This window comes from Sceloporus undulatus, chromosome 4 (assembly GCF_019175285.1).
Source record: "Sceloporus undulatus isolate JIND9_A2432 ecotype Alabama chromosome 4, SceUnd_v1.1, whole genome shotgun sequence".
In the NCBI taxonomy this organism is placed as follows: domain Eukaryota; kingdom Metazoa; phylum Chordata; class Lepidosauria; order Squamata; family Phrynosomatidae; genus Sceloporus; species Sceloporus undulatus.
The window spans coordinates 210,365,488-210,509,666 of record NC_056525.1 but is presented as its reverse complement, the minus strand read 5'-3'; the positions used below and the strand labels follow the sequence as shown (position 1 = coordinate 210,509,666).

At 39.7% G+C, this 144,179-nt stretch overlaps 1 protein-coding gene and 1 long non-coding RNA gene across 12 annotated transcripts; both read left to right on the top strand.

Moving 5' to 3' along the window:
• The first annotated feature begins 62,294 nt into the window (after positions 1-62,294).
• LOC121927652 lies at positions 62,295-95,425 on the top strand. Its single transcript, XR_006103290.1, has 4 exons — positions 62,295-62,416; positions 75,699-75,750; positions 78,912-78,981; positions 94,151-95,425. It is a non-coding gene; the product is annotated as an uncharacterized LOC121927652 (long non-coding RNA).
• Positions 95,426-101,769: 6,344 nt separating this feature from the next.
• On the top strand, positions 101,770-123,588 carry PEX2 (peroxisomal biogenesis factor 2). Of its 11 annotated transcripts, none has more exons than XM_042463696.1 (5): positions 103,431-103,863; positions 109,445-109,641; positions 110,321-110,416; positions 120,024-120,060; positions 122,425-123,588. In XM_042463696.1, exon 5 carries the CDS (start codon positions 122,442-122,444, stop codon positions 123,357-123,359), a length of 918 nt encoding a protein of 305 aa, XP_042319630.1. In that variant the 5' UTR covers positions 103,431-103,863; positions 109,445-109,641; positions 110,321-110,416; positions 120,024-120,060; positions 122,425-122,441; the 3' UTR covers positions 123,360-123,588. The 11 variants fall into 11 exon arrangements, with proteins under 11 accessions (XP_042319628.1, XP_042319635.1, XP_042319629.1 ...); XM_042463697.1 differs by having other exon boundaries at positions 110,234-110,416; XM_042463694.1 differs by lacking the exons at positions 110,321-110,416; positions 120,024-120,060 and adding an exon at positions 101,770-101,971 and having other exon boundaries at positions 103,669-103,863.
• Positions 123,589-144,179: the final 20,591 nt, after the last annotated feature.

Sequence of the window (144,179 nt, the reverse complement as noted above, 5' to 3'; positions counted from 1 at the left end):
CGGTGCCCTATATACACGGGCACCGCCATTATTACGTGCCGGACGCATAGCGTCCGCACATCGTGCTCCGGATATGACGCCGCAAGTGCGCGCCTCACGCCTTGTGGCATCACATCCGAGGCACAAGAAGAAGCCCCATTTCGGCGCTTCTTTTTAGCTGCGCCGGGAAGCCTCGCGGTCTGGCCACTGGGGCTTTTTGGCGCAGCTAATGACAGCACAGGGAGAGCACAACTTTTCAGCGCTCTGTAACGCGCCACAGACAAAAAAGGGACAGGGAAAAATAGGTTTTTCCAACTTTACATTTCCTCAAAATGAAGGCTAACAGGGAACCTGCAAGCAATCGCAAGAAGGAGATGGTGTGTAACACTTTCCTTGCTGCCAGTTCTTTCTCACACAAAGCATTTGAACATTTCCCATTGGGATTTCCATCACCTTAGTTCCAAAATTGCACATGATATTGGCTAGTGGGAAATATTTTTTTAGAAACAGAGTGCAACACTTGCAAATCTTGCTTTTTGGACTATGGTTTTAAGAATGTCCCAGCCAACATGGTCACTTGCTAAGCTTGCAGAATTCTGGGAATTGTATTCAAAAGAAGTATCATTTCCAAGCTTTAGAATAGTGTTAAGGGGAAGAATAAACACTCACCTAATGTTTAAGCTCATCTCCTTCTTCCCAACCTGTTCTCCTATTTAAGACATTTCTGAGATAATAAATCATTGTTTCCTCAGTAACTGATACCTTGTGTTAGAAGCCCCAAATCCAGTAACCCAGAATATCTGAGTAAGTATCCTAAGCCCATCTTGTCATTTGTAATTGAATTTATGTTATACCTGGTCCTGGTAACAGCTAACAGCAATCTCCGTAGTTTATGTGGATTAATATCCCAGTGTGGTGTAGTGGTTTGAATGTTGGACTACAACTCTAGTGACAAGGATTCAAATACCCCCTCAAGCATAAAAACTCCTTGAGCAAGTCACACTCTCTTAGCCTCAGAGAATGGCAGTGACAAACCCCTTGGAAGAAACACGCCAAGAAAACCCTATGATAGGTTCATCTTAGGGACTCCATAAGTCAAAAATGACTTGGCGGAACACGACAACATCCCTTATAGGCTCACAAAAAGTAAAGACCTGAGGGTTGCGGAGGAGGGGTTGGCATCTTATTATCAAAGTCCTGCCAGTTTCAGGTTCTCTCTCCTCCTCCCAGCTATTCCTTCTCTTCATTTGAATTACACTCCATTAGACTATTTTTTCCTTTGCAACTTCGGGTTGCCATAATCTATCGTCCTCCTGGTTCAGCGTCTCAGTTTTTCACTGATTTCAAGTCTTGGTTGACATTTTTTCTTTCAGATACTGTCCCCTCCCTGATCTTAGGTGACTTTAACATCCACCTCGATGATCCCAAGAACTCAACCTCTCGCTTCAGTTCTCTCTTAGCTTCCTTCGGTCTCCAACTCCATTCCAACTCTCCAACCCATTCCCTTGGTCACTGTCTTGACTTAGTTCTCCCCTCCAAGTGTGTCATGTCCGACTACTCAGCCTCTGATTTTCCACTATCTGACCATCACCTACTTTCCTTTACTCTTACCTACATCCCACCTCCCCGTCATACCGTCCTCCACCAGTTCCGCGATCTTCATTCTCTTAACCTTAACCATCTCACTCAGTCTTTGGACTCATCCTTAGCTTCTCGCAATCTTGGGGACTCTGCTGACTCAGCTATGTCTTTACTGAATTCTACTCTCTCTTCAACTCTTGACAGCTTTGCCCCAGTATCTACGCGTGTGTCCTCCTCTTCCTCTACGACTAGGCCTCAGCCCTGGATCACTCCCATTGTTAGATTTCTCCAGTCCCGCTCCCGAGCAGCTGAACGTCTCTGGAGAAAGTCCAGGGAGTGGGCCGACTTTATCCATTTTAAGTTCGTTCTTTTATCCTTTTCACGCGCCATGTCGATGGCAAAACAAGACTACTTTAAATCACTGATCTGCGCCAACGAGAGGCGCCTGCAGCGCTTGTTCTCCTGTTTCAACACACTGTTAAAACCCTCTCCTCCCCCCGTCTCTCCATTATTTTCTCCCTCCGACTTGGCCAATTACTTCATTACAAAGATCACTACCATTCGTTCTGAGTTAACTCCTCATGATTTGGCTCCCACCATTAATCTCCTCGCCCCTCCTACTAATAAACTCTCTGTGTTTCCACCTGTTTCTTTGGAAGAACTCTCTTCGCTGCTGAACTCATCAAAACCCACCACCTGCTCTCTTGACCCACTCCCTTCTCGTCTTCTAATCTCTATAGCCCCCTCTTTGTTACCCTCCTTCCTCTATATCTTTAATCTCTCTCTCTCTTCGGGGTCCTTCCCCTCAGTCTTCAAACATGCCTTAGTTTCCCCTATCCTGAAAAACCCCTCTCTCGACCCCTCTTCCTTGGCTAGCTATCGTCCAATCTCTCTTCTTCCTTTTCTCTCTAAGGTGTTGGAACGAGTTGTCTATTCACACTGTCTTGAGTTTCTTGAAACCAACTCCATTCTGGATCCCTTCCAGTCTGGTTTTCGCCCACGGCACTCCACAGAGACGGCCCTTACTAAGATCTCGAATGATCTTTGCGGGCCAAGGCAAATGGCCTTTATTCTATCCTTGTCCTACTTGATCTGTCTGCGGCCTTCGACACCGTGAACCACTGTCTCCTAATAGATGTACTCTCTGACCTTGGTTTCTCGGGCCTTGTTCTCGATTGGTTCACATCTTACTTGTCAGATTGATCTTTTTCGGTGGTCTTGGGTGGTCAGACCTCGTCTTCTGTCCCCTTATCTGTTGGAGTTCCTCAGGGCTCTGTTTTGGGTCCCCTTCTGTTCTCTTTATACACACTCTCCCTTGGCAAATTTATCAGTTCTTTTGGTTTCTCCTACCATCTGTACGCCGATGATACCCAACTGTACCTTTCCACCCCTAATCTTTCGCCAGAGCTAGAGCAGCAAGTGTCATCCTGTTTAACAGCTGTCTCCCACTGGATGCACCAATATGTCCAAGACCAAGCTTCTTGTTTTCCCTCCTAAGCCCACCCTTCACTACTCCTTTTCTATTTCTTTCAATAACGTCTCTATCCAGGCGGTCCAGGAAGCCCGCAGTCTCGGTTTCATCTTTGACTCCTCTTTGTCATTTATCCCCCAGATCCAGACCACAGCCAGTCTGTAGATTTTTTCTCTATAATATTGCCAAAATCCATCCATATCTCTCAGCTTCTACCGCAAAGATACTGGTCCATGCCCTAGTGGTCTCACGACTAGACTACTGTAACCTCCTCTTGGCAGGGCTTCCCCTCTCTCATCTCCACCCATTAATTTCTGTTCAGCATTCAGCTGCATGCATTATTTCACTCGCTCGCCATTATGATCATGTCTCCCCTCTGTTGTCCTCCCTTCACTGGCTCCCTCTTCCTTTCTGCATCAGCTACAAACTTTTGCTACTCATCTTTAAAGCCCTGCATGGGCTGGCCCCTCTTTATTTAACCGATCTTCTCTCTCCCTACATCCCTACTCGCACTCTCCGCTCTGGCAGCCAAAGTCTCCTCTCTCAACCCAGGATCTTCTCTGCCCCATCCCGGATCCGTCCCTTCTCTCTTGCTGCCCCTCATTCCTGAAACCTTCTTCCTCTGCATGCACTGCTCATCACTTCCCTAACCAGCTTTAAGGCTGAGCTGAAAACCATATTGTTTAGGGAAGCGTTCTCAGGGAATTTGTGATTGTCATCTGGCTGTCTGACAATATTTGATGTGATGTGATTGTCTTATATTTGATTTTTTTAATTTGTTTTTTCTTCTCTATATGGTAATTTTATCTATTCCTCTTTTTAATTGTTATTATCTTAGAATGTACGCCTTGGGCAGGCTTTTATATACTCTTTAATTTTACCGATTTTGTACAGCGCTGTGTATAATTACAGCGCTTTAGAAATAAAGTTTAATAATAATAATAATAATAATAATAATAATAATGTTCATTAAGTGAATGTGGTTGTGAGAAGATTTAAAAATATGAACAAATAGTAAGTAATGGCATTTCCACTCATCTCTTCTACTTGCGGCTACCTAAAGCAGTACTTCAAAGCAGTGACATCAAAGTGCCATAATTCTGTAGTGTGGATATACTGACTATTCACATTACCAATCCTTTCTTCACCACTTATAACACCTCAAGGCATATGCAGGAAGCATGATAATTCAATGTATGTGGAGGAATGAAGACAGGTTCTGGATAACATGAAAGTTCAACACATTTATCATGTTTTAGTGATCTTGATTAAGGTAAAACAGAATCAGTTTTGTTTTTACACACAGATGACATACTTGGTTTTTCTTTTTAAAACAAATATGTGTATAGAATGCTAAGAAAATATAAGTTAACATGACCAATATGAACAGAATAAAAAGGGAAGATGAAAACAGTTTGAGTCATATTCAGGTGAGGGACTAAAGGTTAAAAGGCCTTTGTTCTAGAACTAAGAGTTATCCTCTCTGTTCCAACTCTGGGACACAATTATTTTAACTACGATAGTTATATGTTTCATCATAAACCTAATTATATCTTTTTTAGCTTTTGTATGTCATTGATTTCCTAGAGCTAGATGGATCAAGAAGTACATATATTCTGCAGACATATTTCTGACTGTCAAACAAGCCATAATTTAACTTTTATTCAAAATTTCCCTAAAATTAGTTTTGCTTCGTTCCTATACATATCTGGGAATAAGTCTAACTAATTTCTGTAGGACTCTTAAATATACATGAGCAATGATTTCCTGCTAACTAAAAAAATTAAAAACATTTTTAAAAAACAATATCGTTGTCTCAATAATTTGCAGAATATGTTTTGACATTTCACAAACTGAATGTGGCAGCTGGATTCAAGGAATGAAAATGTTCTACTTCTGTTTCCCTCTTCAGAGAAATAGCCTTTCTCCCCTCAAGTTGCTGTACACTGAAAAAAGAGAGGGGCACAGGTTTTTGATAACAATAAGCAATAACTCAGTACTAATTCTATGACTCATGACATATATAAAACTAGAATCTTTTATGCTATAAATAAATTGATAGTCTCAGGAAGACAACGGCATTTATACACACACACACTCATATTAGAGGGGACAACATGTAACTGGCTTTTTGCTCTATTCTGTAGTCATAGCTGTCTTCAGTGACTTAAAAGTTAATTTGCTTTTATTTCTGCTTGTATGTTTACAATGAATGCTCTGGATAAATTCTAACACCATGTGTGTAATAAGAACACAGTGGACAGTCTCCCAAAACTGACAAAGGCAAAACCTAAATACATGTTGAGGTTAATGCACCAGCCTAGTGGCACTTGGTAGCTTCCATGTTAGGGGGCAATACATCTGCTCCATGTTTGAATCAGACATTTAAAGCAGGTCTTCAATGTATACTTTTAAAGCAACTTTCCAAAGTACAGCTTGGATAGCCCCTTTAAAGGACAGACTAAAACCCAAAGTGTATTTATCACCCTTCTGACATGGATGCCACCACTGCCCACTGCATTAGCCCTAACCCTATTCAACGCGCTTCACATAAAGATTGGTGGTCTGAAAATGAACCCCTCTATTACTTTGAGGCACATAATTTGGAACCCAACTTTTCCTAATTCCATACAGACCTCCTCTTCAGAGTATCACTTTCTATTATGGAAGGGGTTAGGACTAATATCCTTTAATATCTACATTGCAGATATCTACATTGTAAAAATAATGCAGTTTGACACCACTTTAACTGCCATGGCACCATTCTACAGAATCCTGGGATTTGTAGTTTTGTGAGGCACCAGCACTCTTGGGCAGAGAAGGCTAAAGACCTTGTAAAACTACAAATCCCAGGATTCCTTAGGATGAAGTCGCAGCACTTAAAGTCGTGTTGAACTGAATTATTTCTACAGTGTAGGTGCACTCTTAGATAACGTAAGGCTTGAATAAGGCTATAGATAGTCATCCTCTTCCTCCTGACATACACAGAGATAAGGATAGGGACAGGGATATATATGTATACATATACATATACATGTACATGAAGGAGCAAGGAGTGTGATAAAAGCCAAGGGAGATATTCACAGACACTTCATTGGATGCTTCAAGATTAGAAGATGGAAGCAAGACATAGATCTTCATGTCATCTGCTTGCTGATGGCACTTCATCTCAGACGTCTGGGTAACCTCTCTAAGAAGTTTTGTGTAGATTTTAAAGAGCATGGTAGACAAGAGATATCCCACAAATCAATGGTCTCATGGGAAAAAAAGCATTGCCCCACCATCTTTGGACTTCATTTTCTTCAACCTTGATATTGCATCCTCATCACTAAAAAAGAGACAGAAAAGGCTGTGACTATCCAGATGCTGTTGGATTCTAGCTTCAATGAGCACCAGACAGCCTAGGTAACAGTGACAGAAGCTGTAGTCCAACAAAATAGTGAGAGCTGTAAAAGTTATAGCTACATAAATCAGCCCATTTCTGGATTTCCTCTTTTCAGATGCAGAAGAGAAATGCCTAGCATAACAGTTTTTTCATTTGACTGGGCTTCTCCAGACTACTAAGTCACATTGAGCTCAGTACAGAGGTAGGGGTGTGTGTGTGTGCACGCGCGCGTGTGTGCGCATTCAGACACATGTGTATAATAAACACAGCAGATATTTTCAAGGAAGCTTGCATACATCCAGTTCAGTCCTCACTTAAGAATTTGTCTCTAGCTTGTATACATCAGGGTCAGATTATAATGTACCTGTAACAACTTCTAGAATCACATTTTCACTGTCATGGATTATTCATGTTTATAGTCAGGCTTAAAACTCTCCTACATTTCCTACATTAAATTCTAAGAAGCTTATGTCATTCAAATATTTGTTTTTATTTTCATTAAATATTCAGGTAGATGAAGCACTGCTCCTTTGGCACAAGACCAAGTTTGACTATAAAATACCAGCTATAAAGTGTTTATGCTCTACATTCCATTCTACATTTTAAAACTTTTGGATGCTACATATACCAATAGTTTAGATACTACTATTCAATTGCAATCCTTCCTGTTGAGGCCAGATGTTTCCAAATGGGAGATAACATGTAGGAAATCAAATTTGGATACAATTACAACCTTGTTTGTGTATTTGTGAAGGGAGGCATGAATGAAAAGATAGTTTACAAATTCATCACTTTGTAGAATTTTAGGAAAGGATTAAAATGACTAGAGCTAAAATCTTTTTTTAAAAACCCAAACAAACCCTGTTTCATAATTTTGTGCTTGCATTGCCCCATCAAGGAAGGACCTAGTGTCCATACCGGCCTCACCCCTAGCACGTGATGAGGGCGTAACAATAGCAGCACCCTATACACACGGGCGCCACCATTTTTACATGCTGGACGCTTAGCGTCTGCACGTCGCCCTTGCCTTGTGACATCACGAGTGCGCCATTTGCACACTCATGCGTCACAAGCGCAGCGTGAAAAGAAGCCACTTTTTGTGGCTTCTTTTTCTGCCGCTGGGAAGCCTCCCCGTTTGGAGGCTGAGGCTTCCTGGCGGCGGAAATGGAGGTGACGGCAGAGCGCCCTTCTTGGGCACTCTGTTATGCGCCAAGAGCTTGCAAAAGTTACTTTGAGCCATGCTGACTAGTGGGGTGGGAGGTTTCTGGGAACCTTAGTCCAACAAAGCAGTTTCTCCAGTTCCAACTACAATGTTAAATAATTATTTGAATCATACTTATAATGTACAGTCTTTGCATTTGGGTCTCCTGAGTATTTTAGATTTTCAGAGAACAATTTTTATTATGTTTTTCAAACACAGCAGTCTCATTTATCTTTACTTTTCACATCTGGATCATGCTTAGGAATTTTTCTGCTCCCTTTCTCTAGCTTCCTGTAGTATATAGCATTTTGTTTTATGTCTTTCTGTACTGAATACAAATTTTGTGCCCTTCAAGGTATTCAGAGAACTAAGGGTTGTGCTATATTTAAGACAAACAGGGGGAAAACACATACCATAATTTTCTCACATTTAAACATAAATAAAAGCAAGGGTTTTTCCTATTTTTTTTTTTTTTTTAGGCTAAATGTACAGTATAATTTCTGAAATACCATGGATGTTGCTTTTGATTTTTCTGTGCTGCGGTCTTTTGTCACTTCCACTTTGTGACTGAGCTGCATTAAAGCTTCAGGGCACTTCTTTTCAAGTTCTGTGAAATCAGATTTAAGAGTCACAAAGGCATCGTGCCAGTGGGATTCTTCTGCAGCAGGCACTTTTTGATTGTCCACTGAAGACTGCCCGGCCTGCTGAACAATCAACAGAAGGTCTTCCAGCTGAGTATTTAAATCAACACAAAAGTCATATGTGAGGAAAAAGCAGTGATCTAATACGGCAAAAAGACGTTAACCTTTCTATCAGTCTGCAGACCTCATCACATTTCAAGAGATATTTACTTCTGCTGGTCTCTTAGACATCCATTAAAACAGTTCTTCATTCCAGTTAGGATTAAAGAAATCTTCCCTATCTTTAAAAAAAAATCTTGTTTTTGGCAACCCCTTTTTCCAAGTATTTTGAGCATGATTTCAAAGAATATCCTACAGTGGAATCCTATGCTTGTTTATTCAGAAGGAAATTGCAGTGTGTGAAATGGGATTCATTAACAGGTAAGTCCATCCCCTGCAAACATACTTGAGATTAATCATTACTCAACCCAGTGGGACTTCTGAACAGGCGTGAATAGGATTGTGCTGTTAGGATGGTTTGCATGTTCCATTCCTTTTTATATATATTAATCTGCCAATTTTATTTCATGCCAAACTAAAGTTCATATTTAAATACATATTTGATTGTATTTTCTCATAAAAGGATAAGCATACTGTATTTTATTCTTTAAAAAAGCATTTTATATACATATTGACATTTCTTTTGAGTTGAGGAAACTTTCACAATATTTAGTGTTGGCTGATCAGTCATTGGCACTTTTAATTGGATGACAAGATGTTTTATTTGATTAATCTGTCTGATTAAGTCATTTAAACACTGCACTTAACTAATAAAATGTTTTTTGCAATATTTCATTTTAGCTAAAATTATTTTGCTAAAATTAGGCTTAATTCATTTATCTATTACACTTGCACAAAACTTATACTTTCCAAATGTTTAAACTGTGGCATTCTCTTCCTTGATAGTTGAGTGTGTTTGAATATATTCTAAAAACCCACTTCTATTCAGCAACAAAAGATACTATTCTCTTTCTGTGAAGGTCATTTACTATCAGGTTTATTGTATACGCCCAGTTTTATATTGCCTAATAAATCTTCTGCCCTGGTATGTGAAATGTTGAAGGTTCAATCAGAGGTTGGCTATATCAATGTTTAATGTCTCTCTCTGTTAAAAAAAAGTCTTCTCAAGGAAGAGATGTTCTTAATTTAAGTGACCCATTTTATGGGCCTATTTAAATTATTTTTTCCATTCAAATTTAATATTCAGATAAGCACTGTCCCAAAGTTACAAGTGCAGCTTTCTCCCTCCATCTTGCAGAATTCTCTTTATTTTAGGTTAGTTGATTCCTTTTGGGAGGTAGTATCATCAACAAGAGGCTGATACAATTACCTGGAACTAAGTCACTGAAATCAGTGGATCTTACTCCTGAGTGAGCAGACATTTTTAGAACTGTGATCTTATGAGACTACAATGCTCACTCATTTACTGGAAAGTCATTCTCATTAAACTCAATAGGACTTCTTAGTGGACAAATGTAGGATTGTGCTGGCTTATAAATGCCAGGTTCACATCTCAGCCAAGAATTCACTGGGTGGCCTTAGGCAAGCTCCTCTCTCTCAGTCTGGGATGGAATTAAAAATATTGACCTACTTTACAAGGCAGTGATTCCTAAACTAGCACCTTTTAGATGTTTCAGACTGCAGATCCCATCACCACAAGCCAGCATGGCCATGCTGATCAGGGATGATAGATGTTTTATTCTGACACATCTCTGATATTATTTTTATTCTGGTCCATATATGTTCCTACAGCCACTTCATGGAGATTAATAGTCTCAGTGTGAAAAATCTAGCAAGTCACCTTCGTAATTGTTAAAATATATTTCTAAATTGTATTGAAAATGTTCAGATGTGTCAATGGTTAACTAAGGTTTAAAATGGTTCCTGTTGCAGGCCAGAAAGCCTAGGCCTGGAAGAGCAAGTCTTCAAGGACATGTGCTGAGACATAATATAAACAAATGTGTTATTGTTATGCTCCTGTGTAGCATGGTGACTTCATGGGAAAGAGGTGTGTCCACTTGGTGGGAAGGTTAATCTTTTGAGAGAACAAAGACTGATGTCACATTCAAGCTTCTAGCATGGACTCTGAAAGAGTATAGATGTATAGTAGCCTGCTGTAAAGTGTAAATAGCAACAAAGTCAATAAACCCTCATTTGAGTGAAAATCTGTGTGGAAGTTACTTTGATCTTGAGTAGCTGAGAAGACTGCATCTGTTTCAGTTGGTACCAGTTCAAACCACCGGTAACAAGAGACATCAACCATCCCAAAGATCTTTTTCTCTAACAGTAATCATACACACACACAGTATGTTAACAGTATATAAGTCCACTGGAAACCTCTGACATATGTTACTAGAACAGGGCCCTTCAATCTTCTTCAGAATAAATAAGCTATCCAGTTATCTCTTTGACACAGCAGATTGGTTTTAAACAGATTTATTAAATAAGATGAGTTTGGGCATCAAAAGACATACATATCACATGTAGATATGTACATCTCCATAGCTACATCTCCCATTACTACCTCCCCAAACCCTATCCTTTAAGCAACACAGCCCCCTACCCCACACATTTCCATGTCACTAGAGCAGGGAGGATCAGCAAAGAAGCATCCAGCTATTTCCTTCCCTCTGGCTGTGCTGCAAGGACATCATCTATGACCTCTCAGAGGGTCCTGTGGATGCCTATTGCAGTGAGTCCAGCAAAAGGAAGACAACTGGACTCATCTTGCTGATTCCCCCACTATCCAATGAAAAACATCCATGGAGGGAGGGAGTTTGCTTAAAAGGTAAGGTTTGGAATAGAAAACATATTTACAGCAATGGTAAATCTCCTGATGCAGGATCTCAATCATCAGCTTTTGACTGATTCAGGAGAGGGTGGCTGGTTTTGACTCTTTAGGTTGTGATGTTGTTGTTGTGTCATTTCTGACTTATGGCAACCCTAAGGCAAATCTATCACAGAGTTTTCTTGGGAAGATTTGTTTAAAGGGAGTTTGTCTTTGCTTTCCTCTGAGGCTCAGAGAGTATGATTTACCCAAGGTTACCCGGTGGGTTTCCATGGCCAAGCAGGGATTTGACCCTTGGTATCCAGAATCCTACTCCAACACCCAAACAACTACACCACACAGACTCTCCTATGATAATAGGGCACACATGTCTTTACTGTATATATAGCCTATTGATTCCTGGCTAGTACCTTTAAAAGGTGACAAAAAGAAATACTGCAAGTACATTTCTAACAAGCATTTGTTCATTATATACAACTTGGCTTATGCTTCCTTGAATATCTCATAAAGGCACCTATCTTGGGATTGTCATGATATGCACTTTAAATACATCTTACCAGATGGTAGTTGACTAATAAACAAAAAAAAAATCTTGGACTTGTATCTAACATTATGCTAGAAGAATAAATATTACTGACATGCTTCTGGCAGCACAAAGATAAATAAAATGTGCCACTATGCTGCATGCAGCCTGCCTTAGTCCCCAGTGTACACCCCAGGGCTCCCTTGTAGGAATATTTAGTACTGATATTAAGCAGAGTGCAGCAAGGCTAATACAGTGTGATGTTGTGGTAGACAGTAATAATTACTCAGGATAGTCTTGTAGGATAAAAAGAAAACTTGTGTTTATTTTCTTAGGAAATCCATTTTGGCATAGGAAAGGAGACAGACAAATATTTGTTTACAAGAACCTCCAAAAGCTGATTCTCATGTTGGTTGGAGCTTGCAGCATTATTAAGGTTGGAGCCCCATAGATGCTCTGTTCCCAGCCAAAGGGAATAAAGTCACTAAGTAAATTCATGAAGAATGGGAGGTGTACTCAACACGTAAGAAAGCAGCAAAAGGCCTGAGTTCACAGACCAACAAAAGATACACAGAGATTAAACAAAGGCTCCCATAATCCCAGATCATTGGTCAAGATGGCAAAGGCTACTGAGAGGTGAGGACCAAAACACCTAGAGGACCAGAGTTTGGGAATTGCTGGTCTAGATAATGCTTTCCAATGCCAATGATCTGGGATAATGGAGCCAAAATCCCAAACACCTGGAAGGCAAGAGTTCTGGAATCACTCATCTAGACTCCCATCTCTCACTAATCACTTTATACAAGCATTGGTGCTTTTTTTCTTCCAACATCCCCAGTACACACACACACACACACACACACACACTATACTTGTAATTATTCAACTACTTATGAAACACCTAGTCTTTTGAAAGCAAATAGAATGGCTTGTGAAATAGCTGGCACAAGCAGTACTGATGTATTTCACTTGGTATTTTTAAGCAAGGATGAAACAGCTTTCCCGCAAGAAGAAAAAGCTTTACACTTGCAAAATGACCCCATTGGATGCAACTCACTAATTGGCTGACAGTGCATAGATCCACTGAGTGGGTGGCAAAATGGAGGATGTGTTCATTAGGTGCAATATTAACTGGCAAGCATGTTGAGGATATTACAGGAGAATCACAATCTCTCCAGGGATATCAAACCCAGAAGCAAGGTCCTGTTCCAATCAGAGTCACCACCTGGTATGAGATGTAAACTTCTCCAGATGTTCCCCAATGATTGTGAGACAATTCAGGTTACTCTTTTCAAAGCAAGCAAAGTTACAGTGCTTATATATGGTCAGGAACAAAATAATCATTTTTTTAAAATGATGGATTTATTTGGGGAAAAAAACAATAAAAATACTTAACAGGAAAATGTGTCTGTGTTGTTTGCCAACTGAAAAAAAATCCTCTGGGAAGCATCATTTAGGTTAATGGTTGTAAGTGAAAGTATTCGTAGCTTTACAAATCAAGGCACAAATTTTATAAATTATTAAATCTTGCATAATGTAACTGAAAGTTCCATTGTCGATTCACACTGTAGCTTTCAGTTTTAGGTCATATTACACACAATGACCAGCTACCTCGTGAAGTATACTTAACTATGGCGCGTTACAGACTGCCTGAAAGCAGCGGTCTTCCGCCACCGCCATTAGCAGTGTTGAGGAGCCCCAGCGGCCAAACCGCAAGGCTCCCTGGTGCTGCAAAAAGAAGCTCCAAAATGGCGCTTTTTCTTGCGGCACGCTAATGGCACCGCAAGGCGCCAATGGCACACTTGCAACATCATTAACGCCGTGTGACTTGCGGATGCTAAGCATCCACTACGTCAAGATGGCCGCGCCTGTGTAGAATGGGCGCCGCCATTTTGTACGTCCCCAGGACGTACTAGGGTTAGGGGCGTGCATAAAGCAGGGAAAGGAAGCTGGGTTCTGCAACGACTAGAGCGCAACTGGCGAAGACACCAGCACTTAGCCGACAAGGCACTCCTAGACTCTCTTTTGAAGGCCTATGGTGTGGCAATAAGTGCAGCAAAGCATTCGTTCTATGATGCACGTATTGCGTCCGCGGAGTCGCGTCCAGCAGAGCTGTTCAGGGTAGTAAGGAAGCTTACCCAACTGCCCTCCCTGAACCCTATCTTGGAACCATCCAAAGCCTGCTGTGATGAGTTTAACAACTTCTTCGTGGATAAAATCTCTCGGATAAGGGTGGATCTCGACGCCAGTCTTAGTTCAGAATCTAGAGTAGAGGTGCCCAGAGCTTCCGTGGACTCTGTTATACTGGATCATTTTGAGTCTGTAAGTACCGAGGATGTGGACAAGATTCTTTGTAGTGTTAGGAAGACGACATGCTCTCTCGATCCCTGTCCTTCATGGCTGGCAGCTCAGGGGGGAACGGTTGTAATGGATATGTTACACCGTATTATCAATTCATCCTTCAGGGAAGGGCAGTTTCCATCTAGTTTAAAAACAGCCATTGTAAAACCTTTGTTAAAAAAGCCCTCCCTAGACCCCCTAATTCAGAACAATTATCGGCCTGTCTCGCTGCTGCCTTTTTTAGGGAAGGTGATCGAGAGGGCGGTTGCCTTCCAGCTTTAAGGGATCTTGGATGAAACGGATTTTCTAGACCCATTTCAAACCGGCTTTCGGGCAGGCTATGGAGTTGAGACTGCCATGGTCACCTTAGTTGATGATCTCCATCTGGACATGGACAGGGGTAGCATGTCCCTGTTAGTGCTTTTGGACATCTCAGTGGCCTTCGATACCATTGACCATGGTATCCTTCTGGAACGCCTCAGGGAGTTGGGTATCGGGGGCACTGCACTCCAGTGGTTCTGTTCCTACCTCTCGGGTAGATTCCAGATAGTGCAGCTGGGGGACTGTCACTCCGATAAGAGGGCCCTTACATCTGGTGTCTCTCAGGGAGCGATTTTGTCCCCCATGCTATTTAACATTTACATGAAGCCGCTGGGAGAGATCATCCGGAGACACGGGGCACGGTGTTATCAGTATGCTGATGACACCCAAATATGTTTCTCTGTGCCTCCAACTGATGCAGTGACTAGGGATGGCATCTCTCCTCTAAATGCCTGTCTGGAATTAGTAATGGGCTGGATGAGGGAAAACAGACTCAGCCTGAATCCAGAGAAAACGGAAGTACTCGTGATAGGCTCTCCTGGCCCGGGGAAGGAAATTTTTCCACCTGTCCTGAATGGGGTCACGCTTCCCATGAAGGACTCAGTTTGCAGTCTGGGGGTGCTTCTAGACTCGTCGCTACACCTGACATCTCAGGTGGATGCGACGGTCAGGAGCACTTGTTACCAGCTTTGGCTGATACGCCAGCTGCGACCCTACCTGGGCCCCCCTTGAAACGGTGGTACACGCTCTCGTAACCTCTCAGTTGGATTTCTGCAATGCGCTCTACATGGGGCAACCCTTGTACCAAACCCGGAAGCTTCAATTAGTACAGAATATGGCAGCAAAGTTGGTTACTGGATGCTCCAGGACCAGCCATATAACACCAGTTTTGCAAGATCTACATTGGCTGCCTGTTTGCTTCTGGGCGCAATACAAGGTGTTGGTTATAACCTATAAAGCCCTAAATGGCTTGGGCCCAGGGTACTTGGAGGACTGCCTTTCCCCATACAGTACACCCCACACTCTCAGATTAGGCGGAAAACACTTGCTAAGAGTTCCTAAAGCAAGATATATTTCATCTTGGAGGGCATTTTCCATCTCAGCCCCTCAGCTTTGGAACTCCTTGCCCAATGAGCTCCACGCTGTCACCTCCCTAGATGTATTCAAGAGGAATTTGAAGACCTTACTATTCTGCCAGGCTTTTCCCCATGAGCATTAATGTTATCTCTATCTCCCCTTGATGATGCATACTGTTCAATCCAGCTATTTGTTATGGTTTTTAATGTTTTTAATTCTTTTGTAAGATAATTGGTTTTAGATGATGTATGGGATGGGTGGTTGGTTCGCACATTGCTGGGGATATATGTTATTGTTTAACTGCTTTTGTTATACCTTTTCATGTTGGGAACCATTGTGATCTGCACAGAAACAGCGGTATATAAATAAAAATTTTATTATTATTATTTTGCCCTTTCCTAACCCTAATACGTCCTGGGGACGTACTTTACACCCATGCGGAACAGGCCTAAATATACTTAACTAGTATATATGGTTGTTGTTATGTGGTTTCATGTCATTTCCAACTTATGTTGATCCTATCACTGGGTATTCAGAGGGGCTTGCCTACTAGGTACATTTTTTTTACTTAATTACTAATCTCTCCCAGCATGACCCACCCAAACATGATAGAAACATCATTCACCTATGTCTCATTTGCCAGCAGAATGGACCTCCTTTTCCCAGTGCAGCTGATTTCCAGTAACCATAGGTGCAGGGAGGAGTGATGATTATAGCAGGTCAAAATGATTAGGTAGTGGTTGCTAACACAAAACAGTTACCTAAATTCACTCACCTGTAACTATTTCAGTACAATGCTACTTACTGCTTTATCACACTCAAGGGCAAACGGGATTTAAACAAGAGTTAAACTAGAGAAAACCAGGAAATGCATGATGTTTATCACATGACATTTCCTGGTTTTCTCTAGTTTTACTCTCATTTAAATCCCGTTTGTCCCAGAGCGTGATAAAGCAGTTAGTCACGATTGTAACACTATTGCCATGGTCATAACTCCCTCCAAACCTATTTTACGAGGCATCATCTCCATGCACAGAAGGAGATCCATTTTGCTGATGACTGGAACATGGGTGAATGACATGTCTGTCATATTTGGGGATGGCGGTTGGGCCAGGAAATTTAAGTATACTTAACTAAGTAACTAAGGATTCCAGTCATCATTTCGAGGCTGAGATATTTAAAATGATATAATAACATTAGGGCCATCATTACAAATTTCTTGCAACATATTAAAAAATATTTTGCTATTGCCTAGGAAATGCCTGACATATTTAATTAGCCTTCAAAGCCCTATATTTTTTCTAAAAATTGCCACTAATACCAAAGCAAAGTATTGTCTAATAGCTTATATTCATCTGAATCACATTATAGGAACCAAAATTTGGAAATATTTTATAATGTTTTGGAAATCTACTGCAAGTTTCAATGATGAATAACAAAGACTGTTTTTCAGACTTATTATAACTCTTTCAACTAAATCATATTATGTTTATTCAATAGTTTCAACAGGTAAATTTTTGATGGTTTCATTTGCACTATATGTAGTCTACTAAAAATCCACCTAGTATTGCTGACTTGATATGTTTATGTCCTGGAATGATATAGCAGCAAAATATACCAAATATTTCAAAGGCGGGCTACACACCGCCGCTTTGCGGCGGTCTGCCGCCGCCGCCAGAAGGTCCGCGGGGGAGCCGGAGCCTATAGACGGCCCGACTCCCGCGCGGACCGAAAAAAGAAGCTCCAAAATGGAGCTTCTTTTTGCGTCGCGTTTGCGACGTAGCGAGGCGCCAGGGGCGCGCTCGCTACGTCAGCAGCAGCGCGACGCGTCTGGACGCTATGCGTCCGATGCGTAAAGATGGCGGCGCCCATGTAGAAAGGGCGCCGCCATCTTGTACGGACGGAGTCCGTAATAGGACATGGGGCGTCTAAAAGAGACGCCCCTTTTTTAAAATGGGACGTCCGGAGGACGTCCCAAATGACCGTCTGGAAAGCCCCAAAATAACCAATGAGACTAAAATTGGCAAATAAGAGTAAGACAAATAAAATATAAAAAATTCATTCTATGTGTATTTTTATATCTACCAAATAGTCCAATTAAAAAAAAACACTTCAGAAAACAACATTGCTAGTTCTCTAATTCTGTATAAAGTGGACATGCACAAATTGTTTATTTGCATTAATTCCAAGACAGTAATTTTTAATGCCTTAAACATTCTGTCACTTTTTGATTTTGCTGACTGCTTCTGTGGCTGGCCTACAGGGCAACTGTCTCTGCTGACAGACAACTCACAGTTATTTCATCACCTTCTGACTTATCCAACAATTGATTTCAATATCTAGTGCAGTAATCTGAGCACTGGACTATGACTCTGGAGATTGGGGTTTGGATTCCTGCTTGGCCATGGAAACCCATTGTGTGATCTTGGAGAAGCCACACTCTCTTAGCCACAGATGAAGGCAAATCTCCTCTGAACAAATCTTGCCAGGAAAACCCTGTGAAAAGGTTTCATTTGGAAATTATTTGAAGGCGTACAACAACAATACCCATGCATCCCTGCATATACAATGCATGTTAAACTGCAGCATTCAGTTCCACAAGATGCAGTGATGACTGCCCATTTGGGGGATTAAATCAATTCATGCTTTGGACTTTCAAGATAGTCATGATAGCAGAGGTGCATGCCTCTGTATATCAATATCTAGAGAAGGGAAAGATGGTCCTGACAGACTTTGCAAATTGATTGGATACTGTGTGACCAGAACAATAGACTAAATAAGATCTTTGGTTTAACTGAACTTCACTCTTACTATGTTCTTGGTGGGACCAAGACATAAAAAAATTGTGCAATGTTTAGTACACAATCAGATTCATATATTTACCAAACAGTCTCATTGAACTTGTTTATTTGCAAAATTAACATTGGCAGTTATAGATGTATCATTAAAGCACATAGTTTGACCTCATTGAAAATAAGAAAGGTGTTACTGTTGGTGATATTGTACATCATTTTACCAAAATGACTGTAACTGATGTTTTTATAGAAATTACTACACATGACTTTAATTTGTGATTTTTATTGACAAGCACAACTGAGGTGTGAACAGGGCTTGTGTGGTAAAACCTTATATCTATGTGGGCCCTAAGTTTCTTGCTGACATAAATTTTTCCTCTAGTCATACTGTATAACAAGTGCATGCAGAAGGAGACTTCTATATTCATCTAACTGAATGAGGAGCTGAATAAATTAGTGGTATTTTTGCTGAGTCGTCTTCTTGGTTCAACTGCCAAAACTACAGCAGTAACACTCATCACTGATAGCATTATTCAGGAGCCATGTGAGTGCACAGTAGGATGAAATCCAATCCCTTTCTTCTAAAGGAATGCTGTTTTGCTATGGGAACGTAGAATCATAGAATTGTAGAGTTGGAAGAGACCACAAGGGCCATCCAGTCCAACCCCCTGACATGCAGAAACTCACAATCAAAGTATCCCCGACAGATGGCCATCCAACCTCTGCTTAAGGACCTCCAAATCAGGAGACCCCACCACACTCCGAGGGAGTTTGTTCCACTGTCGAACAGCCCTTACTGTCAGGATGTTCCTCCTAATGTTGATGCTGAATCTCTTTTCCTGTAGTGTGCATCCATTGTTCTGGGTCATAGTCTCTGGAGCAGCAGAAAACAAGCTTGCTCCCTCCTCAATATGATATCCCTTCAAATATTTAGAGGCCTATCATATCACCTCTTAATCTCCTTTTCTCCAGGCTAAACATCCCCAGCTCCCTAAGTTGTTCTTCATAGGACATGGTTTCCAGACCCTTCACCATTTTAGTTGCCCTCCTTTGGACATGCTCCAGTTTCTCCACATCCTTTTTGAATTGTGGTGCCCAGAATTGGACACAATATTCCAGGTGGGGCCTGACTACAGCAGAATATAGTGGCACTATTACTTCTCTTGATCTAGACACTATACTTTTATTGATGCAGCCTAAAATTGCTTTGGCCTTTTTAGCTGCCGCATCACACTGTTGACTCATGTTCAATTTGTGGTCTACTTGAACTCCTAGATCCCTTTCACATGTAGTCTCATTCAGCCAGGTGTACCCCATCCTATATCTGTGCATTTTATTTTTTCCACCCTAAGTGCAGTAACTTACATTTCTCCACGTTGAATTTCATTTTGTTAGCTTTGGTCCAGCTTTCTAGTCTATTCAGATCATTTTGAATTTTGATCCTGTCCTCTGGAGTATTAGCTATTCCTCCTAATTTTGTGTCATCTGCAAATTTGATTAGTATGCCTCCAATTCTGTCATCCAAGTCATTGATAAAGATGTTGAATAACACTGGGCCCAGGACAGACCCCAGTGGGACCTCACTGGTCACTTCTCTCCAGGATGAAAAGGAGCCATTGTTCAGCACCCTTTGGGTTTGGCCAGTCAACCAATTACAAATCCATGTAACAGTTACCTTGTTTAGCCCACATTTTGCAAGCTTGTTTGCAAGAATGTCATGATAAACCTTGTCAAAGGCCTTACTGAAATATATTCACAGCATTCCCTTCATCTACCAAGCTGGTAATTTTATCCAAGAAAGAGATCAGGTTTGTCTGGCATGACTTGTTTCTCTGAAACCCATGTTGACTTTTTCTGATTATGGAATTGCCATCTAGATGATCAGTGGGCTACTTGTGGCTCTCCAGATGGTGTTTGATTGGAACTGTCATCTACCTTGCTAAGCATAGTCAATGGTGACTACTGACATCAACAACACATAGTCTTCCAGTCCAGCAGCCTCTGAAAGGCCACACTTTGTTCCTAACGACTTTAGGGCCGAGACATAGTGCATGAAAACAAGGATATTTCACCCATTAGGCTTAATTTCCCCTTCTTTAAAATGAAGATGTCAGGTACACAAACTTTAGAAAATGTGTATAGATATACACATGTGTTGTTGATTTAAATATGTTGCTTTCATTCTGCTTTTCTCATTTCTTCTTCTCTTCTGCAACAGTATTTCATGGTTGCTATTCCACAAGTTGACTGCAATCTTCATGCCATATGGAAAGAACTGAAAAAGGTAAGATACTTTGAGTCAACAAGACATAAACATCTTGAAAAGCCATACATAGAATCCACAGCCAATTTCACAGTGGGTCTCTTATCTTCACAAAAGAACTAATTATGACTGTCCATGACAGGAACAGTCTCCATTTTTATTTACTTAGAAAGCTACTTGAAAGATGATGGATTGCTTTGTCATATGGGGAAAGCAGTCTGCAACAAATGCAAATGAACAAAATGGGCTACAGTGGCATGTTTCTTACACAATATAAAGGAGAGAGAGTTAAAGTTAAGTCGAAACACAAATGTAACACACTTTTCTTAACCTATTTGAGTTATACCCTGCCAAATAATATTTTAAATATTTTTTAAAAATATTTCTGATGGAGTTCCCAACACAGGAAGTTGTGACTCATGATAACCAGGCTTACATTTGGTTATTTATGGCAACAAAATATTAATGATCCACCCTTGCAGAGCCATTAGTTTCACTGACCCACTTCACACATACATGAATAGTTGTGTGACCATTATGAACATGATGGATAAAGGGTGGTGTTAAATTGCAGAGCTGCCAAATGTCTCATGCATATTTTTCAAAAGTGTGTATGTGTGTGTGTGTGATCACGTGAGCTCAAGAGTTGCCTAAACAGATGCCAAAGAGATTTTGAGCTGAATATTAGTTACTTTCTGGGCCAAATAAATAAATAAAGGTCAACACAGACACAAAATGTACAAGAAATGTACAATAGTTGGGGGTTAGTCAAATCTCTAAAAAGAAGTCTTGTTAGACTGTATACTTCAAATGAGAAGTGATATTGCCATTCTCACAAGCATCCCAGCTTGATTAATGAAGAAAATCAAATAAGGTATTAGAACAAGGGTCAAAAGGTATATGAAATATTTGTGTCTGTCTTTGCCAACAGAAAACTTGGGGAAGATTGATTGATTGATTGATTGATTTCCTATCCTGAACCCCAGATTTAGTGAAGGTGAATGGTAGGAAATTCAGAACAGACAAATGCAAATGTAGCTGTCCTTTCATATCCATGAAGTCTGCATTCATGGATTCAATCATCCATAGTTTTCAAATATATATATATTGGCGCAGCTCAGGAGTTCATGGTTTTCATGACAAACATGGGCCTCTCCCAGATAGTCTCCGAGCCTGCACACTGCACAGGTCATGCCCTCGATGTGGTCTTCTGCACGGAACAGGCATATCTGTGGGCGGAGATAATTAGTATCTCCACTTTGTCATGGATGGATCATTTCCTGGTTAAGGTTGGACACAAGGCCACTATCCCTCTCTCCGGGGGTGGAAGACCGATTAGAACGGTCCGCCCTCGAAGGCTGATGGAACCCGTCAGGTTCCAAGAAGCCCTAGAGGGTATTATGGTTGGCAGTGCTAGTGATTCTGTCAAAACTCTGGTTAATACGTGGAATAACAACTTTACCAGAGCGATTGACATGATCACTCCCAAGCGTCCTTTCCAACCCGCTCAAAATCATAACCTTTGGTATACGGAAGATCTTAGACAAATGAAGCGGGCTGGACAATGACTAGAGCGCCAGTGGCAGAGAACTCAACTCATATCCGATAAGACACTTCATTCGACCTTTCTTAGGTCCTATCAAATGGTGATAGATGCAGCTAAGAAGTCCTTCAATTCTGCATCTATCGCATCTGCAAAATCTCCTCCAGCTGAGCTGTTCAGGGTAGTGAGGAACTACCTGCAACCCAGAACCCTTTATTAGATTCTTCTGAAGCCTGCTGTGACACTTTTAATGATCATTTTTCAGATAAAATCTCTCAGATAAGAGCTGATTTGGATGCCAATTTGAGGACAGAGACAACTAGAGAGGCATCCAGTGCCTCCACCATTACTGTTAGACTGGATCAATTTGAGTCAGTAAGTACTGAGGATGTGGACAAGCTTCTTAGTTGTTTGAAAAAGACGACTTGCCCTCTCGACCCTTGCCCAACCTGGCTGGCTATCCAGGGGGGAGAAAAAACCATGGTGATGCTGAAAAACATAATTAATGCATCTGGTTACTGTCTCAAGGAGGCAGTAGTTAGACCACTCTTAAAAAATCCCTCCCTGGACCCCCTGGATAGAAATAACTACAGACCAGTCTCACTACTACCATTTTTAAGCAAGGTGATCAAGAGAGCAGTCGCCAATCAACTACAAGCAGTCTTGGAGGAAACGGATTTTCTGGATCCATTTCAAACCGGATTCAGGATGGGATACGGAGTTGAGACTGCCATGGTCACCTTAGTCGATGATCTCCGTCTGGGCATCGACAGGGGAAGTGTGACCCTGCTGGTGCTCTTGGACCTCTCAGCAGCCTTCAATACCATTGACCATGGTATCCTTCTGGAATGCCTGAGGGAGTTGGGTATTGGAGGCACTGCATTGCAGTGGTTCCGGTCCTACCTCTCGGGGAGGTTCCAGATGGTGTCGCTTGGGGACAGTTGTTCGGCCAAGAGGGAGCTCAAATCAAGGCGCGATTCTGTCCCCAATGCTGTTTAACATTTACATGAAGCCGCTGGGTGAGATCATCTGGAGACATGGGGCGGGGTGTTATCAGTACGCTGATGACACCCAAATATATTTCTCTATGTCTCGGACTGAAGCTGTGACTAAGGATGGCATCTCTCCTCTGAATGCCTGTCTTGGGGCGGTAACGGACTGGATGAGGGAAAACCAACTCAAGCTGAATCCAGGTAAGTCGGAGGTACTCGCTATAGGAACCCCAAATCAAGGTATGGAGTTGTGTCAGCCAGTTCTGGATGGGGTCACACTTCCCCTGAAGGATTCTGTTTGTAGCTTGGGGGTGCTTCTTGACTTGTTGCTCCAATTGACAGCTCAGGTGGATGCAACAGTCAAGAGCGCCTGCTATCAGCTTCGTCTGATACGCCAACTGCGCCCCTTCCTGGAGCCGAGGGACCTGGAAACAGTAGTACATGCACTGGTAACCTCTCGATTGGACTTCTGTAATGCACTCTACTTGGGGCTACCCTTGTGCCAAGTTCGGAAACTTCAGTTGGTACAAAATATGGCAGCCAGATTGATCACGGGAACTTCTAGGAATGACCATATAACACCGGTCTTGAAGTCCCTGCACTGGCTGCCTATTAGTTTCCGGGCAAAGTACAAGGTGTTGGTGATCACCTTTAAAGCCCTACATGGCTTGGGCCCAGAGTACTTGAGGGAACGCCTTCTTCCCTGTCTGTCCCGCACACTGAGGTTCTCGAGAAGAAATCTACTACAGCCAAAATGATCTAGGCTAACATCAGTCTCCCAGAGGGCCTTTTCTACTACTGCTCCAAAACTATGGAATGACCTGCCGGAGGAGATCCGTCACATTCCCACTCTGACAGCTTTTAAGAAAGCATTCAAGACGAATCTCTTCCGGCAGGCCTTTCCAACTTAGTTACCCTCTCCAGATATAGAGTTATTGTCCCCTCATTTGTCTATTCTTCCCCGCCTATGTTTCTGCCTTTTTTAAAATGCTTTTAATGTTTTTAATGTTTTTATACTATTATTGTTTAATTCTGTTTTAGTACTGGGTATGGGGGGGGGCGGTAGGTCTAGGGTTTGATTTTTAACTTTATTGTAATTGATGTATTTTATTGTTGCAACCCGCCCGGATTCTTTGTGATTGGGCGGGCTATAAATAAATCATTATTATTATTATTATTATTATTATTATTATTATATTTCCAAAAGCAAACTTTGATTTTGACATTTCATATAAAAGACACAATTTTACTACATCATTGTATATAATGGGACCTGAGCATCAACAGATTTTGCTATCCACAGGGAGTCCTGGAACCAAACTACAGTGGATACCAAGGCTCACTGTATTTCTTTTTCTTCAAGCCATAAACAGTAAAATCTACAGCCACATATCATGGTCACCAACTTAGATGACAGTAAGAAGAATGGGCATTAGACAAAGTAATGAAGAATAAGGCTATCAATGGCTGCCAAGCTGGCTATTTTCTGATTCCAAGATCATGGGCAGCACGCATCTCAGTATCAATTGGTGGGAATAGGCTGTTTACACAGAAAAGGAGAATTTTAATGAACACACAGAAATTTAGATATAAGCAATAGATATGCACTGGGGAATAGCAAATATTGTAGCAAAGCTTCATGAATAGCAAACTGTACAAGCAATATTCAAACAAATTCCTAACAGAGTAAAAAGATGTTTCAGGATGGAGAGATACTAAGGCAAATTGAGCAAATCTGCAGAGTTGTGAGGGTGTGGAATTAAGCAATATGAAGCTGTGGGGATTGTTAAGAGGAGAAAGTTGTCAGAGAAAGAAAAGTTCAAAAGTAAGTAAAGACAATATAAATACCTTCCCTAACACACCAACACACACACACCAGAGTAAGAAGGGGCAGTTTGGGAAAGTTGTGGTGTGCAGGGAAATTACTCCCTGAAGGATACATTTTAGAGATGGCAAAAGTTACCTCTTTTTTGGACTTGGACTTTTCTTTAGAGACGCTAGAAAGCACTCTTGGTTGGAACAGTGCCAAGACAAGTAGGACAAGGTAACCACAGTTCTCCTCCACAGCCAGAACTTTGAGAAACAGAATAGATTAATGAGATTCTCTGCCTGAAATCTTAGTTTCTGGGGGTCTGAAAGAGTGATTTCTGCTGCTTGGCTGGTGTGCTGTATAGATACAGCTATCTTCTATTCACCCAATATCTTTATATATTTATTATGTAGTGATGAAGAAGAGAATATTTTCTGTTGCATGATGCGGGTAAGAAAGTTGTTGTTAAACACAAGCCCTACAAGATTAGGCTATGCTCTTATACAGGCCATTAAGTCTAGTACACGGTAATCAAACAGGTAGGGCTAGGAAGAGGACATGTTGCCAACATCATTCCCCTTCCATTGTTCCCTGGCAACTAGCATCCAGAGAAAGTCCATAAAGCAAAAGTGGGAATCATATAGCCCTTCAGATGTTGGACTGCAACTCTGATCAGATGGAGCCAGCATTGCCAATAGCATGGACTACTGGGAATTACAACCCAACAACATCTGAAGGGCTACATGATTCCCATTCCTTTTTTGTAAATGTACAGGGAGGCAGAGTAAAAGTGTTTCAAGGTTTTAGTCCAAAAAAGTTAATTTCCAAACTGTGGGAAGACGACAAAGGCCATCTTGTCATTGCTTCCAACGGTTGAGGTTTTTTTTTCTAGTACAATAGTGACTTCACAGCAGGTTTTAATCCTTATTTTAAAGGAACTGTCCAAAGTGCTGAAAATCTCTCCCCTAAATAAATTCAGCAATCTGGAGCTTTTATATTTCATAATAAAACCTGGTGTGGATTCACAGTCCTGCAAATTTGGATCCCACTCAGTTTTTATGCTGAGCCTCTGCATGTCAAAAACTTCCATTCTATCCAGATTTTAATTTACCTTCTAACTAAAGCAGGTTTCACCAACCTGGCACCCTCCAAATGTTTTAAATGACAAATGTTTTGAATGGTCATTGTCCATACTGGCAGGGGCTGACAGGAGCTGAAACTCCAAACATCTATGGACACCAGGTTGGGGAAGGCTTACATGTTATTTCCTGCTACAATATTGATACCATTTTTATTAGTGTCCTTTAACATATTTATGTGTACAAAGTGTATGACACATACCTTGAAGTCATAATTTTACATACATTCTTTGATACAACATTTTTAAAACATATAAAAATGATGAGTTGGCCCAAGGCAAGCAGGTAAGCATTGGGAGTACTTCCAGCCACAGTTGCCACCAAATGTGACACTATTCACTGCATCAGCAGGTGGGCCCAAGGTGGGGGGGGGGGGTGGCAGTAACTCAGATGCAAAATGAAATGCCCATGTATTAATATTTAATCCATTATAATTGTGTTAAATAGAGTACTTCTGCTGTTTGCATTTCTGTGTTGTGCATGTGCTTCTCAATTTCCTCCAAGTGACATTTGCTGAGAGCCTTCTAAATGATATTTTAGAATAATATTTAAACTGAAGAAAGGATGATACTGGCATATGTTTAGGCATATCCTGTTCTGTACTCAAAACCTTGTAGCACAATTGAATCAATCTGTGAAATAAACTTAACCGACAGAACACATGGTAGCTGGAGTGGAGAAGCAGTGCTAGTGCTGTGGTGAATTCATTCTGAGTTTTATTGTGCTCTGGGTTTTATTCTGGGATAAAATCCAAAGTGGATTTATCCTACCACTGGCATATGACAGTGTCTGCCACTGCAGAGATTACCTTTAAAAGGAATTATGTGTTTGCTGTAGGCATGGGTTACATTAAATAGATCTCTCTGAAGCCACACAGTTTGCCTTATTTTGGGGAGATGGCAAGAGTGAGAACAAAAGATTTCCTCTGGCACTGTAGTCAACAAAATGGCCAATATACACAACAGCTCAATAGTTTAATCAGAGTGAACAGAAGGATGGATGACAGATAACAAGTATCCATTCTTACATTTGAAAGTATTCTTTTAGAAATTCATTTCAAGAATTAATTGGATTTCTTTTTAAAGTATTTCCAACTACAGTGGTACCTCGGGATACGAAATACCCAGGTTACGAAATTTCCGGGATACGAAAAAATCCCATTGGAAATAATTGTTCCGGGTTACGAATGTTTTTTCGGGTTACGAAAAAAATTTTTGGTGCTTTTTGGCGCTATTTCACACGAAACGCGGCTTTTCCCCATTAGCGCCTATGGCAATTCGGCTTACGAAGGCTTTTCGGGTTACGAAAGCGGCCGCGGAACGAATTAATTTCGTAACCCGAGGGAGCAGTGTAACTCTATACCACCATGTTTTAGAGAGAAGTATAATCAGTACAACCACCTGAACACACTTTAAAACAAGTCTAATTCTTTAAAATGGATGCCCAGTGTGGCCCTCGCAGTGTTGTTGGGCTGCAGTAGGATATGAAAATATTGAAAATGAAGTTGAAAATGGAAATGACAGCCCAAAGAGAATGATCAGAGCCAAGAATTGAAACTAGAATGTGTGAATAGTACTGGTGTACTAAGGAGGAAGAAGGAAAGGAATAGTGTTTGTGTACCAAAAGATGTATTTAAAGAAATACTGACCCTTCAACTTGCAGTTAACACAGTGGCAGATTTCGAGTCCCTAGAAATAAGAAGATATCACCGATTTTGTTTGTGTTTCCTGTTTTCCGCAGAGGACCTGGGAAAGAATAATTATATGTGTTCTCCAGTTATTGTTTATGTAATGTGAAAATATCCTAAACTATTCAGGAAACCAACATATCTTTGTACTGTTTTCTGAAAACACTTGTGAAGAGAATTGCTGACTGTTAATAAAAATGTTGCTTAAAGTATGGAATGATATGCCATTCTCAAATAGACATGGAAACAGAATGAGATAGCAGAAAAGATAACATATAGCTCAGCATGAAGGGTCTTCCCTCCTATATCTAAGGTTACAAAAATTATTAACTTATTCCTTCTATGCCAAATTCTGCAGTATACCCAAGCTTCTCTTACTGAGCTCATAAAGATGACCACAAGAAATACTGTAATCAGATCCCCAGAGTATGATAAACCTTTAGTGCATTATAGTTAAGGTTGTGTAGTGCAGCAATTTGGAATATCCCAGTTTTTACTACATCATTTATCATAGAAATGGACATCTCCCAAGTAGGTCTAGGACAATTGGAATCTGGATGGAGAAAGAACCTGACTACCAGAAAACCTGTCCTCTACCCTGGAATGTGCTAAAACAATGTTTATAGTAGCAACATTAAAGTGACTGCCCTGGGATTTTTGCACTTTATATCCATGTTATTTTATTTTCTTGATAAACCAATAAACAGTTTGTGAAATAAAGATCTGATTTTGAGGTTGTTTTATCACCTTCTTACTCACAAGTGTCATAACAATTTCACTCTGCCATTACAAGACCTATAAGTAGCTTCTCTTGAGTAAACTGCACAGCAATTATAGCAGATAAATACTGTTATACATTGCCTATTTCTCAAAGAAATTCCAGGAGAGGTATAGCTTTGAATTTATGGGAAAACACTAGAGACCAAAGCATTTGGATAACATTTCATTATTTACAAATATGTAAACGGGATACCGTGAACACAAATACATCCTGATTAGCAGACAGCATAGTGGTTAATACTGAAAAAGTTCCCTATATAGAAAAATTGCAACTCATTACATTCACTCACCCTCCCAACTGTTACTCTTCTCCTTACTGCCAACAACAGGTAATGATCTTTCCAAATGATGCTGGGAAATGCAAACCAAAAAGTAGAATACTGTTCCCATCGCTTAGGAAATCAACACTTTGATGAAATGTCAATCAAACATATTGGATTATCAGCAAGCCAATATGTTTAAAAGGATGATCGGCCAACATTCCTAATGATATCATCCTTCTGGCAGCTGCTCATCTCAAAATAAAAACATTCACAGTCAAGATGAAGTTGGCAAGAACCATGTTATAGGCTTATTATATTACTACAGGTATCTCCTTATCAGGCTCAAACTGTTTAGCTTCCTACTTTAGCATGACAAATGCCTTCCACAACAAATACTGCTGAAGGCACTTGTTTACAGTTATTCATATGCTAAGAAATCTTTGCAATTCAAATTGAATTGGTTCCATCCATATTTTCAACAATATTGCAAAGATACTGATCTTAACACTCTTAAGCCTTGATCCAGCTACATTTCTGAGGCAGACAGTGTAGAAGGATAGATAGATTAGAATGTGTACACTACAATGTCATCAAAGCTTCATGCATCAAACATTGGAGTAGGTTTCAAGCCACTGGTGTTAAGCCTTCATTCAGTTTTTGCAAACACACACACAGACAAACATACCAAAAATGGAAACAAAACACCACTTTTTCTTCTAAAGAACATCTCTCACTTAATTGACAAATTCTTTCCATAATATAAATGATTTGGGAGAAATTTAGTTCAAGTAAGTAGCTGGGTATGCTTAATTTGGAAAAGATTGAGAGATGATACAACAGCCATATTTAAATACCTGAAATAATGTCATGTGGAAGATGTAACAAGTTTATTTTCTGCTCCTCCAGAGAATAGAACACAAACAAATGGATTCAAATTACATGAAAAGAGATTCCATCTAAACATCAGGAAAAACTACTTGACCGTAAGAGCTGCTTGGCAGTGAAACAGACTGCCTCAGGGGATGGTGGACCTTCCTCTTTGAAGGCCTCTAAACAGAAGCTGGATAGCCATCTTTCAGGAATGCTTTAACTGTGTGTTCTTGCATGGTGAGGGGTTGGACTACAGGGTCCTTGTTGTCCCAACTCTGTGATTTTATTATTCTAAATATGCTAAAATAACCTTTCCCCAAAGCAACTGTGATGTTCTGTCAGAGAAAATACTTCCCTCTGTCTAGTAGTCCTGACCCAGGAAGAAGAAGGGGAGCAACTACTTTTTAAAATTTAATGGGGCTCACTATAACTTCAGCTAAACAAGGCAGTGGAATGGAAGAAGCAAGAGAGAAGAGACCAGAGGTTATCCAGAATAAAGTTTTATTAACTATTAAAGGTCTATCCTTTTCATAGAAGGAAGTGGGGAGGGAAGGAAGATTGGTATGGCAAGATGTGTAGAAACAGATGCTAGCCATAGATTCTACACTGTGGACTGTTTTGACTTTCATGTGAGGAGCAGGGAAGAGAAATTCAGCAGGAAAGGAATGATGACAAATGGAATAACATTGTGTTGTATGGGCAAAAGAATCTTTAGTGTGCACATAAATCCATCCTTGAGTTCCAAATGCTAATTCCAAGCTCACCAGCTAGGAGTACCAAGGGCTATTAAAGAATTAATATTGCTTCTGAAATGCCACCATTATGTGTGACTCACAGGCCTCTTGGGATCTAAAGTCAATTATTGTTTTAAAAGCAACCTTACTAAATTGCATGGTTGACTCACAAGTGATTTCTAAGTGAACGTTTCCCCTGTTTTACAACAGAGGCTTGTTTATGAATCTGAAATCATACAAGGAATATACATAAATAGTAAAGATAGTATCTCTTCACATAAGAAGGGCAACAATGAGTGATGGCAGGAGATGGGGCAGGCAGGGTCATTCTCATTTTTGGCCTTTGGGTGTTCATTGAACACTGAAGTGGAATTCCTGAAGAATCTTGCACTGCTCCTTCAATAAGATTAAGACTGAAGGGAGACTAAACATTTAATAATTTCAGAATGAAGAGTGGGCATTCCCTTGTCCATTTCAAGGCAGAGTTTTGGTGGGAAGTGCTCAAGGGCTTTTTGTTTTCACTTCATGGATTATTACTATACTTATTTTAGCAAATGAAACACAGACTCACGCCCATTTCATCAAATATAGCATAGCTATTTGACCCAAGGTGGCTGAGATCCAAGAGATTTAATAGTCCTCTCCAGCAACTATACATCTGATAACTGTTCATTCTATGTGCATGTAGAATGAATATACTAAATGATGATATTTCTGATCATTTGTCTAAATGCAGCAGGAGCAAGAGAAAGTAAATCATATGCAATGTGCCATGAAGATTTAGTGCCAATTTTCTACATTCACAAAGCTTCAACATATGGATCAAGATGGAAACAACATTTGTGGTAATTTCAAGTGAGATTCCTCATTCCAGGTAGTAACATACCTGCGGAAGTCTATATTCATGTATTTCATGCACCTTGGCAGATTGAGCTCATTAAACTTCCTTTTTTACTTCTAGCAAATTTCTGTTATAAGAGATACCTTAAACCAGTCCACAGGTCTTTGCACAACAAATATGTCAAAGCTCAAGAGAACTACAATGCTTTGAGGTGTTGTTTTTTTTCAGTTGAATGATGGTCATGGTCGTAGTGATGTTTGTTTATCTCCAAAATATTATATCATTTATCTGGGAGTAATCCTAATTCATGAGTTTCCTATGCATTCTAAATTAAATGTTTGTTCAAAGAATAGTGCACAACATTCCCTTAAAACATATTATGGATTTTACTTTTAATGCTGTCCTCTCACAAATACACATTTAATTGAATTCTCATTCCCAATGTTCTCTTAACAGCACAACGAAACATGGCTGCTAATGAAACCATTACTACTATTAGTCAAGGTTATACATCAGCTAAATATGTTTTAGGCTGTGGTCCTGTACACAGTTAATCTGCTTAAATATCAAAGGCAATGAGGCTGAAGCAACATAACAGCATGCGGGATAGAAGACCTGGACTACAACAACCATATACAAATCAGTTGCAGTTAAAATGACAAAAGCAAAGCAAAAGGAACTCTGGCTTCATTACAAGCTAAACCATAGTGCTATTAAAAAAAACAATATAGGATTATGGAAGTTGCAAAGACCCTAGTAAATTTTAAAAACAGGAGCCACTGAGCTTATACGCAAAGTTTTTCTTTCACTAGAGTCCAAGTCAATAGTAGAAGTAATTGAAAACCTATAAATTTAGTACAGAGCAGCATGTAGTCTCTATCTTACTGTGCCTATACATCAATAGGTCATTCTCAGTTAATTAAGTGAAGGCGTAATCAGCTTAATTTATGTAGTCCAGGGCAGTTAATGATATCTTAGTACAGTACCTGATGTTTGGCCTGCCCATATAACTTGCAGGATGTTCCAAGTCTATTCTGCTGCTCTTCGACTTTAGCTCCTCATTTTTCACACACAGTTCCATGTCAGTTGGTTCATTCTGCAACCAGTAAATCAAATGGTCATGAAACAGTAGGTAGGGGAAAAAATCCAAATTAAATTAGCAAACTACAAAACTGTTCTTCCATTTCATTCTTGATATCAATATAGCCCCAGACAAAACAATAGCTCACTCTGGTACACCATACAAGTAACAGCAGTGAAGGCTTGCAAGAAGACTAAAGAGTCCTAGGAATAAGATAGAGAAGCTCAACAGTTTTCAGCAATCTCAGCCTGTAAGGTCTTGAAAGAAATGAAACAGAACTAGTCAGAATTCTGTAGAATATTCCTGTAAGCGTAGTTTAATCCCAGAGGTTTAAGATCTGATACATGCATGAGAAGACCATCCTTCTTCTCTGTGTTGCAGCAGAAAACTCTTCCTTCTTGCCCTCTCCGTATCTTGTCTTCGCTTTTCTGAAGCTGCAAGTTTACACACAAAGACAAACCACAATGTCAACCAATTGGACCTCACTTAAGGAACCAAGGAGATCGATTCGGAAAGCAAAGGATGAGCGGGACCCTATTTCTGAAGTATGTTGCTCAAACTGCTCTTTCATTAAAAGATGCTCTCTCCTATTGATTTTGGCTTAAGTAATGAGAAAGCTTATCCAAAAATCTTTAGCATTTGGGCTCAAGTTAAGGAAATCAATACAGTCATTTCCCATTTGAACTGCATATGTGAGTTTTATGTACGAGAGAAGAGACAAAGCCCAAATCGGATAAATCAATAGCATTGTCAATAGAACATGAAGCTGACAAATTGTGTTTTTAAGCAATTAAAGTGAGCTGTAAACATACAGGAGGTTAATCAATTACAATGTTTAGCTATTAACAGTTTTTAATTTGTATAAATATTATATACTATAGTGAATCTTGGTAAATGAGGTGGTATTGAGCAAGCTTTACTTTATAACTCAGCAGATTATTACAGGCTCTGAACTACACTGTACATTCTATATTTTCCATAACAAAAATTCATAAGATGTGCATTTTAATTTATAAATTTTATACATTTTATACATTATATTATATTAACAAAACTGAAAACTGAAAACTCTGCATTTGTGCAGAATAGACAACTGTAACTTGACAAAGTCTTTGTCTTCTTTGAAGAATTCAATCCTACAAAAAATTACAAGTCACTTACATTTCATAGCATTTTTTTACACCTACAAACAGAGGCAGGTCATTATATCACCTAAATCTGATTGCTAGTCCTGACTAGAGTCAAAGAATTATTATTTGGCTTTTAATATATAATCATGTCAGGGAGGCCTTAATATGAGGTATGTGCTTTAGTTATGTTTTTAACTTTTGTATGTTTATATAATTTTATACTGTTTTTAGCTAGTTGATTTTAAGTGTGTGTGTGTGTGTGTGTGTGTGTGTGTGTGTGTGTGTGTATGTATTGTAAAGTTTTAAAATGGATTTGTCATCCACCTTGGGTCACTTTCTGGGGAAAATGCAGCATAAATATGAAATAAAACAATAATAAATAGATAAATAAATAAATAATCAGATTTACCTGTGCATTGACTCATTGTTCATCAACAGATTTAATTAATCTAGTTGGGACTAACCAACAGCATGGGAGCCTATATGTACTTCAGGATAAGTACCTATTGAAGCCATTTCAAACTAGCTATGAGCTTTGAAACTAGGGAAGACTTTTGTGGACTACACAGCAAAATCAGAAAAGGCCCCTATTCAGAAAAAAACGAGGTGAAGATCTCATGAAACATAAAAACCAGGAAGAAAGGAGAATTTCTTTAATGGTTTTAATCGTTAGTAGTTATGATAGTTATATGTTACCTCTGAGATTACTGGTAGCATTATTTTAATTAACAGCTACCATGGAATGAAGCCAAAGGGAGTTTATTACCTAATGTCACACTCATGGGTTTCTCTTAAGCATGTAAGTAGCCACTGTGTGGCAGACAGAACAGTCTTTGTTTAAAGTAGCAGAGATCTTCTAATGGCCAAGAAGCAATACTATACTTTATATCCAATGTTAGTGGAACTGGGACTTTCTTTCACTGCCTCATTCTGCTGCAGCCCTCCCCGGTGCTCACAAGACCATTCCAGAAGGCTTCCCATCTTGAACAATGGAGGGCTGCAGGAGGGAGAAGAACCAGCAGTTCTGGTGGAAGCAGTAGCATCAGCTAGGGTTTCCAGATCTCAGGGCCTAGCCTTGAGTCTCCAGTGTTTGTGTATCATCTTCAGGCAGGAGATGAGACCTCAGATCCTCCAGTTTTGGTAGGCTCAGTTCCAGACAAGAGAAAAGAGCTGTGCATAAATCTCCAACTCGGCTAGAAGAGCAGCAACATGCTATAATTTGATTTGTTGTTGAAACTTGCAACGCTTCTCTAGGGAAAGTATCTATTTAGTTGGTTTCCTTTGTTCTCAGTTGATAGGAAGCCAGGGCTCATCTTCTGTGCTGCTCTGAATGTATCTTCTGTTTAGAAACAAATAGGCAAGATTAAAAGTTCCTTATCTCATTATCCTAAGTAAGAACCTTGATCTGAGAGCTGCTGCTTTAGCTAAGGTTTCTATCTTATTTTCTAAATAGGAAAACATATCCTCTATCTCTCTCTGTGTTTAAATGACAAGCTATGAGCAACCATGGTTAGTGCACAATGCTTAATGACATCACCAGAGGCTGTACCTCTGCCTAGGGTTTTGGCCTGAAAATCTCTGGGCCATTAATCCATTATTGACTTTACCAGTTTTATACCAGTTTGATGTCTGATTCTCCAAAGGTGACATCTGAGCACCTTTTTAAGCTGAGGCAATGAAGCTAGCCAACAACCCTGTCTTTTCCTTGTTAATTCATGGCATGGATTGACTCGGGTTGTTGGGCTGACTAATAAGTATTAGGGATTAATGAGCCACTTGCCTAGTCTTGTCTTTTTTTTCTCTCCAGGTGCCATAACTGCTTTCCTGTTGTTTTTTTCCCTTTATTTGTCTAGAATGAAAATGAATGTCAACAGTTAAAGCTACCTCACTTGTTCACTTTAGTGATGTTCAGTATGTGAAATTCAATATGTTTTCTTTTTCATGTCTTGAGGAACCTGACTGTGAGTTAGTTAAGAACTTCTGCTCTATCTTAAGTTGCTTAAATTTTTGTCAATTCTCACCTGAAGAGATTATATTGACAGCTGATTTGGTTTGTTTTCACTTCAGTCATCCCACGCAAGCTTGCAAACATTTCAGTAGCAGAAATAATTACACATCCAAAAAGAATCCAAAAAGAATTGTACTGGATTTCCCAACAAATTTTTATATAGTCATTTACAAGATGTATACAGCCATAGCAATCAGGTGCTATTTACAATTTCAAGACATTAATTTGATAAGCAATTCACAGAGAACTATGCTAAGATGTTTTTCATAGCACAGCTGCCACCAAAAATATACTGTACTGCAGAACTAAATAGTGTGAACCTGAAATCACGGCATTGACCAAAGACCAAAGACTAAAATACTAATGATGTTTTTAATTAAGGTCGGCCTCAGAGGGAGCCATCAGGCAGACCCAGCAACATCAAGGTCTGCCTGAAGGAAGAGGCCCCTCCCTCCTCAACTGTCATCTCGGCCTCAGAGGGAGCCATCAGGCAGACCTTGACATCACGGAGTCTGCCTGGGAGGAGACTTCTCCCTCCTTTAACTGTATTTTGTATTATATTACGATTTTACTGTACACCGCTATGATCATTGCGGAATAGCGGTCTATAAATAAAACGTATTATTATTATTATTATTATTATTATTATTAATTTAAAAAATGAAATTAAAATACGAAACATTGGAACAGATAAGGATATAGGTAGCCACAGCTGCACCAGATCTGTTGATAACTAGAAATATGTTTTCTATAAACATCTGTGTAGTTTGTACAGTATGTGCTAAGCCTAAGGTCAGAACTTGGAAAAAATTACTTTGTTGGCTGATGGCATGGCTGAGGAATTCTGGAAGTTCTACTACAGAAAATCTAACATTTATGAATTTTGGTTCATGCTCAGGAGAAGAGGCTTACTCTAGACCAGGGCAATAAAAAGATTGTCCACCAGCTGTTGCACTGCAATGCCCATCATCCCTCACAATTGGCTAATCTGACTATGGAATGCTAAAGAGGGTTGCAATCCAAAAAATATCTTGGGGTCTCCATATTCCCTGCTCCTGATCTTCTAGCATGTGTGGGAATCATGAAGCCTTCCAGATCTTGTTGGACTATGAATCCCAGCAGCCCAAGCCAGTATAAACAATGATGAGGAATCCTGGGATTTGCAATTCAACAACAGCTGAAATGCTTCATGATTCTCGTTTTTGTCTTATAAGGGCCACAGTGCCTTTGGCTAAGCAGATTCACCATTTGAAGAAGCTCTCAAACTTCGTTATTCCTGATGTTTCACCTGCATCTGTGGCTGGTATCTTCAAGGGTGGTGGCATGGAAGGTGTGGGGCACACACACAAAACACTTGTGTGACCCTTGGATGGGAGGAAATGGTTTACATATTAATCTCTGTGTTAGTCTGTTGTTGAATGGCCACAGGGTGGGAGGATATGCAAGATGAATGTGTTTCTATTTAATTAGCAATCCGTTGTCTGTGGAGAACCCCCCTGACCCTGGATGGTGTTCATCTGGATGAACTGAGTCTTGATTTTGATGTTCTTCAGGACTAGTAGCCAAAATTTGGCCCGTTACAGATGGGCATAAAATATGTCCTGGGGACGTACTAGGGTTAGGGAAAGTGTGTGCCTTACACACGCACCTAGCCCTACTACAGCCCCAGGACGTACAAAATGGCGGCACCCTATACACATAGGGGCCACCATTACGACGTCATGAACGCACCACCTCCAAATGGGGCGGCGTGGACGTGACATCTTTGCACCGCGCGAGGGCGCATAGAGCGCCCTTTCCGCGGCGCTAGAAGGAGCTCTGAAACGGAGCTCCTTCCGCAATTTGCATCGCTGGCGCAGCCTTTAGATGGCTGCGCCAGTGACACAAGGGAGAAAGGGGCCAAGCGGCCCCTTTCTCCTCCTCCCCGCCACCGTCGGGTGTCCTTGGGGCATGAAGCCCCAAGGACACCCCTTTCCAGGCCACGGGGAAGCGGCCTTTTGCAGCTTCACTGTGGCCTGGAAAGAGGCGGACCGGGGCCTCGGAGGCTGCCGCTCTGGCAGCTGAGGCCCTGATCCGGCGGGGAAAGGAGCACCTACAGGCCGCCCCAAAGGAGCGGTCTGTAACACACCTATGTTTACTTTCAGTGTTTTTTCTTTCTTGTTGAAGTTGTCCAGGTGTTTGTGGATTTCAATGGCCTCCCTGACCTGGTAGTTGTTGGCATGGTCCAGAATTTCAGTGCCTATGATGTTTCCTTGTCCAAGAATGTATTTGTACTACTCTTTGAACATGGTAAAATAATTGTGTTAACATATGACAGGCCAGCAACATTTAGTGAATGGTGGCAGGTGAGCAGAGGTATGTTCTGATGGCCTGTATAGTACTCTAATTCAGTTCTGATCTCAGGCAGTTTCCCATTCCCATTGCTCAGGCAAAGCTCAGTGCAAAAGAAAGTGCAACTGAGAAATAAGTAAAATTAAGTTTTGGGGAGTAAAAAAATGTTTTTATTTCAAAATTGCACACAAAGATAAACATGGACCAAAAAGCAATACTAGAATGTACACAAATATAAAAGAAAACCCCAAAAGACAACAGTGGCCAGAATCCCTGTGCTTGGTGTTTGTTGCCAAGCACTGGTCATGTAAAGGGGTGGAGGCAGAGGCTATTTAGTGCCCTGCCCCCCTATGCATGCTGTTTATGCTCTTTTTGCTATGACCTACCTGCCCTCTCCGGTGCAGTGTGATCTAAGCTGGTTGCTTTGGGGCAAGGTAGGAATTTGTTTCCCTTTACCTGTTTTTTGTTTCACCTACTCCACACAATCTGATGGGACTGATCGGCTATGGGTGGCGTATAAACCATGTTCCCACTTGGAAGGTTACAGGAGAAGGATTTATTAGGTCAATGTAAACTTTGGCACCCTTTGGGTGAAGGGTTGGGCTCTGGAAGTGCCTCTATGGGTCATGGAACCTGAGGGATTGCAAAGGTATCCACCCTAGGTTTGTCTTCCAGTAAATGACTGTCAGTGCATCAATCAATGGTTTTTGGATTACTTCTGGGTTACGGTGTTTTTTCCCAAGGGAGAGCTGGGGAGGCTGGTCACAAGTTTCTTCCCTTTGCTTATCTCCAGGCCCACATTTAGTTATATAGGGTATAGTTCAGTAGTGACCCTTATTCAACCCATTTACTTTTGTCTAGTATCATTATTTCCACTATAGTATAGAAGCATTGTTCAGTGGTTAAAACAAGTTTTACAGGCAAACAGTTTCAAGATTAGTCTCTGATATCTTCACCTAAAATTGTAAGGCCAGAGTTCATGGGGAAGACATTTCTCTAGCTGAGACCCTGCAGTGCAGCTGCCAGTCAGTACAGGCTGTGATGGACAACAGCCTGACTTTGTTTACTGTACCTACATTCAGTATGGGGGGTTGTGTATGTTTCCTGTTAAGTGACTGAAACATCACCTAAGACACTAAGGAAATGGGTTACTTTCCATTATTTTTCCAACACGTAACTGGCTTTGAATAAACTTACTCTTCTGAAGGCCATAGAACCAAATACTTGTGAGCACAATAGACTTGCCACAGCATTCATGGTAAATGTATTTTTTTTAAAAAACAAAACTTTATTTTTACAGAAGGGAAGGGAGACAGCCCCGCTTCAGGGGTGGACAAAATATACCATGATGCCACATGTAGTCCAAAAAACTATTTTTGCATCTGCAGACACCCACTCACCCAGATTGCTATTACTGTACACGGGGTGGAGGGGGCAGGACTGGTAATGAATCTTTAAAATAAATTGCACATTCCCCCCTTCCACTTGCTGGCTCTCCCTCCCTCTCTCTCTCTCTCACACACACACACTTTTAAAAACCAGGAGTGGACTCCTGGCAACTTCCAGTTTGTTTGTTTTTTCAGGATTTTGAGGGCATGGGGGAGGAGAATTCATGATTTTTGAGCTCTCCATGGAGTCCCAGAAAATTGGCCCCTGGATCTACCAAAGCTGCTCTACCACCCATTATAAAGAAGTGATTTCCAAACTGCAGAAAATGTTCCAAATCATTGAAAATTGTTGCAGTTTGACTGGTAACAATCTCCACATTCCAACACACCCTCCACCCCAAAACTGGAAAATTGTCTCAAACAAAAACTGGAAATTAATTACTTTATATATCCCAACATGAGACCCAAATCATCTTACAATAAGGTTAAAGCAAGGCATCATTTCCACTGGACCAGTGAGCCAATAAAGAGGCTTGTTTGTTTTTATTATGAGCCTTCAAGTCATTTCTAACTTATGGCGCAGTGGTAAGGAGCCCTGGTGGCGCAGTGGTTAAATGCCTGTACTGCAGCCATTCACTCGAAACCACAAGGTTGCAAGTTCAAGACCAGCAAAAGGGCCCAAGCTCGATTCAGGCTTGCATCCTTCCGAGGTCGCTAAAATGAGTACCCAGACTGTTGGGGGCAAATTAGCTTACTTGCTAATTAGCTTACTTGCTGTTCACCGCTATGATCTTTGGAATAGCGGTATATAAATAAAACAAATTATTATTAATTAATTAACCCTGAGGCGAACCTATCATGGGGTTTTCTTAGAACGATTTGTTCAGAAGGGGGTTCCCTTTGCCTTCAAAACTGAGAGGGTGTGGGTTCAGTGGGTTTGCATGGCTGCCCAGGGATTCGATCACTGGTCTCCAGAATCATACTCCAATGCCCAAACCACTACACCATGCTGATGTCCCCAAGGATGCAGAAACAAAAATGTTCCCCCACATATGTAGTTACCCATTCCAATAAGATATAATCTTACCATTTGAATGATAGATATATCCATGAGAAGACTGTCAGCACTCTGAACTTCACCCTCACCTAGTAACATCATATTTGTCTGTCTACCCATCTCCCCTTCTTTGAAATCTCAAATGGTGTTCTGTGTGCATAAATCAATGCTGTGCATGAATGTCCAGACAGAAATTATTTGAGTAAAATGAATTTTCCACATGCCATGTTTTGATGCATTGAATCTATATTGCTAGTTTCTACTGCAACTGTTAAGTGTGTTTACTGATTACTATTTTAAAATATTGCTACATTTTCACTCCCAGTTGTCCAAAAGGCACATTTTCTGAAGTTTCAGCATAACATCAGATATCAGATAAGTACTGTTTATATTTTACATTTTGCAAGTTCATGCACTGCTTTAAACACATAGAGTTTGAAGCAAAAATTAGATCAGCTATTTCAGCATTGGAATGTAGCAATATTTTAAAAATTATTACTGAAATCAATAATGCTTTCCTTTCTGTGGGTAATCTTATGATAGGATGTTGTCTATAAAGAAATTAAGCCAATGGATTATTCACATTTTTGCAATGACTTTCCAGAAAAAATCAACATTTTATAATTATCATATGGAATAGGGATAATAAATGAATGTAATTTTTATTAACCCAAGTTAATGTACATAAAACAAATGTTCATTGAATTATACTGTATGATAATATCTACATGCCTAGTTCTGTTTGTCATATTTTCTGCCTTTTGGCAACATCAGAATTATAACAACCTGATTTATGCACTAAATTTAATGCATAATATGACAACATACCAATATGTATGCCTTATAATGTATAATTTAAACACAATTGCTATATATTTCAGCCATATATTTCTGGCTTAACAATGATCTCTCCTCTAGATTTTTTTCTTCTTTTTTGTGAAAATGCAAGTTGCTCAATATGAATGTCGGTTTGAATTAATGCATATTTTCATAAAAATACTCCAACTATGAATGTTTTAAAAACCTTGTCATAACATTCACCAAATTTACACATGACAGCTAGCATGTGTTTCTGCATTTTCACCTTAAATATTTGATGACTTTCTCTTTAAATCTAAGATTCATAACCCAAAGGGCTTCATTTCCTTACAGCATATGTAATTCAAGAGACATTTATTAGTATAGTCTTCATTTTCTGCATCAACAAAATGTTTTCCAGAGAAGCACTAAACTCTCTGGTTTCTGCTGAAGTATTTTATTCAAACATTCTAATTGTATCTGCAACTTTTGTGGTTGTATGTGTTTCTTTGTGTGTATGTATGTGTTCTGCCTTTTGGCCATATCTACATAGAAATTATTACCACCAGTGATCCCTTCATCCCAGATACAATGGAAAGGAGTTTTATAACTCACCGTGAAGGACAAGTAAAAAATAGACTAGTATTTGTGCACGCATTTTGTATTTCAGTGTCTGTAAATAGTTCCTTATGATTACTGAAAACAGATCCTGAGAAACCATATCATCAACAATACAATCCTTAAAGAAATCTGTTCAATGTCGGATATTTCTCAGAAGTTGCTTGTAACAAATACTGCAAATGTATGGAGTGTTGATTTCCTATTCACTGTTGCCCAGGCCTTGAAAACACAGACTTGTGATTTTCTTCCTTACTCCTTCCCTCACAATGCTTAAATGTTTGTACTTATTTTAAAAAGGAAGGCAACAAACCATTGTTGGACCAATATATTACTATGTTGGTACTGAAGGTTGTCCACTGATGGGTCACTCTCACTTGACCTTGTTTGCACAGAAAGGTAAGCTCACCATGGTAACCTTGGTCTTGTGGCTTTCTATACAGTAAATCATTTCAGCTCTCCTCGTGTAATTCTTTTATTGGCTGTGCAATTGAAATGTCATGCTTCACGAACAGAGAAGCTAGTAATTTCTTACGGATGATTAAACTACCTCTGTAATGTACGAGCATGGATGGAACTGTATGTAACAGTCTTAAGCATGAACGTCACGGGAGGGGGAATGACTCCTTATATTTTTCCGATGCTCTAATACATAATTATGTGAGGCTACATACTACCTTAAGATATGCAATTTCAAAATACATCCAAACACATGCTTTAATAGAATCTCCGCTGACACAGCCCTGCCTGACTAAACAAATAGGTGGTCCATTGTTCCCCTCCACTTCAAAATCCTATTGGACATGCAAAGTGGGAGGAAAACGACAGAGGAGGCCCATGACAAGAGCATTAGTATATGAAAAGATTTTGTAGATAGTAATTGGCAAATAGTTGATTTTTCTACCATTTCATCTTATATTCGGAACTAATATAAGAATAAATCCATGGAATAGAATAAATCCACAGAATGTTGCTACTAAGAACTGAACTTATGAGTCAGAGAACTAATCAATATACTTTCATGTACAGTTTGTACTCTCGTTTATATAAAAAATGTACTACAAGAAAAACAAGATATGGGTCTAACTCTCTCTCTCTCACACACACACACACACACACACCCCTCTCTATATATAGTGTGGTTTTATTTTACTTTGAATAGTTCTTATGTTGCATAATTTACTCCAGTATCTTTAAGTGTATTGGCATAGTATAATGCTAGACTTCGGTTAAAATATGGATTGTATATTATTATCCTCTTGGGTGTTTATATACTTATGAAAGTTATCTGTCAGTACTGAATTTGCCATGTAGATATATTGAACTGAAAGTTATAGTATTTTTAATGTCCTATACATTTCAAAATTGTTTGCCTTTTTGACATCATATTTGAAATTGTTGCACTTGTTTTTTATACTATCTTGTTTGACTTCTTTTTGGAAAGAAAAGCAGGTACAAATAGATGGTTATGAGGGATTTAAATATTGTGTAGACAAATTGTAAAGGCAATGATAGCTTGAAGCACTAAAAGTTCACATTACCCAGGTGAGCACTCCCTTCACAGAACACTGCACCAAACCCCTCTCAAGAATTAGTTACCTAATATTGCAATTACCCATCCAGTGGGTCACCATTAGTCATGATCTACTTGACGTCAGTTAACAATCACAAATACTTTAATCCTTTTCTAATCAGAGAAATCTTTCAGACATACCAAATAAAATTCACTCTGATCACTTGGATATTCATTTCATACTATGTGGCACACCTGAGATATCCCCTTAATCTTAGTTTTCTAACAACAGTCCTGGTGGTGGATGCATTAGGATTGGACTTTTTCAGAGCTCATTTAGTACCATTTAGAACTACTGAGATAGTTTTTTTTCCCACCATGCCACCAAGAAAACACCCAGTCTCATCTGATTTCAGGTCCAGGGCTGGAATAGAAGTAAAATGGTGGTTCCACCAGATACATAATATAATATAAAGATTCATTATCCAGCAAGGGCTGCTACTAGGGTTACAATCCTTCTATTCTCAGTTCATTTCATTCTACAATGATCTAGTCTGCTCATGTGAGATGCCTCCACTTGATTTCATTTTATCATTGCTCTCATTAAACCCTCCTGATTCACATCACAGAACTTTCCTGATGGTTCCCCAACTCTCTATAGATCCCCCACTCTGATGTAAAATAAAGAAAGCATTGGATTTCCCTGTGTGTGTGTGTGTGTGTTTGTGTGAGTGCAATCTTCTTTCAAGCACACAGCATTTGATATAACCCAAAGGTACTGGAGCTGGCAAAACATTTGCCTGCTAAATACAGTATTCTCTGTAGTAATATTTCTATAATTGCATCACTGCAATTCTGCTTCACTTTAGGACCAGATAACCCCAATGTTTCAGTAAAAAGAGTTCCTCTAGATCACTTTCACACATAGTAATCCAAATACCATGAATTACTGGTCTATAAACCCGCCCCCCCCCCCCAACACACACACACACACATCTTATTCCCCTGTGAGAATCCAAGGGCATACTTTTAGGATTGTGTGTATAATATTCTGACCCTCCAGCCACAATATACACTGTCCATTCAGCTGAGATTTTAGCTTTGCTTGGCAGAAAAACTAGATAACCTTTGCTTGCACTTAGCTCTGTATGCAGTGTGCTCATGAAGCTTCAGATCACTGGGCTATTCTTCAACAAGTCTGTTAAAATTATCTCTCATCTTTGCATTTTTGAAAGGTCTTGTGTTTACTATATATTGCTATGCTGCAATACATTCTCTCCGGTCCAGTACTGTTTATGGCAACTTTCCTCATTTATAGCAGATGGATTTCATTAAGAACTGCAGTTAAAGGTGCCAGCACTAATTTGCCCTTTTCAAAGTAGGTCAAAATGTCCAAGAATCTCAATTTCTTAAATTAGATTAAATTTTCATGGAGCTGCCAGTTGTCTTGGTATCTTATGCACCATACCACAGCAGAATTTTCTAACTGGATTTAGTGAAAAAGCATCAGAGAGGGCCTATACAAATGTCTAATTTCTTCCATTTTATGCCCATGCTCATAATAAAAGCTTCATAGTCTGCACTCTTTAAATTGATATATACCTGCAGTTATACTATTAAGTATAAGCTTTTTAAAATGCTCTATAATGGGAATGAGATAGATACAGGGCAGCCAGCTGCTACTAGCTGTATCATATACGTTGCATAGGAAGGGATAATGGTACCTTATATGCCTAATTCATCCTAACAGTAAGCCATTCTGCCTGCATAAGAAAGCAAAGCTCCTGCATCGTCATCATTTGTGAAGAATAGGGGATTCCAATAGATGTAGGTGTTCTATTTCTATGAAACTATTAAAGGTGCAGACAAGGGGCTAAAGACTTGAATAGTTTAGGATGAAAACATTTTTCTTAATATGAATTTGAGGGACAGCTTGGCACTGGAACAAAGAGGGGAGGGATTTAAGGTGAACTAGAAGAGAAGAAGGATTATGATACCAGAAGCTTTGTCAGAATTAACCTATTTGGAAGTTTCAGAACAGAAACATGCAAGTGATTGACCTTCAGATGATCTGCATCTCAAATCATTTCTTCTCTGTTGGCTATAGTGGTGAGAGCTGATGGGAGTTGCAATACAATAACATCTGGAAGGCCACAAGTTTTAAATTTCTGGTTAGAGAAGAGGATATACGTTATTTGATGAAGGCAAGATTTCATAGATAGTTTCCATGAATGAAAATGGAATCAGTCCTTCAAAATACAAAGAAGTCCATATCACTTCAAATACCTTTTCAATCAAGACAGCATTCACACATTTAGTTACTACTCATTCAGGTCCAACTAATCAGGTTTGGAGAGAACATGATAAACAAGTATGTGCAAACAGATATTTTCAATCAAGAACTTCTAGGACAAAGGCTTGCCTATGATACAGCACTGTGTGAGCAGCTATAAATCTAAATCAACACCATTGTGAATTTGGACTATTCCAAGTTTCTCAAATTAAAATAATAATGGGAAAATGTTATTGGAATTTTATAGTTAACTGCAGTCAAGTTTTTGCAGGAGAACAACACACTCTAAGGTATACTTTATTGTGGAATATTTCTGGATGACCTTGGAATAGGAGCACTTCTCATAGCCAACTTATTCCAACATGTAAATGGAATCATGATGAGACTGGAGATTCCAGGTTTATAGTTCAAAATATTTATCTGAACTTTCAGATTTGAGGATGACATCAAACGTGAAGGGTCACAAGGGTAATAATTAAAAAGATGAGCAGTCAGCTGTATCCATCTCTTTGGGATGCTCTATACTGGATTGAAATCCAGGTGATGTCAGTCCATGTACAGGAGAGAGCAGCTATAAATCCAAGATGGAACTGGGTTTCTCAGGTCTGCTTTTGGAATGCAAAAATGTTGTAAAGCTATGCAGGTGTACAGTTAGAACATATGAGTAATAATAACCAGCTCATGATAATTTCTACTTTGAACTATAGGTTGGAGAGCTGAACAAAAGAGCAGTAAAAACCATTCCAGCAAGGACAAACAAAAAGTGTGAAACATATTGAAGAACCACCAAATACTTGTGACACATTGGAATTGATCATTGGCTGTACCACAATATTTCTGCACATGCTTGCATGGGATTAGACCTTACTGAACACAGTTGGATTCTCTTTTGAGTAAAGATTTATATGTTTTAAAAATGTGTTCACCTCCCTTCAAGGTATACAGAGTAGCTAATAACAGCCACCAAAATATTAGCTATAATAAATCAAAGATTAGCATGTTGTAAATGAAACAGAATAGGCCATGCATTAACAATTCATTGGCTTTATTTTTAAAAAATAATAATACACCAGCTAGGATCTTGTACTGAGATTCTGTGAGCTACCCAGACAGCTCTGACTATGGTATTACAAAGGCATGGTTCCTTTCTGCTCCATATAGGAGACACCTCAAATGTTAACATCCTCTTCTCCAGTCACTTACCTCCCTCACTTCAGAAGGGGAAGAAACTTAGAAGAAGCTCAAATAACATGTGTAACTCATGCTGGAGAAGGCAACATGTAAACCTGGGAGCCTAGCCCTTTAAGGCTTTAAAAAGTAAGCACCAGGACACTGAAATATATAATTATTTAAGAACTGCTGAGATCTATTTGTTTCAACATGCTATGTTTGTTTCTGCATATCCCACTTAGCAGGCTACTAGAGGTATTTCCAACCTGCTGTAGGCAGGTTACATACCACCATTAAAGTACGCGCAGAGCACGTACTAGGGTTAGGGAGGTGCGGTGCTTCCGCACCTCCCTAACCCTAATACACGCTCTGCGCATAAAAAATGACGGCAGCCATTCCAGATGGCCACAGCCATTTTTACGTAGTGGACGCTGTGCTTCCGCACGTGTCGTGGCGGCTATGACGCCGCAAGTGCGCCAGCAGCGCTTCGTGGCGTAATAGCCACGCCGCGAGAAGGAGCTCCATTTTGGAGCTCCTTATTTGCTCCGCGAGGGAGTTGCGCGGTTTGCAAGCAGTAGCTCCCTTGCGCAGCAAAGAGCAGCGCCGGGAGACCGCCGCAAAGCATCGGTTTGTAACCCACCGTAGTTTTCCTATTGTGCTTGTAGGCTTCCCATTGGGATTTGGGTGGCCACTAAAGGAAATAGGATGCTGTACTAGATAGGACTGGTCTGATTGAGCAGTTACAACTTTCTTCAAAGGCAGTCCTATGGAATAATTAATTGCAGTAGTCTAATATTTATTTATTATTTATTTACTGTATTTATACCCTGATATTCAGCCAGAAAGGCTCTCAGAGTGGCTTACAGATGGTTGTTTGGACATTTTTCTGCCCTCAGGCTTACAATCTAAAAAGACATGACACAAAAGGAGAAGGGAATGGCAGTGGGGAAGGGGAATACGTCCAGTTGTTCTCCTCTCCCTCCGAGGCCTGGACCATGGCAGATGGATTGGAGGGAGGATTCTTCTTCTTATTTTAGGCCAGGCCTGATGAAGCTGGCAGGCCTTTCTCTCCCTCTGAGGCCAGATGATGTCAGATGGCAGAGAGGGAGGGCTCATCTGCGTACTTCTTAATATGGAAGCTTTCTACAATAAATAACTTGGCAAGGCCATTGCACTGCAGGAGGTGTCACAATTAGCAACATCAGACTCGGCTGGTGAACTAAGTTTTTTGTCATGGATTACACTTGGTTTCCCATGGCAGGGCTGGAGACATGAGTATTCCCAGATTGCAAAACCGATCCTTATGGAGAAGGCAATCACATTTTGAATAAACTGAACTCCACCTACCCAGACACCACTAATACCTCTCAGAAATTACATACCCATCTTGACAGGACTGACCCTAATGGAACTTCAGTTTTGATACTGAACATATGTTTGAACCACGAAAGAAATACAGAGGCAGGATACAGACCACCCAAAAGGGCAGTCTCCCTCCACCCTTGTTTGTTGCATGAGGGAGCCGCAGTGGACAAACCGCATGGCTCCCTTGCACAATAAAAAGAAGCCGCAAAAAGCGGCTTCTTTCTGCGGTGTGATGAAGGCGCCGAGATGTGCAGATGCTAGGCATCTGTCACATCAAAATGGCAGCGCCTATGTGTATAGAGCGCTGCCATTTTACGCCCTCCTTACATGCAAGGGGCAAGGCGCATCAGCAAGCGCTGCCCCTCGCACTTAACGATGGCGCCCAATAGGGCCCGTCTATACAGCGCCAATGAGTCATTTAAGAGTATCTCAAGTTGCATAGCAACCTAATCACTGGTCAGTAACTGTTACATACCCTACAATTGTCTGTGAGCTGCCTTGGGTCCCTCTGGGAAGAAAGGTGGCATATAAATGAAATAAATAAACAAACTGTTCAATTTAACAGGAGCAATCTTAATTAATCCTCTTTCATTCCACTTCTTTTGCTGCTTTTAACATGTCTCAGTTTCTCATCCTCCCACATTCCCTCTTTTGTCCTCAGCTCACTTCACTTGCGGCAAATCAAGGTGCAAAAGTGCTTTGTATTCAATGGGATGAAAGCAAGGAGGAGGCAGAATTTTGCCCTTCCTGGTAGGCCCAGGTAAAAGCAAACTGCTGCAGCCTCTTCTAGTTTGTGTGTTCTTCCAAATTAGTAACTTTTGACATCTTGAGCACCCTATGAAATTGCTTAGCCACATGTGTCCTGGTTTTCATCTGTGAAATGCTGGAGGGTATGGCAATTCTCATTGTTAATCTGTAATCCTCTGATCATCTTGGAGTATTTGGGGATCACTCTCAAAATGAATGTTAAAGTACCATATATACTTGTCTATAAGTCTAAAATTTTATGCCCAAAAATTGACTCCAAAAGCCCAGGTCGACATATTTATGTGTCACTATGGTAATGTGATAGCAGCTCTTTCAGATTTCCCCATGCTATGCAGAAAGGAGTTTATTCTTCTGTGGATACAAGCAGAAATAGCCCGGGCACATATACACACACCAAAGGAGCCTCCAAGTTTTACCCTTGACCTATCCACAGGCCATGGCAAAACCCATACTTTTGGCCCCAAAACCTGACCTCAACATACATGAGATCAATTTGCAGTTGAGCATATACGGTAAAAAGAATTTGGAAGACAACTGACAAAACGCAAAATATATGAAGAAAGACATTTTAAAATCTGGCTATGATTTACTTAAGACAAGAAAGAATCAAGGAAAGAGAAATAATGCATTTCCAATACAGATTTTTGTTCATTTCTAACTTAGAGGCATTTAAAAGCTCTTCCTTACTTGAGTGCCTTCCAAATTGTTTGCATAAAGAACAGACACATATTGATATCTATCCAATTTCAGATCTTAGTAAAATGATATATATATATATATATATATATATATATATATCCCATTCATTCAATTTATACCCATCTATCTCCCAAATGTGGTACTTAAGGCTATGTGGTCAAAATTCAAAATGACCTGAATAGACTAGAAAGCTGGGCCAAAGCTAATAAAATGAAATTCAACATGGAGAAATGTAAGGTACTGCACTTAGGGCAGAAAATTGAAATGCGTCGATATAGGATGGGGAACACCGGGATCTAGGAGTCCAAGTAGACCACAAGTTGAACATGAGTCAACAGTGCGATGCAGCAGCTAAAAAGGCCAATGTAATTTTAGGCTGCATCAATAGAAGTATAGTGTCTAGATCAAGGGAAGTAATAGTGCCACTGTATTCTGCTTTGGTCAGGCCCCACCTGGAATATTGTGTGCAGTTCTGGGCACCACAATTTAAAAAGTATGTAGAGAAACTGGAGCATGTCTAAAGGAGAGCGACTAAAATGGTGAAGGACCTGGAAACCATGCCCTATGAGGAACGACTTAGGGAGCTGGGGATGTTTAGCCTGGACAACAGAAGGTTAAGAGGTGATATGATAGCCCTGTTTAAATACTTGAAGGGATGTCATACTGAGGATGGGGCAAGCTTGTTTTCTGCTGCTCCAGAGACTAGAATGCAGAACAATGGATGCAAACTACAGGAAAAGAGATTCCACCTCAACATTAGGAGGAACTTCCTGACAGTGGAACAAACTCTCTCAGAATGTAGTGGAGTCTCCTTCCTTGGATGTTTTTAAGCAGAGGCTGGATGGCCATCTGTCAGGGATGCTTTGATTGAGAGTTCCTGCATGACAGGGGGGTTGGACTGGATGGCCCTTGTGGTCTCTTCCAACTCTATGATTCTATGATTCTATAATAAAACCACATAAAACCAATACAATTAAAATACAAAATATTTAAAACCCAACAAAAACACACCAGTAAAAGACAAATAAAAGCTCATTCCAAAGTAATTCAGTTCCATTGCCAAAGGACTGACAGTACAGAAAGATATTTGCCTCCTGGCCAGCAAGAAACGAGTAGGAATTGTCCAAAAAAAACCCTTCTGTAACCTCCTCATCAGCAGTACCTCTGCAGGGAAGGTATTCCTTTGAAGACCTAAAACACTGGACAGGCTCAGTGTCTTTAAAGTAACTTGGACCTCAGTCATAGAGGGTTCTGTAGGTCAAACTCAGCACTTTGCCTTGTGCCTAGAAACAAACTGATAGCCACTGAAGCTCTTGTCAGCTCTCTATATGGATTTTTTTTAAAAAGAAGAACTGTATTCAGTTTTATTATCTGTTGATCTTTTCTGTAAAATTTGCTAGACTTACCAGTCTGTCAAGTTACTTTTAGATATCGACTTCATGGTATAGCTTTTGAGTTTTCATTGTGGGAGGGGGGAATAAATGAAGAGATATCTCGACTTTGACTCCTACCCACATCAGAAAACATAAGTGGAGTTATACTCAGCAGAGCCTCATTAGGGCCAGAAAATCGCAACAGCTGAGGTTTCAGTCAATTCAAAACCCTTGGGTTGAGAAAGATCTATTATCTGCTGCAAGTAACTGCCAATGAGCTAGGCTCTTCTTCTTGCAAATGGAAGGGTTAAAGAATGCAACATTTGGACCTCAGGCTGTGCCACTTGCAATTGGTGTGCTGGTACAATTATTCGATCCACAGAACACATTAGAAGTGAAGAATTATTGGTATTTCAAAAGTGTCACGATTTGAGAGCATTTCTTAGAATAGATTGGATGCTATGACAATGAGCTAGCACCCCTAGAGTTCTCAGTGCAAGGCTACTGCTGGGGCCTATCAGAACACTTTTCTATCAGGATTTTCTGAGAATTGGTGCCTGGCCTTCATACCAGCACTATGAAAGGCAATTGCAAAGAACCACTCTTGCCTTATACTCTTACCATTGTATACCTGATGCTTCTTGGAAAAGAAGTTGGACAGCTCGCTAGTAATAGACTCAGAACTTACTGAGCATACAGGTACACCATTATAACAGAGCTCCCCTGCTGATCAAGAGCATAAGTAACATCAAGGTATTTGCCTTCTCAATCCATTTTCTTTGCTCCAAAAGATGGATTCCTGCCGTGCTCACAAGAACAGGAAAAATGCAAGGACAGCACATATCTGTCTTCAAGTCACATTGTGGCAGAGCTGAAGGGTGAATTTTCTGATATATTCCCTGGACCTGCAAATTCCACTCATGAATGGTCAGGGTGCAGGATTTTAGCTAAGTATTTCTTTAATGAATTCACATACAGAAGCAACCATTCACCTTTTCAGAAAACCACTAAATTCACACCACTTGTGAACTACTACCTGGCAGTAATTCTCAAATATGGAACCATGTAATATTGCACATATATGCAATTGAGCAACCAATTGTGCATAGTATTAAACACTCATATAAAGCAACTCATATAATACTCTCATGGTTTTTCATAAAAGCACCAAATTAACACAGTTTGTAGACTAAAATGCTCCGATCATATTTCAGTATTACCTCATATATTTCTTACTGCACATAGTATCTGTGCATGCTCAACTCATTTTGCAAGTATAACACAATGTCTTATAGCAGTTGTGTTTCACAAAAGCAATATAGTGGCACAGTTTGTAGATGAATCCAAAGAGAATACTGAGGCATTGGGGTATGCACTTGGACATAATGGGACTGATAAGAATCATGGTCGTTTGCTTAAGAACACCTGAAAATAAACCTGACCAGTCTGATCACATCTACCTGCTCTGGAACTCAAGCTTCTACCCGATGTTGCCTATACCTCCTGCCTCTGACTCTGCTTTACCTTTTCTAGAATTTCACTTCACTTGCTTTCAGCATCACCTGATTGCTAGCCTCTGAATTTATAGCCGGTTTCCCTGAGAATCATCACAGTTTAAGCCAGAGGCACTTTCAGACCCTATGAGCTTTATCAAGGAGTTTTACAACAGTCCTACCCAGTTTCCACTGCTTCCAGGCAGGAAATTATGAGAAAAGGCAGAGGGAAAAGATTCCTTCATCATGCTAATTTAAAGAAAATAACATATTAAATAAGAAACTTAGAACTGATTTGCTTAATGTCTCATGTACAGAACTACTTTAAATTCTCACCAAAAGGTCAACCAGTGAACTTTTTTCCCTACACTTACTAAAATTCCCATGACAGCAATCTACATTTTAATAGCTATATTTAAATATTTCAATTAAGTTTATTACAAATATTCCTGATTAAGTAAATTTCTCTTCTCTTATAAAAATAATAAGAGAAAGAGAAGAAAAAGAAAGCTTATCCTTGTAAAGAAAATGGAGATCATATCCAAAATGAGATCAGTATTGTATGCTGGTTCGGAGAATACATACCTTCCAACATTTCACAGATAAAAACTGAAACATGTGTGACCCAGCAGTATCAAGAGTATGGTCAAGATGGCAAAAGTTACTAATTAGGTAACACAAGCTAGAAGAAGCGACGACAGATTGCTTTTGCCAGAGCCTACTAAGAAGGGCAAGATTCTGACCCTTTTTCTACTCTCGTTCTACTGCATTAGTTGAATACAAGCTATTTTTACACTTCGAACTCAATTAGAGTTCAAAGAGCTGAAAATATTTTCATATCATGCCAGTGTATTGCTTTTGTAAAAAGTACACAATTGCTATAAGACATTGTGTTACACCTTGCAAAATGAGTTGAGCATGGATCACTGGCAGCCAGAGTGTATAGGGTTTTTTCCAGCCAACTCCATTTTTATGCATCATAGGATTTAATGCAACTCTTATCCCCGCATCAAAGCCAGAATCATTATTGTTATCCCAAACCATATATGTGGATTGATACCACTCAGTTCTAGACCAAAATGAATGCAATCATGGAGCAAATAGCTCACATTAACTCAAGTAATCTAAGCCAAGTCAGGAACGTTTGGAAAACAACAACAGCAACAAGACAACAATTGCCACATTAAAACTGAATACATATTAGGTCAATGGCAAAGACAATGGTGAAGGATGATGGGAGTTGTCCCATAATATTGGAAGGGCTGAAAATTGCCCAACCCTTCTTTTGTTGTTATCTTCAGATGACTCTGGCTTAAGTCAACTTTATCATTGGTGGGAGGATTTGCAAGATTTATTCATAGATTTGCCAATGCTTTCTTCTAAGGGTGAGAGAGTACAACTTGCCTGGGGTCACCCAATGGGTTTCCCAGTGGGTTTCCCTGTCTGAGGATTTGAATCCTGACCTTCAGAATCTAACACTCAAACCAATATACTATGCTAGCCCTTTTTAAAACTGCCTGAAATAGTAAAACATGCTGCTGTAACATTCTGTACATTCTTTTTAAAAAAAAACCTAGACGCAGATAGTTCTTGTAAAGTTTTATAGTATCTAGATCATATTTGTTTCTTGTTCTAAATGCAAACTTTCTTTCTCCTACGTTTGGCTGGACTTCCACAAAAGGTACAGGCAAGTGGCTTCTTTATGACCCCCCCTCCCCCGCAACACAACAAGAAACATTCTTGCCTCTTCAGTCCTATGAGAGGGTGCTGAAAAGTTCTTGGCCAATCCCCAGCAGGAAAAGTCATGTTCACAGTTTTTGGAGTAAGGAAGGTATTATGATGACTGACTACCTTTAAAAGGGCCAGATAGTTAATGTAACAATTAAAGGAAGCATTGAAGAAAAAAGCAGAAAGTTGTTCTTTTTTCAGACAAAGAGCCTGCTCATAGGGCTAGCGAGACAATGGATGTTTTGAGGAATTGGGGGTTTGAATGCATAGACCATCCATCCTACTTACCAGATCTTGCTCCGTCTGACTATTTCCTGTTTCCAAACCTTAAAAACAGTTTTAAAGGAATAATGTTTTCAAATGATTCAGAGGTGATAGTGGCAGCACAGCAGTATTTCAGTGACCAGACATCAGAATTATCATTATTATTATTTTAGAAGGATAAAAGAAATTTGAGAAATGTTGTGCCAAGTGCACCAAACTTCAGGGTAAACATGTGGAATAGCATGTAAGCTTTGTATCTCTAAGTCATTCCCTTCTTGGTCAAGCTGAGCACTTTTCAGCACCCTTTCATACCATCATCAGGCACAACAGGTATCTGGCTAGTGAGGATCATGGAGCTAGAAGACAAAGCCCTTGTAATATAGGTTGAAAAAACACACAAATAATCTAGTTTGAGACCACTTTAACTGCCCTGGCAAACCTTAGGATTCGCAGTTAATTGTGGCACCAGAGCTCTCTGACAAATCTACAGCACTATATTAATAATAATAATAATAATAATAATAATAATAGAAGGCTAAATGTCTCAGAAAATGACAATTCCCAAAATTCCCTAGCACTGAGCCAGGACAGTTAAAGCAGTCTAATACTGGATTATTTCTGCAGTGTGTTTTGGATCATAGCATTTGGTTTCCTTCAAAACTGAAGAAAATACTATAGATATGTTACTATTAAGTCTATTTAACAAGGAGTCTTGGAAAAACTACTTGTTGGCAATATCGTAGGAAGGTATTTAAACATTCTTAGGATTTCTAGTGAAATGCATAAATGATCTTGGATAAGACATGTTAATTTTAGCAATGTTCATCCAACAGCAATAAACTATGGAATTATTGATATTAAATGTTCATCCAACTGTTATATTCAAACAGACCAAGTGTATTGGGAGGAGGAAGGGAGCCAAAATGAACTTCATTTTCCAATTTCAGGAATCTTCATCCAAACCATTTTTAACCATTTCTAACTATGAGGAGGTTTTTTAAATAGTGTGTCAAGCATTCACATCTGTAAAAATCTATAAATTTCAGCTTATTAAAATAAAAAGAATCAACCACCTCCCACTTACTTTTCAACTTGTTGATGTGGCAATATAAAATGATTATCTGGTGTGCACACTGAAATCTTGAAGATAAATTCATTAGCAATTCAATACCTTGTCTATTACCACTGTTGTGACACAATGCTATTGTTGCCACCCAAAGGTGTAAGTTCAGTGAAGCAGTAGATCTATACTACTATAGGGCTGTATCTCTGTAGATGGCAGCTTGCAGACTAAGCCTTAGCATACTGTGCCATCACTTCACAATAAATTATTTCCTCACTAGAATGGTGTAGTGCTTTGATTGTTGGACTACAATTCTGTAGACCAGAGTTCAAATCCTTGTTTGGGGAAAATCCACTGGGTGACATTGGGCAAGACACACTCTTTCAGTCCCAGAGGAAGGAAAAGGCAAACCTTCCTCTGAACAAATCTTACCAAGAAAGGGTCACCATAAATCAGAAATGATGTGAAGGCAAACTACAACAACTGAAGATTCCTGCCTCTCCGTCCTTTTCCCCTGCCCCAAAGGTTTGCCTGAGGATTAAAAGACCATCAAGACACCATAGGATGTAGAGATCTAATGGGAGGGGGTCAGCAGAAGTAGTACCATCTCTTTTCATGGACTCAACTCTAACAGATCCGGAGAATCATAGAATCATAGAATAATAGAGTTGGAAGAGACTGCAAGGGCCATCTAGTCCAACCCCCTACCATGCAGGAAATCCAAATCAAATCATGGGTAGATAAGGTCTCTTCTCCCTAACCGTGCATTCAGTGTATAGCAGACATGTACAACAGGTAACCCTAGGGTACCATATGGTCCCCAGTCTAGTCTTGTTGTCCTCAAGCACTCTAAATTTCTGATCTTTATTTCCTGCTAACCCCCCCCCCCCTTCCCCATACACATGGTTGAATTGCCTCTCCTGTAAGCCTTCATCAGAAGCAGTTCACCTTTTAAATAGGTTGCAGGGCATTCTTTCACAGTTTAACATCATAACATAGCTGAAATGATGCTGCCATTGCTGCCCCAAGACATTTTGTGAGCTAAGATGGAAGAACAAGATAGCATCTACTAACTTTCCATGTGTAAAACCCAAGCATACTGGTGCCTCAACTGTTTTCCCACAATGGCCATGGGATAATCCTCCACTGAACATGGCAATAGGTTAACTTGGATGCACGGAGAAAGGTCTTCATTGAAAAGTGTGGCGCAGAGCTCTCTCCTACAAAATGTGTGCCTCTTTCCAGCATCTTCCATGTGAGGCAACCACCTCACACTGTTTAATGGCCAGATCACCCTTTGCTTTTAATGTTTTCCCAGGCTATACTGGCCTGAAAGCAAACTATACTGATATTCCTTAGTCTCTCCTCTCTTATTTTCCTGTAACTTTGGAAAATGTTTTGGCAAATGGAAGGGTAAATAGAAGACCTGGCATACGTTTAAAATTGGGTTATATGTGTATTTGACAATAGGCGTTGTCAATTCCATACTGAAAATGCATTTTGAAGTACTCCAAAAGATGGCAAGACTTATCAGCCATAATAGATCCTAAAGGTCTTCATTCGAGGTATTTTTCCACCTGACAAATGAGCTAAAGTGAGTGACTACAAGAGAAAGGACCTTTTCAATGAAGATACCTCTTCTGTGGAATGCCCAGCCACAAGAGGCTCATCTAGCACTTACATTATTCAAGGAATGTTTTAGTGCTTTAGATATTTTTTGTTGTGTGCCTTCAAGTCCGTTCTGACAAATCAGACAACTCTAAAACAAAACCATCACTGAGTTTTCTTGGCAGAATTTGTTCAGTGGGGGTTTACCTTTACCTTCCGCTGAGGCTGTGTGACTTCTCCAAAATCACCAGTAGATCTTTGCTTTTCCCTCTTTGTTGCTGTGTGCCTTCAAGTCGTTTCCAAATTATCATGAACATAAGGTGAACCTATCATGGGTATTCTTCTCAAGATTTGTTTAGTAGAGTTTTGCTATTGCCTTCCCCTCAGGCATAAAACATGGAACTTGCCCAAGGGCATCCAGTGGGTTTTCATGGCTGAGCAAGGATTTGAACGTTGTTCTCCAAAGTGGTAGTCATAGAATCATAGAATCGTAGAGTTGGAAGAGGCCATCCAGTCCAACCTCCTGCCATGCAGTCCAATGCTCAAACCACTGCACTATGCTGGCTCTACTTTTAAGATTACTGAATTACTCTCCCTCCTGATTAAGGAAAGCTCAGATGCCAATAATATTTGTCTTGAACAAGGACATTTCCTTAAAAGGTGTGAATAAGGTTGATGGGCTTGTCATACATTCTGTTGTGCAATGCCTAATGCAATATTATTACATTCACTACTTAGGTTAAAACAAAAGTACCAAGAATAGTGCCAGTCACATTTTGCCAGAGAAAGCACCAGAGCTTTAAACACTGGGATTCACAGTTTTGCAGTGTTAGTGGTTCTTCTTTGGGGAACCAAATCTGTTTTTAAAGAGCAGGGCAATGGGATGCTGTACTGCTTTTAATTTTACTTTTTAAAAGGTGTTTTAATGACTTTTTATGGTATTTTTTATTTGTTTTTAATGTTATGTATAATTTAATTGTGTTTTAATGTTAATCTTATATTGTATTTGATTCTTCTTGTAAACTGTCTTCAGTCCTGGTTGGTGGGGGGATGGGATATAAGTAAAGCTCATCATCATCTGAGGCATTTTCTCACTGAATTTGTCAAGAAATTTGCAAAGTCTTGAATGTTCATCAAAATCTAAACCATTTTCCACCCATCCCTACTTTCTAGTAGTAAAGCCTGTATACAAACGTGAAGAGAATGTTTCTGGTGGCACACAAGAATGTATTTTACTAATGCATCTTTCTTCCCCAATGACAGAGATAAATGAATTTGTTGACACCTCCTGCTGCTATATTGTAAAATATGACACAATGTGCAAGTGTCCAAATGTCTAGCACTCCATTGCATTTCAAGAGTCCTGACCTTGTCTTGATTGTTAACTTTGTGGCATTTTTAGCTAAGACAAAAAGCTGTTTTGCATCTTATCAGAGAATTCATGCATGTCCTGAATGCTTTTCACACTCCTTTTTTTCTTTTCTTTTCTTTTCTCTTCTTTTTTTTTTGGGGGGGGGGGGGAGTCAAAGGGTGGATGGTATGAGGAGAAAGACCTATTCTGCTGCTACTTGAATAGTTACTTTTAAAGGTCACATTTGGAAGTATTTTAAAAGGAACTTTTCCAATGTTATACCATTTTCATAACCATGAAAAGTGTGTTAAAACAATACATCTAGCTCAATGCAAACTATACATGCAACAGTCATCATCACTAGGCTTAACTTAGTGCCATTTCCAGCTTGGCACCCAGATAAAAAGCCCTACTTTCCCATTTTTAAGGTCAGCACTGTTCAGTGGTCCAGCAAATGTACAAACTACTGTCCATATACCTTGTTAAACTTTCACCTTAAACAGAGGTGGAAGAGACACAGAGAGAGAGATGGTAAATTGAAGGAGAAATGAATCCTGCTTAGAAAACTGAAGCACAGAACACAATACTGTGTACAAGCTAGGAATAGTTTCTTCTGGATTGCCAGGTAAGCAGACAACAAAACTTTTAGCAATTATGTGTATCAACGAACAGAAATCATGAGAACTGGGAATACTTTTTAGAATAATTACATTAAACTTAATCAAGATTTGTTATTAGTTCTTGCTCAAGGCCAGTGTGCTTAGCATCTTCCATGCATATGAAATTGCATTAGCTGCAGGCTTGTTTATATTGTTTTGAAAGTAATTCGCATAGTTTATCCTTACAACATTCTTTAAAAGGTGAGGAATGGTTTCAGTTGAATGTAGCGGAGGCTATAATTCTGTGCACATGTACCTGGGAGTAAATACTGTAGAATTTAGTGAAACTGACTTCAAATAACTAAGCGTAGGGTAGGACTGTTATTTATCTTTAAAAGTAGATATCACTGTGTACACTAAAATGTCCCTTTTCAGAATGACCTAAAGTTAATAAGTAAAAGAAGTGAATCGTGTTATCTTTGGATGAAAGTTGTGACTTCAGATGCTCCACATGAGTCTTTAAAACATACTTTGATTTTTTGCAAACCACAAAAGAACAAAACTTATGTTTGGCACCGTATTTCTATGTCTGAAGTCATAAAATTACCCACAAATATCCACCATTTTAGGCAACTCATAAATTAACTGAGTACAGCAGTCATATCATGTGCATTTTGACCATAATCCTCCAGTATTTCACTACATAATTAAGTTGCACAAATGTTACCATTTAAATAATATCATGGACAGAACATCTAAATGCTGGTTTGAAAATAGCTACTTGGAATGTATCCTGTTTAAGAAACCACATTTGTTTTTAGCTATAATTGCATGCAAACAAAATAAACGAAAAAACACTTTTTTTCGCTGATCCAGTATAAAAAGAAAGTATCTGTCATGTGGTGTAAATCAAAGGTTACCACAGTGTTTTGTCTTGGGTATAGGACACATTAGATACATCAACAGTTGGGATAGCCAAAGTTAATTTGAGTGAGATTGCATGGCCCTGATAGCAACAACCTGAATAAGATGGCATTGAGGCATTTATGTGGTGAAGTGTCCTACTGTAAAAAGTCTGGTTTTCTGTTTTAAAGTGATATCAGAGGTATCCGTGCTCCATAAAAATGTGTCCTCTATTTGATGAACTGTCCAATCCAAGTCCAGTTTAAAGATTAAGGACCATAGAAAGGGAGAGCTAGAGATCCAGAAATTGTTCATCAGTAGATAGCTACTTGACAGTTGACTGTTCTTGTACACAAGCCAACTGGTCAGATTCTTGTATCATATTGTACAATTAAATTGTGGGCCATTATTTCTGTATTTCCAAATAAATGTGTGTGTGCGTGTGTGTGCGCGCACGCGGGGGTGTGCGCACACACACACATATATGCATGTTTTATGCAAATTGGTATCCTATTTTGTGTCTTTTTTGGTGATGCATTTCCTTGTCCTTTGTGCTGTCTACTTGCCCCCAACCCCATCCTACCAGGTGCATATCAGCCCTGCATACCCAGAAATGCAGAGAATGAATGCCTAGAGATTGTATCTTAAAACTGTGACAAACGAGAACATTGATGAGTGGAAAGACAGCTCTGGAATTTTCTACTTAATTATTTTGGTATAATGATTGTAAACCAGCTTCATTGGTAACTGGACTCCAGTAGGCTTACAATAAGAAAATTAAGTGAGACAGGCACACCACCATCACCACCATCACATCACCACAAGAGAAGAATGAACAATAAAACCACTCAGTAGAATCAAAGAGCATATCCATAAGCAGTTCAAAAGCAATAAAAAGGTTCTTAGCAGGTGTTAAAAGCTGTTCAAGGCACAGAAGTTCAGGATCCATTTCACCTGATGTCTAAACATTAGCACATAAAGTAACAGGAATATTAGTCATTTATTTATTGTAATAATTCTTCAGCTCCCCTTCATCCTAATGAATTCCAGGAGAATGTTCAACAATAAACGTACAATCTAATTAGAAATGAATCCACAGAACACAAAGTCGTATTTTGTATAAAGGAGAATTCTCCCCTTTTAGTTTGTTTTTCACTACAATGTCTACAATCCAGCAGCCAAAGTTCATGACAGAATAACCCCAAAATACCATACCAAAAGACACTCTGGAATGGGCACAGGGCAGGAAGGGGGAGGAGATAAGAAAATCAGCATAAAAAAGAGCCCGGGACTATAGCAGCATTATGGCACTTTGAAGGATTGTCCAAAATTGGTGGACCAAAACCTGGGATATTTGCATTTCCTACACTAACGTGATTGTGGCATATTAGAAGCCTGAGGTCATGTAGTTCATAGCCTGCAGTATCATATAAAAATGAAGGTGTCCCCCCTATTATGGAGACAATAAGGCTTCATGGAATTTTCCAGGCAAGATTTATTCAGAGGATGTTGCCATTGCCTTCCTCTGAGGCTGAGAGAGTGTTATTTGCCCAAAATCATCCAGTGGGTTTCCATGACTGAATGGAGAGTTGAACACTGGTCTCCCAGAGTCCTAGTCCAACATCCAAACCACTACACCATGCTGGCTCTATCCAGTTTTGTCTCTTCGTTTCATCAAAACCACGTAAGGTAGTAGTATTTTGAATTAATGCTGGATCACTGTAATGGGCAGGATAAAACAGTAAAACTGGGACTCTGTCCAGACATGAGTTTAAGATTGTAAGTGTTTAATTTATTTTCCTGAATGTTGTTCAAACTGTTGTTACAGTCCAGCTTAAAGATTAGAGCTCTGTTGAAGAGGGGTGCTTTTTGCTCTGTACACCTTTAAGGTAAACATACAGGTTTTGAAGTCCTCTTCTGGGCTTAAAATAGCCTGCTGGTGAGGGAAACCTGATGCTGTCTCCATATCTCTTTGCCAATGTTTTATGTTGGGGTCATTTCACATTAGGATTTCCCTCAAAAAAGATGAATTCAAAAATCACAGGTGGGCAGCACCAGGGTGTTGGTGGTTTGCAGGGTTCTGTGGTCCTCCAGGTTTAAAGGCTGGTGCAAGCCCTGCCCTGATCTAAAAAGAGATGGCTTGTGGATTTGCCTTTGAAATCAATCAATAAAATCCAGCTATTCAAAATAAAGCAGTAGTATTGTTAATAGTGTCTGAATGATATTATTGTATCAGCCTTTCTCTTTTTTTTACCCTTAAAATAATTTTCATGTCTCAGGGAAAACCTGAGTGTATTACTTGGTTTACAGCAGAAAACCAAGATTCAAGGTTGATAAACCCTGTCGGAGGCTTTGACATCTAGCCATGCTTCTTTTCTGTTCCTGTTGGTATTAACATCTGAATCTTTAAAAATGGCTTAGCTGCAGTATTATCTGTTTCCATGCCAGGATCCTAAAATCATTAAGTAAATCCTAAAATGATTAAGTCAAAAAAAGAGGGGAGGGGAGAAAAGAAAAAATTGCCTGCTTGGGAATAGCAAAGGGGAGAAGAGCATAATCACACCCACTGCTACCTTGTGGCTGCCTGCATTTAGCAACTGCAGTGGGAGTAACTTCTCACAAGTGAATCAGTAATGGAAAAGCAGTACAATTGGGAGGCTTTTATGGGTTTTGACTGTCAATGAAAAGGAGCACGCCAGGAATGAATGGAAGACATAGCAGCTACAGGACAGATGTAGCGTGGTGTGATAAGGTATGGCCATAGATGCTACTATTCTGCTCTAATTCTGCTTTGGAAACCTTGTGTGATAAAGTCCTACATCTCCAGTTACCTACTCTTAGAAGCTTATTAACAGTATGAAGACTAAAACATATCTTTGCTGTATCCTGTAATTGCTAAGGTGCAATGATGCCATGGACATAATTCTCTCACATCAGTTTCTAGAACTGACTATTCAAGTGAGAACAGCAGTACTACAACTGAGTACTACCAATTTCTAACCTAGGTAGCCTTTGGAGAAGGCTACCATGACTGGTGGCATCAGAAGCTGCTAGTTACAAGTCAGTTTAAAAGACTGCTACATCTGCAACACGTTACATTAATATCTAGTAGAGGAATTTTACAATTGGGGTGCTTCTGCTGAAAGGGCCACTCTGTCTGGTAGTCATCCAAATTCAATCTCACATTGACAGACTGGTTCATGTTACCAATTTTGTGGGGCTTAGACACGATCCCCATGTAGACAGTGGGGAAATTCTACAGGGATGAGTCTTCATTCCATTGAAATGCTAAGGCACAATGATACTGCATGTAGATCTGACCCATGTCCTTGACATCCTTGTGGACATAGGTGAGAACTGGCCCTGACTATGTCTTATGATTTCAAATTATGCTATATACAAATTTATTTCAGTATATGAAAAGGGGATAGCAAGCTCATAAGAAGGAAAATTCAAATTGGGAGACTAGTTGAGGAACCAAATTAAAAAGGGGAAGAAACAGGCCAATTGGCTTGGTACATAATAGCCTCAGTTCTCCCTTAGCTCAACACATACTTTTCAAGCATTTTATGATACAAAGAAAGAGATCTTCAGTGGCATGAACTGTTATTTTGGCACAGATTCAGCACAGCTCAAATGTGACTTTCTTTTGCTCAATCAATATTCCCGCCTCCTTAAAAAGAAGGTTTTTATTATGAAAATGCAAGCACATTAGCCAAAGCACTGCATAGAGGCTGCAGTTTAATAAGGATTTCTCATCAACTTCTGGTTTATGTTGGATTAACATATGAGAGAGCTATTTAAACATTAAAATTAATACATCATAAAACAATAGCAATGCTTCATGCCGAAATACTTTCATTTGAATCATAGCTACTAACAATGGCCATGAATATCTCCATTCAAATTGCTATCATGAATATTGTATAAAATTGAGAATAAACTAAAAGTAAAATTAGAATACATCTTTATAAATTACAATATGTCAAGTTAACAAATGGTAGACTTGTCATATTGAGCAACTAAATGTCTAAATGATCAGTCAGCACTCATAGTGCAGGGGGGGAAACACACTAGCTTTGTTGGCTATAAAACAGTTGCTCGATTTTTCATACTGTCATTCTGCTCTATTAGCAAAGCCTAACACAATTAGGTATGAATATGCAGTAATAACATGCAGATTGTTCCCTCACAATTGCCCCAAGGCAGCCGTCTCAGCCTTTCCGTGCCTGATTTCTTCTACATCATTACAGGCTTGGCATAATTCATTGGGGGAGGGAGGGAGGAGAGCGAGAAGGGGGGAAATACCTCCACCATTCTTGCATGTGGCCAGCTAGTAAAATCATTAGTTGTTGTTAACCATTCTCCCTCAATAGGTTTGTTCGCAATGATCCCCAGCTCCCTGCCACTCCAGCAGTTGTACGCGCTTCCCTTGGGTAATGTTAGACACTACATTTGAGCCTGCCAGAACAATTAACCCTACTGTTAATTAGAATGAAATGTCAGGCACACAGATGGTACAAGCTGGCACCCTGCCATCCCGCCAACTGCTGCTGAAAGCAGCTACCCTACTGCTGACAGCTGTTCAGCCATGTCCCAAACCAGCAGATGTCAGAACTTTCCAGCTGAGGAAAGCTGGGGGGGGGGGGGGGGGGGGGGGGGGAGGGAGCAGAGAAAGAGAGAATGGAAGAGAGGCAAGCAAAGGCAGAGAAGAAAAAGGAAAGGGCTTATGATGATTATGGTTTTATCACCATTGTCATCTATTATCTCTTGTCATACTGCATCAGTCAAACAGAAGTCTCACAAGCAGCATGATGCAAATTAAAAACAATGACACTAATAATCACAAGTAAAACAAACACACTGTGGCAACAGTTTTGCAGAAGTTTAACAAATGAGGCCCAGTATAAGCAAAATGTACCAACCTTCCTAATCCCAGAACCTGCTAGCTATTTTACCTTAATACACGATTTTGGAATTGTACGTTAACAGGCAACTTGTTGTGATACCAGGAACTCCTTGCTGGCATTTTTATTTGCTACACTGCTTGGCAAGATGTGGGGGAAATTATGTAGCTTTTTGGATTTATTATACAATCCTCAAAGCACACCATCAGGGTTACCAAACAGCAGAATCCTTTAAATCTCAAATATTATCTTTCCTGCATGGCAGGGGGTTGGACTGGATGGCCCATGCGGTCTCTTCCAACTCTTATGATTCTATGATTCTATGGTTAAAAAATTGTTGCTCATAATTTCCATCACGTATCTAGGGAGGGAATAATGCATGTGTGTGTGTGGGGGGGTACTTATGTATGTGTCTGTTTGTGTGTGAGAGAGAAAGACACACACACACACACACACACACACACAGATTCTTTATTCCACCTCATAGATATTTCCAAACTGGAGAGGAAAAAAATGGGTGTGTTACAAAAGCAAACCCACCAACCATAATGGTGGATCTCATGCACAGTTCTGCATAACTACCAAGCCTCAGCACATCTTTAACAAGTAATCTTACTAATTTTTTCATTATTCATTAGACCTCAGGCCCATGTTTGCAGAAACAGGAGATGAACTCATTGGAACACAGTGTGTTTCACATCTGTATAACATATGTACCAGTGTGTTCCCTATAATCTGTTTATATTCTGTAGGAAGATACAATTAGTCTTAAGCTCCTGTAGTACACACAGTGTAAACATATTTTCTCTTTAAAAAAAGCCACCCAAGTATGTCTCTCACAAATGACAGGGTACACTGCAAATACACACAGCACACATATGTAAAGCATCTTGAAATCATTGATAAAATCTGACATATAAATGTTTTAAATAAAAATATGCACATATGTAAAGTCCCTATTAAGTTTTATAACATGTGATGAAGCAAACCCAGCTAGCAAGAGTAGCCACAGCCATGTTAAAGTGTAATCACAAAACATAAGAAAACAAGGTAACTGTAGTACCTTTAGATAGGAGTCTTATACATGCCTTTCTGAAATAAGCCCCTCTAGGTTTCCTTTGGAGAAAGCATGTGTCATATACTGCTCTATCAGAGACTGACAAGAATTGTCACATAGCTAAAAAGGTACATCTGAAAAGTGAAAAAAGATCTTTTGTCAGTTATCTCTATCATTGTTAGCACCAAACTAGAGCAATAAATGGCCACACCTGAAAACATTTCCGAGATTAGAATCCCTGTGTGTGGATCAGAGGTATTGACTGAAAGAGTTGAATAATTTGGTGTCTACATAAAGCAGGCAGAAGGTATTGCTATTAGCATGATCTTGTACCCAGTTTTACAAAGGACAGTCCTCTGTCTAAATATGCTCTCACTTTGAAGGCCTGCCCATGATGGTCTTTCAAGTGTCCCATCAAAAGTTAGCACCTGGGCAACAGAATGACCAGTTATCTACATCACTTAGTCCCAGTCTTCCCCTCTATGATGACATGTATTATATGGGCCCATACAGACAGGCCAAAATAAAGCTACTTCGGCTCACTTTGGAGGTATGCTGTTTAAATGCTGCATGTGTCCTAAGAGGCTGGAAGGCACGCCAAAGCAAGCCATGCTCCAGTCCTAAGGACTGGAGTGCAATTTGGGGGACGCTTCTAGCCTCAAGATGTGTGTGTCATTTAAGCAGCATACCTCCAAAGTGGTCTGAAGCAGTTTTATTTTGCCCTGTCTGTTCAGGCCCTTATTCTCTTTAAATTATAATAATTATTTATAAATCTTAATTCATACATGTAAATCAGCATACGAAAATTTTATACAGATCATTGTCCCCCTTTGTCTTCTGCTCTGCAGATGCATAGGCAAACACCCTAACTGCTTTGCTGACCAAGCAAGGATAGGAAGTCAGGTTGAGCATTCACTCCTACATCATGTTATTATTGTCCCACTTCTGAATTTTTATTCAAGTCCTTGCCAGTCTAGACATTTCATACTGCCTGACAACAGCAACGCCAGCGTTACAGAACAGCAACTAGCAAAAGCAACTACATTTCTATACCGCTTATTAGTGCATTTAAGCAGTCCCTAAGCGGTTTACAAAGCTTAAAAAATGTAAGTTAATTGCCCCCAGCAAACTGGGTACTCATTTTAGAGACCTCAGAAGGATGCAAGCCTGAGTCAAGCTTGAGCCCTTCGCTGGTACTGAACTGACAACCTTATGGTTTTGAGTGAGTGGCTGCAGTACAGGCATTTAACCACTGCACCATCCCATTCCTATGGAGGGCTCCACAGCTCAAACAGTCCACTACAATTCAGTACACTAGGAGTGCATAGATACTGTAGAAATAAAACAGTTTGATACCACTTTAACTGTCATAGCTCCATCCTACAGAATCCTGGGATTTGTAGTTTTGTGAAGCACCAGCACACTTTGGCAGAAAAGGGTAAAGGCCTTATAAAACTACAAATCCCAGGATTCCATACGCTAGAGCTTCAGTACTTAGAGTAGTGTCAAACTGCATTATTTTTACAGTGTAGATACACCCTCAGTCCTAGCTGAGAGCATGATGTTCCCATTTCACCACTAAAACAACCTTTGTCATTTAATACAAAAGCCTATTTCATTTGAAAAAAATGAATTTTGCACTAAATTATTTCAAAAGTGAGTTCATATCCCATGTTTCACTGAAGATGTATGGTAGAATCTGACTGTTCACAAACTCTGGAGCTCCCTGCTAAAGGATGCTATGTTCATACTTTTTGTCATCTTTTGTTTTCTTCTGGCAGCACACAAATACATTTATATTCAGACATTCAAGACTTCAGCATGCAATGTGGTCTGCTATTATATGAAGCCTATTTGCTTTGCTGCTGGCTATCTCTTTTGTTGTTCAATGGTGTTTCGTTATTAAACTGTCCTAAATTGTGTATATCTGTATTTTGTTAACTGCTTTGAGCACATTCTTGGGGGTAGAAAAAACTGGATATAAAATGAATGAATTAATTAATAAGTCACAATGATTAAAGGCATTATTTTAATAAAAACCTTCTAAAACCTTTTATGTTAACTATCTATTGGCTTCAAAAGAAAGTTTTTGCCTTGTGTATTTAATATATTGTAATCCAACAAAAAGGAAAATATATGTGTAAAAATGTTAATTTTATAAGTATTGAAAGTGTGCAGTGATCCTATATGATCGCTACCATTTTGGTAATTACATTCTATATAGATTAGCAAAATACATATGTATAAAAAATGCCATCAGTCTCTGAATAAAACACATGGATTCATAATTATCACTTGATAATCAGATTTCAGACTTCTAAAAGGGAAAGTTCAAAAACAGATCAGTGATCTATTATGTAAATCAAATGAATCACTCTTCAGAGATAAAGGGAAAGAATGTTACCACTTGGAAAGGAATTAAAACAACTATGAAATTTGCTATTTGCTCATTCAAAGCAATCTGCTCATTTCCTTCATCAAGGCAAACTACTTAATATCAAGAAACAATTATCCTCAAAAGCAATCTGTTGTCAAGCAAAACCATGTCAAGGACCATAACAACTGTACTCAAAGTGTTAAATCACATACAGAATGCAGTGCTTTGAGGAACAGGAAATCTGCACCTGTGACATTCTATGGTATTCAAGGGACCATGGACCAGATATATCTATAAGAAAGGAGCTGTAATATTCTTATGGCAAGTTGCCCATTCTCTCCACTTCCTGGAAACTTAATTGCCAGAACCTGTTAATATAAAGTATGCTAATGTGGGATACTAACATCCCAAAGCCATCTGGTAGGCAAGTGAGAATAATTATCCAAATGACACTCTCCAAGAAGTGCCTGAGATGACAAGGCTAACAACTGAAAGACATCTCAAGATCTAGCTGTGGGCTGCAAGTCTGGGAGGTTGCTAGTAAAAAGACACTTCTGGGGACACAGCTGAAGACAGACTGTAGTACTGGGAGAACAAAATCAAGCTCATTTTAACTGAGTGATGAAATGGTCCAGGAACAAAACAGTTTAACGGATGCCAAACGTAGTAAACAGAAGGAGGACTTCTGTAGAGTCAGTGAGGAGTGATATTAGCAGCAGGTGAAACAAGGATCTAAGATTCTTTCAGGCCAAGGAATTGCCTGGATTTTCATGTACGTGTATTTGTTCATTCATTCCCTGTCTCCCATTTTATGGAATAAATGATAAGGCTCTCATGTTCTGGATGCCGGTTTAAAATCTTTTTCAGTACAGCAGTGGTAATTTTTATTTGTCATTAAAAATATGATTTTATAGAACATTGTTGGTGGTCTTTCTTCTAACTCTCCCCTTCCATTTCTTTATTAGAATCCAAGTCTGACTAGTATAATCAGTTTTAAGGACCGACAATAGCTATCAATAGCATATCACCCAAGTCAGCAAAATGAGTTGCTTTTGTGCTATCTATAAATAGTTATCATTTAAATTTTGTGAATCACAAAAACCTTTGCCTAATTGGAACCCCAGTTATTTAATAGGATTTGGGCTGTTCTTTCAACATGTACTTTGGAGGGGAAAATACACTTCAGTCCAGCAGATTTTGTCCTTCCCTACATTTAATAGGTTATGAAAAGCAACAAAAATCACTATGAGAAGGAACATATTGAAGCAAAACAAAAATTAAGACACCCCTTGCAAAAAAAAATCTTGCTTTGACCACAGCTTCATTCTCTCGATTTTGAAGGACAAATAAATTGATTTTTTAAAAGAGGTGCATTTTTCTTTCCTTGTACTAAGGTACTTGGACCGGTGCCACCTCACAAACAATGGCAGGATGTTTCAAGCCTATATTAATCCATAGGGGCATTCAACACATTTATATGAATCAAGGACACTGGTTATGTGTCTTGGATTACAGGGCTGATTATACGCATACTGAATATATCTCAGACAAAAAGAATCTCATTTATGTCATCAGGGCATACTGCTTCAGGCACAAAGCAAGGTAGTTTCTCTGGGACAGTAGTCAATCTACATAAACTCCCTGAAGTACAGTCTGATTTTTCAATGTGTATTCATTACATCTAAGTCGGTCTTCATGACTCTCACCAAAAAGAAGCTGTTGATCAAAGCATGCACTTTGTAGCGTGAAGACAGATTACTCCATATGAATACGAAAGCTACTGTACAGGAACTGATTCAAACACAGTACAATTCTCACTGCAGCAGTAGTCAGAGTAGATTAGTCATGCAATCCCCATTAATTAGTGTGTGGGTTTTCTTACCATGTGTGACACTTATTAATTATCTTGATTGAGTGCTTAATTGTGCAAATGTTCAAAGCCCATGTTTTACTTGAACACAGTGTCAACCATCCGTTGCTAAAGAATGATAGCAAAAAGGAGATCCTGCAACATAATGTGTGAGAAAATGGAGATTATGAAATTGAAGAAACCAAACCTAAATTTTTAAAACAATATCTGAAAATGCTAGAATTATACCCGTGCAATATACATAGAGAACAAGTAACATACAAAGGTGGTGCAACAACTCATCAGAAAATGTATGTGATCAACTGAAAATGTTCTATCGATGTAAAGTATTAATTATGTTTAATATGAAATACCTAAAAATAGAAGATGCAACCAAAGCATAAAGAGAAGGAATCCCAATGAATTAAACCTCTTGTCCTAAGATTAAAAAGAACTTGAATTATATGAGAATTCCAGTCAATTCTCTATTCCAGGGAACAGTAAAATAGCCCAAGTCCAAAGGACTGTTTTTGCATGCAAAATAAAATATGTTCCACCCAAATACTCAGAGCAAAAAAAATACAGAGTGCAATAAAAGTGAAATAAAATAAGATACAATAAAACACACTCTTCTTGTATATTCAATCAGTGAATTCCAATGTCTTGCCAATGAAGATGTTTCAATTTCCCCTAGATGGGCAACTTACTGACATCCACAGCATATCAGTTCTGCTTCACCTATCATGTTTTGGTGAAAAATGGGGCAGGGGATATTTATTTGGTTGTGTGTGTGTGTGTGTGTGTTACATTGGCTGGGACAAAAACAATACACCAACTATGTTTTCTCTTTCTACATGGCAAATGGTTGGAATATGGGCATTGCTTGCAGCTAAGCCAGTAGGATGCTTGCATTACAATCTAAAATGTCTCTAAAAAGTACATAGGAATTAGGTGGAATGATTTCATTTAGAAGGAAACTTGGGCTTTCCTTTTTCGAACAGGAACAGTGATGGTAGAGTCTTCTATAGATCCAGGGTCCTTGAGAGACCTTGCTTTTTCTGGCAAGTGAGTGAAAGGATAATGAGGCTATCAAGTTTTACTGTTATCATATCCAGGGGTAGCCATGTTGGCCATAGAGCAAATTACAACATCCAAAATCCACAAACCAGTGATACCTTTAACTGATCAACCAAAATGCACAAAATAAATGATGAAAGCTTTAAAAGCTCCACTGGGATCTTCATCAGGCAAAGGCATTAAGAATCATAAGGGGGGGGGGGGGGGGAATAAAATGAGGATATATGTCACAGACTTGCATCTCAAGGTGTTGGTGTTGCTGGAGGGATATCTATGCAAACAGGCCCCTCCTCCTTCTGGCCATGTGGCAGTGGGAACAAAGCATTCCAAAGTCCAGGAGATAAAATTTGAGTCCCATTAGCAATACAAAAATGTACTTCTTCTGAGAGCTCCCTAAGATGGCAGTCATGCTGATTCTAATTATTTGTGTATCATCATATGCACTGCTAAACTTTGAGGAGAGGATTATGTAGACGTATACTGTACATATCAGTGTGTGCTGTGAACTGGTACTGAACAGATGGCTAGAATATATTTTAATCATTCCCAAGGCCTGTTGCATATGAAATTTTGTTTTGTTTTGTTTTGCAGGGCATGGTGATGCTGGTGGGATAAACTGTGTTGGGGGTGGTGGGCTCTGCTTGTTTGGAAATCTTTAAACAGAGGTTGGATGGCCATCTTTCAGAATTATTTAGTTGTGTATTCCTACTTGTCAGAAGCAAAGGATCCTGTAGCACTTTTGAAACTAGATAAGAGAAAGAAGTTTGTAGAAATAGATACAAAAACATAAGCTTTTGCATATTTTAGTCTGTTTCATCAGATGTATCTGATCTGGTAGACTTAAGTCTATGAAAGCTTATGCTACCAACCTTTTTCTCCCAGTTTGTCTTGAAGGTGCTACAAGAACCCTTTGTGTACTAATCCAGACTAGCACAGCTGGACAAGGTGACACTTTTGGCTCTAGGATTTTGTCTTCAGTGTCACGAACTGTTATTAAGATAAGCTCAGATACAATTTTGCGTTACTCAATCATACCCCCTTATAAGGAAAATTTGTATTATGAAAAGGAGGAGGTCACCCTGAAAAATTGCCTGTGCAGACTAGGCAATGTGGTGCAGTAGTATGAATGCTGGACTATGAATCTGGAGTCCAGAGTTCAAATCCCAGTTTGGCCATGTTAAACCCACTGGGTGACCTTGGGCAAGTTATATTCTCTCAGCCTCAGAGGATGGTAATGGCAAACCGCCTCTGAAGAAACTTGACAAGAAAATCCCATGATAGGGTCAACATAAGTTGAAAACAGCAATGAGAGCAGCAGCAACAACAGACCAGGCAATGTTCCAACAATTTCTAGAGGACCCTTAGCTTTGTGGATGCACCTGGACACCATGTACTGCATAGATAGGCTGCTCCAAAGACAGCAGCTTCCTTTTTGGATGAAGACAGTTTTTCCCTGCTCCTATTGTGCGTGTGTGCAGCTGCTGCAGTCGTGCCCAAGAGGAATTCTGCTAGAATGCCATGGTCTTCTGTCTAGCTCAGGCTTTAGAGGGGCAGGGTATTAAAAACTATCTCATAATCTGAATTAATGATGTGCCCTGAGCTGTAATTAAATTATTAGTCCCAACAACAAGAGTAAACCTACTGAATTACTGAATTATTTTTAAATTGTTGAAATTTATGTAATTGCTGGTTTACCAAGTGCCAAATGATTCAGTGAGTCCATTCTAGTTGGGATTAATAATTTAATTTGGTTTATATTTGAAAAAGTAGAAAGTTACTGGACCAATCTATTGAATAAGGGAAGCAAACATCTTAATCTGTTTCAGAATCTAGACCCATCTTTAATCCCTAAACTCCACTTTCTCACCTGGGGCACAATCATACTCAAAGCTCTCCACCACTCACGACTGTCCATTGCTAGATGAACTCCTGAGGGATATGAAGAAACTTCATCCATGTCCCCAAGCCTATCAACCATGATGAGTAATTACTGTCACTTTGTCAAGATGACCAATTTGCAAGCTTCCTGCATAAATGCATCTGCTATACAATTGTGGAAGAAACAAAAATATGGCCAAAAGATTGCTAGAAGATTTAAGAGTTATACACAGCAACATAAAATGGCAAATATTTCCAGAATATTTGCAAATAAACTTTGGAAAAGATTGTACATTAGGCAAATGCTAAGCCATTCTTTTCAAACAGCCTGATCTATTAGGTAAGGTTCAAGGCACCACACAGCTACATGTGTAAGTATGACCTTATTGCTGATCTTACAATGCACTTACTATCTTGTTCGTCTCTAATAATGTCTCTTCCACTACAAACAATTTATTCTACCTCACGTTCATCAAGTGCTCATAAATCAACATTAGACTCCTTCTTACTGAGTTGCTGATTTTTAACTTGCACAGACAGCAGCAGCGTTGGGAAGCGTAGTCTAATATCGGCACACATATTGATTTTAATTAGTCTAATTAGTTCATTATGCCAAAAATCAAACAGACCATTCATTACATTCCAAACTAATGGCATATGATCAAGGATTTCATATGATAATGAGTCAGATCAATTATCACTCATAAAGGAAGTCATTAACAAGTGTAAACACTGCCAAGCCTAATGCCATTGCAAATTATGAAGTCATGGCTTGGCTATTTGCATAAGCATACTAATTTTATATCCAGATAATTTTATTTCAAGATCTACCATCTCTTTAATGCTCATTAGAAAGATACATTCTGAAAGGAAATTGTTAAACCCTAGATTTAAACTCCATGGCACTGTCTGCTTCCAGAAGCTTAAACACACATATTCTTTATTGCCAGGCACTGTAAAACACACAGAGAGAATTAGTCTCCACCTTTTTGAAGAACAGGAGCAGGAACACAAGAAATCCAGGATAGCATGAGCAATGCTGAGAAGGCAGATGCTTAACCCTTTGCCAATCCTTGGGCTCCACTTGACTTTCCAAGGCCCATTAAAACCAGTGGAAAACACCAGACCAGCTGCAGTTTTCCAAACATCTAGACAATTGGCTTTTAAAAAAAAGAAGAATATTCAGATAAGAGTAAAAACTAAAGAAGCACTACTCCGATGTCATTTTTCTCCACTTCCACATTTAAAAAAGGTGTCTTGACACTTGGTAGAGCGTAAAAGTATTGGGTTTCCAATGCTTGGTAGTTCTATCGTTTCATCTACACATGAAATGCAAGTGTGAATGGCAATCCTTATGTAGCCAAAATGGCAGCACCCACAGGGTCTGGGGTTATGCTCATTGGCCATGGAATGCTGAGTTAAGCATTGGTAGAAAAGGAATATCTTGGAAGATAACATACTAGCTGGCTGGAATCCTGAGCAGAAGCACTCCATGGTGGAGTCACTCTGTTTCAGGTCCCACTTGTGGCCATTTAGACCCATCATAACTCCTTAAGGCTCCTTACAAGATGCTAATAGATTTTGCTTGTTTGTTCCAATCAACCAGGACTAAACAGGTGACAGTCCCCCAGAAGACCTTTTTGTCTGCTGCTATTAAAAATACATCTCTTCCAGCAGGCCTACCCAGGCAATGTTAAATTATGATATATTTTTTTGAAGAATGTACTTATATGAGTGTATTTTAATGGTTTCATAGTATTTTATTTTACCTGTTGGTTTTATGCGTTTTGTTTTTTAATTCTGTTTTGTTGTACCCTGCTTCAAGCTTTCAGGAGAGATGGGACAGAAATAAAAATTATTATTATTATTATTATTATTATTATTATTATTATTATTATTTAGAAACTATATAGAATGTGTCAGAAATGGATGCGGTTCCTCCAGAATAGAGCACCTTGAAGCCCTGTTCACTCTTTACTGACAGTGGGCTTTGTTGTTATGCTAGTTGAAAGAGTTATGCTAGTTGAAAACTTTGACCTGATAGTCTAACCATTAAAAAAAAAACCAAGCCAACACAATAAATTGAAAAACACATAGCCCAATAAAGTAGTAATAAGCTATCTAGTCTCTTATCCAATTGTGTATGGGACAGCTAGGGCAAAACATACTCAGACTACTGGATTTAACATTGGCACAAGGTTTTGAAATGAGGTTTCATTAAGCAATATATACTTCATGCTAATAGACTGACAACACTAGCCAACTTGCTTCCCCCTATCAACTGATTCTTCTTTTAGTCTTCACAGGTTTCACGATTTTTCTAGAAAAAAAAGAAAAAAAATAGGGGGGAAACTATGTCCATGTCTAATTCAAAGATATAGCCATATTAGTCTGGATCAGAATGCAAAGATATCTTGTGACACCTCTGAGACAATATTTCTTTGCTCTAGTAAAATCCTAACCCAGTTTTCCATTATTTTTCTTTGATCATCCAGTAGTTTTACACTAGTCATAGTTTGTCCATCTCAGCTGATGCTGTGCAACTTATCCACCAAGCAAAATGGATTCGCCAAAGATTTTCTGCATATACTACATTTAAATCACTATACCACTTTTAAAAGTGTATAAAATAACCACCCAGATTAAGATTCCTGTTTATACATCTTACTTGGGTACAAATTCAATTGACTTTAGAAGGCCTAAGAGAGATTTTGCACATTTGGTTTAAGTAAAAGCTCACATATGTTAGGCTTATCTCCTCCCAGCTTGGTTTCTCACATTGCTTGGTATAATAAATGGCAACAATATTGTATAACTAAGCATATAAAGGGCATATGCCAGGATGATGTTGCCACCATGAATAACTTTCAAACCAAATATCTGTTTCAGAGGTTAAGAAACTGGGTTAAAGAAGATGTTGGAAAAAATATAAATTCAATAGGTAAGTCAAGCAAGAATCTCCTATAACATAATATTCATCTTGTATATATAAATTTTATATATAATTTCATAAAAGCCTCAATTTTGCCATTTTAAATAATTTTACTTTGGCATTATATTTGATGGGACCTGATCATCCATGAATTTTGGTATCCTTGGGGGGGGGGGGGGGTTATGTGTGTCCTTAAACCAAACCTAAGGGGATATCAGGGATCTACTGTATACTATTGGCTATTTTATGATTGCTTCCATTCATGACTTTTTAGAAGACAAGTAAAGAAAATCAACAGCAGGTGCCTCTCAGCCGTATCTCTTTGTGGTCAATCAGCTTGGTTACTTCACACACACACACACACACACACACACACACACACACACACAATTTTTCTTGACTAACATTTTCACAAACAAATGTATTTCTTTTGTTTAGTAGATAGTCCTCCCCCTCATCCACCTTTTAAAATGCTAACAGCAGCAAAATGATTCCAAGTTATACACATTTTAGAAACACAGTATTTTATCCGAGCATTCACTACTTGAACAACAAAAAAAAAAGACTTTTCTTCAAAAGAGTTGGCAAAATAGAAGGCCAAGGTCAGTTAGATCACTTGCTGTTTCAGCAAATTGCTAAGAAGCTTCAAATTCTTAGGAGATTTTGTTCCACTGACTATAAGGGAAGAAAAGTAAGCACCCCAGCTTTTAAAGAAATACCTCTTAGATAGTCCGATACTTGCTTTCAACAAAGTAGGCCAGGTCCGTGACTCATAATGGATGGCCAAAGGCAATGTTTTCTGATTTCACTGACCTCTCAACACTCTACAGACAGGAAATATAAATCTAATGATTAAGTCATGGCTTCCTAGACCAGACACTGGAAGAATTCTTGCAATGCATAAAAAACAGAATAGGTGGTAAATAAGTTTTTGGGTGTTTTGTCCATAGCCTTCCACACAGTTATATTATGGTGTTAAATTTATAAGGTATCAAATCCTTTACACGTAGCAGTCTTTTAAAAATAATGGCACTCTGCTAGTATCATGCATTCCATTTTTGTCTTTTCTAAACAGCATTGACATAATCAAATATGTATTGCAAAATGTTCTGATAATTAGTACAATGTACAAATACATCTAAGATCGAGGACTTTAGATTAAGACATTCCTGAAGTTAGTCTTTAAAGCTACTATATAATTTCTAATTTCTACATGTTTTTATTCCTCCTATTGCTCCTATCTTACTCTTTCACTTTTAACTTGACTGCTATAGTAGTCAGGACCATTTGCCAAAAAAAGAAAACCTATATTTTCCTACTAATTAATGAAATAAAATGTAGAGATTAATAAGAAGATGAGAGTGTGCTTATCAGGGGCTACAACTGATAGCTTGCAGTTGCTGTGAAAGGCACATATTCATGTCCCCAGATGCACTCAGACATCAAAATAATCCCATATTCATCAGAACTGTTGGTAAACAGGAGCATGCTAGATTATTCCTCCTTGGCTCCTTGTGCAAGTGGTTAATGTCTGTGTTCAAATGTTTGTTGTTGTTGTTGCATGCCTTCAAGTAGCTTCCAACTTATGACTAACCTAAGGTGAATCTATACATAGAGAGATCTTGTAGCACCTTTGACACTAACTGAAAAAAATTGGCAGCATGAGCTTTCGTAGACTTCAGTCTACTTCCTCAGATACATTTGTGATTGTAAATCTAGCACAAGGTTTTCTGGGCAAGATTTGTTCAGAGAGGGTTTGCCTTTCCCTTCCTCTGAAGGTCACAGAATGTGACTTATCACAGGTCACTTAGGGGGGTTTCATGGCCGAGTGGGAATTTGAACCCTGGTCTGTACAGTCATAGTCAAACACTAAACCACTACACCATACTGGCTTTCAAATGCAACAAGGGTATATTGTAGGGTATATGACTGATTTGTTTGTGAGAGAGACAAGCCAGAATCCTAGGTTTAGACATTACACTAAACAAACCACAGATGGCAGATCTGTTATTTATTTAGCAGCTCTGACTTTTAGGAACAGTGAAGGAAGAGCAACAAAGCACACAGCTTGTTAATAATAAACTAGGAAGCTGGCTTACTGTCACATCAGAATGTGACCACTGATTGCAACATCATAAAAATGTAAAACAGGCAGCAAGATCAAACACCACAGATGGAGCTTTCATATTGATCCATGTTACTCATTCAGTATTTTCAGGAGGAACCAATCTGCAAATTTAAGTACAGACTGTAGTACTGTACTCTATATGCATGTGTGTACTACCCTTAAAAAGCACAGCTCATCCAAGGGCATGGAAGGAGCAAGCATGGACTGGTAATAAGAACAGTGCTTTTTTTTAAGGAGACATAGTTTGTGATGCAACATTTCCTTTGATAATTTTGTATGGAGGCAATGGTGGGAGAAAATAATAATTTCTTCATTGCCATCACCTCCACAAAAAGATCCAGTGACCTATAGGACCTATTTATTTGGAATCACTCAGCTGTTTTCTGCCAATGTTCTTCCACACAGTCTCACTCATTTTATCATATCCAGTTACCCAGAAAAGCAGGAAACTTCATTGGCTCATCTAGGGGAACAGGGTTCTTAGAGGGATATGCAGGGCTGCCAAATCACAGGAAAATTCTCAAGAGCATTCAGAAAATGTTTTAGATAGATCAGCCTGCTGGGGCAAAGCATCTTAATCAGTGCCTTTTCCCTGCAGAGGCTCTAAATCCTAGTAAATCTAAACTCTGCTTGGCATAGATGTGTCCTCCAAAACAGAATTATGTAAAGTCCCTCCATCTCAGAGTTAGAGAAGGTGCAGGTGTTGGACCACATGCACTTCCAAAACTGTTTTTGTGCCCCTAGAGCTCCAAGAAATTATATTCACTCAAACCTCCCCACATATCCTCTTGACATTGCTATACTTCTCTTTTCCCAAAGTGTTTTAGGCCTAGGAGCTGCATTCTGGTTCATTTCCTGGGTAAATAAATGCAACAAATAGTTAAAGTGTCCCCATACACAATGTTTTCAAAGGGAAAAGGGGGGAAATGTAAACATTTTGAGAATGGAGGTGCATGTACCCCCAAGGTATAATATATAAGATTATATATATATATAAATATATATATATATGATTTATTTATATTCCGCCTTTTCCTTGCAGAATCAAGGCGGATTACAAGACAAAGGCATCAAAAATACAAAATACACCAGCCATCAAAAACATCACAAAGGTACTGCAAAGAGCTAATACAGCTCCCCAACTCCTAGCTATTGCCCTTTATTTCTCTTTATTTAAACACATCATCCCACTAAGTGCAGAAAACCATGTCCAATGTCCTGAAAAATAAGTGGGCCCAGAAAACAACTGGGACAAATCCATGCTTGCCATGGAGGTCATGAACTCATACACAGCTTCCAACAGGACAGTCTATATTGGTCCTCTAGCACACCACCACCACCTAACTCAAAGATCGTGGATCAATTAAAAAAATGTAAAGGCACCTTTTTTTGTGCACTGTGTCCTGGAAAACTCAAAGACCATTTTATTTTGTAGAAACTGTGTTTAAAATCATTTGATCCATTGTAGTTGATAAAAGAACACACCTCTCTTGCCAAAGTATTTGTTGTTATGTATCTTCATGTTGACTCCAATTAATGGGTTTTCTTGGCAAGACTTCTTCAGAAAAAGCTTGCAATTGTCTTCCTCATGGGCTAAGACAATGTGACTTGTCCACAATCACCCAGTGGATTTCCATGGGTGAGTGGAGATTTCAACCGTGGTCTCCCAGAGGCCTGATCCAACACTCAAAACACTATACCATACTGGTTCCATCCCAAGAATAGGTATGATATAAGATATTAGTTGCTACACTAATTTTGAAGAGTAATCGGCAATGCAGCAATTTGCTGTCAAAACTCTGAAGTTGAAGAGCAAAAACGTCTTCAATTTTTTTCCATTTGTGAGCACACTGAACATTTTTACTTCTGAGGCTTATGCAACAAAGGTAAGTGTCCCAATTATGACCCTGATACTGGGTTATTAAATGTAATTTCAGAAGAAAGTCTCTTACAGGGACCACCTATATTAACTATAAAGATATGTTGTGGACTGAAAGTAACAGCTAAATGTACAAGTCCTCAGCAAGTAACTTACACAATGGGATATGTACCATTGTAGCAAACTGTCCCTTTCACTCTCCATCATGCCTACACTTCTGCAAAGCAACAGACTGTGTCAGTGCTCAGAAGCACAGCAATTTCACAATTTCTCTGCAGCAAATATTTTAGCACTTCATTAGGAGTTATGAGTAACTACAGAATGTCTCACAGCAGCAGGGAGATAATGAGGAACTAACAAGCATTAATGTGGCATTTTGCCCAGAGCAGAGCAAGCTTCCATTTTGCTAGTCATCAAATGAGAGGATGCTTGTAGAATCACATGTGATTGAGACAATATCCCTTTGGAAATTTACACTGCTAATCATTTTATCATCATTGTTGCAGAATTCTATGTGTTTTTTTTCCCCAATTAAGTATCCTGAAAAGTCCAAAGTTATATCTTTTCCCCAAAATAAGATCATATTTATTTTAATTGATTTTCCCCACAGTAAATTTGTATATTCTCCAGTTTTTTTCTAGGAATTTTCACTACATGAGAACTTTTGGATTATTATCTATGTAAAAAAGTTTAATTTACATTTAGTTGGATCTAAAGGAGCTTCCTCCCTAGGAATGAGAAAGCACCTCCCTCAACAAGATAAAATTCTCTGCAGGGTTGTGTATTAGTTTAATTTGAAATTTAAAAAATAAATGCACAAGGGTCTATATTCATACTTCATTTAGATTTTAAACATATTAATTCAAATTGGTCTAAATTAATTCATTCAGAATTAAAATGTTATTACATCTAAATTTGTGGGGTTTTTTTAAGGGGTCAATTATTTTGCTTCAAGTTTGTTTCAAATAAATAAGAAGGAATGCAAAGAGCTCTTCATTCACACACTGTGGAACATAGTATTCAAATAGTCATGATAGGGGCTGTACAAACAGCCCCGAAGGGACGGCTTTCAGCCGCCCCTTTTTCAGCCAGATCGGTGCTGCAGCAACCACACGCCAGGACCCCAATCTGGCCTTTCCAGGGCACAAAAAGAAGCCACAAAAATTGGCTCCTCTTTGTGCCCTGGAAAGGGCATGATAGCCATGGTGCTGCGGCTATTCAGTGCTCTTTTGGAGCTGCATCATGCGGACACAGCACCAGAGGAACACCGTGATGCCGTGCAACATGTGGTGCGGCACACGGTGTCATGGCACCCTGGGGGAGGAGCCAAGGCATGTGTCATGTAGATGCTATGCCCCGACTTCACCCCCAGGCCAGCTCAAAATGCCAGTCTGCACAGGGCCATCGTTTATTTTAGCATTAAAAGATATAATGGAATCCAACAGCAACTAGGAGACAACTGGAAACCACATCCACAAAAGCTGATGCTGGAAATTTCTTTTTCCATATTAATCTAAAATAGCTAGTAGATTCTTTGTCTTTTCATTCCATAGCAGAATCCCTAAACAAACCGTCCCCAACTTGAGCTTTCCCCTACTTAGCAACTACCACTTAGGGTTGTTACCTATAAATGATGGCAAGTCTACTAAGAGGAAATTCAGATGGTGAAAATAATACAGGATGAATCTGTGTTGTTCACATGCACCCCAAATGCGCCTGGGAGGACTGCCAAAAAACCTACTTAACCCGGGATAATTGATAGCAGTTTTTTCCCCTAAGTTTTTAAAAAGATTTGCATCATGAATAACCCAGGATTAAACTCTGTATGTCTTGAACACATTTATAATATACCTGCACCCTCAACTCCATGTTTATTCCAGTGCTGGCACCTGTGAGCAACAGAACTTCTAGATATGCTATTCACAGTGTGAATAGGAAACCCAGAATGTATGAGTAAGATTATTTGCATCATTCAGTTTTAAAAAATGACATCTGAATGACTGCTAGGTATGGGAAACTATCATACTGCATTTTGTTTCTGACAAATGAACCACGCACAGAAGTCCTATGATGCTATTAGATGTTTATCAGAGCACTGTATCTTTAATTCCACTTCCTCCTGGAAGATGTAAAAGTTTTTCTATAAACGTTTCATGCTAGTCTACCCTACTAAACATCTCAAAAAATACTTATATTCTATAAATGTAAGAATTTTTAATCATTTGCTGTGGCTGCAAAAAAAAAATTTATAATTCCCTATCATTTGTTCTTCTTTCTGGCAAAGTAACAGTACTTGGAATTGGCTTCTTTTTTTGTTTTGGAAATGTAGAAAAGCCAATTTAAACCGTTAATTAATTGTTTCTGTACTGTGAATAATTTGAAAGCTATTTATTTTGCATTGCTAAAATTATCTTAGGAAGCATTTTTATCCACTTTTAGTTCTTTCCACCTCAACAGTTATTGATGACTTCCTTTATTATGAGATATTAATGAGGTCCTTCTGATAAAGCTCTTATTAAAGCTACACAGATTTTGGTGTAAAACTATTTTGAAAATCTTGCTAGTTAAACAACCAGGGTACACCCAAACTTCTATCCCTTAAAGCTGATTATTTCTTAGAAAGTTTTTCTAATGGGATTTTAGTTTGAAATAAAGTTGAAATATAGTTTGACACCAAAATCTAACAAAAGGGCACTGCCATTATACCATTTGGACACATACATACAGTACATACATACACATACACCTTTAAGCAGCTCATGGACTGGCAGGATCCCTACTGGGCCCATTTCTAAAAGCCAGTAATTTTTAAAAAGGCTTTTGCCCCAGCATTCTGACTAGTCTAGATACCATTTTAATTTCTCCAAATGCCTTTGGAGTTTATCACATTGGCTTTGCTTCCGCAACAGATGTGGGATGTAACTTTAAGCAGATCTTATCACATTTCTCCATTACCGGGGAGTACGCAGCCCATTTGCAATCCCAACTTCTCTGGGCTCTTCCCGCATCTTTTCAAGAACAGGATTTTCTCATTCTTGAAAAAGCTGTAGCAGAAGCTTGGGTTGCAAATGGGCTGTGTACTCCCAGGCAATGAAGAGATGCAATAAGATCCGCTTTCTTAAAGTTACATCCCACATTTATCACAGGAGCAAAGCCAATGCAATAAACTCCTTTAACTTTGATTTTATCACACCAGATGCATAGGGTGTCACAATTATGTTAGTCTAGGGATGTATCTTCATAGCAGAAAAAATACAGTTTGACACTGCTTTAACTGCCATGGCTCAATGCTATGGAATTCTGGATGTTTAGTTTGGTGGGGTACCAGAGTACTGACAGAGATGCCTCAATATCTCATAAAACTACAGCATTGAGCCATGGCAGTTAAAGTGATATCAAACCGGACTATTTCCAGTTAGTATGGATGCAGCCTAGGAAATCAAACATATTGGGTTGGGAAGACTCATTATCATACAACTCTTCCCAATCTTTGTTTCTGTCCCTGCTTCTGCCTTCTCCATGCTAGCCCCTGTAGCCCTTCATCCCTGACCTAACCCTTTCCCAGCATACCTTTTGGTCTATATTTATTTTTATTTTTAGCACTCTTGCATGATCATGATAACCCATTAAGTTAAAAAAATGAGCTCTGAAATACTGCCTGAGCAAATCCTTCACTTGATCAATAATATGAGGAAGACAAACAAGATTTTAGCAACAAAATATATCAAACCAAGGGTTATACAGCTCTGCTTTCTTCTACAATACCTTGCTTTCATAAAGCAGCAGGACTTGGATAAAGATTTGTTGGCCAAAAATCCTGTGCTTCTCTTAAAACAAAATTCAAATCAGGTAATTCTATAAAGCTTTCATAATATGTAAAAGAGCCATAATCTACTAAAATGCATAGCAGAAGTAAACATTTATTCAAACATCACATAAACTACAAGTGAATACAAAGTAAATCCCCAAAGATTTGACTTAATATACCTTTGCTCTTATTAGCACTTATGAAGAGCACAGGAAGGCAAAAGAAGAGGGATTTTATATTGCTTTTTTAAAAATTACTTATTCCCAATTACAGCACATTGCTATTTTGTGCTCCAGGAATTATTTGGAGAAATCAGCACCCAGCAAGGGAGCAATGATGGCTTAGAAAGAATAAGTAAGAAAAGAATAAATATTTAAATATAATGTAGTTCCATTTTCACAAAGAATATTTTAAGCAGCATGGTTTAACTGGATTGGGTATTTGACTGTGTAAAGTACTCCATTTCATAGGGCCGTGTTTCTAATGTGACATATCAGATTTATAAAGCCCAGTAATTATTAAAACTGTGAGAGTGGCAACATTTGCAATTAAAGATACAGTTTTATGCCTCAGATATAAAGGATGCTGTTCTATTATATTTGAAAGGAACTTTCTTGAGTTACATTTCTATGGGGGCATCCATACAGAATAGTTATAGAAGTTAGATGACACCATACCTGTCAAGGCCCACTCCTGTGGAATCCTAGATATGTAGTTTCGTGAGGTACTTAGAATTCTCCAGTACAGTCCCCTTGTTGTCATTTTTGTTATTGCTGTTGTTGTGTGCCTTCAAGTAATTTCCAATTTAGGACAACTAAGGCTAATCTATCACTCTGTTTTCTTGGAAAGGTTTGTTCAGAGGAGGTTTGCCCTTGCCTTCCTTGAGGCTGACAGAGTGTGATTTGCCCAAGTGGGTTTCCATGGCTGAGTGGGGATTTGAACTCAGAGCCCAACACTCAGATCATAACACCATGCTAGCTCCCTGCACTATAGCTCTGGATCTCTCTAACTAAGGACTTTATCACATGGAGGCGAATGCCCACATCCAGTGAATAAATGGCCATTAAATCCCATGAATATCCAGCAAAAGCAGGCTTGTTTTCAAATTATGTCACACAACATTGCCATTATCCCAGCATTATCCTGTGAATAAAGAGGCAAAATTGTGCCACTTTTTATTCATGGGAAAATCCTGTGAATGAAGAGCGGCACGATTTTGCTGCTTTATTCATGGGAAAATGCTGGGATAATGGTGACGTCGTGTGAAAACAATCCCGCTCTTGCAGGATATTCACGGATTTAATGACCATTTATTCACAGGATACGGGCATTTGACTCCCGTGTGATGAAGTCCTAAGAGTTATAAATACTTCAAACTACAAGTCCAAGGATTCCATAGGATGAATCCATGGCACTGAAATTGCTAAAACTGTGTAGTGTAACTACACCTACAGCTAACAGGAAAGGTGCTTTCACATCTCTTTTCCTGGTGGACATAAAAATTGTTAGGACTGATTGGTTGATATGGACCAACACAGCTGCCTACACATCTATATCATGGGGCTATATTGACATGCACCTGTAATTCATAATATACAACCACATCAATGATTATAAAGATCATATCAAAAACACAAAAAAAGACAAAATTATATGCTCATGGCCTTTGTCTACTGATTGGTTTTGCTCATTCAAACATATAGCTCAGAGTCTTTTATCCTCAAAATATATTGGATCCCTGCTGTGGGCCAGTCACTGAACAAAGTAATGGCATACTTACATATGCTCAGATGCACAGTGATCCCTCACTGGTGAGCTTCAACCTCACCAGGTTCAGACTATCTAGCATCTTTCTACAAAATAAAAACCTCCAGAGGTTGGACTACCGCTACCATCATCACCAATCCAGCATGACAATGGGGGACAATGGATCCCTCCCCATTATGAAATACTGGTCCAGATTACTGGACTGAGAGATGGGGAGGGGTCTACATATCCCAGGGACCAGAGACAGAGTGAATACCAATAGCCAGTTTGTCACATCAATAAATCACATTTTTGCTTGAACATTGGTGCTAAGATAAATGTATCAGGGGTGTTTTTCTCTTGCCATACATTCTACTGGGACAGGTAACACTGAAGAGTAAAAGACATTCACCTGAGCTACAGCATCTCATGACTAGATTAATCTTTTAAAAGAGGGTCTGACACATACATTCCATAATTCTACACCAAGAACTCTTCTTGGTTTTTATGGGAACAGCTTAGTTATTTACAGTTATTGTGAGGTAACTGTTTAATGTACTTTATTAAGGAGCCCTGGTGGCGCAGTGGTTAAATGCCTGTACTGCAGCCATTCACTCAAAACCACAAGGTTGCGAGTTCAAGACCAGCAAAAGGGCCCAAGCTCGACTCAGGCTTGCATCCTTCCGAGGTCGCTAAAATGAGTACCCAGACTGTTGGGGGCAAATTAGCTTACTTGCTAATTAGCTTACTTGCTGTTCACCGCTATGATCTTTGGAATAGCGGTATATAAATAAAACAAATTATTATTAATTATTATTATTATTTAATAATTGTTGTACATCAGAGGATTTGTCACTTGGTTTCATGAGAAACTATAGTCACATTTCTGAAGTTAAAGTTCTAATATTTAGTTTACATCTTTAAAAAATAAATGAAATACTTTACAGGCTTAGATGAGTATCAGCGTGGTGTAGTGGTTTCAGTGTTGGATGAGGGCTCGATTCCACACTTGGTCCTGTAAACGCACTGGGTGACCTTTGGGAAGTCACATGCTCTCGGCCTCAGAGAAAGACAACGGCAAACCTCCTCTGAACAAACCTTGTCAAGAAAACCCAGGCTTGGCTCTGCTCAGATCCTGCAAGTTCAGGCCCTTCACCTTCTTGATTGAGTCTATCCATCTTGTGAGTGGTCTTCTCCTCTTTCGGCTACCTTCAGCCTTCCCTAGCATTATTATATTTTCTAATAAGTCATGTCTTCTCAAGATGTGGTCGCCACAAGTGAGAAATTATTTGAAGGCATACAACAAAAACAACAACAACAAGCAGGCTTAGAGTCAACACGGGCTTAACCAAAAAGTAAAGAAAAAAAAGAGAACAAATTAATATTTTAGAATCAGGATATAATGGTCAAATGCTACAGCAATGCATGGAGAGGAGGTAGAAATATAGTCTTCATTCCTTCTAAAGCTATATCTACACTGTAGAATTAATGCAGTCTGATACAGCTTTAATTGCCATGGGGCAATGCAATGGAATTCTGGGACCTGTATTTAGCCTTCTCTGTCAGAGAGCTGTAATGCTGCAAGAAACTACAAATCCCCAGATCTCATAGGCTGGAGCCATGACAGTTATAGCAGTATCAACCTTCATTAATTCTGCAGTGTGGCAGCAGCCTCTGTAACCAGTGATGGAACAACAGTAACCAAAACTGATCTTGATCATTAAAGATTGCATGAGGAAGAATGCCATTCTAAGCTTCCACACACACAGGTGTGAGTGTGCAGGAAAAGCAGCACAATAAATGTGTTTAAAGTGTGCTGAGGGAACTTATAGTGTATGTCGAGGGAAAACAAACACTGATGTCAGTTCCATATAATAGAGAAACTAATACAACGGAACACAATAAACCCCAACAAATGGATGAGGAAGGCAGCAGTCATGGGCTCATTCACATCCTCGCATTATTCTCAATTACATGATGGGAAACATCAGGATTTAAGTTGTTATTAATTGCCTTTGAGTTGATCCTGACTCATGGTAACCCTGTAGATGAAACATCTGCAACCCCCCCCCCCCCAATTCTCCACTGCTCTGCTTAAGCCTTGCAGATTGAGGTCATGGTTTCCCTAATTTAGTCTATCCATCTTGTGTATGGTCTTCTCCTCTTTCATCTAGATCAAGAGAAGTAATAGTGCCACTGTATTCTGCTCTGGTCAGGCCCCACCTAGAATATTGTGTCCAGTTCTGGGCACCACAATTCAGAAAGGACATTGAGAAACTGGAGCGTGTCCAAAGGAGGACAACAAAAATGGTGAAGGGTCTGGAAACCATGCCCTATGAGGAACGACTTAGGGAGCTGGGGATGTTTAGCCTGGAGAAAAGAAGGTTAAGAGGTGATATGATAGCCCTGTTTAAATATTTGAAAGGATGTCATATTGAGGAGGGAGCAAGCTTGTTTTCTGCTGCTCCAGAGAACAGGACCCGGAACAATGGATGCAAGCTCCAGGAAAAGAGATTCCACCTGAACATTAGGAGGAACTTCCTGACAGTAAGGGCTGTTCGACAGTGGAATGCACTCCCTCGGAGGGTGATAGAGTCTCCTTCCTTGGAGGTCTTTAAACAGAGGCTGGATGGCCATCTGTCAGGGATGCTTTGATTTGGATTTCCTGCATTGCAGGGGGTTGGACTGGATGGCCCTAGTGGTCTCTTCCAACTCTATGATTCTATGATTCTATGATTCTATGATCTACTTTCAACCTTCCCTAGCACTGTTGTCTTTTCTAGTAAGTCATCCCTTCTCAAGATGGCCAAAATATGACAGCCTCAGTTTTGTAATATTAGCTTTCAGGGAAAGTTCAGGTTTGATCTGTTCAAGGACCCATTTGTTTGTCTTTTTGGCTGTCCACAGTATCCTCAGCACCCTTCTCCAGCTCCACATCTCAAATGAATTGGTTTTTCTTATCCATTTTCATCACTGTCCAGCTCTCACATCAATATAAGGTAATGGAGAATATGGCGGGGTACAGATGGTGGAAAGGGGGCGGTCTGCACCCACCCCTTTTCTTGCCAGGTTGGAGGCAGGGCAGCCTCACCGGCAGCCCCTGCAGCTCCAACCCGGCATTTTTCCAGGCCACGAGGAAGTGGTAAAATGCCACTTCCCCGTGGTCTGGAAAAGGGATGTCCTTGGGGCTTCATGCCTCAGGACACCCCGAAAGCCACAGCCAGAGGAAAAGGGGGTCACTCAGCCCCTTTCTCCCTGGCACCATTCTCATAGCTGTTTGGTGGCTGCGGGAATGAGGTGTGTGCGAGAAGGAGCTCTGTTCCAGAGCTCCTTCTCGCACTGCAGTTAGGCCGCCATAAGCGGCCTGGGGCAGCGTGAACATGTCATGGCCGCGCCGTGCCGTTTGGACGTGGCGTGGCTGTGATGTCATAATGGCAGTGCCTGTGTGCATCGGACACCACCATTATGCCGCTGGCGGCACATACTAGGGTTAGGGAGCGTGTACATGGTGCGTGCTTCATAACCCTAATAATGGTGCTGGTACGCCGCTTTTGGGCGGTCTGTACTGCACCACTAATGGCTTGGATGATTCTGACTTTAGTGCTCTGATGTATATCTTTACACTTTAGGATCTTATCTAGAAGTGGAAGCTGCAATATATCTTGTATATAGTCAAACGCAGGTAGAGATCAAAAACCAAAACAGCCGCCAGAAAAAGGAAGCAGAAAGTACCCAGTGTCCTCACACTATAAACAAAATTGATCAAACCACAGAGCAAATAGTATGGTCCAGTATTTCTCCATCTTGCTTGGTTAAGGTAAGCCCCTAGGGCCAAGTGACAATACTCCAGAAAGTTGATAATGCAACAGGACTGGGAACAGTGCAGTCCTCTAGAACAGATGTTCTTGGACTGATGTCCTAGAATTTCTCACTATAGCTTATGTTAGCTAGGACTGCTGGGAGTTAGTACAGTATCATCTGTTGTCTGCATGACTCCCACTCTTGTGACCCAGATGCTGCTGGTGAACTGGTAGTCAAACTTGTACTTTGGCCAGAATCATGACTGCAGAGTGTTTAAGCATGTGGTGGCAGACTGAAGAAACTGCCTCCCAGCACTTTATAGTCATTGGTGAGAGGCAAAGCATCTTGCAAATGACCAAGACAAACTCCTTATTATCCACTCACACACAGGAATATGGATACAATCTTGGAAAATATGTAATAAATTGAAAGAATATTGACTGAATGAATGAATGAATGAATGATTGCACTTATATACCATCTTTCTCCCAAAATAGGATCCAAATAGCAATGGCGGGAGGGTGGATAAGGAGAAAGAGTTATATACTGTAGGTTTAAGAACTAGTACACTGTTTCAATTTAGACCAATTTTCAGCACAGGGCTATGCATGTTCCTCAGATATAAGTCCCCACTCTGTTCAGAGGAGGTGTTTGAAACTTTTTTAGCTGAGGGAGAAAAATGGTGGTCTAAGGAGGGAGATGACAGATATATATATAATTGTTCATGGAGTGGAGAAAGTGGTTGGGGGAAATTGTTCCCTGTTGGATCATAATCCTAGAACTCAGGGTCATCAGATAAAACTAAATAGTGGGATAGTCCAGACAGATAAAAGAAGGTATTACTTCAACCAGTGCATAGTTTACTTGTGGAATTCATAGAATCATAGAATCATAGAATCATAGAGTTGGAAGAGACCACTAGGGCCATCCAGTCCAACCCCCTGCCATGCAGGAAATCCAAATCAAAGCATCCCTGACAGATGGCCATCCAGCCTCTGTTTAAAGACCTCCAAGGAAGGAGACTCTATCACCCTCCGAGGGAGTGCATTCCACTGTCGAACAGCCCTTACTGTCAGGAAGTTCCTCCTAATGTTCAGGTGGAATCTCTTTTCCTGTAGCTTGCATCCATTGTTCCGGGTCCTGTTCTCTGGAGCAGCAGAAAACAAGCTTGCTCCCTCCTCAATATGACATCCTTTCAAATATTTAAACAGGGCTATCATATCACCTCTTAACCTTCTTTTCTCCAGGCTAAACATCCCCAGCTCCCTGAGTCGTTCCTCATAGGGCAAGGTTTCCAGACCTTTCACCATTTTAGTCCTCCTCCTTTGGACACGCTCCAGTTTCTCAATGTCCTTTCTGAATTGTGGCGCCCAGAACTGGACACAATATTCTAGGTGGGGCCTGACCAGAGCAGAATACAGTGGCACTATTACTTCTCTTGATCTAGACACTATACTTCTATTGATGCAGCCTAAAATAGCATTGGCCTTTTTAGCTGCCGCATCACACTGTTCACTCATGTTCAACTTGTGGTCTACTTGGACTCCTAGATCCTACTACAGGAGACAGTGATAGCCACTAATTTAATTGGTTTTAAAAGGGGACTACCACGTTCAAAGAGGAAAAGCCTACCGATGGTTGTACAGTAGACCCTTGGTATCCACAGGGGTTTGGTTCCAGGGCCCCCTGTGGATACCAAAATCCATGGATGCTCAAGTCCCATTATTTATAAAGGTGTGGTGAATTGGCGTCCCTTATATAAAATAGCAAAATCAAGGTTTGGGGTTGTTGGTTTTTGTTTGTTTGTTTGTTTTTTGGAATTTATATCTTTATAGAATATTTTCAAGTTGTGGATACTTGAACCCATAAAGAGTCCATAGATATGGGGGGCTGACTTTACATCATTATGGTTATGTAATCTCTAGAATTATTCTGAATACCAGTTGCTGGGGAACATGAGTGGAAGGGTACTATTAGTTGGCATCTGAATGGCCACTATATGACCAAGATGCTGGACTTATGTTAGCAGCTTTACATAAACATGAACATATTGGACATTGTTTATATCTAGCTTTGTAAATACAATAAAAGAAATAGTTAAAAGGCAGAGGAAAGTAAAAATATTATCCACTACCTTCACAGCCACATCAATAGATGTTACAAGAGCAAAATGTTGCAAAGCACTATTGTATTTCTAATGTGATAAAATAGTGCTTTGCAACAGTCCATCATGGAAATCTAACAGGCATCAAACTGACCTGAGACTATTTATTTTTGTTGCCACTATTGTGTGTGAATGAGCTTTATATTCGAGTCACAGTATCCTCTGCAATGTACAAAAGGCAGCAGGTTAAGAAGGCAAGCCTGAAACACTCCTTCAAAATATTTCTTTAAGTGTGCAGTGTATCTCTGAACAGTTGTCCTGACTTTTGCTAAGCAATGAAGAATGCACCAAGAAACTCTCACATTGCCCTTTTGCATCAGAATTGGTGTGTGGTACTTTTTAGCAATATATGATTAATTATCACAAGGTTTTTATAGCCGTACCAAATATGTGTTCTCTTCTACACACAGTACAGCTTGTGCAGAACTCCCTGTGCCACAATAAGAATCATTTATAGCATAAAAGGTAGAAATTGTACCATTGTTAAACTGTCACTCAAAGATCTTGTTACACATGAATAGCACATCACATCCATATACAACAGCCCTTTCTGTCAATCATAGATGTAGTTCTGCACAGATCTAACATCAAATTTGATTATTAAATTGGCAGAGGCTACAAAACATTGTTCTGATGTGGTATCAATTTGATCCAAGATGCAGCCAAAGCCAGAATAACGAGAGAGCTTCCTCCACTATACCTCCAACCATTTATCTTAATCGTATGACAATTTCAAGCAATTAGAAAAAAATATTTTTACATTATGGAAGGTTATAAATACCCTAGTAGAACATTGTAGTATTACCGGCATGTGGTAGAAACAGAAGGGAAACTTTACGTTGCCATCCTGTCCTCTTTCCATTCCCTGGAGAGAGCAGAAACAGAAATGTTGGATGCCACATAGTGCCAAGCAGGGGAGGAAGTGCTTCCATCCCAACTTTCAGTCACTATACAGAGAAAAAAAATCATGCTAGAGGGGAGCCCTTTTACACCACCACTTGGGTGTGATGTGTTTATACATGCATGTGCAGTGAGGGGGGGGGGCGATTTTGACTTTTGCAATGCTGGCCCAAGCTATTTTGCTGCCTGAGGCAAGACTGCAGCCTGTCCTTTCCATGTACAGAAGCCAACTGGACTGGCAATTAAACTTATTGCTAGTTCAATACTGGCAATGGGATAGGGTCTTTTGCCACACCAAAAGGCAGCAGATAAGTTTAGGAACAGTATGACTGTCTGGGAAGAGGTGTGATGGAGTTCTGTAGTTTGGAGGAGTGTACTAGAACTTTCTAAATACCTTGCCAAATCCTAAGTACCTTGTCAAATTAAAAATCCCAAGATTCTGTAGAATTGAGCCACCACAGTTAAAGTGGTATCAAAGTGCTATAATTGTAGTGGAGATACAACCTTAGGCAGGGTTAGGCACATGTGTTTAAACAAGCCTGGTGTTGCTTGTTGTTGTTATTTCTTCCTTCCACTCTGCCAGAGTTTGTGGACGGTTGTTGTTGTTGTTTGCTGTTTTAGCAGAAATAAAAATAGAAGGGAAAAAATTGATATCCTGGAAGCCTCTGGTAGGATCAATTCACCTTTTAAATAAGTTGCACCACCCAGTGTTTAATATCCAAAACCCATTTCTCAAACCTAGAAGTGGATCTCCATCATTTTGCCACCATATGCTTTTTGGACATTTTTGGGAGTCTGGCTTGGAGAGTATGTGGGATTGCTGATGCCTCTTTATGGGACACCTAGAGAGCTGTACCTTTAAAGCCTTCTACATCTAAAGTATTAGACAATTTGGAATGTGTGAACTGGTACTGGTAGCATAAAAGGCTTCCATCCTGTCCTAGACTTCATTGGAGCAAGTTGTTCATTTGGAGCATCCTGTGAAGTTGTATTTGTTCCACTGTGGTTCAGTTTATGTGAACTATGGCTTCAGTCCTTTGTACATTTACTTGAGAACAAGCAGCAATGAAGAAACTGGGACATAACTTCTGAGTATATTTGCACAGGTGATTAAAAAAAAAAAACAGAACAAAACAAAAATGCCAACAAGTGACTACAGTGATTATTTCATCTGCCCAACTTGATACCAAGTGCCTTTTCAATAGCTAAGTATGGAGAACTGGGGATGATGTATTGCAATTCATAAGGTTGCCAGAGTGAAAACTAGAGAGAGCACCTGTATCTTTAATGACTGTGAAGAGGAAGAGTTTTCAGCAGGTGTCGCTTGTCATGGAACCAAAAAACAAGTACAGTACCATCTTCTGAAATTCCCTCTTTGACACAACTCTCCCGTCTTTGTTCTGGCGATCCTATTGGAGAGAAATGGACATGCAGTTTTTGTCCAGTTTGGTTGGGTGGCAAGTGCTTGTGGGAATGGCTCCATTTCTTTGTTATTCCTTTCATAAATTTTTTTTAAAAAAAAAAAATCTTTCACATAAAACATCTCCAAGCAGCTGGAGAGGTGAGCATTTTTCTTCTTTTTTTCTCCTCCTGTGTTTGAATTAACTTAAGACCAGAACTTTAAACACCGAGAGCAAAACATGGCATTACTTTTAAATATACAGGAGAAGACACTGAAAAAGCACAGGTGGCAGCTTGTAAAAAAAAAAAGGGGGGGGGAGTTACCTCCCTCCAATAATTTCCCCATCCACATATACACACAGCCCTCAGCAGGACAAACCAATTTGTTTCCCTATCTCTCTGAAACAAATGGCTGCAGTGACTGGCCTCCAGGAAATGGAAGGGCGAATTGAGGCAGCCATTTCAGCTCAGCTCTTGTTTATTTTATTTAAAAAATCCCTTTTTTAAGATTATAATGTCAGCTCCTAAGTATCTTATAGCAACTACTTTCACAACATCTGCCTGTCTCTTTTTATTTTTCAGCAGGCAAGAATGATATACAGCTCAGCAGCAAGAAAATGAAGACTAGTGTGAAGAATAAAAGATAAAAATATTTCAGAATTAACTACAATTCTCCTGAACGTACCATAAACAAAGAAATTTCACCATATCCTAGCTATGAGATAAACTTTTCCAAGCAGAGACTTTATGTTTCTTTAACATATTGCCAGGAAATAAGTTTCACATTTAACTCATCATTTCAGTAAAGGAAAAATTAATTTCTGAATTCCTTATGAGAGAGCTAAAGCACTACGGAAAGAACTGTTCTCCTTAAGAAGCAATGGGGAAGAGGGAGGAATCATCACCCTGAACTACAAAATGAGCAAAAATTAAGCTAAATTAAAAGATAAGACTCATATGAGCATTTGATTAAAACTGTGCATAGTAGTTCACCTTTTGTACAACAAGGAAGTCTACTAAAAAAGAACTGAACTTACAAAAGCCATTGAAGAAGGTTCCATGGGGCCTTGACAGATCACATGCTGGCAGCACTACTGCTGGATTCTCAGTGGAAATCTGGTTTGGTATAATTAACAAAAGGACTTGAACTACAGAAAGACAAGAGTAATTTTTTTAACATCAAAAAAAAAAAAACAGAGAGAGTATAGAGCTTTTTTCATTAGCCAAAATGACTGATCGTGCATGCAAAGTTAATGCACAAAAGAAGTGAGTGAGGGCTAGGGGGAAGTTGAACTGCATGATGAATTTATGTGGCACTTTTGTTCACAGTGGGTGGTAAATTACAATGACGTCCCCATCACCACCACCTCCAATGCATGTTCCTTCCTTGATCCATCTCCTTTGTAATTTAGGGAGAACACATCTGTTAAGAGCGGAGATAGGAATTATGTGGCCCTCCAAATGATATTAGTCTTCAAGTCCCCCTGTCCAAACAGGCCTATGATGAGGAATGCTGAGACCTGAAGGCCAACATCTGGAGGGCTACATGCTTCCAACTCCTTGTTAAGATACTAGACTATGTCTTCAGAGATCTGGGTTGACAGATCTACTCAGCTATTAAATTCACCAGGTGTGACCCAGCCTATCCTTGTTTGTGGTGTTATTATGGGGATACAAATGGGAACGAACATTGTGAACTAACTGCCAGACACATGTGACATGCATGTAACAAAATAAATAAGAGAGATCTTCGAGTTGCTCAGATTGTTAAGGATACCAGATCCAGAAGGTATTACGACTCGGGGTGTTATTGAGTTACTGCTTTTCCCACACAACCCCACTTTGGACAGAGCCAAAATTGAGTACAGTGGTGCCTCGGGTTACGAAAATAATTCGTTCCGCGGCCGCTTTCGTAACCCGAAAAGCCTTCGTAAGCCGAAAACCCATAGGCGCTAATGGGGAAAAAGCCGCGGCTCCGCCGCGGCTCCATTTAAAATAGCGCCGGAGTTTTTTCGTAACCCGAAAAAACTTTCATAACCCGAAACAATAAATCCCTATGGGATTTTTTCGTATCCTGAAAAATTCGTAACCTGGGTATTTCGTATCCCGAGGTACCACTGTACCATGGCTGAATCCTTTCCTAATGTTCCCAATGTCACCTGATGCATCACCAAACTACAAATCCCAGAACTATGTAGGGTGCAGGTAGTTGAAGTGGTATCAGACTACTATAATTACATAGTGTGAGATGACAGGGAGCTGGAAAACCATCTGAATTAAAAAGGCTTTTAAAATTCTTTCTATCAACATGTTTTCTGCATATGTGTTTCTGAATTACCAAAGCTTGTTTGTCAAAGAGCTCTGCCATTTTTTTAAAAAATTCTGATTTCCAGATGTGCAGAAAGTTGTATGAGTACACTTTCCTCCTGGTTTCTGTCCTTTCTGCTCATTGCATCCAACCTCCCTCCAATGTGGATCTAAATCTTAATGCTGAGGTGTTATTCTATGCAGAGGTGTACCGGAATGAATAAAAGGAGCTGATACCTGTGGCTAATTAACTGTACATGTAACAGTTCTGGAATTAATTTAGACATTTTCCATGTTCATTTGGAAGGAAAACAGTGAGTAACAAGGAACCCTGGTAACTGGTGGAACAAAATGAACAGCCGAAATCCACTGATGCCTAATCAGAATTAAGTAAAGGACATGCACAGGCACATGAAAACAAATTGTGAAACCTTATGTATCCTAAGAATGGCTACTTCCCCATATAACAGGATTGGGTAGCAGCAACTAGTGTGGCCTGCAGCATAATGTAGTTGGCCTAATCAAATTCATTTGTAAAAATCAACACAGGACATTGAGCATGATAGACATGTAGGGTTAGCAGAGAAGTCTTTGGATTCATGCTCAATGTGTCACATGTTCCACTATCAATAATTTGGATTCTGTACTTTTTGTGGTAGGCATGCTGCTGTGTTTGTGTAATGCCAGCCCCACTATTCTTTATTTCACTTTTCCCAAGCTGCAACCCTCTGCACTTAGGCGGTCATTAATGCCACACAGTATAACAGAGCTTTTCAAAGTATTTTTGAATCTTTAGGCATACAGATAGTCCCCGGTAGCTTTAATGTGAGTCATATGTGTGTATCAAGGGGTGAACTGGCCAATAAGAGCCAATATAACTTATCAATTAATCCTCAAGGTCACATCCAAGGTCATATAGTCCAAAAATGTTTATGAAAATAAGGTACTATGCAGGCACAGGATGGAATAGACCCAGAGATTGTTAAAATTTATTTGTAATCTACACACACACACACACACACACACACACACACACACACACAGAGAGAGAGAGAGAGAGATGGCACTGATACAAGTGTATAGACATACCACATGATAAAAAGTAATTTATTTACATGGTTTAGTTAATGAAGAGTTTACAGCAGACAGCATGGCTTAGGCACACTGTAGCACATGTCCAGGGTTTTAGCCTGATTGCTGAATGCAGTAGGGCTGGTGGTATCGTTTTTCTCATATGTATGTTCTTGCATCATCCAATACTGATAGTTTAGTAGAGACGCTATTTCTAAGCAGATGCTATTCAAAATAAAAGAACAATCAAATCTTGACAGGGATTCTGAGCAGAAGGGCAGGATCTCCTTGGGTTTGTGTGATAAGCACAGACTCCTCAGGGATATTTCTGGTGCCACTGGTGAAAACTCTCTTTCTCTCTCAAGCAAGAATGTCATATTAATAAAGAGCTTTGGTTTTTCAGGTATGCTGGAGAGATCCTCACTTCACTGGGTTTTCAGAAAAACACATTTCAACTCCATTTATCAATGGGCTTAGAGTACTAGCATATCACTGTAAGTCTGCTGCTCCTTATGGTTGTGATTGCTGTGCAGATTCTTCAAAGCTCCTCTCTAATTCACTTTCTTCTTTGCCCCTTTTCTTTCAAAACTTGTTCTCCACCTACCTATTCTTCAGATTGCTCTTTCTGAATCAGTTATCTACCTTCCATCTTTCCTTCAGCTTCTTTGCCTTGGGTTTACTATCCCCTCTCTTTCCTATATCATTTGACACCATCCTCAGCTATTCTCTGTGTGTGAAGTTGTAATTCCTGCCAAACTAGTATTTCCTTTCCTCTTCGATGGTAGCCTGAAATGTTTCTTGAACAAATGAATGTTCCAAACCATCTCACTAGTTCAGCCACTGCCTGAGGGTTCACTGTCACAAGTTCAGTGCAATATAGATGATCTGGATTCTAGAAGAAGACGTAATCAACTGCTCTCACTGGAGCAAAATAGACTGGATATTTTCTGGGACTGATCCAATGGGACCAGCTATCGGTGATGAACATCAAGTAGTGAAAAGTGCTACAAGCCATTGAATTCTAAATAGCTATATTTGGAAGTATATACTGTATATCAGCTATCAGTGTGGGTTGAATTTACACAATGTCAGTTAGGAACTTACATGATTTTAATTCATCATTGTATATCCATTATCTTAGCTTGTTTGTGCCATTTGCTTTCCTCTTCAATAAAAATAAGTTTGCATTGTCAGATATGGCTGTCTAGTTCATGCAGTGGTTAGAGACAATGGCCCGAGACACACCGGCCAAAAGCGGTGTGCCGGCGCCAAAACTAGGGTTCCAGAGCGCGCAACAACTGCACACTCCGGTACCCTAGTTGTACAGGGGGCGTCATTGTGTCCACATGGGCGCTGCCATGATGACGCTGACGCCGCACAGCATCTGCACATTGCTGCACTTTGCATACGTCATGAGTGTGCCAATGGTGCACCTGTGATGTACGCAATGTGCCACGAAAAGGACCTGGAAGAACCAGGTTCTTTTTACTGCGGAGGGATGCTGTGCAGTTTGGCGGCTGCGGCATCCTTCTGCAGTTAAAATGGGCAACTCTAGCCTGCCGTTTTGGGACAATTTGTACTGCCCCAATGTATTCTCAAACTGTAAGCTGCCTGCAAGTGTATATCTGTATCAGAGAGTCAAGAAAATAAGAAAATAAACAACAAAGGAAGTAAATATATCTCTTTGTATTTTTCAATGTTAGGTTAAAAGAACCAGGTTCCAGCCGATCAGCTTGAGAAATACATTTTATACAGACACAAACACTCATTTACTCATCAGTCTTTCTGACAAAAAGAAAAAAAAATAACGCATTCTCCCACGTTCCACGACTAAACATTTTTTTTCTGAACAAGACTCTTGTTTGTTAGAAACACTGCTACATAAAGAAAAGTTTTGTCCCCAAATATAATTTTATGTAGCTATCAAGGAGAGAGTGATCTTATTCAATTCAGCAGTTTAAACTGACGGGAAAGACAAGAGGAGAAAGGGAGTTTTAATAATAAAGGGTGTTGACAGGACTAAGAATTTGCACAGGTCGGATAACAGTATTATATAAGCATCTACCCACCAGAAAGGTTAGAGGAACACTAAAGCGCCACAGATATATAGTTTCTTCCTCTACAGTGCTGCAAGGGTGAAGAGAAAAGTGCCTTGGACATTAGTTTGGTACAGTGCACTTCAAATAAAACCCGGTCTTCCAGCTGGAATACATTCTCAATTTAGAAATAAACAAGTTAAGAATTTGGGGAATGGTGTTCATGGGGAAAGGCTGGGGAAAAGAAACAATGGAAAGGAACAACAAAAGAAGCAATCATAAACAACTTTTTATGAATGTGTATGATCAGCTCAATCCTATACATGTCTACTCTACAGTAAGCCTTTTGGGTTCAAGGGACTGTTGCTGTTGTTGTTAGCAGCCCTTAAACTGACCTCGGCTCATGGCGACCCTATGAATGAGACATCTCCAATGCTCCTTCGTCCTCCATACAGTGATGGCGAAAGCTTCACCGGACGGTGTTTGCTTGCTTTTGTCCATTATGTAGCACTTGAGGTTATGAAGGTATGGGGATGATAACAATGACAGCTAGGGCAGAAAGGGAGAGCTCCAAGGTCTGATGAGAAAAGCAATAACTAAGGAGAGTGGGTGCTTGTGAGATAATGATTTGTAGGACATGCAACACCAAACACGGGGCTGGATTTAGGGGCAGGAGCTTCTGTCACGCTATTCACTCAACGGCTGAAACAAATGTTGAAAACTGTTCATCTTGACTCATACAGCCGGCAACATGGTGGTATTAACACTCTTCTCTCTTTATGTGTGTGTTTATTCGCTACATGGTGCGCACACAAGCAATGGTGGGAATAACCTCATACATGCAAATGTATTGTTTTCCGCAACAGGGTAAATCAGGCCTGCAAATGTGCATAAAAAGCATGAAACTATCTACAAATGCAGTACTAAAAGCATGATATTCAAAAGTTGAACAATGAAAGCTTCTAGGTCAGAGGCAGGGAAACTGTTGCCACAATATAGCCCCCAAACTGCACTGCCAATGATAAGGGATGAAGATGGGAGTGGTAATGCAACATGTGGAGGGCCATGATGCTGAAAGTACAAGCAGTAGGCATTTTGGATTTTGGTAAGATTTCTAGCGGGGTAGGAATAGATTCACATGGGTCCAAAACACACTGCGGAAATAATCCAGTTTGAGACCGCTTTAACTGCCCTGGATCAATGCTAGGGAATTCTGGGAACTGTAGTTTTGTGAGGCATTTAGCCTTCTCTGTCAGAGAGCTCTGGTGCCACAACAAACTACAATTCCCAGAATTGCCTTGCAATGAGCCAGGGCAGTTAAAGTGGTCTCAAAACTGGATTATTTCTGCAGTGTGGATACAGCCCACGTCTGTCAAAAGGTATTGGTAATTATAGCTAGGGAACCCCCCCCCCCCCCATGTTCAGATGTCTTTGGGTGCAGAAATAATGCAGTTTGGTGCCACTATAAAATGCCATGGGTCCAACCTGCAGGATCTTGGGATTTGTAGTTCTTTGAGGCACCAGAAAACTCTGGCAGAGAAGGCTAAAGCCCTTGCAAAACTGCTAATCCTGGGATTCCATAGGATGGCGCTGCAGGTCTTAAAGTGGTGTCGAACATCATTATTTCTGCAGTGTGTACGCGCCCTTTTGTGTTTTGTTTTGTTGAACTGAGAGACTCAGCACCAGACAATAAGTAGCCTTGGTCTCATTCCTCGTGGTTTTTGTGGAAAACCGTCCCTCCCGGGCTTCCGTACTTAAAGGGCGCTGCTTCTGAGGCCCACTTTTCACATTCATATCTCATTGGCCAGCTACTGGTTTTCTCTGCTTTCATGTGATTGGTTTGGGTCACCCGTCCGTCAGCGACATGATCCCGCCCACTGGTATCGGGCGATCGTCTGAGCAATCTTTCCATCATCGCTGGAAAAACCACAGATATAATAAACTTTAGAATGACCGATGCCGTATTTTGGATGGGGTGCTTCCGGGTTTAGAATAGAAAGCTTTGTTTTTGTATAGAAACCTTTGCCTTCATGGCGGAAGTGAACACTTTCGGCAGAAATCAATGGAAAATCCGAGGTGGTTTACCCGAGCTGCGTCCGCACTGGAGAAATAACCCGGTTTGATGCCTCATTAACTGTCATGGCCCAGTGCTGTGGGATTCTGGGACTTGTACTTTCGTGGTAGACATTTACCCTCCTCTGTCAGAGAGCTCTGGGATCTGTAGTCTGATGTGGCACCAGAGCTCTCTGACAGAGAAGGTTAAATGTCTACCACGAAACTACAAATCCCAGAATCCCACAGCCATTGAGCCATGTCAGTGTCAAAGCGGCGTCAAACCGGATTATTCCCGCGGTGCGGATGCAGCCTGGGTTTGAATCCTCGCTCAGCCATGGAAAACCCCATTGCTCAAGTCACAATCTCTCAGCCTCAAAGGCAAACCTTGACCAGAAAAAAGCCTCACAATAAATAATAATAATAATAATAATAATAATAAAGAACCCGTGGATGAGGAGAAAAGACTGCAGTCCCTCGTTCCCCAAATATAAATAATATAAAAATATATATTTAAGAACAAAAACAAAAATACGGTTTATTTGTCACTCTATATATTTCTATCTCTGTGGGCAAAACAGCCCGGACGCCGCCGAGAGAGGCTAAGGGAGCCGCTCTAGGAGATTGTCTCGCGTCTCGCTGCTACTTCCGGTTTCTTCTCTCTCTCTCTCTCTCTCTCTCTCTCTCTTCAGGCTCTCTGTGCTTGTGATAGAGAGCGATGACAAAAGAGGGAGAAGTGGGAGGGAGGTGACTGTCGGCCGCTCTAGGCATCGCGGGGGACGAACGAGACGTGACATCCGGGTCACCTGATCGCTTTTTTTTTAACGGGCCCTCCTGCCTCTGCGCCCCTCCCCTTCTGGGTCGCCAGCGGCGGAAGCGCTGGGCCTCGCCGGCAGCCCCTCCCTCCCTCCCTCCCTCGGGGAAGAAGGAGCGGCAGGTCAGTCTGAGAGAAGCAGAGCGAGAGGGACGCAAGGCAGGCAGGCAGGCAGGCAGGCAGGCAGGCAGGCAGGCAGGCAGGCAGGCAGGCAGGCAGGCAGCGGGGAGGACGAGAGGGAAGGAGCAGCTGCCCCCTTCCCCTCCGTCGCAGAAGGAGCTCCATAGGAGCCCCAGGGTTGCGTCTCAAAGACATAGCCGTGTCAGTCTCTAGAACCAGCATGCCTTGCAGCCCCTTTGAGACTAAGGCTGAGAGGGAGAATTCACAGATACAGCCGTGTTAGTCTGTGGGATCAGTATCTAGAGAGAGGTCTTGAGACTCGCTGAAATAGAGTAAGTTGGCAGGATGAGCTTTCCTAGCCTTCAGTCTGCTCCCTCAGATGCTTTTGTTGGGGACATACTAAAACAAATGGCAGCACTTGCCCATAGGGAAGCATTGGGGAGTACTTGCTATGGGCCAGCGTTGTCCAACGATTCTCTGTGGGCAAGTGCTGTCATTGGTTTTAGTATACCCCCATTTGGTGGAGTGGTAAGCCCAGGGACAGACCTCTATATGCCCCTGGCCAGTGAAGGCTATGTAGGCAGATCCTGCAGCCCCTTTGAGACACACTGAAGGAAAGAATTCAAAGACATAGCCATGTTAGTCTGTGGGAGCAGTATCTGGAGAGATCTTGCATCCCCTTTGAGACTTGACTGAAATACAGAAGTTTGGCAGCATGAGCTTTCCTAGACTTCAGTCTACTTCCTCAGATGCTTTTTACCTCAAAGGTGCCACAAGAACTCTCTAGATACTCAAAGGAGTTGGCAGCATCAGGTTTCCTAGACCAAAACCTACTCCCTCAATTGCATCTGGTGGAGTGGAAACCATATATGTATGCCATTGGTATGTGAGGATGTCAGTTCAAATTCAGAACCCTTTGTGTATGGAAATGAAGTAGCTAGCCCAGTTTTAGGTAGTCTGTAGGGGGTTCTCCACATGCAGGCCTTTAGGAATGACATCCTCTTGCCCGCATTTGTTGGGAAAGAAGGTGTCTATATCTGGGCACATTTCTTGAAGAGGCTGATGGATTTCCACTCCATTGGGAGCTGTACAATCGGTATGTAGCTAGATCTACAAATGACTGGGCTTGCCACTTAATTTCCATACACAAAGGATTTTGAATTCGAATTGACATTATCACACACTAATGGCATCTATCTGTCCCTGGCTTTCCACTCCACCAAAGGCATCTGAGGGAGTAGAGCGAAGTCTATGAAAGCTCATGCTGCCAACTTCTTTCTTTACTTAGTCTCAAAGGGGCTACAAGGTCTCTCTACTCAGGGATGCGTTTGTTGGATGCTTTTCCAAGTCCTTTCCAATTTATGGCTCTGGAGATCAGGGTTCAAATGCCAGATTGGCCATGGATCCTGTAGCCCCTTTGAGACTTGACTGAAAGAGGGTTTGCCATAGTTATCCTCTGAGGCTGAGAGAGTGTGACTTGCCCAAGGTCACCCAGTGGGTTTACATGGCTGAGCTGGGATTTGAACCCTGGTCTTCATAGTCATAGTCCAGTGCTCAAACCACTATGGCATGCTGGCTCCTAAGAAGCTTAGTAGAAGCCCCAAAACCAGGCTTAGCTCAGGGATATGTGATTTTTTTTTAAAGGCGGGGGAAACACCTTCACCTTCCCACCCATCTCTTTCTCTTCTCTTCCTTGACAGGGTGTCTCTGCTTTTGACTTGTCCAAGGGCTCTGTGCTCCCTCAGCCCTTGGTTTGTAAGTGGAGGAGGGCATACCTGTTGAATTTCTTCCTGAAAGGTTGCTGCTGCTGCTGCGTGCCTTCAAGTGATTTCCAATTTAGGGCGACTCTCAAGTTCATCTTGCAAGATTTCCAACAGCACTTTCCTGAAATTCAGGTTCATCATCTATTTTAACCTCTTCATTAGCTGCTCATTAATACCTTGGCATCATGTCAAGAGCTGGCTGTATCTGACAAATTACAGAGCCGAAGGAGGTTCAGATGTCTTTTAGCACATGCCTAAATGACTTTAAGGCACACAACAAGAGTTGTTGCTAACGGCTGCGTCTACACTGCAGGATTCAGGCTGTTTGACACTGCTTTTAACTGCCATGGATGGCTCAGTTCTGTGGAACTCTGGGTTTGTAGTTTTGAGAGATATTTGGCCTGGTGCCACAAGAAACTACAAATCCCAGGATTCCATTGAATGGAACCACGACAGTTAAAGTGGTGTCAAACTGCATGATTCTGCAGTGTGGCAATAGCTGCCTGAGAGAATGTGACTTGCTTAAGGTTACCCAGTGGGTTTCCCTGCTGAAGTAGGGATTCAAACCCTAGTCTTCCAGAGTCATAATCCAGCACTCAAAACAGTGCACCACATTGGTTCTATAAAGGTCAGTGTATAAAGATTGCTGTACAGTGGGCCCTTGCCTTATGCGGGGGATCTGTTCTGGACCCCCCTCCCCCCCGCATAAGGTGAATTCACCTATGCTCAAGCCCCATTCATTTGAATGGGGCTCAGGCACGGCGGCATGCAGGGCACCACGGGCGTGCACCCCATTCATTTGAATGGGACGCGCTGCCCATTGCACGGGCGCACTGTATTATGTTTTAAAGAGCCGGTGTGGTGTAATGATTTGAGCATTGGACTCTGACTCTGGGCACCGGGGGTTGAAGACCTGCTCAGCCATGGAAACCCACTGGGTAACCTTGGGCAAGCCCCACTTTCTCAGCTTCGGTTGGGGGCAGGGAGGCCAAAGGCAAATCCCTTCTGAACAAATCTTGGCAAGAAAAAGCCATGATAGGGTCGCCATACATTGAAAATGACTTGAAGGCACAAAACAACGACAAACTATATTTTAAATTTCGATTCCATCCTTTTCCAAACAGTGCAGGGTGTTTTGATTGGTCCACTTTCCTGCCTGTTTGCCTGCCCTCATCCTCAGCAGTTTTTATTCATTTTAAAAAACAGAATAGCATTGGGAGAAAGAGATGGGGGCTTTCACACAAGGTCACCCAGGAAGAGGTGGTTGAGGTTGAACCAGGATCTCCCCAGTCCTAGTCCCGCAGTAACCAGTACACTTGGCTACCTTTCCCGTTACAGAGTTTTGCTGATGGCTGAGTAAATTAATCTGTTGAGGGTGTGACTTTTTATCTTTGAGAAATATTTATTTATTTAAAATATCTATATAATGCCTTCTGTGCTGCTGAAATGTCCATGTAACATTCAGTCAATTAATAATGCAAAACAGTAACACCAGAATTAAAGTCCTTAACAAGTAAGAATTTCACACCAATAAGCACCAATAGGGCTTTTTATGGAGGCTGTTCCATTGCTAGAGCACAACTGTTGAGAAAGCCCTTGGTTCCCTGACATGAATTAAAGCGTAAACATGTTGATATGGGAGATACAGTACTGTAATTCAGATCCAGAAGCCTCTATATGTGAATGAAAGATGGAGTATGAGAGACTAAAAGTGAAATTTCTAAATAGGCTTGAAGCACTTAAAAAAAACCCACCACAGAATATGAAAAGTTGGCATATGCAAAAAGCCAGAATGAATTAAAGAAATGAAAAACACAGTAAAGAACTGTCATCACCATTTACAGCATATGCTAATAGTAATCTTAATTGTGTATTGTCCCTTATGAGAGCTGTTCCACATGTAAACAAAATGGAAATAAGTTATCTGTATGCTTGTGGCAGCAGTTGTTGAGCAAGGTTTCAGAAGTTTTTTATTTTAAAAAAGTTACAGGAAAAAAGGTATATGTTTCCAAAACAGCTGTATTAAGACTGAAAATGCTCAGGGACAATGAAACACTTTGGGGGTGGGAACACAATACTGGGAGAAAGAATGAACTGGTAAATCCTAAACAAAAGCTCTACAATGTATTAGCTTGTAGGAGATCTGTTTGTTGGGGGTGGCATAGTGTCTAGAAAGATTGCAATATAAAATAGTACCGGGTAGGGATATTACAGGTATTTGGAGTTAACAGGGTTTCATGTTGTGGGCCTAATGTCATACTTGTCAGAAGTACTTATGCTTTGCTTCTGTTGAGAACATTGTTTTAAATTACTTTCCTTTTAGACACATGAAAGCCATTTTGTAATTCCTTCCTTTTGCTTCCTCCCTTTTCTTTTTGTGATGTCTTCCTCTCACAGTATTAGTATTCTAGTACTCTAACCCACTTTCAATCTTGGTATTATTCCTTCAGTATTTCAGAAGTAGCAGATCACTTGTGATCAAAGACTGTTACTAACAATTATGTCACTGATGAATTGCCTATGTAATTAGGGCATTAATGAAAATATTTCAAATATCTACAAACAAAGCCTTTTATTTAAGTTCTTGCCCTGTAGCTATAGGGAAAGGGGAATCTCATGCAGGCAGGCGATCATGTGGGTGCATTCAGCATGGAAGCTAAGCAGGCTGGTAGAAGAGGCTGTTCCTCTGTGTTTCAACAGGGATTTGCTATGGCTCCTCTGGTCACTCACAGTAATTGCTTCCTTTGCATTTCTACTACTTATTGAATATTTTTGATGTTATGCAACCTAAGGATGTTCACAAGGTGCTTGGTGGGCAAACTTCTTATATTCTTGCTCTTCTTAAATGCAGTATGGCTATGGTAGAATCACAGAGTTGGAAGAGACCACAAGGGCCATCCAGTCCAACCCCCTGCCCTGCAGGAAAAAACAATCAAAGCACCCCCCGACAGATGGCCGTCCAGCCTCTGTTTAAAAACCTCCAAAGAAGAAACTTCACCACACTCTGAGGGAGTGTGTTTCACTGTCAAACAGCTCTTACTCTCTTGAAGTTCTTCCTAATGTTGAGCTGCAATCTCTTTTCCTGCAGTTTGAATCCAGCAACAGAAGGCAAGCTTACTCCATCTTCAATATCACATCTCTTCAAATATTTAAACATGGCTATTGTGTCATCTCTTAACCTTCTTCTCTCCAGACTTAACATATCTTGCTCCCTAAGTTGCCCCCCACAGGTCATATCTTCCAGCCCTGTCACCATTTTGGTCACCCTCCCTCTAGTCACCTCCAGCTTGTCAATCTTCTGATTCAAGTGCCTTTCCAGAATTGGACATAGCATTCTAGGTGATGTCTGTCCAACTCAGAATAGAGTGGTTCTGTTACTTCCCTCAATCTAGATACTATCCCCACTGATGCAGCTTAGAATTGTATTGTCTTTTCTAGCTGCTGCATCATACTGCTGACTCAAGTTCTGCTCATGGTCCACTAAGACTCCTAGATCCTTTGTTGTCAAGCCATTTGTCACCCATTCTATGTCTGTGCATTTCATTCTTTTTCTCCCTAAGTGTTCTTTCTGTTGAAAATTTTATTTTGTTAGTTTTGCCTCAACTCTCCAATTGTTAAGATAATTTTGTATTCTGATCCTGTCTTCTGGATTATTGGCTCCCCCTCCTAATTTGGTATCATACAAATTTGATAAACATGCCCTTAGTTTAACCAGGCATTCCTGTACTACCTGTTTATCTATCATTATCTGCTCCATTTTGCCCAGTTTGAACACTGTTTTCCTTTTGGGAGAAGACTGAAGCAATGGTGTTGAGTAGTTCTGCCTTTTCTCTGTCCTATGTTTACATTTCGCCATCTTCTCCATACGGTGGCCTTACTGTTTCCTTGTTGTTCCTTTTGTTACAGAGATAACCAAAAAAGCCCTTAAACTGAAATGGTTAATGTGTCATTAATGGAAAGGAATAAATGGAAAATTCTTGTGGTTGTGAAGAATGCTACAGTGAAACTATTATTGAAGAAAACAAATATATATTCAGTTGGCTTTGACACTGACATTTGGAATTTTGTTTGTCCCACATGCTCTTGAACACTGGGGGGGGGGGGGTTGTCATGTGGCCTTGGTATGTTGCAGGACAGCAGGTCCCAGCAGCCCTACCCAGCATAACCAGTTATGAAGTATGCTGAAAGTAGTCCAACATCTAGAGGGCTGTATTCCTCACCTCTGTTCTACATGAAGCACCAGGGAGAAATCACCCAGAGGTTTATGCTGAAGAGTCATGAGCAACGTGTTGGCACTTTGCTCTGTGTTCTCTAGTCTCTAGCCCCAAAGAAGCATTGGAAAGCCTGAAGGGCTACAGTACAGTACAGTACAGGAAAATCTACAGTTTGGATTGGATGAAATAGGTACACACTGTTGTCTTGAAAACCTTATTTAGATAGAAGATTTTCCATCTACACACACACATACATAATGCTCTCCAACTCCACCTGTTGCCAATTCTGTTTCCCAATCCCTTTTCAAAAAACTAGAAACCGAACCCATCTAACTAGACAGTTCCTGGCTGCTTACAATCTTTACTGGAGTTTCCTTCCCTAGTTCAGACCTGTTTACACTACAAGTTTTTCTCTTTCTCCTCTCCCATTGGGTCCAGAACATAAGAGGGACTCAGGTCTCTCCACCTTCCGTTGGCTGGCTGATAGAATGCTGTGGACGTCAGAGCCATTCACGGCTCTCCACTTCCACACCTCCCATTCACTAGCATGAACCATCTCTCCTGAGTTAACCCTTCCTATAACCTAGACCCAAAGATCTTGCAGGGTCATTACAATTGCATATGTTTCTAGTCATACTTGGAGGTGCTGATTTTGATGTTTTTTAAAGCTCATATTATCTGGAGAACTGCCTGCACCTCTATGCATTAGCCCAAGCATAAGGAGGAAAATTAGAGGCCATGACAACTGGTTTTCCAGCAGAAGCTGTTAGATCCATCCCTACTATCTACAAACCAGCCTGTTGTTGTTGGGTTTTTGTTTTTGTTTTTTTGAGTAGAAGAGTAAAAAGAAACAAAGTCCCACATTTTTTGGTCGTGCGTGCGTGCGTGTGTGTGTGTGTTTTAGGTAAGTCCTGCAGACAAGTTTGTTTCTCTACCTTTCTCCCAACATAGGATTCAAACTGGCTTACAACAAAGATAAAAAAGAGTAAAGGTAAAAACCTAATGATAAATAGTTTTTAAAAAGAACAACTAAATAATCATATTAAAACACCACCAATTTTAAAAAGTGTAAAATCATTTTATTTATTTATTTATTTATTTATTTTAAAAGCAAAATAAAAATACAGTACCCCAGCTCCATAAAAATGACTCTTTACAACCAATAAATTATCTATGCCTGTTTAAATAAAAAGATCTGCCAGCATAACCTTTGGAAAGGAACTGCGACCTTGGAGCAATTATGGAGAAGACCATCTCCCGTGTTCTCATTAGACATGCCCGGAACCAAGGATAAGCTCACTCTTGGGGATCATAAGGCTCAGATATATTCATATACGGAGATACATTCTTTAGGTAGACTTAATCTAAGCTCTGCAGGGTTTTATAGGTTGCAAGTGGCACTTTGAATTCTGCGTAGAAATGAACTGGTAGCCCGTGAAGCTTTTTCAAGGAAGGAGTTAAATGTTCCCTTGTTTATGATTCTGTTGTGTTTCTTTCAGATACTGTGTAACCAGAGGATTGAACTGGATGATCCCAAAGTTCTCTTCCAAGTCTGTGATTCTGTTTCAGTCTGTATTTGAATTGAACTTCAGAAACAATTGCTGCTGATTTTTGTTTGTTTTGTTTTGTTTTGTGTTTTAAATCTTGCAATCTTTTGAAGGCTCTGTGTGAGCTCTGGAAAGTGGTTTTTTTAAAGGTAAATCTTTTAAATGAATACAAATGTTTATATTTAAGTAAAGCCACCAAGTAACCTTGTCTCTGGGCTGGCTGCACACAATAATTCAATACAATTCAGATGCACAATACCATAAAATAACAATTTGAGATGTGAAATATAGTAAAAAAAAAATTACAGAGTCAAAGCAAGTAACTAATGTGTAGTAGATAACTGGTTTAGATCACTAACACATACATTGCACCCACGCCTTAGGCGGGCTCACCATACGCGGACTTGAGGTCATGCGTACAGCAAGCCGTAATATGGTGAATGGGGCGCGCACTGTGGGGAAATACCCTATTCAAATGAATGGGGCTTGATTTTACATGGAATTTGCCTTATGTGGGGGGTCCAGAACGGATCCCTCGCGTAAGGTGAGGGTGCACTGTACTTTTAAAGAGCACTGCAGAATTTAAAGTTTCACCTGGCCTCAGAATAACCATAAAGGCACTTGAATATAATTGTACAACACATTACAGTCTTCATTAAATATTTTCCCTTTGCTCCTACACAGTGTATTCTTAATTTATTTGATATAATTCTGTTCTCAAACTCTTGGAAACTCTTCTAGGAATTTTCTAGCTGGTTCTTTGCAAGGATGATGGCTGCTCTTACCACAAGAGCTCATTAAGTCTTATTCTATACTTCTGATTCAAAGACAGGATGCATGAATGAGGAACATCGATTGTGTTAGCCATTTAAGGTGCAATCCTATACCTACTTACCTGGGAGGAACCTTCAGTTGAACTTGCCGGTGGGTAGACATGTGTAGGATTTTGTTGTTAAAATTTTAGCTCTTGGTGTCTACAAAAGAGGTTAGGGTTTTCTAATCTTAAACAAAATATAGCCATACCAAAATGTTTGTGTGTTGGGCTGTTCTTACAAACACAGGCAATGCTTGACTATGGAGGGTTACAGACCGCCAAAAAATACGTAGTGACTACGTATTAGGGTTAGGAAGGTGCGGTGCTTCCGCACCCCCCCCAACCCTAATATGTAGTCACTATGTATTTTTCGGCGGCGGCCGTTCCAGACGGCCACCGCCATGTTTACGTCTTGGACGCATAGCGTCCAGATGTGTCGCGACGCCTATGATGTTGCGAGTGCGCCAGCGGCGCCTCACGGCATCATAGCTGCGCCACGGAAAGAAGCTCCATTTTGGAGCTTCTTTTTTGCTCCGTAACGGAGCCGCGCTGTTTGGCTGCAGCGGATCCCTCACGAAGCAAACTGAGGTGGCGGCAGATCGCCGCAAAGCGGCGGTTTATAATCCGCCAATGTCTCAGGATATGCTCCAAAACTGGATTGAACAGTTTATGGTCATTTGAGTGGCTTTCATTTCTTTCCAGTAAACAATCCAGGTTATTTGTTAATCTTGTGAAATAATTCAAATTAATTTTGCCTAAAGTAAAATCAAAGTGAAAGTAGAGGATCTTGTTCAGGAAGATGAAAACAAACAAATATTTTTCCTCCTCAGTTGGGATTCTATATATCTACTTTTTTGCTAATATACATAAGTCTGAAGAGATTGCCTTTGTTGACTTTACCTCTTTTCCAGATCTCATTTACAGTCTGAATGTACTATGCATGCAATATAATGCAGACAATATAGTGAAAACAAGGTGGTGAATGCCTCCACTCATTATATCGAATACAATTTTGCATAAGTGAGGTGATACATTGTATGAGCTCAACTGCCCATTGCATTTCACTTTTAAAAAGGAATTGTAAAAGCCAAAGAACCAGTCTTCATATTATATGTGTGTTACACACCCTTCTTGTTCATTTCTCATAAGGAATATCTCAGACCTCTTAAATGTAGTAACATATGCGAGAAAGGAAATATCAGTTTGAAATCACATATTCAAAGCATGCCCACTGCACAGTTCTCAGACTTGATCCAAGTAAAATTGCTATAAGGAAATTAATGCTACATTAGCAGGCACATTTTAATTTCCGTTCAAAGCCCTTGGTACCTCCCTCAAATTATTTCCTTAAGATAAAGATTTGAGCGAGCTAAAAAGTGCCTAGTATAAGCCCCTCATAAGCCCTGTTATCCTTATTAAAAATGAGGGAGGGCAGAATCCTATCATATCATTGTTACATTTTGTCAGTCATACAAATTAAAACATTTTATGCAGATCTCTAATTGTTATGACATGTTGCTATGTTCAGCAACTTTTTTTCTAAAATTATTTTCATTTTCTTGAGCAGCAGTATAGGAATATGGTCTGTTTATGTGGAACGTGTAAATACTGGAGATGAGGTTTTGGTAGCTAGTAAAGTTCAAGGGAATTGCAGAATCAAGAGCATTACAGCGCGCCAGCTCCTTACGGGGGGCGCCGTACGCAGCTTCCAGAATGGATCCCCCACGTAAGGCGAGGTTCCACTGTACTGATATTCAGTGAACTTTTGTTAAATGTTTCCAAATATTAACAGTTATACATTTGAACACAGTTCTTCATCACTGAAGTCTTAGTTCACATGGAGCTCTCTGTGCAGATGGGATTCCAGGATTAGCTTTGCTTTGTTTAATAAATATTTCTCCTTTCTGCTGCCTTTATACTTTCCTCTATATGGACAAATGTCTCTGGTAGTTCAATGAAACCTAAAACTAAAATTTGAGTAAAATTGCTAATTTGGGGAATCTAGTTTACAAAGCCTAAGGGCAGCAGCAGAAGTCTTAGGCTTAGGGAATTGCTGTGCATCTCAGAAATCCTGGTTGGTTTAAAAAAAACCTGTAAGTAATGTTGGAAGAAGAGGAAGTTTGTCTTTAGTGTGTGAATTGACATTATTATTATTATTATTATTATTATTATTATTATTAATATCCTGCCTCTCTGTGCAACACAACCTGGGCAGCTTACATGTTAAAATATACAATCTCGTATCCCAATAACCCCTCAAAAAATACAATTAAGCAGTTTACAGATTAAAACATACCTTCAAATAATAAACAAATCAACAATGGCTATAGCAGAAATCAGGGAATAGCAGTTTCAACTTATTTGGTGGCCAGTTATGTATTCAGGAAAGGCCTGCTGGAAGAGAGCCATCTTAACAGCTTTTTTGAGGTGGTAATGTGACAGATCTCATCCTGCAGGGTATTCCATAATCTGGGAGTGGTTGCCAAAAAGGTTTATAAATTGTGGCCAAACAGAGGGGCCAAAAGGTTTTAGCGTTTGGCCACCCATCTCCATCATTCTCAGCTGAAGCCAGAGCTCAATAACTCAGCTTGAAAGTGTTTGTGCATACAAACAAGGGGAGAAGACTGAAAGGGGCTAATGTATTCATGTACTTGAGCCCATCATGCCTTTCAAGCTTAGCTGATGAGCATTCCTGTTGTAGAAACTTGCCAGTAGTGGCCCATATACCTGTTTCCCTTGTGTCGGTTTCCATAATAGCTGGCCCACACTCCAGTCCAGCCCTGTTCCCAGTTGCCTACATGACGTCACAAGGGCCCACCTCTTCATCTTAGTTTTTGGGCCTGAATTCGCAGGGAATTAAATCTTGCTAACTTGACAGACAGTCTTAGTAAGAAACTAGAAGCCCTATCCAATAGAAGTGCTGATTTGCCACAGATGTTTGGTATGTATGGTTGTGTGCCTTAAAATAATTTCTGACGTATGGTGACCCTATCATGGGGTTTTCAGGAGCTGGGAGTGTGTGACTTGTCCAAGGGCCAAAGTCACCCTGTAAGCTTCCATGGTCAAGCAGGGAATGTATGTATGTGTACAAAATGCTATTTCTGATTTTCCTCTTTCACAAAAGTTGTGAAAGTTTGTGGGTTTTCTCATCAGAAACCTTTGACCTAACCCTTAATACACTAAGGCCCCAAACAGAGGGGCCAAAAGGTGTGGCTTCCGGCCACTTTGGGGGCATGACATGCAGATGACACACACCCTTGACATGGCTGGAAGCCACTCTGAGGCCACTGACAAAAGGAGTGGCGAAAATCTGCTCCTTGCTGGTGGTCCGTTTGGGACCTCAGAGTGGGCTGTCTGGTTGCTGCAGTCCAAGGCCGATTGCGGGATGATCATGGCTGGAGCAGCTAGAGGCCGCTCCAAGCTGCTGGTCTGCTTCGGCCCACTGTTATGCTTTTCTTGGAATGTTTATTGAGGTGTGTATTAATAATACACAGTGCACCTTGAGACTACGAATTAGGTATGCCTCTGCTGCTACTTCAGCATCCATTAAAACAGCTCCTTAACAATCCATTTAGGGGCTTCTTGTAACGTAGTAGAAGTGCTTTCTGATATATATTTTTAACTTTTATCAACTGTTGTTTTGTAAATTAAGAGAAATGTCTTAGATTTTTAAAACATCATTTGTAGTTTGGATTGCTGTAAATCAGTTTTTTTTTTAAAAAAATACAGTAATTTCTGAGAAAGGTTTGATGTTACTGTTGAAATGTTTAAACAAAGCCTTTTCATTACCTTGGAATATAATCCAAAATCATTGGTTGTCTATCCCCACATACAGTTTGCCCTGCACATGTCTTTCTGCATTAGAGGGCTTTTGGGGGGTAGAGGTTGGTAGCTTTGGAATTAATGGATTACTTTTGGTTCAATGTACATTGTAAACACACTGAACAAATTCATATACCTTATTTTCCGGCGTATAAGATGACTGGGCATATAAGATGACCCCCCAACTTTTCCAGTTAAAATACAGAGTTTGGGATGTAGTCACCGTACAAGACTACCCCTCTTCCAATGCACACCAAATAAAAATTAAAAAAACATGAGATTTCATTTCAATATGATAATTTAAATTCAAATGCTTATGACATGCAGGTCCATAGCAGGAAACCTTGTTGTACAGTCGGCCCTTGCCTTACGTGGGGGATCCGTTCTGGACACACACCCGCTTAAGGCGAATTTCGCCTATGCTCAAGCCCCATTAGAAATGGGAAGCGCCGCCCCACGCGCTCCCTGTGGCTTAAGCACGTACACTCAAGACCACATAATATATGTTATACACGGGTGCACTGTATACAAAGCCTGCTTGGATTGGTCAGCTATCCCTGCCTGCCCAGTGCTTCCTGTCTCCAAGACTATCAGAGCAGTAACTGCTTTCATACGATCACCGTATATGGTGCAGATGCAGCCGTGGCCGCGGCCGTTTTTGAGTTCCCCCCACCATATGCGGCAACCGCAGATTCTCCAGTCCAGCTCAGAAGTTTCAGCACCTGCCCTATAATATGACACCCGGCGTATAAGATGACCCCCAACTTTTGAGAAGATTTTCCTGGGTTAAAAAGTAGTATTATATGCCAGAAAATACAGTACTTGAAGATAAAGCCACAGTTCCATTACAGATTTGGCTCTGTATGGATCAAGGGCTGAAGCAACAGTCTTCTGTGTGGTGTTCCAGTCATAAGCCTCACTGAATACCTGGGAGGCTTATAATGTAAGATTGCACTATAAATATCCAAACCATTCAGAAATTGAGCTTACTATTACTGGTTAAAATGGTGTTTTGTCAATGTAGTGAGCATGCTTAAATCCAACTGCTAGTTTCAACTAGACTAGACCCATTGAAACAGTGGGTTATACACAAGAACTGACTTAGTATTACACGATTGATTTATTATGTCTGCTTTAGTTTGGACAGGCTATTTAAGTTAGACATAAATGTCCATGCTGTTTGGATTATTATCATAAATATTTATAGTTATGGAAAACTATGAATATAGCACATGATTTATCGTCTTGTATTTGTAATGGTAACATCTTGGAAGGACATTACTATTTTATTCACTTTAAATAGAAAAACAAGGTTTAATTAAGTATATTTAAAAGCAGTCCTAAGTTGAGGTATAAAAGGGCAACACTATTGAATGTACATATTGAATTCATATTTAATTTTCATAATTTGTACTTAATATAAATGATTTTTAGCCTCATCAATGATTTTTAATTGATGGGAAGCAGAAATCTACTTGATGTGACTGCCAGACAGTGAAACAAAAATCATGAGAGAGAAAGTTAAGAAAAGTGTAAAATAAAAATACGCTTAACACTTTATATTCCTAGGATTCTTTTTAAAACAATCAGTATTTATTCATTTCTTAAACAGACATAACATACTAATTGTACTTGGCAATAAGAGCAAAGAAATTATCTTTAGAGTGAATTCTAATGTTCAGTATTAGTTGAACATTTGGTATCTCGGCTACATTGTTAAACCTTCTAAGAACAAAACAAACATGTCATTTGGTAAAGCTGAGCCAAAAGCCATGTTTCATAGAGAACTATTCAGTCTGGACTGCTTCTACATTAAGCCAAAAACAACAACAGCAACAAAAAAGCCAAGAAAACAAAAATACCCTTTATGCGTGAGTCAAGTCAGTCTTGTTTTTGTTCAGTCTTTGAAATGAGGATTACAAGACACATTTGTAAAAATGGGTTTAATATCTATTGTGAAATTCAGTAGGTTCACTCTAACTGCAAAGATTGGCAGTTGCAGATGTGTTCATACAGTATTATTATTATTATTTTATTATTATTTTTATTCACTTATATCCTGCCTTTCTCCCACTACAGGGACTCAAGGCGGCAAAAAGCAAATTTAAAACAATACAATATATCAACAAATACATGTAAGAAAATAGTTGAATCGTGACTCCAACACAAATTTCTTTTAAAGGGCTATGAATACCACCAGTTAAAATGTAAGAAGGCAGCACATATTAGTAATACATCTTAAAATATTTTAAAATTTATTTAAAAAATGAGGAAAAGACTTTACACTCTTTCCTTTAAAAATCAAATTCAGTGATCACACGTAAAAGTATTACTTGTTCCCAGCAGTAAAGTACACTAATATGCGCATTATTTTCTGAATGGAAACAACTTCTAATTTATGTTTAGATAAATTGACTACTTCTAGAAGATTTTGATTTGTATTCATGCATGACCCTTTATCTCGAGGTGGGTAAAGTCAGCCTGACTTAAGAAAACGTTTGTGGAGATTTCAGTGGGTTCAAAATGTTGCAGCCAGAATCTTGATCAGAGCTGTTAGCTCTGGCACATGTTCCTTTTTGTAACCCTTTAATTAACTCATAGGCATGTAAAAGTCCACATCTCTTCATGTGCTCGGATTTTTAAATCTTGAGAGAAGGCCTCTCTGTCAATATTGCCAGCATCACACAAATGGTGAGGACATGAGAGAGGAGCTCCTTGGTGGCTGTTCCTAGCCTGTGGAATTCCTTTCTAAAGGATGTTAGGATATTCCCTATCCCTGTTGTCCTTCTGCCATTAGTAAAAGACTTTTTTTATTCAGGTTGGCTTTGGACAGTTGACTGGCTTCTTCGAAAGGAATTTTTAATGGTGGGTTATGGTATGTCTTTAGAGTGTCTTAACTGACTTCTTGTTAGAAGTCCAAAGGGTAGTACCTGACTGGAGTAAAACAACCTGGTTTCCTTTGGTCCCACCTACCAGTCAGTGATTTCAAACTCATTGACTGGTGGTTTTCCACTTCTTCCTGAAGCCTGTGCCAGCCACATGGGAAGGAAGCAGCCTGGCACCATTGCCATTTTGTGCCACTTTGGTCTGTCCTGTGGTTCTCCAAGTTAGAATACTTAGCAAAAACAAAAAGGTACCTAATTCTCAGCTGCTGTTAGAACTTTTTTTGTTACAATTCTGGAATGTTCCCCAAACCACAGTTCATTCTTTGCATTTTAACTATGGATGTGGCCGCTAATAATGTCCACTGTGGTATGAATTTAGAATTGAACCTTGACTGACCATTTGTGATCTAACAAGCAGGCACTTTTCAAAGGCAAGAAGTTTTGTTATATATATGGAAGTTGTCTTCTACTAACCAATCTAGTCTCCTATATAAAGATAATATTTTTCATGCTTAGGCATCTCCCTTATGCTACCAAAGCATATTTATCTTTTTAAAAAAAAAAACTGGTGAAAAGCCTTTATATAGAAGAATAAACATTTAACTAAAAAATTATGTGAACATAGGAGAATGAGTAGATTAATACATATCATGTGATTTCTTTTTCCATCCCCTTTTTCCAGATTTAGATACAGTAGTTATATGTTCTGAAGTCTTCTTTTCTGCTTATAAAATAACTTTATTTAAATGCCTGACATGGGTAGCATGAAAATAATCAGTTAATATTTTCAGGGATTCAAACATGGGAAGTTGTATAAATGTTAAGTATTATTAGCTATGCCGAGTGGTTAGAGAACCTAAGTCTATATTATTCTTTCAAATGATAGTAGGCACTTAATTGAACAGTATAGAAATTCAAACTGTAATATGAAATTAATCTTTTCTAAGGTTATTTAAGCTAATGGCATGGTAATGACAAACTAATTTTACAGTGACTAAGAGATAATACACTCAAGGCTTCCAGTGAGGCTTTTGTTGAGGTAACGTACCTATCTTTGATGAGACTGGAGGTATAAAAATACATTGTAAAGTACAGGTCTCTAAGGAGATTCTCTATTGTGGGTTGGGTTGAAAACCCATAGCTCAGAGGCAGCCTGCAGACAGCTAATATGGTGCCATTTTAAAAAAATGTTATGTATCTCTTTTGTCTGTAGCTTTGATAATGATGTTCTTACCTTACAGTTGAATTTAATGGAACTCTTTTCTTTAAGCACTCCTTGAATTCCATGGAAAAACATTCAAGGACTGGATACAGATGATTTAAAGAAAAACAAAGCAAATCCCTACTGTCATCACAGAGGGAATTACTCCAAGGAATAATCACTTCTATAAATAATGTTTATTAATTATATTTATATTCCCTGTAGTTCATGATGGAACTCTAGGCACACAGAATTCCTCGGTGAACTCTCTTACAGGCACTAGACCTCCTTATCTTTAGAAAGGCTGTCGCATCATTGGCTTTCATTCAGATCATGTCATAGAACCAGAAACTAGTTGTTTTCTGTATCTCTTTTTTTCTAGCTTTTTTTTAAGCTTGATTACTTTGTTTAGTTAATTCCACAGTCTTTAACAATTCAGAGATTTTGCCTTGCTTCACAAAAGTGCAACTCTTGCGGCTTGCTCCATACAGTGCAATTTTGCTTCATAGCAAAGTTCATTGTCCCAAGTCTATGTAGAACACATCTGCTTGTAAAATTAATATGTCTGAACTCCCAGTTGTATTTTTTATCCAAAACACACTGCAGGAATAATCCATTTTGAGACTGGCTCATTGCTTGGGAATCCTGGGAATTGTAGTTTTCAGAGTTTTCAGAGATCAACATGGTCTACTGTGTAGGTAGACCTGACATAGGAATAGGTTGTGATGTTAACCTGAACTTTTATTCCTTACCCTTCCAAATGTGGTGATCAGATTGTACAAATGTTGATGCAAGATGGTGTAACTGACAAGACATGGCATTGATTGGCATCTGGAAACATATTTTATTCTGTGATTAGTACCTGACTGATTGTTGGCTGCTTTTTGCAATCCTGTCTCATTGATGTAAATGGCTTTGGGAAGTAAGACACTTGGATAATAAGAACTTTGAATCAATTGGAATGTTATTTACAGAGAGATTCACTAATAAGATGCTGCATGCACTGTGAATGCAATTAAGGGATTTCAGTAGTCAAACTTCCTATAATAGGGGTTTAGACCATTATTTTCTTTTTTGCTTAAGCTTTGGATATTGAAGATATGCAAGGCCAGTCTACATAAGCATCAGAATGTGTGACCCTCCATTATGAAAATGCTGTTTGTTTTCTGCTAATTATGCTTTTAAAAAGTGGGAGTGAGGTGGCAGTGACATTGGATTGGCATAAATTAGTTTATTACAGCAGAATAACTAAGGGTGGAAATGACACCCAAGAGATTAGTTGAATGCATATATTTCTGCTGCCAAAGTTTACAGGCCTGTAAATTTAAATGTAGAATTTTTGTAGGCAGAATGCATTGACAGATATGCCTAATGGTAATACATCTACTTCTGAGCCTCAGAACAGGTCAATAATAATGCTTATATTGATAGCAGCAATGTAGGAGATGTTATTTGGTATTAAAGCTAAAATCCATGTTATCCCCTTAATCATAATTACATTAATATTGACAGGTCCTTGACAATACCCACTTTACTATTGATAGATTTCTGTCAATAATGCATTTCTAAATAAAATATATTCATTCATAATTTGTACAATAGTCAGTAAGCAATGCTAAAGTGTATTAGAAGAAACACCTATTGCTAAATAACACCAATTTCATTGGTGATACTGCCATTTGTTTTCTTGCAGTTTGTGTTTTGCAGGCAGGTCTCTTGATTTTACTCAAGTAAAAATAGACAAAATATTAGCATGTTTAAAATAACTTTGAGACATATAAAAACCATTACTTATACTTTATTTTCTAGAAAAAAGCAGTGGGACATTACAGTGAAATAGTTAATGGTAAGAAATATTTCAAATAGATTTAAAATGTGGACCACATTTGCTCTTTATTTATTTTTCCTTAAATATACTAAGATTTTATCCGTAGTCAATATTTTTCTTGTTTTGAAATGTTTATCCATCCATGGATTTTAGAGGGCATTATTTTGTATAATGCAGTGGACTTTTATTTAGAGCGTAGTGTTCTGGGCCTTTTGCAGGATTTCTGCTACTTTTTTGGCATATTCAGTTCATAATGTTGTAACTTTGAGCTAGGATATAGCATAATAAGAACTGGTTTAGTGCCATTTGTAAGAGTGAGAGTTATGGTTCAGAAAGATTCTGATTCAAACCTGACCTCAGGCACAAAATCCCTAGATGGTTTTAAGCAAGCCTTTATCTTCTTTCAGCGTCAGGCCCACAGAAGCAAAGTAGCATTATACAATATTTATACTGTTTCAGTTCTAAGTTTTTGTGCTTTCTTTTCTGTGCCCTAAGTTGCAGTACAATGGATTTTAAAACTTGTTGCATACAGGTACAAGGAGCACTTCTATTATGTACTGCAAGAAATATCTTTTTTTTTTAAAGGGTATGTGTTTTGTGAATCTTAAATTTATTTATAAGGAGTTTCTGTGTGTGTATGTTCCTTCAAGTTGTCTGTCAATTTATGGCAACCACATGAATTTCAGAGTTTTTTAAAGCAAGGAATATTCAGAGTTAGTTTTGCCAGTTCCTTCCTCTGAAATATAGCCTACAGCACTTGGTATTCATTGGCAGTCTTCGATCCATGAGTAGTCTTCCCCAATTTATTAATCTGACAACTTTTTGTATCGTTCCACTTCACCATGTTTCAACTGCCGAGACAGTTTACAGATGAATGATACAAATACAAAAGAGCAATAAAATACTTTAAACAGGCAGATAAAACACATAAGCAAGCTAAAAGACCTAGATAAACAAAAAGGTTTCACCTGGTAGTGTAGAGCCAAGCTAGCTTACTTATGGAGGATGTTTTGTAGGCTGGATCAAAAAGGCTTCAGCAGATACAGTGGACCCTTGGTATCCTGTGTGATTTAGTTTGGTTTTGTTTTGTTTCAGGACCTTCCAGGGATACAAAATCCATGGATGTTCAAGTTCTATTATGCACAGTCAGTATGCAGTAGCACCCTTGAGAATGAGGGCCTGAACAGACAGGCCATCACTGTTTAAATGATGCATACATCCTAAGAGTCCAGAAGCTGCGCCAAAGCCATGCTCCAGTCCTTAAGGACTGGAGCGCAGCTTTGGTGCAGCTTCTGGCCTCTTAAGATGCATGTTTTCAGGCCCTGAATGAAAGAAAGAAGCTGATAGCATGAACTTTCATAGATTTGTTCCAATTCCTTAGAGACACAGGGTGAAGTGGAGAGTCCAGAGACAAACCTGTATATAGGCCATTTGTGTGTGAGAATGTCAATTAAAAGTTTAGATTTCTCTTTGATTTCTTGGATCTTGAGGAAAAGGTCTTTTGTTCTACTTGCTGTTGTCTCTTCTTTCTCTGCATTGATTGTCACAGTAGTTCTCTTTGTCCCTGCATTCAAATCAGTGAACAGTTGTGTTTAGGGTTCTGACCCTAATTCTGTCTCCTTTTACTTTTTCTTCTCATGTGTCCTCAAAATTCTCAATTAGTCTTAATAGTGCTAATCTAATTTTTTAAACGTTATCTTTAAATTCAGCAGAGATGTTCTTCAAGCTGTATTTTGGCACAGTGGTTGGTTTATTGTTATTTAGCTTTACTCTAATTTTTGATATTAGCTGTTTATAGTTACTTTAGATAGGTCCTTCTTCTACCTTCCCCTTCTAATGATTTAAAACATCTGCGTTTAAGTTAAGATTGACAGATTTGTGAGGAACTCACTTCAAGTACCAAACTGATTCTTAGTCAAACAGCTATTGAATCACAAGATCCAGTACAACCTTTTAAAATTTACTTGACAATTAACATTTCAGCTGAGTTGGGTATCATGCAGAAGATTCCTGCCTCCTGCACATTCTACTGTTTCATGCCCAGTTGTAACAGAAACACAACATAGATTAAGGAACCTTGATCTCCAGAGTTGTAGTCCAGTGCTCAAACCACTACAACACACTGGCTCTCCATATCAACATTAGAGGAAGACAATTATGAGTGCCACTATTGTTTAATTCAGTGTATGTGCTGATGGGTAGAGTGCCCAAGGTTCAGATCTCTGCCTACAGGTGATTTTAGAATAAGTCATGTTTTCTCACCTTGGTTTTAATTTGAATAATCCGGCATACCAAATTGTTATCAAGATGAATAGAATAGTTAATTTAAATCTCAAAAAAGTATAATATAAATTATGTTAATAAAATTGTTCTTTGTCACAGAAAACGCCGCACTGACAATGACATCCAGGGATAACAACAGCAAGAAAGTGGCCCCTGTTCTCAGAATAAGTCAGCTTGATACTCTTGAATTAAACAAAGCCCTTGAGCAGTTGGTGTGGTCCCAGTTTACCCGATGTTTTCATGGATTTAAACCTGGACTCTTGGCTCGATTTGAACCTGAGGTGAAAGCATGTCTGTGGCTTTTTTTATGGAGATTCACCATCTATTCCAAGAATGCCACCGTGGGACAAACCATTCTGAACATTCAGTACAAGAATGACTTATCCCAGATGGAGAAATATCAGACACTGAGCAAACAACAGAAATTGTGGTATCTTATTTGCACTGTCGGTGGGAAGTGGCTAGAAGAAAGGTGTTATGATTTATTTAGCCATCGTCCCCTGGAGTCATTCCAGAAGACAAAGTATATTATTAACTTAGTAGTTGGGCTCCTCAAACTTGGTGACTTGCTGAACTTCCTAATTTTTCTTCAGAAAGGAAAGTATGCTACACTCACTGAACGTATTTTGGGAATCAGATCAGTGTTCTGCAAGCCACAAGGGGTTCGTCAAATTGGATTTGAATACATGAACAGGGAATTGTTATGGCATGGGTTTGCTGAATTTTTTATTTTTCTTTTACCACTTATTAATATGCAAAAACTCAAACTCAGGGTTTCTTCTTGGTCTTTACCTATTGCTGGATATACTAAGAATGAAAATAGTTCAGTAATATGTCATAAGGAATGTTCCCAGTGCGGGGAATGGCCTACTATGCCTCACACTATAGGTTGTTCACATGTTTTTTGTTATTATTGTGTCAAAAGTAACTACTTACTTGATATGTATTTTGCCTGTCCTAAATGTGGCACAGAGATGCAAGATCTTCAGCCATTAAAATATAAGATAGAGATGAAAGAGGTATCTAAACAGTAGACTTCAAGAGGTTTTTCCTAAACTCCATAATTTTAAATAACTTGTGAAATCTGTCCCTCTAATTTTTGAATTCAGCTTTGCCTGTAATAATTTTGACCTTTTTCATTGTGTAATATCAGTGGGCGCTACTTTATAAATTGTTTCATGATAAAATGCTCAGCATATCTAAAGAGATTATAATTTTCAAAACATAAGAAACTTTATAAATAAATTAAAAATGAAACTATAATGATTTTGGAATTATTTTATTTATACCTTTATAACAAAAGCCATTAAAAGGCATTCCTTTTTAAGAGGGCTGAAGCCTGTTCACAAATGCAATCACTAAAATGGGTACTCTAATATAATTGAACAATATGGATGCCACACAAAAACAACCCCATGGATTGCAAAAGGAACCTTTGAGACTAACTGCAAGAAAGAAATTGGTAGCATGGTGTTTACATGCATCTGAGAAAGTAGACCTAAGTCTACAAATGCTCATGCTGCCAACTTCTTTCTTTCTTTCAGTTAGTCTCTAAGGTGCTACTAGATCACTTTCCATACTGATTTTCCAGACCAACACAGCTATACCTTTGAATTCTAACCCCATGGATTGTTCTGGCATACATTGTGATAAACTATATGGAGATCGACATCACACTTTTTGTTTCCTATATAATACTACACAGACAGTTGCCTTAGAAGTAACTTAAAAGTAAGTAGCTACCCTATAGTCAATCTGAAAGTTAGGCCTGATATTCTGGATTCCTATTCTATTACTTAAACTTGGCTTAAAAACCACTATGGTGAAATGATCCCTAGGGTCTTCACAGCATGTACATTTGTACACACTTGCACATGGAGCTGTAACAAAATACTGTTCTGGGCTGAAGTTGCACAGGCTGAAATAAAGGAGCTTCATTTTTGCTTGATTTTAGTAAAATCTTTGCACTCAATCTATAGGTAAACAGAGAACTTATGTTATTATATTTATGGTACAACAACATTTCATAGCAGCAGTTTTAATTAGGAGCCACAAATCTATAGTCTTGTTTATGTTCATGAATATAAGGCACAATACACTACAGAAAAGGCCAAGAGGAAGATGCTGAGGTTGGATTGTCACTACAGTGCAGCCCACAGCAACACAATTTTCTTCATTCAGAAATGGCAGGGGAAGATCCACAAAATGACTTTCCACAATAACCCTGAATATTATCTTGGCTTTCAAGATGCTACATGAATGCAGTCATGTACCCTAGTTGAATAAATTCAAACAAAAATTCATCAGTGATACCTTTATTGGCCAACCAAAATGCATAGTATACTTGTTGCAAGCTTCAAAAGCTTGCTACAAGTATATTGTGCATTTCAGTTTGCCAATAAAGGTATCACTGATGGATCGTTGTTTGCATTTGTTCAATGGCCAATACAGCTACTCCCAGCTGAATAAGTTAGCCTAATAAAAAATGACTGATGATCAATCTTTGTTTTGTTTTACATTTTTGTGGTTGGGGAGTTATAGTTTTCAGATACCAGTATCCAGTTTTGGAACAAGATACTCGCTTTTGTCTCTTTTCCTTTATGATCATAGCCTCTCACTGGTCAACAGTTCAGTTTTTACAGCTATTCACGCCTGTGTTAGTGATGCAGCCTGTGTTAAAGATGATACATAAAGTAGAATATTGTAGCTAGGCAATATTCACTTCAGGTGATGCTTTTCACAGAAGTAACACTTTGAAGCCTGATGAAATTTAATCTAGGAAACTGTCTTCCTATTAAATTTGATTTAAATAAGTGTCCTGTGGTATCAAAATACATTGGAATGTACCAGCCTGAAATGGAATCCTTAAGACGTGTTCAGCAAAATTAAGGATGATTTCATAAACTGCATCTTAGCCGTTCTTACTTCTGGCAACTGTCTTCAATAAAGAATTGGCAAAAAAGAATCCTATCCTCGTGATGCAACCTTTGTTAAAATGTAATATTTTGTTGTTTTTATTTTTAAATCTGTATGATTTAAATCTGTATCCTATGATCCTTCCTGGCTATAGTCTTTTTCTGGTCTGACTGAAGCTGATTTGTTAACCACTGTCGAATAAAATACATGTTGGGAATTTTTAATTTTTTAGAAACAGGGGAAACAATTTTACCCATACACCAGAGTAGCCAGCTGCCATGCGCTTCTTTGCAGCTTGCACTGACCACATTGGGGAAAATGACAGGGGAACAAAGATAATCCCTGTAGATCTCTCAGTAGCCAGCAAGTGACTACAACCTTCCCAACCCATCAGGCTCTACATGTGTTAACCTACAACTCCCATAATCCTCAACAAGCATATCCCTTGGCCACGGCTGTTGGAGTTGATGAGTTTTCCTCCAACATATCCAGAGGGTGACAAGGTAGGGAAACCTGATACAACTTTCTACCAGAAGTGAGGAAAAGGGAAAATTCAAGGAGCATAACAAAAATTACAAACAGGATCCTTTTATATCCCTTTTATTATTTTGTAATAAAGATTACAAGAAAGATCTGTATACCCACCTCACCACCTTAGCAAGCTAATTTTCCCCAAACGATGGCCAAATTAGGTCTAGAGTTACAGTTTGCAGTCTGACAGAAATCTGTAGGGGGTTGATATTAAGCGCATGGAAGGTAATTAAGTTGTAATCATTAGTTTAGCAGTCAGTTTGGCACAGTGCTTCTGTCTCCCCACCTTAGCCACAAGCAAGAACATCAGTTAATGTCTTCTCATGTTGTTGTGTCGTTTTTGGAGGGAATGAAGCTGTTTTAACTTTTTGTATCTACAAAAAGGAAAGCTCCCTTTAACTTCCTTTCTGTTGAAAAAATTCTGTGAATTTAGCATATGCAATCAGAGAGGAGTGTAGCAAATCTCCAATTTGGAAACAAGCGATCGCATAAAGCTTTTATACCTTTGTGTTTTGTTTTGTTTTGTTTTGTTTTTGAAGAGCTTCTGAGAATTTGCTCTGGTGTGCTCCCCCATCCTCCACTCGTTCTCTCTTCCGCTGGAGAAAGGCATTCTGAAACTGAACAAAATAGGAATGTGTATCTGTTTTCCACTTTGATCTGGAATGTGGCTTAGGCCCCATTTAATACCATCCCTCCCCCATTTGCTTAACTGGATGGTTGAAAAATGTTAATGCCATTAGAAGAGTAATGGGTCTGTTTGGGTGTTTGGTAGCAGATGCTATTCTGCTTGTGATTGTCTTTGCAATAATTCATTGGTTCAAATTTGGAATTCTATTATTTTACATCTCTGTCAGTATACACACACACACACACACACACAGCAAACTTCACCTCATAAAAATTCATTACATAAGGGCATAAACAAGTATTTTTCCTTCCTTCCAGTCATTGGCAGTAAGTGATTCATCAGTTTTCCACAGAAAACCAATTTTGTTGCAGATGTTCTGTAATTTCCACTCTTTTTGAATTGTAGAATCATATAAAGCAATCCCTATGCCAGCAATATAGGGTTTTTTTAAAGGAGAATGTGTGTGTGTGTGCGCGCGTGCGCACGCGTGTGTATTGGTGCACGCTTAATCTTTTTAATAGGATTGACTATCATTTGCTGTCTCGACAGTTTTTTCAAAATAATCATAAAGTAATCAGTTTGCCATTCTTTCCTTTGGCAATATAAGGCTGTTTCCTCAGTGCTCTGCTTCTATTAGGGAAGTGCAAATTAATAACTGGCAAAAAAGGGGAGGGGAGAAAAAGAACTCATGTCCAAGTCAGAGCAAACAATAATATGTCCACATTTTCCCTTGGAAAGTGGCATGGTATCCTAGAGGTAAGCTCCATTGGCTTCAATGGAGCTTACTCTTGGGTAAACAATACTACAGCTTCAGCTTTTTACAGGATAGTGTCCAAGTAATTACCGGTTATTATAGTTGGCCCTCCACAGCCACAGATTCAACCATCCATGGCTTGAAAATGTATTAAAAATATATAAATTCTAAAAATCAATCCCTTGATTTTGCCATTTTATGTAAGAGACATTGTTATACTACACCACTGCATATGATGGGTCTTGAGATGCACATATTTTGGTGTCCATGGAGGAAGCTGGAACCAAACTCAGTGGATACCAAGGGCCCTCTGTATTATCATGAGTGCTTTTATGCTACAACCCGAAGGACCTATGCTAGTATGTAGATCTGAAATGTCTCTGTAGCTGATGAAGTTGTTATAGGACCTTGTGTTAAGTAAACTGTTACAGTGGTACCTCGGGATACGAAATACCCAGGTTACGAAATTTTCGGGATATGAAAAAATCCCATAGGGAATCATTGTTCCGGGTTACGAATGTTTTTTCGGGTTACGAAAAAACTTTTGGTGCTTTTTTCGGCTTTTTCGCACGGAATCGCGGCTTTTCCCCATTAGCGCCTATGGCAATTCGGCTTACGAAGGCTTTTCGGGTTACGAAAGCGGCCGCGGAACGAATTAATTTCGTAACCCGAGGCACCACTGTATTCTCATATATAATATCTTACATCTGAATCCCTTTCATCCCAAACCAGACATTCTTTGTTGGGTAGTTTGAATCCAGTAAAAAGATCCTTTGACAATTGCATTTTTAAACTAGCCAATAATCAAATTTCTCAGGATTCTGGACTGAATAAAAATATACAAACTAACAAAAAATATAATAATGATAAAACAAGTCAGGCAACAAAAACCAGAATATAACCACCAGGAACATGTAATAAACCCGGAAGTAAAAACAGCAGGAGGACTAGAACAATGGTAGTATCTGAAAGTGTAGAAACAAGTCCTGAAACCTCCAAGAAATCTGAGATCTTCAGGGGAAGTCTTTTTCTTGGACCTACCACCATCACAGGCTCATTTGTTGAGGACGCGAGAGACAGCCTTCTCGGTGGCTGTTCCCATCATGTGGAAGTCCCTTCCGTGGGAGGCTAGGCTACCCCCCCCTCCTGGCTTTCCTGCAGGTAAAGATGTTTTTATTCAAGCAAGCTCTTGGTGGGCAGATTTTATTTGAGTAATGTGGGCCCCATACAGACAGGCCAAAATAAGGCTGCTTTGGGTCACTTTGGAGGCATGCTGTTTCAATGATGCATGCATTCTAAGAGTCCGGAAGCCATGCCAAAGCCACGATCCAGTCCTAAGGACTAGAGTGTAGCTTTGGCGCAGCTTCCAGACTCTTAGGAGGCATGCATCATTGAAACAGCATACCTCCAAAGTGACCCAAAGCAGCTTTATTTTGGCCTGTCTGTATGGGGCCGTGGTGTGCTGTTTTAATGTGTAATGATTTTTACTGTTTTTAATTACACCATTTTTAATCTGTTTTAATGTTGGTATTATTTAATTATTTTTAACTTTTGTAATCAGTGGTTTAGCTCTGTCTTTTTTAAATATATTGTAACCTGCCTTGAATCCCACTGTGGGAGAAAAGCGGGATATAAATCCTGGAAATAAATAAATAATCTTTGTCAGAAAGGATTTTAAAAAGAGTGTGTGTTCTGTTTGTGTTTTTTTTAATTATATGTTTTTTTATGTATGAATTAAAAACATTCAAAAGAGACAATGAGGAAATCGAAATAGTAAAAAAAAATCCTGTGCCTTTTAAAAATTTATTTTATTGAAGTATCTTTTTTAAAGCAAAATAAAATTGTACATTTTGTTATTTTCACTTAAGACTGTAACATTGGTATTTAATACTGCAGTAAAAACTATATCTAATAAAGAAAATTTTCTAATTCTATTTCTGTTCTTCCTCTTGTTTCTGTGGTTTGTGTGAGTGGATGTTTTACCATTGTCCACTTATATTTCTCCTGTACTATTTTTGTGTCTAGCTCAGTGGTTCCCAACCTTTGTTGGGCCGTGACCCCCATTGGGGACGAAAGTCCCGCCCGTGGCCTCCCTGATCGGTTGGGAGGCCAGGAAAGGGCGGGATTTTTGGCTGCCTACAAGCCCCGTCCCCTTGCAGTCCTGTCCCCTTCTCCCCATGGTTGCCTGGCAGCTGCGAGGAATAGAGGAGGCAGCCCCACCCCTGTCCCTTTCTCCCTGCGGGTGCCTGCACCAGTGCTGGCACCCACAGGGAGAAAAGAAAGAGGCGGTAGACATGTCCCCATCCCTTTTCCCCATGCGGTGCCTGCACCAGCACTGGCACCCACAGGGAGGAGGGGAGGCGGGGGGAATCCCAACCTGGTGACCCCCAAGAAAGGGTTGTGCGACCCCCAGGTTGGGAAACCCTGGTCTAAAATGTCTTATTGATTTCACAGTTTCTTTGAGATTCTTGTATGATACACATACATACACCCATGTATGGATATGAATACATACACACATACACCTACATATTTTTATTTTGTTTGGCTCCATTGTTCTTACAGTATTCTGAGTGATTCCCATTCTTTTTCTACTATTTACAATGATTTCCCATTTTATCTGCTGTGTTACTTTATCAATTTATTCGTTTCTATTACCTCTTACATTTTAAAAGAGCCATTCATCTATTTCTGGAGTGTTTTTTTTTTCCTTTATATTTTGGGGCGTAGAGTAGTCTGGCCAAAGAGATCATATATAGTAATTGTCCCCAATTCCGTCTTACTGTTAGATTGGATATTTTGTTTGTCATGTTGAATAAAATTTTGCAAATTGTTGAGTGGATTTTTTCCCAGTACTTTTTGGCAATTCCACCAACGTGAAATCATAAAACAATAGCTTTTTCACATTTCCAGCATTTATTTTGTCCAGTTTTTTATATACAGTGGTACCCCGGGATACGAATGCGCCGGGTTACGAATTTTTCGGGATACGAAAAAATCCCATAGGGATTTATTGCTTCGGCTTACGAAGGTTTCTTCGGGTTACGAAAAAACCGCGGCGCTATTTTCCGCCACCGGAGGGCAGCAGAGAGCTATTTTTCCATTAGCGCCTATGGGAATTCGGCTTACGAAGGTATTTCGGGTTACGAAATTAACCGCGGAACGAATTAATTTCGTAACCCGGGGTACCACTGTATTGGCAATTTTTACTGGAGCCCTTTACCTTGGATCAAACATCGATAAGGAAGCAGACTGCAGCCAAGAAATTAGTAGAAGACTAGGGTTGGGAAGGACAACTATGAAAGAACTAGAAAAGAGCCTTAAAAAGTAAAGCTATACAACCGAGCACTAAAGTTAGAATTGTACAAGCTGTTGTATTCCCCATTACCATGTACAGATGGAAGAGCTGGACAGTGAATAAAGCAGATAAGACAAAAATCAATTTCCTTGAGATGTGGTGCTGGAGAAGAGTGCTGGCAATACTGTGGATGGCCAAAAAGACAAACAAATAGGTCCTTGAGCAGATGAAGCCAGAATTTTCCCTGGAAGCCAAGATGAGCAAGTTGAGGCTGTCATACTTTGGCTACATCATGAGAAAGAATGACTCATTGGAAAAGACAATAATGTTAAGTGGAGGGATGTAAAAAGAGAGGAGGACCACACACAAAATGAATAGACTCTATTAGGGTGGTCACAAATATGAATTTGCAGGACCTAAGCAAAGCAGTGGAGAACAGGAAGTATTGGAGATTTCTCATCCACAGTGTTGCCATGAGATGGGATTGACTTGGAGGCAGTTAACAACAATGTTTAATGCAGTTTTATATTGTTTTACCAAGATTATTTTAATTGTATTATTATTATTATTATTATTATTATTATTATTATTACAACGTTTTTAACTGATTTTATTTTTGAGCCGCCTTGGGTCCCTTTCCAGGAGAATGGCAGCATAGAAATGAAATGAAATGAAACAAAATAAATAAAAATGCTCAGGAAAATACAACTTCTCCACCTAGAACCAAAAATACATACAACTGTCATGTGAACCTCTCTGGGGAAGCTGATCCACAAGCAAAACACTACCACTAGGAAAATTAGCAACTACTGCAGTGCCAACAAAAATGGCAACCACCAAATGCCAGTGCAACGCTTGTGGTAGTATTTCCCTAAGTGGCTCCTGTCCAATGCAGGCCCTTGATTGTGAGAGGTTCTAGATAAGGTTCTTTATCTCCTGCATAGAAAGGTTACATCAATATGGGAACTGAACTCACATGGAAAGGGTTGTTTGTTAATCCCAATCTTACTTTTTATGTATGTCCAGAGTAAAATCTCCTGCCATGGTTTGCACAGCAGGATCACAGCTGTTTCCTGCTGAACATGTAATTATTAAAAGAGCCGGAACATCCTTTACACTTTAAAACATTAAATTAATTTTTTACTTCCAGATATTAATGGAAATTCATTAGCCTAAATGTGACTTTATTGAATGCCTTGAGGACTAAACCAACTGGAATTGAATGTAAAATTTTGAAATAGATTCAGTACAAGAGCCAGTCAAGAAAGGATTAAAGAAAGTGAGGTGGGGTGGTAGTGGAGAGAGTCTAATCATATCTTGTACAATATCTTCCTGTGAAAGACAGCACATTTTGACTGATACAAATGCTAGGGGGAAAGCACGTAACACGCATCCTAATTCTAGGATACCTTTAATCTAGATATTGTTAGTTTAGCTCCCATTATCCATCATCATAAGCTGGCTACACTAATGGTAGCTGCATTTCACTTCCAAGCGGAAGAGAGATTTCTTACCCCTGATCAAGGCAAAGGACCACAGCACACAATAATGAAAGTGTGCATTGATTTGGAGAGACAAACAGGTAAAGAAGCAATTTTTTTTTCCAAAAAAAAAAGCAAGCTAGTTCTTTTCAAGAAGTTTATTCTATGGGAACGGGCAATTTGGGAGGGGGGGGGGGGGGGGGGGGCACATTGCCACCCCAAATCCACCAAGCACTACGTTGTGCTCCTATTGCTGCCATGTTGTCAGCAAAAAAAATGCAAGGACTTCCTGATGGAAATTGTTGATCAAATTGGAATAGACTGTCTGGAAGGATGGCAGACTCTCCTTATTTGGTGGCCCCTAGTGTTGGACATCCATCTCTCCAAAGTGCTTTAGCTGTGGAGTCATGCACTGGCAAGACATTGGCTGATGCTCTGTGATTCACCTTTAAAATAATTCACAGAATGTTGCTGTAAAATACTAAAACTGGGGGAGGGGGTATGCCACAATGCTGAAATATGTGGGATCACAGTGGCCAAAAATTGAGTGGGTAGGGAACATCTACCCCATGGGACAGTTGTCGCCAAGGCCTGTTCGATGGGCTTTAAGGTATTTTCGACACTTGATTACTACAGCACTATATAGTAACTTCCACACAATAACTACAGTAAGTATGATTTAACATTCATAACTATTGGCTTGCTGTGACACAGTCACAAAGTTTCTTATCCACATACATTTATCCAAATTTCTACAGGATATGAAGCTGGGTTTTGATGGTGGCACTTTAATGCAAATCAGAGCACACCCTAGGAAAAAAAACATAGGTGGTGGAAAGAAGCCAAGGAATAATAAAAGAAAATACTGGAATACTGTGTCCAGTTCTGGGCATCACAATTCAAAAAGGATGTTGACAAGTTGGAGTGTGTCCAGAAGAGGGTAACCAAAATGGTGAAGAGTCTATAAACCATGCCCTATGAGGAACGACTTGGGGAGCTGGGGATGTTTAGCCTGGAGAAGAGAGGTGATATGATAGCCCTGTTTAAGTATTTGAAGGGGTGTCACATTGAGGATGGAGCTAGCTTTTTTTCTGCTGCTCCAGAGAATAGGACACAGAGCAGTGGATGCATGCTACAGGAAAAGGGATTCCATCTCAACATTAGGAGGAACATCCTGACATTAAGAGGTGTTTGACAGTGGAACACACTCCCTCAGAGAGTAGTGTAGTCTCCTTCTTTGGAGGTCTTTAAACAGAGGCTGGTTGGCAATTTGTTGGAGATGCTTTGAATGTGAGTTCCTGCATGGCAGGGAGTTGGACTGGGTGGCCTTTGTGGTCTCTTCTAACTCTATGTTTCCATGATCCTAAAATGCTGGGAGAAATGAAGAAAGATCTAGGGAAAGATTGGAGAGCAGTCAAGAAATGTGAAGGGAAACAGTAAATAGGGAAGGCATAGGAAGAACCTTCCTTTAAAAAAACCGTTTTAAAAAATAATAATGAAAGTTTCCTACAGTGACCTCCTCAATTTCACAATATTAAGAGTGGCTGTTGTCACCATTGTTCCCCAGACCTTATTTGTTCAGATAGGTCTGCAACTGCAGGGACAGACTTGCTATGGAGCCACACATCTGCCAATACAGGAGTGTGCTGTGACCCTAAGCAGTTCCTTAAGTGGAGCAGAGAGTGGGAAGGGAAGTGAGAGCTCCTCAGACAAGTTGCCACTTGTGTATACTGCCCTGGCACTCTCAGGGCTAGATGTTAGAGAAAAAGAGGAGAGTGGAAAGACACTTTAGGATAACCTTTATAGCAGTGGTGGACAAAGATCAGGAGTGAAGAGGGACACATTTCCAGGATGATGTGGAGGGTCATGCCTCTGCAAAGAGTTTTGCATTTAATCACCATAAATACCCTGTAGGAGTTGTGGGGCACTATTTGACAAGTTCTTGTTTTTGCCCATGTGGGCTGTTCTAGGCTCAGGAGATGCCCTTTTTACAACAGGAAGCAACCACCTCCTTTTTTTAAAAAAGTCATTTACTGATCCAAAAATGACATGACAAACCTGACCTCCGTCCAACCTAGAGGGCATTTGGGGGCAAAATATGAACCTCGAGGGATACAAAAATGATTGTGGGAGCTGCATATGGCCTGTGGGCCGTACTCTCCCTACTCTTGCTTTAAAGTGAAGTATGGGTTTTCTCCCAAAAGCTGCATTCACTTAGGGGAAAGCTGGCAATGGGCAAAGCCAAAAACCTTTGATGGGTGAATCCAGAGTCAACAATGTATGGAGGCTTTGTCCTCTTTTCCTTTTCTTCATTCCAATAAAATGCCTACCATGTAAATGGATGTTTATGGGAGGGAGAGACTGCAAAAGTGGTAAACATAAAGGACACCACACCTCCCTTGTCTGACCTGTCAGCGCAAGTGCATAAGAAGTGATCCAGCAGAACATAAGAATTGGTTGTTAAGCTATTGCCTATTTCCTTTCCACCATCACCACCACCCGATCATTTTGTTAGAAATAGTTAGTAGTTAATTATGGCCTAAATACCATATACACTCAGGTATAAACTAGAAATGTTGGTCAAAAATTGACCTAAATAAACTGAGTTGACTTATTTATGGGTCCATGTCAATAATGTACTTTTATTTTTAAAGGAACCATCCCTAGTGAAAGGCAAGAACATAATCTGTCCTGGAAGCACTAATCAGATCCCCCCCACCTGTTCTTTCCTCCATCCAGCTTTTAGTATGAACACAGTTATTCCTGCTGGAATTTTGTAGTTATTCCGCATTGTTTTTCTTTGCTTCATCCTTTAGATTCTTTGTTACAGGCCCCTAGGTTTTACCCTCGACTTATCCATGGGTCATATCAAAATCCATAATTTTGGCCCCCAAACCTGCCCTCAATTTATACATGAAGTCCATAAGAGTTGGTATATATGTTACCCTGTAGGCACCAGATCCTGTCTGATCTTAAATACTAAGCAGGATCAGCCCTGGTTAGTACTTGTATAGGAGACCACCAAAGAATAACAGGTGCTTCAAGCTATATTTTAGAGGAAGGAACTGGCAAAAACCCCTCTGAGCATTCCTGGCCTAAGAAAACCCGATGAAATGCATGTGGTCACCACCACACGTGGAAATATGTACCTTTCTGATCTTTGCACTTCCAACAATTACTACTTGCATTTGTAGACATTTTCACTATTTTTTTTCCTGATATGTTCACCTTAGTTAGAAAGCAGTAGAAGAACTGAGTCTTAGACCTATGACTGGGAGAGATGACCTTCCCCACCCAGCCTTGCTGAGACTGGTTGTGGTGAATTGTTCTTAAATATATCATTTACCACCATTTACAGCAAGGAAATAGCTGCTCAGTTGGTAGTGGTTGGCTTTTGTTATGCTTAACTGTCTACAAATGTGGGATGGAAGACAGTTTCTTGGCTCTTACGATGGTTAAATAACAGCCACTGCTTTTCCATTACTGTTCTTCCAGTATACGTTTGAACTGTTGACCTAGAAGTGAAAGGATAACTCCTAAGTAATTTTAAGGCTTCCTTTGAATCTGAGTTTTGAACATCTTACTAATTACCCTTATCTAAATGCATTTATCTACTATTTCTAACATCTCTTCAGATTCATGGCAACATTGAATAATTACCTGATGGCCTTGCTTGACCATTTTTTTAAAATGTCAAGCTCAGCTCTGTCTTTAGCATTTGCAGGCTCATAAGCTCCATTTATTCAACCTAGTAGTTAAGTGAACTCCATAAGGCATGAAAAAGAACAGATTTTTAGCTTGACATCACCCAGTTTTCTACCTGGGGGAGAAGGGATTTAAAAGAATCATCAGACATTCACATGATCTCACTCTGCCCATCTTTTTCTAGTTAAGTTGCACTTAACTCATCTAATATGCTTTTAGAGTGCATTCAAATATCCTACAAATCATCCAGCTTGTTGGCCACATGGGAATCGAGCTCAGCCATCTTTCTGAAGCTACACACCTTTGCTCCCTTCCCCCCAGCTCTAGCTGTGACCTTGGTGTGACCAGAATTATGGGATCCTTTATGGAACAGCTTGTGCTGTGCACAGACAATGGCTTTGCAGAGATTTGAAGGGAGCGTGATAGAGCTATAATTGTCTACAGTCTTACTGATAGAATTACTACAACTTGGTATTCTATTCATATTATATTCAAGCCCTTCTCTGCTGTGTGAGATGCTTGGCCACATCACAACCCTTTTGAGCTCTGTGTTCCCCTCTGCAGTAGTAGCCTCAACCTACAGCCATACAAGTGCATCCAGTTACACTTGTTTTTCCGTCCTACTAAAATATATGTACATAGGTTTGGCATATCCTGAAGAGGAAGAGCAGGTTCAAATCTGGAAAATTTTACTGGTTGAACTCAGAGGCTATCACAATGTAGTTGCCCTTACATAGACACACATACTCATGACAACACATCTCTGTCTTCCACATAAGCAGATTCCCAGAGGATTTCATGTTGACTATTTTTGGTCATTCACAGGCAACTTCCTTTGCTTGTGGAACCATGAATCCCATTTTTCAGAGGGAGCAATCCTGGAATTACCTCACTGATTAGTTACTTAGCATTGTCAGAAAGACTGAGAGATGTAAGAGGGTACAGCCTTTGGTTGAAGTGTTTGCTTCTTAAACATCTATGTTAAACTTCTATGTTCAGTTTTTGAACTTATAGTTTTGAACTCATAGGCCATCCCTGACCTTTAGCTATGCTTGTTGGGGCGTCCAACAACTTCTGAAGAGTCCCCCATTGTAAGAAATGCATCCATGCAAGACAAAACCTATCTGCAAGCCTAATATATTCTTGGGGGAATTATGTGGTAGTCCTTCAGACTTGGAGGGCAGGTGAATTTGAGCTGAAATTCAGGAGGGAAGCAAAGTGTTGGATAGTCCCTCATCTCTTTTCCTGCATCCAAAGTTGCTTTGTGTTTGAAAACAAAATGCAAACCTTTGGGAGCATTGAGAAGGGAGGGAGAGAAGAACTAAGCATCTGGCAGAATACCTTAAATGTGATATTTACTGTTGCAGCTCTGAATTATTTTTAAAATCCTACAAATCTGCATTACCCCAGGCACAGTGTATTAACATGGACAGGGACTGCTGTGCTCGACTGCATTACTTGAGCTGCTGATAAAGCAAATTACTATGGAGGCCCAGCTAGTAAGACAAGATAGTGCTATGACAGAAATAATATAAGGAATAATAAGGACCCAGGTGTCCATAATTAAAGCTGTATTTCAAGCAAGGGGTTTCAGTGACATCATTTATCAATGTCATTACAAACCCTTGACGGAATTACAACTTTATATGCAGAATTCAGAGATACGTGATTTGTTAGAATGCATGAAGAATGTTTCTATTAAAAGCAGGCAAACAATATGTTAACCTCTAGTGGTGGAAGTACCAGCAATCTGTGATTGGAAGAAAACATGTTTTTTGTCTCACCTCTCCTCTCTTCCCCCAGTTATTCGTCCTGCCCAGTTTGGAGATGGATCACAATGACTGGGTGCCTAAAGACAATGGTTACAGGGAAAAAATCCCACCAATTTAGTGGGAAAATTTGCTGAGTATTTTAAGTACTTTGGCTCCTGGTAGTTTTTGCTTTCTTTTGGGGCGGGGTGTGTGTGGTGGGGAAGGCTATGCTATTAAGGTAGAATTAAAACAAGAATGTCAAAATCTACAGCCCCATGAATTAGAAGCCACTGGTTTGGCTTTGTTGTCCAAAATTGTCACTTACAGGAACAGTGATGGAAATTGTAGATATGAGCAAAGCAATGGTGCAGACCATCCCTGCCAAAGACCTGAGAAGAGCTTCTGTTCTGGATTGTAATTCCCAGAACTCCCAACCAAGATGGGCATTCTTGTCCCAAAAAAGTAATTTTCCCAATATCTGCTGTGCCCTTTGGCTGTGTCGTGTATTCCCTACTCAGTATGTAGACTTTGATGTATTTTCGTCTGTTTGTTTTCTATCTGTATTTTTATGACCCCTTGATGCCATTTAGATCTCTTTTCTGGCCTTTGAGTGTAACCAGAGAAAGAAAAGGTCTTACTCTGTTCGTTCCTTGCCAAGAGTTGATTTGAGGTTGCAGTTAGCAGAGTCAACTGAATGTGATGCTTGGTGCATCTTTGATTCCTGCTGTTTGGTATTATGCAAAGGCAACCATGGTCTGTTTAAGTATAAAGCAATTTTTATGATTCAGTCAGGATTATAGCAAAGGGAAAGGAAGATTTAAGTAATGAGGGAATGATGTGAGAGTGCAGCTCTAGCATATATTTTTTTCCAGAGTAGCAGAGATCAATTGCCACAGTGCTTGGGTAAGTAGGGGACCTCCTGACTGTGTCAAAGGATTGAGGTGACAATGAGGATTTCAAGTTGCTATTCTTTCTGACAGATTAGCATAGACAAAGTTAGAAAATGAGAAACATAATGAAGCAGGAGGTGGCTGCATCTTTTCATTTAAAAAGAGAGAGAGAGAGAGGAACATTGGTATTTGTGGGTTTGGTTCCATGACCTCCCATGGATACCAAATGATGTCCTACTGAGGATGGAGCAAGCTTGTTTTTGACAGCTCCAGAGACTAGGTCTGGAACAAATGGATGCAAGCTACAAGAGAAGAGAATCCACCTTAATATTAGGAAGAACTTCCTGACAGTAAGTTGTTCAACAGTGGAACACACTCCTTTGGAGTGTGGTGGAATCTCTTTCTTTGGAGGTCTTTAAACAGAGGCTGAATGGCCATCTGTCGGGGGTGCTTTGATTGTGTATTCCTGCAAAACAGGGGGTTGGACTGAATGGCCCTTGTGGTCTCTTCCAACACTAAGAATCTATGGTTTTTTTATTCTACAGAGACATAAAAACAGAAACACAAAGCTGTGCCAGCCTTGAAATTCCACAGCAGCATTCTGCCATCCTCCCAAATGATTTCTCTGTTACATTAGAACTGTTGGTACTAACCGGGTCTTCTAATCAAATGAAATCTCTCAGGACCACCTCCATCCCTGGTATATTTGGTGAGGACATGTGAGAGGGCCTTCTCAATAGCTGCTCCCATGGGAGGCTATGTTGGCACTCTCTCTGCTCTCTTTCCACTATCAGACACTATTTAGATATGTCTGTGGTTCTTAACTGTTTGTACCAGAAGGTTTTTGTTTGTTTGTTTTATGGGAGGGAGTGTATTTTTATTCTGAGTGCTAAGTTTTAAATGTTTTTTAAACTTTCTGAATTAGTGCTGTTTTTAATCAGGTATCATATCTGTTCTCTTTATATCTTTTCCCTATATTTACTGTATTTTCTGGCATATAAGACTACTTTTTAACCCAGGAAAATCTTCTCAAAAGTCGGGGGTCATCTTATACGCCGGGTGTTGTCTTATAGGGCAGGTGCTGAAACTTCCGAGCCGGACTGGAGAATCTGCAGTCACTGCATTTGGTGGGGGGAGCTCAAAAACGGCCGCATCCCCACCATATGCGACGATCATATGAAAGCAGCTGCCGCTCTGATAGTCTTGGAGACAGGGAGGGCTGGGCAGGCAGGGAGAGATGACCAATCCAAGCAGGCTTTGTATACAACAAGGTTTCCTGCTAAGTACCTGCATGTCATAAGCATCTGAATTAAAATTACCATATTGAAATCAAATCTGATGGTTTTTAAAAAAATTATTTGGTGTGCTTTGGAAGAGGGGTAGTCTTATACGGTGAGTATATCCCAAACTCTTTATTTTAACTGGAAAAGTAGGGGGTCACCTTATACGCCCAGTCGTCTTATACACCGGAAAATACGGTATTCATTTTTTAAACTATCCCTTGCTTTAAAATGAATCACCTTGGATGCCACATTGGGAGAAAGGTGGGATATAAAATAAAATTTCACCTTCTTCTTCCTCTGTATGCATTCCAGTGTAGTTTCATATGATGATCACCCAGAGGCAATGTCAGAAGAAACCATTCAGGAGGTCACACAAAGTGCAAAGTGTATTGTAGGGTAGAAGGAAGCACGTGGAAAATGCCAGTTATTTGAATTACCATTGGGGTCTGGCAATGAGGTGAACAGGGAGCAAGCTACTTGTTGACAAGTGGGTGGGTTGTTCTCTTGCCCACTGTCTACCACCCCTGTGAAAGCAACAAGCCACCTGCTGTAGCATTTATTCCTCCTTGTCAAACACCAACCATGAAATTATTTTGTGCGTACTGTCTCAGAACAATATTGATTATAGATTGGGAGAGAAGGGAGAAAAAAATTGGCTGCACCCATCAGACATCTCAGCTTTTGTACTTCACATAACCTCCTTGTGAGTAATGCAATATTTGTGTTATAAATTTGTACAGCATACTGAAGACAAAACTGTCTCTTTGCAAAATTGTATTCAGTTTTATTAAGAATGAAAGAAAGCTAGCTGGGGGAGAGGGGTAGATACAAGGGATGAGAAATCTGGGAGAATAAATAAATAAATACTACTGGAACAATAACAAAAACAAACATTGCTCCAAATGCCAATAAAAAATGCATTAATTCAGTCTTGCAAATTACTTTTGCTTAAAGCAGATGTACTTGATCTTCCCTCTTAATTATGGATCCCTCATCAATTTGCAAAACAAAGCTGGCACTCTCAATAGATAAATTTTGTATTTTATTTATTTGTTGTGACTACTTAATAGGGTGTTTATCAAGAAAGCAATGAAAAAATTATTAGTAGCATAACCATTTTTTTTTTTTAAAAATCAGCATTTTGCTTTTGGGTTTATGTAGATGTAGATAAACACATGCAAACTGGGTTGAGCTGTTACACTTACAGTGCTTTCTAAAGTCTACAGACAGTAATAGAGACTGACAAACTACCTATCCTGAATGTGATTCAAATTCATGTACCATCATCCCATTACTTCTGAGGGGTGCAGGAATTCAGATAGGAACAAAAATCTTCTACAAATGACCTTCATGTATGCAAGTAAATCTGTTATCTCCACTGAAATAAAGCAAGTCTAGATGCATAATCACAGCATGTGGGTGGGAATGACCAAGAGCCCCTGAATGCCCATGACCATATAACCTCACATTGCAACACTTGTGCCCAACACAATGTCCCACAATTTACATCATCAGTTTGTCATTGTTACAATATGTTAAACACAGCAAATCTTTGGGATTGCCATTTTAAACCAAGACATATATGGTTGTTTTGTGCCTTCTAGACTTGACTTGTGTTGACCCTACCATAGGGTTTTCTCTGCAAGATTTATTCAGAGTTTTGCCATTTCCCTCTTCTAAAGATGAGACTGTGTGACTTGGTCAAGGTCACCCAGTGGATTTCCATGCCTTTGTGGGGATTTGAACCCTGATCTTCAGGACTCTTACTTCAACACTCAGTCCATGGTAAATATGTTTTAATATGCTTTTTAATTTTACATTACATATATATTTTAATGTACATATATGGTAAATACATTTTAAAGTTATATGGCTGATCCTGCAATGGGATATTTACATAAGTAAATTGTTCTCACATAAACTGGGTCCTAGGAATTGATGTTCACAGTGTAAGGAAGCAAAGAGAGCTCATATGTATTGATTCTGCATCCCCTGGCCTGTACCTCCTATTTGTTTTTGTTTTTGTTTGTTTTTTATCATTTATCCTAATGTTACCACCATACCCAGTGATCAGAAAGTTGAGTTAAGTGTTCAGAAAAAAGGAGGAATCAGTACATTCAGTCCATAAAATGCAGGGTCCTGCAACTAGACTGTAAAGACATGATCTCCTAGATCTGGATGAATAGCTAATTCAAAGCTTTTGTGGGAACAGATAGTGGAGAAAGATGTTATAAGTTCTGATGGAATTTTCTACTTCTCTCTGCCCCAGGTTCTACAGCACAACTGTAGGAAATTATTCATTGTGCAGTGTAGAAAGTGAGAGCAAAAACTCTTGAACTCATCAATTATCACATAATGTTATTTCCATGGGACGGGGCAGAGAATGTGTTGTTCTCCAGACATTATTGGACTGCAACCACCACACAACACAGAATACATTCAGTTTCATTTGATGGTGCAAGCTAGTCAGGGCAAGGCTTTGTTACTACATGGATGGAAAACCACCAGAATATACTTGAGATCTCCATGCAGGCTTAGGAAAGAGTCCTTCCTGAAATCCTGGAGACCTATTGCCAATAAGAGCTGACAATAATGGGGCAGATGGACCAATGGTCTAAACTTGCTAGCCTCCTTTGTTTCTTACCACTGGCTATGGTGGTTAGTGCTAATAATAGTTTCAGTCCAACAACATCTGCTTTGCCACTCCTACCATTGATCAGCATCTGTGTTGGTTACTAGAAGGATTTGAAGGCTGTTGTTTGGAACTGAGTTGTTTACTAAAATGTGACCAATATTGTTCTCTTCATGTCACTGACAGTGGTGGGCTGATGGACCGTTTATTTAGTCTTACAGTAAGACTACGTAATCTTACTGAATAGGGAGTAGATACAGATCTGTAACTCTAGGTTATGTGTAACTGCAATACTGAATGTCTGCCAGTAGATTCCCCCCCCCCTTTCAAAAAATCTAGAGAGGTCAAATTAGTGCTTGAGGTGTGGCAATGCACCCAAAGGTACAACCTGGGATACATTCCTGCTTCCATGTTTTCCTTCTTTCAGAAACATCTGACTAGCTGCTGTCAGAAATAGGTTATTAAGCAGATAGACTTTGATCCATAATGCACTTCTTAATAAAAAATAAAAAATAAAATTTTATTTCTATACTGCCCTTCTATATAATCAGGGCGGTGTACAACATTATAAAACATTAATACAAATAACATACATATACAATTAAAATTAAATACAACAATACAATAGCATTAAAACAATCTAACCAGAATGCTGACCTGAACAGGAAAGTTTTAAGCCCCTTTTTAAACTGGGCCAGGGAGGTGGCCAAGCGGAGCTCAATGGGCAGAGAATTCCAGAGGGTCGGGGCCGAGATGGTGAAAGCTCTCCTAGACGTGGAGGCTAGTCTGGCCCCTGGGACCCTCAATAACTGCTGCCCAGATGTTCTGAGAGAGCGGGGCGGACTGTATGGGGAGAGGCGGTCCTCAAGGTATCCTAGGCCCAAGCCATTTAGGGCTTTATACGTAATAACCAGCACCTTGTATTGCGCCCGGAAGCGAATAGGCAGCCAGTGCAGGTCTTTGAGCACTGGTGTTATGTGGCTGGCTCTGGATATGCCAGTAACCAGCCTGGCTGTCTTATTTTGCACTAATTGTAGCTTCTTGAGCTGGAACCAGACTCAGACTTAGTTAGAACATGACTAAGACTAAGGAGTTTAGCGCACAGCTTTAAAAAGTGACTTACCACTGCTGAATTCAATTTTAATTCAGGAGTATCCTGATATTATCACATGCATTTTGCGGCCAGGTGAATCCTAGGTAACTTCTAGCTAGAAGCCCAGCTCAGATGGCCATTTTGCAAAACCAGAAGCTTCCCAGTTTTGAAAAGAGGGCAGCTGAGCTCTGATTCTAGTTGGGAGTTACTCAGGATTTACCCAGCCGGTGGCACTGGTGGCAAAACATGTGTGATAATATCAGGATACATTCTGAATTATAACTGAATTCGGCAGCAGTAAGTTACTGTACTTTTTTTAGCTGTGCGCTAAACTCCTAAAACTGAGTTCAACCCTATTCAGATTAACTTGGTTGGTCCAGATTATCATGCAATTTTGGCAATTTGTTTAGCATCCATTCCAAAATAAGCCAAGCTCTTCACTGTAAACCATTCTTACACACCACATGGAAACTATTTGAGGAGAGTCACCATCCCATAAATGAAAGATGAGAATTACCATCTGCTTTATATTTGCATGATGATATTGTCATAGTCCACTCACAATGTAATTTAGCAGGTCAGCAACTTTGTTAAGTGAAGTCGTATGTTGATCTTTTTTGGTCCTGAACAGAATGTGCTGTTATGACAAACAATGGAAGTGATGACTTGTACCTCTCAGTTTCTGGGAGGGAAATACATAACAGAAGTATAGAGGACACAAAGATACCAGGGTTAAGCAAAGCTTACAAGTAGCACCTGTTTTAGTTGGAAGTTGCCAACAATGGTTCAAGACATCTCAGCTCCATGAAAGAACCAAACCCGATGCCCAAAAGAATCACTTTAGCCAAAATGCAGTCAACTGTAGAAGCATGGCATCAGTCCAACACACAAT

Excerpts from the sequence above, each read along its gene's own strand:
- PEX2 (XM_042463701.1), top strand. The coding sequence starts at position 122,442 with ATGACATCCAGGGATAACAACAGCAAGAAAGTGGCCCCTGTTCTCAGA.